Raw genomic sequence first — 108,330 nt, forward strand, 5'->3', positions numbered from 1 at the left:
AGCCCGGCCCCACAGCCCAGCCCCACAGCCCGGCCCCGCCCCACAGCCCGGCCCCGCCCCACATCCCGGCCCCGCCCCACAGCCCGGCCCCGCCCCACAGCCCGGCCCCGCCCCACAGCCCGGCCCCACAGCCCGGCCCCGCCCCACAGCCCAGCCCCACAGCCCGGCCCCGCCCCACAGCCCGGCCCCACAGCCCGACCCCACAGCCCGGCCCCACAGCCCGGCCCCACAGCCCGGCCCCGCCCCACACCCTGACCCCTCCCCACCGACTGGCCCCGCCCCGTAACCTGGCCCCGCCCCAGGCCCCTCCCCGCCGCCCGCCGGCGCCGCGGCCCTGCGCTCGCCCGTGTCCGTGTGCGTGTCCGTGTGCGTGTCCGTGGATGATGCTGGCGGCCCGGGGTGCTCCCGCCCGCCGCGGAGCGCTGCTGGTGCTGCTCGCCGCCCTCGGATCCTTTCGTCTGCGCTTCGCCCGTGCCGGTGAGTACCTCTTCGTTCCCCTCACTCCCGTGTCCGTGTCCTCTCTCCCTTTCCCCGCGGATGCTCGTGTTCCCTCCCACGACGAGCCCTGGTGCGGTTTCCCCCCCTCTCCTCCATTATCCCCATCCCCACGAGGGATCTGCATCCACGGGTATTCGTGGTTTTGGGTGGAGGCAGGGTAGGAGGTGCCCCCGCCACGAAGCCGCGCGGGGGTTTCTCGCACCCCGCAGCGCTCCCTGGGGACGGGCAGCGCCTCGCCGTCGCTCTCTGCCCGCTGCTGCAGGCAGGGGCCTGGCAGCGGGCGGCCGCGCCGCAGGGCTGGTGCCCAGCAGCTGTTTGGGGAGGGCTGGAGGGACCCACAGATGTGGATCCTGGACCGGGGAAGGAGCACATAGTCATGGGAGCGGCCTTCATGAAGCACCTTTATTGGTCGGAAAAGATTAAAACAACGTCAAAAAAACACCAAAACAAGGAAAAACATAAAGGTGCTGCAGTCAGCGAGCCCTCCCGGGGAGCCGCCGGGGGCTGAGCTGGAGGGAGCCCTGTTTGCCCACCTGCCTCATTACCCCGGGAGTGGCCGCAGCATCTCCCCGTTACACCAGTGACGGTGACATTTCTGCTCTCCGCCAGGGCGGAAGGAATGGGTAGCTTTTTGTCTGCTGAAGGGTTGTTTCAGGCGTTCAGGTTTGGTTTGTTTGAGTTTCCGTCTGCGTTAGGGCATTCCGCCTCCTGGGGCGTCAGGCACTGGACATGCTCCATGTCCCCTTGCTCTGTGCCCGCTGCTGGGGTGCGCAGGGCTGTGATGGGCACAGGGAGCGGCCCAAACACCCCAGCCGGCCCCAATCCCGTTGCTGCCCGCGGGGAAGGCTGTGGCTGCCCTCCCCGGGGAGGTGCCGTGTCCCTGCCTAGGTACGGCCTGTCTCGGGCAGGTGCTTTCCGCCTCGCTGGTGTAGGAGCCGGGAAGGGCCTCCTGGCTCCCAGCATTGTTTGCGGATCCGATATTGTTTCCCCGCTCTGGCTCCCGGCAAGGCGGACGCCGGGCAGGCGGGCGCCAGGCAGGCAGCCTGCTGTCAGCCGGAGCCCGGGTGGCCTCGCCATGCTCCCGTGTGCTCTGAGGGGCGGCAGGAAGCTGCAATAGTTTTTAAATCTCCCAGTGGATCAAAAAGTCTGTGTATTTCCATGTCGGAGGTTGGAGGCGGAGGTGGGGATGGTCCTGCGCTCCCCCTCTTCCCATGAGCCAGGGCTGGGGTGGCCCAGCCAGATGTACTGCTGACACAGGCTGAGGTGGGAGCAAGGAGATCTGGTGGCTCGGATGAGCCACCAGTGATCCAGTATAATCTCCACTCCTCCTGAATTTAAGGAGCTGGTGTGGGATCATCTGGCCTGGCAGTGCTGGTTGGGCAGTCCCTTGAGGGGCTGCTGGGGTGGCTGTGCCTGAGTGCTGTCAGTGAGGGCAGTGACAATCTCCCCTTCCCAGCCCTAGCAGGATGCTGGAGGTGAGGTGAGTGTGAGGAGCCTGGCACTGCATCAGCAGCCTGTTCCAGTGTTGGGATATTGCACACTCTTGGCACACGTGGGGTTGGATTTTTAGCTCAAGCTCTTTCCCCTGAGAGAAGCTGGGGACGGTGTTTTTGCGCTGGTTCCAAGAGCAGCGTCCCATTGCCGGGAGTTCGAGGTTGTGTGGCATGTGGCAGTGGGGAGCTCCAGGTAAGTTTCTGCTGAGGATGGCTGAAGAGATATCCCTGGGATGCAGAGTAGGTAAAGGAATCTCTGTCCCAGCCCCACCACCTTCCTCTGAGTGCAGTGGGGCACAGGAAACATTGGCTGCTTCTTTTTACTTATAATTGCCTTTCTTGGGCAGATTGGGGCCAAGCTTGGCTTTCTCTGAGGATGGCTGCGGGATGGAGGTGGCAGGCCTGGGAGCAGCTCCTGCTCTGTGGTATGCTGGTGAAACTGGGTCCTGGCAAGGAGAGAGCCAAGGAGAAGGTCCTGCGCCATCATACCCATATCCTCCTGCCTCTGCAGCTCCATCAAAACTTCTTCAGATGGGGATTGGCATCTCCTTCTCCTTCTCCTCCTCACTTTCCTTGGCTGGCACTTTGACCCAGAGCCCCTGCAGCAGATGCCATCTCCCAGGATGCAGCTGCACGTGGTTCAGTAACATCGTCATCTTGGTGTGAGCCTGATCTGAGCTGGAAGAAGGGCAGCAGTGCTTTGAAGGTGCTGCAGGATGCTTTAGGTTTGCTTGCTGCTCCTCAGCTGGGCTTTTTTCTCCCACATGTGATGTATGCATCACACCAGGCTTTGGGCAGAGGCCCTGCCTTGCTTCATTTTCTGGCTTCATTTCCTGGAACATGAGTGAGAGCCGTATTTCTCCCTGCTTCTTGAGTAACTAGGTTGCCAAATTTTATCTATTATTATTGTTATTATTGTAAACAAACAAACAAAAAATGTTTTCCAAATGGCGTGACAGACTAGAACCCCATTTTTTAATAATCCTGAACCCTGCTTGCCACAGCCATCACTTCACATCCTAGACATCTGGAGAAGATGCTCAGCAAAATCTGAGTTGTTTCCAGGCCAAGTGACCCATTTGGCCATGTCTGACCTGCTGGCTTTGCGCTGTCGCTCCTCCTCCTGCCGCTTCGCAGGGACGTGGGTGGGAGCACAGATGCTGGTGCTGATATTGGCTGCCCCTGCTCTGCAGTGGTACAGGACTGCTCAAATTTCCCAGCTGGGCATGGCTAGGCAGGAGCCATCCCCTGGGAAATTCCCAGGCTCAGCCTGTGATGGGATTGTCTGTCTCTTGGCTTTTCCTCCTTGCCTGCTTGTCCGGGCGCTGCACTGGGGGCAAGGTTGTGACACAGTGGGCACAGTGGCCCCAGGGACCCCTGTGCTGACCTCTGAAGCTGTGGCAGCTCCAAGCCTCTCTTGGGAGCTAGACAGCAGCACTGGTGCTGCACCCGTGGTGCTTGCAGGGGCCTGGCTGCTCTGCCGAGCTCCGTGGGGCTCTGCCCAGTGGGTGAACAGGGAGTGGTGGTCTCTCAGCCCCACAACACTCATGAGTCAGACCGCAGGAAACAGCTCGAGTTCTTTCTTGAGGCACAGGAAAGATTGTCTGGGTCATCCCCCCCCCTGAGAGTGGTGGCAGTGGTGGGCAGTGGTCCTACTCAGCCACCCCATCTCTTCAAGCCTCTCTTGGCTGCATGGTGGGGTGTCCTCTGCCACACTGGTGCAGACAGTGTTTCCCCATGCAGCAGCTGGGGTGCTGCTCCCAAGTTTAATTTTCCATGTGGTTTTATTCTTGGGGATAATGTCCCCACCTTGTTCTCTGTGGTTACATGTACTCAGCTGGCTCCCACTGTGGGAAAGGAATCCTTGTGCCAGTGAGGTGTGGAGGAGCTGGGATGTGGGGCACAGGCATCCCATGGGGCTCCAAGGAGCTAGTACTCATCCTGGGGACATGGGCAGGGTTCCATCTGTAGGCCTGAGGAGAGGGAATGGGTGGAAAGATACCTGATAATTCCAATTGCAGAATCAGCATCAAGGAAGAGTTTATGGAAGAGATGGGGTGAAAGTCCCTCATCCCTTTTGGGGACTCACAAATCCATGTGCACCCCAGCAATACCCTGGAGGTGCCAGCGCGTGGAGAGCAGGAGCTCAGGGCGGGGAGACTGGGATTCCAGAACCACGGGCCTGCTGCTTGCACTTTGTCCGTGATTTCCTGGCAGCTCTGGAGACCAGTCCCCCACTGCAGGTATCCCACATGCAGTCCCCAGGGAGCCTGGGTCTCCTCGCAGCACAGGGAAGGTGCATCAATGTTTGCCTGAAATGTCTCTTCTGGGCCATGGGAGTATTAAGGGAGGTAATCGGCTTAGCCCTGCTGGGTGCTTCTGGGGGGGCACAGCGTCGGGGGGGGGACAGTGTGGTCAGGGCACTGGGGACAGCGAGGTTGGTGGTGGATGCTGGAGTCTAGAGGGATGATGGGAGGTACCAGGGGTGACAGTGTGGCAGAGGGAGCAGAAGGGGTCACGGGATGGACAACGTGCAGGAGACAGGAGAGGCGTGGCAATGCTGGGGACAGGAAGAGTGATAGCACAGCGGGGACTCCGGGAATGAGAAAGTTAATGGGGGCTGCTGTGGATGAGAGCATCGATGCGGTGATGGGCATGTTGTAGACAGGATCGGTGGTTTGGTGCCCAGGGACAACAGGGTTGATGGGATGCTCTCTCCCCATGTGCAAGGTGCTGGGTCCTTGGGCACAGGGTACAGAAGCTGCCATCAGTCCCATCCCTGCATTAAATCCATAAACACAGTGCCCTGGTGCTTGGTCCCCACCAAAAGCTCTGGGTCTAGCCCATGATGGGGGTAGTGGCTCCCCAGGGCCTGGCCCCAACACCACTGCCAGCACGGAGGCATAACCCAGCACTGCTGCTGCTCCAAATGGCAGCTGCAGGCCTGTAATTAGCCACTTTGTGAGCTAATGAGAACTGCAGTGAGAAGAAACTGGCCGTTAAGTGCCTGGAGTGAGCTTTGAATTGGAGGAAGGAAATGCAGCCAGAGCTGGTCCTGGTCCCTGCCTTATCCTGCCCCGGAGCACCGTGGGCTGCAACTGCCCATGTTAACCCATGCACGCCGTGACACATCCTGGGGTACTTCCTGCACAGATAGAGGATGGCAAAGCCTGTGGAGAGGTATTTATTGTTTGAGTGGGAGCCCATTGCACTAGGTAGGTGACATTAGAGGTGCCATGTCAGCTGAGTGCTGGTGGGGACCCTGACTCTTCATGATACAGGGGTTCCCTGGGCTCATGGCCCCTGTTGTGTTCCTGTAGAAAGGAGACTGTGGTGGAGGCAGAAGTGTGGAAGGTACAGGTCTCCAGTGCACCCATAACACCCACAGCTGCTGCAAGGGAGTGCTCCTGGGGAGCCTGCCACTCTCTTGTGGTTGAGGAGCTGCTGTGCCTCGGGGAGTTCGTGATCTCACACCTGTCAGAGAGAGAGAGAGGGCCCTAAATCGGGAGAGAGCATGGCCGATGAGCTGCTGTGACGTGACCCATCCTGCAGCCATCATTCCTGGCTTCCTGGCTATGAAGGAGCTGGGTCTTCCTATGCAGCATGTACCCCAAAATCTCTGGGTCCAGCTCTTTTGGCACCATCTGCAGCCCTTTTTAAAGAGCCCTGGGATGTGGCATGCACCAGCACTCCTAGGATGCAGCTGTGCATCCCATGGACCCCCAATTTCTGTGTTGATGGTCTCTCAGTTTCTGGGCTCTGCCCCCTAGGACATGATGGCCCTGCAGGTCTTTATCACTGGCGGTAGCTGAATCAGCACGGGCGTAGCCATAGGTGCAGCCCCAGCGGGGTGGGTGCTGCAGCCTCTGTGTTTCCACCTGCCCCTGCTCTTGTGTGTCCACCGGCACAGAGGGTGCCCACTCAGAGTCTCCTTGCCAGCCCTTGTTCCAAAGGCTGTTTTTCCAAAGGCTGTTCTTCTAATGGGTGTTCCAACAGCCATAAAGGTTGGCCCCTATTGCTCCAGCACCCGTGGGTGAGGAGCTATGTCCCAAGGCACCTGTTTCAGGGTGATGGGCTGGTGGGAGCACCAGGGCTGGTGCCAGGCAATGACTAGACAAAAGGGAGCTGGACAGACAGACAGAAGCCCCACCTTGAACAATGCCACCTCTGTGCTGCTGGAGTCATCAGCAAAATGATGCTGGTGCCTCTTTCCCAAAGGCTGCAGGATTTCTTTGGTGGTGGTGTAGGATGGCTTTGGCTTTACTAAAGAGCATCTTGGCCCTGGTGGGCGCAGCGGTGCTGCTGCTCCAAATGGGTGTTTCCAGCCCAGTAGTGAGAGTGCATGGGAGCCTGTGGCTGTTTTCAGCTGACCAAGCTGTGGTGACCCCTGGCCTGGCAGCTCCTTGGGTGCTGAGCTGCGGTGTGGGTTGCCTCTCCCCCCTCCCTGCCATCACACAGAGGGAGCTCAGCCAGGGCTGTGGCTGGGCAAGTGTGTACCCATGGGGTGCTCTCCTGCTGATGAGTCAGTGTCCAGGAATGCCAGGAGGAGAGAGCTGGACCCCACCCCTTACCTCCCGACTGCTCAGTGTTTCAGCTGGGTCTGAGGTGCCGGGGCTGCCCGTCCCCTGCGATGCCAGTACAGCAGGGGTTCAGAACAGTGCTGTGCTGCTCACTGGAGCGTTCCAGAACACCTCAGGGCTGCAAGGAGGGGCCCCTTGATGGTGCTTGCTGTGCACTATAGCTCTGGCCACCAGCTGCTTCGCTTGTGACGTGGTGCAAAACCTGCCCAATAAGCAGGGAATTAAAGAACCCAACCCTGGCCCCAGCAGGCTCAGGACATGTGCAAAGATCGTTGGTATTTACTTGAGCAAAACCTGATAAACAAGATTTAAAGTGGGTGGTTCAGGCTGCAAAGAGCAGCCAGATGCATTGGGATGAGGTGGCTTCGGTGACAGCTTGGGGTCCCCAGTGTGGGTGGGTGTGCATACAGCGAAGCCAAGCCAGCGGCTGGTTTGGGCAGGCAGGCCTGAGAAAATGGTGTGAGGCACCTGGTTTGCCTTTTCTTTTTTTTTACTATTTCTTGTCTTCCTGAATATCTGAAGCCAGTTGTGGCTGGAGACCCGCTGCACTGCAGGGGCACGGGGGGATGCAGTGGCGCACATTCTGGATGTAGCAGCCTCTGCAGGGATGGACTTGGGGCTGTCGGCATCCAGGGTTGTTGAGGCTGAGATACCAGGGGGTCTCGCTGGCTTGGTGCTCTCCTCACTGGTCACAGGCAAGGAGAGCCATGTCCTCTTCTACCTCTAGGCTCTGCCCAGTCTCTGCTGGGGTCTGTATCTGTGATTTGGTGGAGCTGTTTCCACCTGTCCTGGTGCTATCTCCTGCTCCTACAGCCCTGTCAGTCCAGCTGTTTCATTTGCACAACAGGCAGGCTGCCAGGGCAAGGAACAGGGATTTTTCTGGCCTAGCTAAGGGCTTTTGAGTAGTGATGACACTAAATTCTACTCCTTCAGCCTCATGGAGATTGCCTGGTTCTGCCCCAGCCTGGAATCACAGGAGCAACTTGGGATTTTGGGGTGCTTGTAGATGGGGTCTCCTCTAGAGCAGGGACAGGCTCTGGGGGAACACTGGTGGTTGGGAGGCAATGTGTTTGGGAATGCTGAGGGCTTGGCATCTCCCCACCTCTGCAGGAACCTGGCTCAGCTCCTCCTGGCCCTCCCTTTCCGCCTTGGCATTGAACATGGAGCAGGACAAGGCTCTGGAAGTGGGTTGTGATGGCCTCAGGGCTGCAGCGTAGGTGTCCACCAGACTGTCTGCACTGCCTGTAGCCCATGGCTCTGGGCTGGTGGGCCCAAAGCAGCAGCAGCAGGATGGGGGTAGGAGGTGAGCGTGCGGGGAGTGCTGATGAGGCCTTTTCCTATCGTTCCTGGGCGGGGGGCTGTGTCTGGTGGGACTGTCCCATCAGTGGGAGCGTCCCCTCGGTGGGAGCAGGATGCAGTGAGGTGTTTGCTGTGCAGGCATGGGGAATGCTCACAGGGGTTCCCTGCAGGTGCTCCCTGTCCCTACCCTGTGGCCCAAGGCTGTTGGTATTGTTTCATGGTTGTGACAGAAACTGTGCTGGAGATCATCTCTGCTGGCTGGGCCAGACCTCAGCACCCACCAACTGAAGCTGGGAGCCAGGACACGAGCCCTGGTGGCCTCGGATGGGAGCTGGTGGCATGTTGCCTCTGCCTGACCAAATCTGCTGAAGCACAAAGCGCTTCCAGCTGCTCTCCCACTGGTGGACTAGCACACGCCAGTGCTGCTGCAGGACATGGGGCCAGACTGGTGGCCATGGCTGCGCCATGTGCTCTCCCCAGCAGTGATGTGATGTGACCAGTGTCCCCCCACTCCTGGTTTGTGGGGTCAGTGCTGCAGAGAGCCCTGCTCTGCTGTCTCTGCGTGAGAGGGGGCTTGACTGCTGTACTTTCAGGGGCAGGAAAATGCACCAGTGATGTGAACAGCTGCTGGCAGTGGCAGGGCATGTACAGGGACTGCCCAAGCAGTGGTGCCAGCTGTGTCCAGGAGTGGGCATTGCTCCAGGGGTTCAGCCTGGTCCCCATCCATCTTCTTCCTAGTGTAAGAGTCAGCAGGGCAGGGAGATGCTGCTAGGTCAGGAAGCCCACCAGGTCGAAGCCACCAGAGGGATATCCATCCTGCAGTCACTCTATGTGTCACCTGTGGCTGGTATGTGTCACCTCTGCTTGGTGTGTGTCACCCATGGCTAGTGTGCACAGCTCCAGCCTGGCATTGTTACTGCAGCTGCTGGCAGTCACTGCCCCTGACTCCCTTCAGGAGCCACATCCCCCAGTACGGGGCAGTGCAGGGGAGGTGCTGGGGTGCCTCAGCAACCCCTGTTCCTGCCTGCTGCTGGACAGCAGCACTGCCCCTGGCCAGGGAGGCTGTGGACAGGGGGTAGTGAGACCTCGGGGGCTGGGATCTGGTGGGGGCACTATGCCAGCCTGCCTGCCTGATGCCTGCCCACCAGCCTGCCCAGGGCCTGCTCCAGAGCGCTCCTTCAGAGCCAGGAGCACTTTGCAGAGCTGGGAGGGAGCCACGGCCAGTGGCAGCTGGCAGTGGAAGTACTGGGAGGGCAGGCGGCAGGCAGGGCCCACAGCAGTTCCCACATTATCTGGGAGGAGGAAGAGGAGAAGGAGTGTCCTTGGAGTGGAGCTGGCAGAGACCACAACACTGCAGGCCCTGTGGGGGCTTCTGCTACTGCTGGGCCTCTGTCATGACCTTGCTGTGGTCTTCCCTCAGCCTTAGCCAGCATGCAGGGGCCCGACAGGGAGACCTGCACCCTGTTCCGCAGACACCCCAATATGCCCCCATGCTCAGTGCCTTTGTCAGACCAGGTCATGCTGCTGGGACATGGTCCCGCTGCCATAGAGGGGCCAGACCTGGTGGTCCTGGGCAGGTTGCTCTGTGCCCACGTGGCTGTACAGCCAGAGCCCAGTGGGCTCTGCCAGCTCACACTGTTGACACTGGGGCTGGTAGCTGAGAGGGAGGCTGGGTGTTGGCATTGCTGGGACCTTAACCATTCCCACCAGTGCTTAGTGCTAATTAATTATCCTCTTACATTCACTTTTATCTCTCTGTCTGCAGCAGTGATGCAGCAGGGGCAGTCCTTGCCTTCCTGGCCACACAGATGTCCTCCTTGTGTTTTTTTTGTTTCTTTTTCACCTGTATGTTTGGGCATGAGTGTGGAAGAGCTGCTCCACCCAGTCTGTGACTGCCAGTGGCTCTATGCCCTGCCTGGGCACCCCTGACACATGGACTCTCCTGAGTACCACCCTGGGTGCCTGGCACAGCTCTCCTCCAGATGAGTCCTTGGGGATGGAGCTTTGTGCTCAGCTTTCTCCCATGGATAACACATCCTGAGGCCTTGCTGCTCGCATGACCATGTTTCCTCCTGGGCACATGTCTGTTTCTGCTTACATGTGTCCCTAGCTCATGCCTACCTTCTGTCTGTGCCAGCTGCTGTGTCCTATGCACCTGCTGGCCTTGGGCTGGGATCCTGCCTACAGGGAGCCACTCAGCTCCTCCAGCACTGGCAGCTTGGCCCAGGCCTGGGCTTGGTTTAAGGGGTTACCCCAGTTGTGCTGTTCTGTGCACAGGACTTGAGCACCATGGCAGGGCAATGACAGCAGCTGAAGCATCCCCCTCCTCTGAACACCCCTGGCACATCTGGACAGTGGCATGCTGGCTGTGCCATGTCTGGTGCTGGCCGCACATTCCATATTTGCTCTCTCCTCTGGTCTGTACTGTCCTGCTGGCAGGGCAGTGCAAGGTTAGGGTCCTCGCAGGACCCCAGCCGGACCCCAGCTTGGGTCCCTCTGCCCATCCACTTGTGGCCAGGCCACATTGGGCTGCACTGGTGCTGAGCAGGGGGCATGATTGCAGTGGTGGGATCCCAAACTCCCCCAGATTCAACGGCAGCCCTGCGGGTACAGAGGCAAGACTGGGAGCTGTAGCAGGTATGCTGGCACTGGTAACAGGTGGGTGGCATGGTGGTGACATGACCACAGCTGGGTGTAATTGGGACACACGTGCTGTGCCAGCCTTAGTACCTCACCTTGGGGTGAGTGTTCGGAGGGGCGACCCATGGCCAGAGTTCTGGGGAACCCACCACCTGCCTGCTCGAGCACTGGGCAGGTGGCACCAGCCCCCAGGAATGTGTAAGTGTGCGAGGGTGGGGTAGTGTAATGGGGCAGCATTGGGGCAGTGTAGTTTGGCAGCCCCACAGGGTGGCAGCGGTCAGGGTTGGAGGCGCCCGTGTGGCGCCTGGGTGCTGGGATACAGAGTGCTGGGCCCGCATCACCTAGCACGGCACCGAGGTGCACACTCCCACCAGCACAGGAATATCACTGCTCCGCTTGAGGTGGGCTCAGAGGGTGGCAAAGCCCCTCAGTCCACAGGGTGCCCACACAGTGCTGCCAGCTCACCAGTCACTGGCTGGTGAAACATGGGGAGCTCTGAATTGCAGCCAGTGACAGCTGGGCAAGCACAGCTTGTTCCTCAAACAGAGATAACAGCCTTCACTGGGATCCAGCCTGGGCTTTATTTACCCAGTTGCTGGACTCTGGCTCAGGGCTCTTCCCCCATCACTCCTCACAAGGTGGCTCTGAGGGTCTTGTCGATGTCCGGTGCTATGGGGTGACTCACACTGGGGTAACTTTCTCCACCAATTATCAGCTTTTAGCAGCACCTCTTTTGGGTGGAAGTGTTTCCATGAGCCTGTGGCACAGAGATGGGCCCCTACAGGTGTGTTCCCCAGTGTCCCACGGGGCTGTGACATGTCCCCAGCCTGAGGCTGCACAGTGCCACAACCCCCCCACACCGATTTTTAAACAAAGCGGCCTTGAGAGTAATCCTGGGGAGGTGAACCCAGGAGCCAAGTCCAATTTCTGTGCTTAGCCATCTGATTATTTGCCCATTAAGCACTAATTGCCCCCCACACCATCTCTGGGGAGCAAATAGTCCAGCAAAAAAAACAGCTCCCATGGGCACAGTGGGCACTTGCCCCCACCCCAAGTGCACCTCCTCCAGGCTGCCGTGCCTGGCGGTCAGCCAGCATTAAAATTGCAGTTGCTGCACCCTTGCCAGTGCCAGCCAAGGTGGGGAAGGTGATGACTTCCTCATGGGGTGCAGTGGGAAGTTGCCTGGGCACAAGCTGGGGGTTCTTAGTAGCAGCTGCACTGTCCAGGGAGCAGTTTGATGGTGAAATATGGCCATGCAAAGGCAGGGGGCTGCATCCTGGTGGTTCCATCCCCTCAGCTGTGGACAGGGTGCTGACCCCTCGCCTCTGGTGTGCTGCAGGCTGGGGATCCTCAGGACAGCCCCACAGTTGTTGTGCCCCTCGCCGTGGAGTGCACCGAGGCTGTCCCCGGTGTTGCCGTGCCCAGGCACAGGTGCAGGGACAGGCAGGTGACTGGTGCATTGCTGGTGTGGGTGTGGGCGGTGAGGGCTGGCAGGGACCGCCTGGGGCACGTGGCCCGGTGCTGGGAGCTGGTTCCTGCTGTGACTCATTGCCAGCCTGGCCCTGCTCCCAGTGCAGCCCCACAGTCCTGCTCTCTGCCCCCTACTGCGGGAATGCCCCTGCACAGCAAAGTGAGGGGCAGTGTAGGGCAGCTGTGTGCCACACCCCCATCCAGCTGTGCAACCCTGTCCCGCTGTGGCCCCATCCAGCTCTTCTTCCCACAAGCTGTGCCCAGCCTGAGTGCTGAGTGCACTGAGGAGCAACTGGTTCTACTGCCACCAGCTTGTGAGGAAAAGACACTTGTGCTGCAGCAGGACCAGCAGTGTCAGCATCAAATCCAGGACCCCAGTGTGTCCCCACCAGCCCCCTGCCGCAGGTAGTACCTGAGTGCTGGCCCCTCGTGTCGCAGTTCCTGTCTCCAGCTCTGCACGTGTTTTGCCACCATCACCTGGCGGAGGACTCAGCTTTGTAGGACCTTGTGTGCCCCAGGGAGGTCCATCTCCTGGGGTGAAGACCCAGCCATGATGGCACTGCCGTGATCCAACGGGTTGGTGAGGCTGGAACCTGGGTGACTCATGCCTGTACCCAGGGAGTGGAGACTCACTGGGACTGGCATGGGCATGAGATGCCCCACGCAACTGCCACCGAGGTTTGCAGTGCCAGGGAGGGCTGGCTCCTGCTGCTTCCTCCAGGGAACACCAAAGAGATGGGAGCCTACGTGTTGGTACCAGCACTGTCACACCCCACTGAGGTTTTGGGGGAGTTGGTTTGGGACTTTTAGTTTGACAGTCACCACACAAGCATTGGTTTTTGCTGGTTGGATTTCGTCTCCCCATGCAGGGCAGGCAGGGGGGCAGCTGATCCTGGTCACTGCCAGCTCTGCAGGGCTCAGAGTGTCCTGCAGCACTCCCACAAAGTGTCCCATGGGATGGTGGCACCCTGGGGCTGGAGAGCCTTGTGGGGTGTGGGCACTGCGTGCTTATTGCTGCACACTGCCTTGTGCAGGTCATGGAGTCACAGACCACCTCAAGCTGGAGGGGGCCCATGAAGATCATTGAGTCCAACTCCTTGGTCATTAAGCTCGTGGTTAATTCCAGCTGGTAATGGCTTTGTGAAAGCAAAGCAGGGCCAAGGGGCAGCTGTGGTGAAGCCCGTTGATAGCTGTGAGCTGCAGCAGGAGCAACCATGGGCAGCGCAGGGCAGCTGTGTCCCACTCTAAGAGACCATGAACAGACCTGGGGGCGTGTTTGACCCCTCTCCTCCTCCTGAGCTGTTTTGTCCTATCCCCACAGCAGCGTCGTGTCCCCGGAGCCTGGACTGTGCCCTGCAGCGCCGAGAGTTCTGCCTGCCAGGGTCGGGTGTCTGCGGGCCCTGCCTGCCCCCCTTCCAGGAGGACGACCGTGGGCGCTGTGTCCAGAAGCAGCTCTCACCCAGTGGTAGGTGCACCCACCCTCCACCCCTCTGTCTGCACACCTACCTACACACCTACCTTGCAGCTCTGGGAGGTTTTATGCCTCAGGGCAGCCCCCCACCCCAGCAGTACCCCATCCTCTTCTTTCTCTCCAAGGCAGCTGTATGTCTGTAGGGGCAGCTGCTCTTCTCCCTCTCACCCCACTTGTCTCAGCTGGGGGGGTAGTAGTTTGGGGCTGGCAACCCCATTCTGCTCTACGTGCATCCTGCTCTATGTTCATCCTCCTCTGGTGACTGCGTATAGCCCTGGCAGCACTGCGGGGAGCCCAGGACCTCCAAGGACAGGAGTAGGACAAGCAGCTTCTGGGGATCTCCAGGGTCTGCCTGGCTGTTCCAGGGTTCAGGCTTGCAGGAGCAGGGGAGCCGTTTTCAGCACACAGAGCAGTGACTTATGCTGGTTCTGTGGCTGACTGAAACAGCTGCCCATGGCCTCACTCACCCCGGGGCCGAGCTGGTGCCAGTGTTTGGGATTTCAGTGCCTGATTCCCTTTGGTTTGAGATATTGGGCTGTGGTTCAGGACTTCTGTTTCCTCCTTGGATGATGCCCAGTATCCATGGTGGGAGGGCTCGAGTCAGCTGTGACAGACAGGACCACTCCCTGGCTGCACACCAGGACACTGAGGGCTGCACTGGCTGTTATTCCTGGCTCTGTCCCTGAGGGATCTGAGGGGCTGTGGCAGCCCGGGAGCAGCAGCCCATGCTCACCCAACCCAGCTTTGGCACCTGTGCCCCTGGTTCAGCTGCAAAGATGGTGCTGGGGGCCAGGCATAGGCATTTTTTAGCGTGACAGTCAACTCTTCATGCAGCTTGGAAAGCTGTGGCAGAGCTGTTTCTGTGCCCCCTTGTCATGGGCTCGTCTCACAGGTGAATTAAGACCATAATTATGGCTCCACACAATTATTTATTGCTATAAAGTGGAGTGACGTCTGTGGCTGGGGAAGAGACCAGGACTGGCCACACCCTCAGGCTGCTCCTGGTGGGTTCTGCTGGAGACCACCTGGAGGTAAGGTATTCTGGAGTGCCTCTGAGTCACCTCCTGGTGCAGAACATATTGGCATCTCCCCCAGCCCACCCTTCTCCACCTGCTCTTCACTCCCACTGCCCCCGAAAGTCTCCTGCTAAGGGGTTCCCAACTCCTGGGGAGCTTCTAAAAACATGCAGGGTGGCTTGTCCTGTGCCAGGCAGGATGGACAAGCACTGGTCATTGAACCAGGGAGGCAGCTCCCCCTGCATCTGAACTCCATGCAAACATGAAGGGGTCCTCTGGGTTTTGGGGATTGCTTTGTGTCGTTGAGCACGTTCAGGATGCTGTTGGAGTGCAGCTGGAGATGTCTCTTGCCCATGGCTCAGCCCAGGTGAGTACATGGAGGATGTCAGAACCCAGCATGCCTTCAATGCCATTCCTCCTAACCAGAGAATGAAATTCTCTGTAAATCAGAGGGGAGGCCCCCAAAGCAAGGCCCTTTGGCTGAAATGAGACAAATGCCTGGGGGGATAAAAGGGGATGCCACAGGGATGGGGGTCTAGACTTGGCATTTGACAGCAGTCAGCACCCCTGCCATGGGCTCTTCATCCACTGACACTGAATGGCTTTAGCAGTTGTTTATAGTTTATTTTTTATGTAAAGTCTTGAGAGCAGATTCCCCTCTCACAAGGGCTGCACATGCGCTGGCATCTCCATAGCAACCCAGCTCCTTTCTGAAGGATGTGGCCACAGTTGCCTCTTCACCCAGAGAGATGCAGGACCACTGTACATCCTCTAAGGACCCACTGTGGGAGGATGGTGACACCAAGGTCTGTCCCGGTCCCATCCTGTTATCCCAAGCAATGCCACTGGCTTGTGGCAGCAAAAGTCTGGGGACTGTGGTAAATAAAAAAGGAGCATCCCCTCCTAAATCCTCTTATTTTAGTATCCTGAGGATGCCCAGCTCCTCTTGGCAGGGATGCACCATTTATTTTTCCATGGGGGCCTTCTCATCCTGCCTGTACCTTCGTCTTGTAGCAGCACTGCAGAAGGATGTGAGGATGAAGAGGGGCTGTGATAGCTGCATTTAGGAGGGGATACAAGGCAACAGGGGGCTGCTGTAGCCCAAGGATGCCTAAACCTTTAAAGGGAATACCCTTGCAGCCCTTTGGCTACGTAGGCAGCCCCTTTAAAAGGTTACACATCCTTGAGCCACTTGGGACTGCTGGTGACTCCATCCTGCCGCTGTGCCATCCCCACAGTTCCTGGCGGGAGCCAGGGATCCTCTTCCAAAAGCAGCGTTTTGGGGTGAAAAGCACCATTTGTGGTCTCAGGAGAGCAATGCTGTGAGTGCTGTGTTCCTGCCATTACGTGTAGGGGTCTCAGTATACCCGGCACAGCATCAGTGCAGAGGTAAGATGGGATACATGGAATCTGGGTACAATGCATCCCACAGCAGGCTGTCTGCACCTGGCTGCTGCTGTCTTGCACAGGGCTCTGAGCCCCTCAAAATCCCATGCACACCATGGTGCTGCATGTGTCTGTGCTGTGATGGGTTTGTGTGATGTACTTTGAGATAGCGGGTCTCATCCCTGCTTCTTCTTGACCAGCTTGGAGCCCCACTGTGCTTCAGGAAGCACTTTGGGAAAAGGGGCCTCAGCTCACAGACATGGGGGTTCCCCCTTCCCTGCTTGCTGTGCAAGGAGAACATCAGCCATCTTGGGGCAGGACTATAGAAATTAGTGGATTTGTAGGATTTTTGTGCCCTCCTGTGGACACTTGATTGACACTGTCAGTCACAGGTTTCCTCAGCCCAGGGAAGAAGCCGTATGTGTCTTTTCCTTGGTCCCTGTTTCCCCAAACTGGCAGGGAAGGTCTGTGTCCCAGGGTTGAGCCCTGAGGAGGTGGAAGCCCTGAGGGGAGGCCAGGGGCAGAGCAGAGGGGCTGGGAGGCTTTGTGTCAGCCTGGCTATGCCATCCTGCTGCAGCAGTGGTGGCAACTACCATGAGGGGGCACCCGCACCCCGCACAAGCCCTGCCTGCACCCCGGAGTGCCCCTGTGCGCGTCCTGTGTGCCCTGTGTGCCCTGTCCCTGCCCTGTCCCTGCCCTGCATGCCCTGCGTGCCCTGCCTGGACACTGTTCCTCCCGAGCACCTCTGCCCCTGGGGCAGGAACTGGGGCTCACCCTGGCCCCCTGTTTCCTGGAGCAGTCCAGGGCCAGCAGCTCACACACTCACAGTGCCTGGCAGGACCCAGCCCTCAGTGCCCTCAAAGGTGTGCATCACTGGGGAAGGTTTCGCTGCCACACAGAATGGGACGTGGGCAGCTTTTAGCCGCTAGAAGAGGATTTGGTGATAAAGATGGTTAGTACAGGTAAGTGGCACAGCCCATGCACTCCAGCAATGCTGGGACCCCAAACGGCTGCCCCAGTTTCCCATGTGCCACTTCACACACTCCCACAGGATGGGAGACTGAGGGACATGGCAGCTGCTCTGGCTGCTTTTTCAACTTTTTGTTTTTTTTCCTTTTTCCAGCTACATCACATCCAACACCAACACAGCCTGATGGTGGCACACATGGGATGAACAGGGTTGTTTGCTATGGAGACAGACCTTACCCAGAGTACAGAGCGGAGCCAGAGCCAGAATGTCCCTGTCCCAGGCACTAGGATGTCTCCTCGCAAAGGGCTATCCTCATCCTCGGTACCAGGATGTCCCCCTCAGGCATAGGGCTGACACGCTCAGTCACATGCCAACTCCCTTGCCTGTTGGGGAACCTTGGCCCTGTGTTGGCACCTTGGCACCATGGCACTCACCTGTTGGGCACAGCACTGGCACAGCCCCAACCTGGCATCACTTGGCCATGATGCTGCTCTGGGATGCAAATAACAGGGTGCAAAGAGCCAGGGAAACCCGGGGCTCCAGCCAAGGGTAGGAGGCTGGGGACAGTTTGGGGGCACAAGGGCATGGAGGATGTGGGGACAGTGACTCTCGGTGCTTTTGTTTAAAGCAAGGATGTCCCCCTTTTAAATTGTTTTGTGGCTCATGTGGCTCTAAGTCATGGGGCAGCAAAGCGGTCTTTGTGCATGGCTCCAGAGGAAATCGGGGTTTATTTCCAAGCACCGGATATGAAGACAGATTCCAGAGGAGATGTAATTGTTATAACCTTGAATCATCTGGGAATCAAGCAGCCAGTACTACCTTGCCTTCCTTTGTCTGGATTTAGCCCCAGGAGACAGTCCCTGAGGGGAGAGTCTGAATATGGGCAAAGGAAGCAGGGATAGGATGGGCATTGAGACAGGGACCGGGATGTCTACTGCCTTTTAAGTTGGGTTTAATCCTGTTAAAAGCAATGGTGAGTGTCAGAGATGGACTCTGCTTGATAAGCCTGAGAAGAGCAACTCCAACTCTTGCTGCAATGCTGTAACCTCGTGGGTGGGCACCCCCGGGCTAGAGTGGGAGTCCTGCCTGTGCCTGATGCTGCAGGAGCCCCGTAAGGGGTAAATGTCCCTGGTGAGCACTGTGCTGGGGCGTGGGCTTGGACAGCCACCTGTGAGATGCTGCTGCTGCCAGCCCCTAGGGATACATCCCTCGCTGCATGGAGCACCCCTGCCTGCTACCCAAAGCAGCTGCATCCCACCAGGCACTAGGCAGGAACCTACCCCTCTACTGGAGCAAGGGTTCCCATGCTCTGCTGAACAGCCAAGCTGAGCCCTGCTCTGGGCCCACCCTGGGCCATAAAGGACAATTTGGGGTGAAAACCAGTGTTTGGGTGTCCCCTGACTGTAGCTCACTCTGCTGAAGCTGTGCCTCACTCCCAAGGCAGCAGGGTAGCTGGGCAGTATCCATCTTGGTCCAGGTCCCATCCCTCCTCGCTCAAGGCTGCTGTGTGACCCCAAGGGCAGGGACACAGGGCAGGTCCTGCACACCAGGTGCTGGCACCCTGCCCTCTCTCACAGAGTCTGCAGGACCTGCTGCCTCTGGCATGAAGGCATATGCTGTTGCTCCTGATCCTCCAGTATTTGTGTGGTGAAAATCCCACCAAAAGCAGCAAGGACACACACAAGTCCCAGGCCCCAACTTTTGGAGAGCTGCATCTGAGTGGCCTCAGACTGAACACCACCTGTGTTTGCTGGAGCTGGGACAGGAGCCCCTTCTTGGGTACTGGTCTGGCCCTGGGCATGGGCACATGGCTGCACCCCATAGCGCCTATCTCATACCTCTTCTCCTGCAGGACGAACCTCCATTCCCAGCTTAGAGGCAGAAATTGATTTTCTCGCGGATGTGCTGGCCAGGCAGGAGGCTCCTCTCCATCACCCGCTACAGGATGGCAGACCCAGGAGTAAGTGTTCACTTGCCGCTCCCAGCAGTGCCAGGGACCTCATGGCAGCCAGACCTTGCACCCCAGGCGGGTTTGCCCTCTGGGGCTGCCCAGGCACCACTCACTGCTCTGTCTTCTCCCACAGCTACCCTGGTGCCTGACGGCGGCAGACAGGGTGTGGCCAGTAGGCTGAGAGAGGGCCGTTTGCAGCAGGGTCCTGCCAGCACCATGGCAGCCACCACCCTCCCCACCACTGCCACGGTCCAGAAGTACCCTGGGGTGGAGGCATCCCCCATCCCTGCAAATGACAACATGGTGCTCGGTGAGACCCTGGGACTCGCAGGACGGGGTTTTACACCCTCACCAGGGAAGCATGGGCTGGTGTTACCGTGCTGCCAGCTCACCTGCTGTCCCTTGCTGTCCTCTCCACCTCTGCAGGGCTGATCGTGGTGTGCACAGTGGCCGGGATCTCAGCGCTGATCGTGGCGGCCATCTGCTGGTGCAGGTGAGCTGGGGCTGCTGACAGTCCCTTGGTGTCTCACTCCCAGGGCAGTGTATTCCCATGCTTCCCAGGCATGAGAGGTTGGAAGAGGCAATAGCTACCCTTGCCAGTGCCCCCAAGGTATGGCATCAGCTGGCTGGGGCAGGAAGACGGTAGTGAGACACCCCTGTCCCAGATGCAGACTCCTGGGAGCAGGTGGCACCTGCTATAGGCATAACTGTGGGGCTGGGTGCTGGCACTGCCAGCATGTTGGTGCCTTGTGCCTGTGGAATGGAGGTGGCTATGCCTGTCCTGATGCCTTCACAGGGAACTGGGCTGACCCTCCAAGGGTCACTGCCTCCTGAACAGAGTTGTCTGCTCCTAAGGTTCCCTACATCCTCTAATGGACTAGAAAAGTTATTGTGCCCCACACTGGGCACTGGTGAAGCACCTGAAATCCTGGGTTCAGTTTTGGGGCCCTCATGGCAGGAAGGACATTGAGGGGCAGGAGCGTGTCCAGAGAAGGAAATGGAGCTAGAGAAGGGTCTGGAGCACAAGTCTTATGAGGAGCAGCTGAGGGAGCTGGGAAGGGGCCTCAGCCTGGAGAAAGGGAGGCTCAGGGGGTATCCTCGTGCTCTCCACAAGTCCCTGACGGGAGGGGGCATCCATAGGAGGGTCAGGCTCTGCTCCCAGGGAACAAGGGACAGGATGAGAGGAAATGGCCTCAAGCTGTCTCAGGGGAGATTTAGGTTGGATATTAGGGAAGATTCGGTAAAGGGTGGTCAGGCATTGGAAAGGGCTGCCATGGGGGCATGGTGGAGTCACCATCCATGAAAGTGTTCAGAAAACATGTGGATGTGACACCTGGGGACATGGTTCAGGTGTGGACTTCGGCTGTGCTGGGTTAATGGTTGGACTTGACCTTAGAAAGCTTTTCCAATCTTAGTGATTCCCTAATTCCAATTCCCCTTGCTGGCAGGCTGCAGAAGGAAGTCAGGCTGGCACAGAAAGCAGACTACTCAGCCCAGCGAGTAACCAGCCCCCTGCCCTATGACAAGATCTCGGTAAGGTGTCCATATTCCTCCCTGTGGGATGTTTGGCACTCGGGCCCCAGTGCTCTGCTGGAGGGATTCTCACATGGTGGAGGCCCCCCGCCAGCCAGGCTGGGACCCTCCAAAGTCCAATCTCCACAGCTGTTCCTGCTCTCTCCGCAGCCTGGCGACAAGACACTGGCTCAGAGTGCCCAAATGTACCACTACCAGCACCAAAAGCAGCAGATGCTGTCCCTGGAGAAGTAAGCCGGGAAGCAGACAGCATGTCCTGCTGTTAACTGGGATGGCCCTAATCATCCCACTGGGCTTCACGTCCTCTCTACATCTTCTTCCCCCAGACATAAAGAGGAGCCCAAGCTGCCAGACTCGGCATCATCTGATGAGGAGAATGAGGATGGAGACTTCACCGTGTATGAGTGCCCTGGCCTGGCTCCGGTATGCAGGTGCAGGAGGGCCAGGGGTCTCTGTGCATGTGGGGGTGTCCAACATGTGCCTGGGATGTGCATTTCTGTGTGAGGAGCCTTTTCCACATGTTCTTCGTCAAACCTTGAGGTGGTCCAACCCCTCTGCTCCCCCCACGTCCCTGACCAGCTCCCATTGAAGCTCTCCAGTGGGCAGGAGTGCATGTCCTGGCACAAGGCTTTTCCCTGGGAGCAGAAAACTAGAGCAGCCCTTGCACACCTGACCCACCATTCCTGTGGTGACAGGGACACGGTCACCGGTTCTGGGCACCGGGGCTGGGGGGCTGGGGGGGAGGGGCCCTCGTCCTTGTCCCATCCAAATGCCTGGAGCGCAGACCTTCGAACCCTGACAATCAGAGAGGATGTTCCTGGCTAGCAGGGGACTTCGGGGAAGGGCAGCTCTTAACAGCCCTGGGTACAAAGATCACAAAGGGACGAAGAGGAGCCTTTTACATGGTAATAGCTGTGGAGCGCAGCCATCAGGGCCCAGATGGAGGGTCATCAGTGGGTCTTTACAAGCCCATTAAAGGACACTTGATGGCAGGCTGGCAGTCTGGGCAGGGCACCCCATTCCTGCCAGCCGTGATGGGGGTCCCATCCTGGGGTCCCCAGTCTGAGCAAGGAACTCTATTCCTGCCAGCCAGGCTGGGACTGCTGTCCTGGGGTCCCCAACACAGCTGTGGGGTCCCATCCCACCAAAGACCTTGGGTTTTACACATCACACCCCCCTTCCCCTCCTGCCAGGGAGGCAGCACCTTTCCGGGGTGATGGGAGTCCTGGGGGTCATCATCCATCACAGCCCACTAGGTCGCTCCCCTCCTCCCTCCTGCCTGTCGGGCTGGGGTTCAGACGCAAACCCCTTGGGATGGGGCAGCTGAATCCCAACTGTTTTCTGACCTCCCTCCTTTTCCTTCCTCCATCGCTCTCCCTCCGCCACGGCAGACCGGGGAAATGGAAGTGAGAAACCCGCTGTTCGACGACTCCTCCTTACACCCCTCCAACCCCAAGTCGCACCAGTAACCGCCCCATCTCCTGCACCCAAGCTTGCTACAGACTTTGCCCGCGGCCATGCCCGGTGGGGTGGCCGTGCCAGAGGGGCACCCACAGCTGGGCCGAGGGAGGCTGGCCCCGCGCTGCCAGACTGTTCGACGCCTGCCCAATAAACAACCACTAACAGCTATGTCGGGGGGTGGGGATCGCCCCTGTTTCCAGCGTCCTTGTTCTCTTTGCTGCTGTGATCGCGTCCCTGCGTTGCCCTTTGCTCACCGCTCTCGCGGTTGCGGGGGGGCGGCTGCTTTGGCACAGAAATTTGGGGGAGGGGGAGGCTGCGGCACTGTCCCTTTGTAGTTGGCTTTGAGGAAGGGGCTGCTGCCCTGGCTGCAGCTAAGCTGATGCGTAGCAGCTGGGGAGGAGCCAGAGAGAGGGTCAGAAAGCAGGAGAGGGCCAGGAGGGCTGGGCACACTCATGCCTGGCATCAGGGCTGCCAGCCTGCTCAGAGACCCTCTGCCAGGGTTGGAGTCTTTCCCTGGAGCAGGTGGCATCACTTAAGGGCTTCAGTGCCCATTCTGCCTCCACACCAGTCTGGGCAGCTCCTGGCAGCAGGGTGCTCCTGCTCCTGGCAGCAGGAAGCCAATGGCAGGAGTGGGACCAGCTCGAGCAGGCACTGGCATCATTCCCCAGGATGCTCCTTCAGATGCTGCCCTGTGTTCTGACCCTTTGAGGCGTGTTGGGCTTCAGGTCCCCTGCAGCATGGACAGTCCCAGTGCCACTGTGACCTGGGAGTCCACATCAGTCTGTGCTGGCAGAGGGTGGACTTTCTCTTACAACAGGCCTCAGTGGGGTAAAAGCTCAGAAAAAGTGTTCAGGTTCTTATTTTTAAGCTTATGTGGCTGTGGGGGAGGAAGGAAGAGGAGTGGAGGGAGCTGCGTTGGCTGAGAGGGGTAGCAAAGGCATGGGGGCTTTGTTGTGCTGCTTCAAACCCCACAGACCCCATGCTCTGGCAGCATCCCTGTGGAGCCCGGCACTGTGTGATCTTTGGGCATCCCTCTGTGGCAGGCGACAGTCTCCACTGCTCCATCCCCGGCACATCCTGGGCCTCAGACACTCCCTGTACCTCTCTGTTGCTCGTGTCCAGCCTCACCAGCCCTCACCAATACATTCTTACTTGGAGCCCAGTGCTGCTCCTCAAACCCTCCCGGGTGCGTAGGCCATGAACCCCTCCAGTGGAAGGCCCAAAACAGGGTTTGGGTTACTTTGCACAGGTGTGGCTTCACGTCCAGCCTCTGCTGTGGACTGTCACGGCCGCCTGGTGTCCTCAGCGGAGCCATTGCACACTCGGGCAGGCGTGGGCACGGCAGCCGTGGCAGGAACGCTGCTGCGTGGTGGCGTGCCATGGTCCCTGGCCCTGGCGGGGTGACTGATGGAGGCACCAATTCTGTTCCCATGTCCTGTGCGCTCCCTCCCCTGGGCTGCTGCCACTCTCCCCACACCTCTCGTCGTCGTTGTATGAATTGTAGTTCTTTTAAAAGGAGATTTTATTAAACGACTCTGTTTGAGACCCATGCGAGTGTGTGGTGTGGGGCCCGCGGCTCGGGGGGCTCCTCTCTACAGCGGAGCGGGACAGGACGGCAAGGAGGGAGGGTGCTGTGGTCCCCAGACCTCCCCTAAGGAACAGTGAGCAGCCATCCTGTTTCTGCAGCTGGAGGAGCATTCAAACCCTTCCGAAGGGTTTTACCAGGGACAGAATTTTCTTGTCTCGGTATTTGCCAGGAGAAGTTTCTGCAGCGAAAGGTGGGGTGGGAGCCCCCGCACCCCGCCCTGCAGCACCCAGCACCCACCCCCCCTTTTGCCCCTCGCCCCCAGGGCGCTTCGCACCTCGGGGATGACAGATAAGGGCTATCGAGTCCCTGCATTGTGTGCAGCCGAGCTCCTTTGATCACGCCAGCCCCCCCATCAGGCTGATACCATCTCTCCTGGTTTCAGACGCCGGGAGGTGGGCGCTGACTCACCGCCAAAGCACCCACCCGGGATGCTTCTCTCCGGGGGTCTCCAGCGGCACCCCTGGGCTATACACACCCCACATAACCCGAGATGCCCCCAGGGCTCAGTCCTGGGGAAACCCAGCCTTGAACCCCATTCCTCTCTGCCGAGGTCCCCAAATTTGTACTTCCTTTGCTCCCACAGCCCAGCAATCTCTCTTGGAGCACATCCAGCTATTCTAGCTTATGGTAAAACTTGACTGTTCTGCGTGGAAAAACCCCCTCACCCCAGGTACGGTGGCTGCAGGAGCCCTATGTCCCCTGGGAATCCCTGTCCCTACCACACATCCAGGCATGGAAGGGTCATTTGTCCAGGGACAGGGCACCTGTGCTGCAGATATCCAAGGGCTTCAGCCCCCACCTCATTTCCCCAGGCTGTAACACAGTACAGTGGCCCACTGGTGTGTTCAGGCACTGTGGTAGTGTGGGTGAGACCCACATTACAGCCCAGGGCCTTTGTAATAAAGGGACAGGACTGGACCAAAAAACCCTCTGATTTTCCCCTGGGTCAGGTTTGGAAGCACTGACTCCATACTGTCCTACAAGGCCAGCTGCAGCCCAGCAAGCTGTGTTGACAGGGAGCAGATCGGTGTTCCTCCAAGCATGGGGTTTCTGGAGATGAACCCCCTGTCCAGCTCCCCTCACCATGGGACCCTGACCCACCATGTGTAGGACTGCAGCCCCCTGTCAGCGGGTAACTCAGGGGTATCCAGCACAGCCTCGGTGACCTGACCGTGAATAAAACATCATCTGTGCTCATCCACTCTCTTAAACTCCCAAGCACCAGTGCCACGCCAGCGCACTCAGCAGAGGGAGGGTGAGCAGATGTACATCTCAGCCCTCTCCAGCCTGCTGTCATCTCAGCGAGCCAGTAAAGCAGAGACATTTATTTCTGCTCCCATTTTCTGAGCAGGATCCCACCGATCCCTGGCTGCCTTAGACAGAGCCTGGCTAAGCCTGTGTGAAAAACAAGATTCACTTTCCTGGTAAGTTTTAAGAAATATGTTTAATAAAATAAGACAATTAGGAGACAGATTAAACAAAATTACGGCCGGCTGGATGAGTTGGCATTCAGCCAAGTCCTCAACCTGCTATTTCAGTGATATTCTTTAAATACCCTTTCTATTGCATCAGTCTGTTGCATATTCATATTTTTCCATAAACTTGTTTCCATAATCCAGGAACTCTTTTGCATGGTCCCTCCTTGGGTCCGCCTTTTTAGAGCATGTGTGTTTCTTGGCTGTGTCTTCACTATCACCTCCAGTGTGGGCCTTGGTCCATACTTTCTTCAGATGGTAGGTGCTGATCGTTGGTATATATCAATAGCAGGATCTTCTTTACCTGTTCACTGGATGGTATCCCGACCAAACAGGCAGTTTAAGCATACTATATCAACTACTACCACTATGCCTATTTTTTTTCTAATAGCAGAAATAAAAACTTATATCCTTACAACAAAGTTATTAATCATATAGCACACATCTTGCGAAAAGCCAACTTAATAATATACACTTATAAGAGCCTGGAACACAGGTTCAAGATATGGGCTGATGAAAGGATGCATGCATCTGGAGCAGGCAGAAGAGACAGAGACGTGGTCACTGGTGCTCAAAGACCCTACACAATTAACCTCACACAGCTCCCACAAAATCATTGAAATGTATGGGGGGGGGCGCACACCGAGAAACCCCACTGACTCCTTCCACATCCCCCAGCTAAAACCATCACCGCCACAATGGGCCCCGCGGCTACAAAGGGGCCGGTTCAAAGTCAACGTCTCCCTTCCCCTCCGTCTGTATGTGAAAGGACCAGGAATGCGTTTGAGGGCCGGGGGGGAAAAGGAGAGGCTGAGGGGGGGAGGGGGGCCTGGAAGGCTTCCCGGGGGGATGGAAAGAAAAAGTAGGTTGGCAGGAGGAGGGGGTCCAGCCCGGGAACAATAAATCAAAGGGAAAGGGAGTTACTGCCCAGCCAAGGAGCTTCTGAAGCCCTGGGCCGCAGCAGGAGCCCGGGAGGAGCAGGGCTGATGGCTGCCATCGGGGTCCCGCAGAGAGATTTCCTCTGCCCGCTGGCAGTGGGGCAGGCAGCAGCACAGCAGGCAGTGGGCAGGTCTGCCTGCACAGCACTGGGTCCAGCATCCCCGGCAGCATGGGCCAGGTCATCCCCTGGCAGATTCAATCCAGCCCCTGCTGGGGAAGGTGCTTCACTACTCTGAGCATGAGACCCCCGAGGACTAGAAGCCACAGGGCTCACTCAGGGCTGTCCATGTCCCCACTTGACAAAGTTTTTGAATCCTTAGTTCATTTCCTTGGGGCTGCCCTCCTTCCTGGTGTAGTCTGGCACAGCCAGAATGGGCAGCCTGGTACATGTCCTGCCAGGCATCAGAAACAGACATTAATCCCAGCTCATCCACCGGGACATTTTTTTCTTTAGAGGAATATCATCAAGAGGCTTAGCTGTTCTACATCCCCTGACATGTAACAGTGCCATGTGCTGGCCTACGGGCTGCTGCTGGCATTTTGGACACCAGTCCCTGTGTGCCAGTCCCTGGATGCCAGCTGTGAGTATGGGTCCCTGTCTGCCAGCCCTTGAGTGCCTGTCCCAGGGCATCCCTCCCTGGGTGCCAGTCCTTGGGTTCCAGCCGTCTCGGGAGCCAAAGCAAGCGCTTCATAAACATCATCAAGCACCTTCCCCGAGTTCCCCCGCCCACAGCCCCATTCCCATCCCGCCGCGGGGGAGGATGCTCCAGCCTATCTCCCCGCTATATCTCCAGTGCGAGACGGCAGCAGCTCCCGGTAATCTGGGTTAATAAACAAGACAGCACTGTCGGCAGCGGGATCACTCCCTGCCTCGCTCCGACTGGGATCACGGACTGCTGGCAGAAGGAGTACCCTTCGCCCTGCCCCAGCTGAGGTCAGGGAGTGCCCACGCTGTTGGTACCTGCCTGTACGCAGGAGCTGGCATCGGGCAGAGCCAAGCAGAGGCTGATGTAATGACAGTGTCGGGAAGGTTCCCGGTCCTGAGCCAAGAGGGAAGTAAAAGGGAAATGACTGGAGCCAGCCCTGGCAATGCCATTGTGAAGGGCAGTGTGAAGAGAAAGTCTTTAAGATAGAGAAAATATGGAGCACGTTTCATTGTGGAGCCCATGGACACAATAGTTGGGGCTGCAGTTCCTTCCCCGACAACATACCCTGAGTTCTGGGGCCAGAGGGACAGACACACTCCTCTGAGCCACATTTCTCTGCAGAGTGAGGAAGAGGAGAGGAATGGTGAGACCGTAAGGGGCACCGGGGGCCTCAGCTCTGTCTATGCTCCCCAAAAAGCTAAGGTTCAGTCAACAAGACCAAGCATCAAAAGGGGCAAGAGGTGATGGTCAAGCCCTGGCTGCTGCTGCACGATGACACCAGCATCGCGCGGCTTGTCCTCTGTACTGGGGACAAGTGGCTGCCGCAGCTGGATAAGCTGCCCTCACACCAGCCCCCGGGCCCGGTTCATGCCGTCAATAACACTCCAAAGCCATCCCGTTTCTTGCCTAGGCTCTGCAGCGCTGGGGTTCCCAGGCGGGAAGACCCCGCGGCTGGCTGTGGCTACCCTGACACTGGCGTGGTGTCCCCCGAACAGCGTGGGGCCGGAGGGGTGAGAGGGACGCGGGTCTCCTCGAGTCCCACGGGACAGGAGGGGTGCCAGGCCCTGAGGCAGGATCGGTGTCCTCCCCCTCCCCGTCCCATCGGGGCCGCCCCATCCACCTCTCCGCCGGCGCTGGGTGCGGACCGGCGCAGCCCCCTCCCATCGCACCTTTCCTCCGTGCCCCCCGCCCCCCTGGGGGATCAAGTTCACGCCCGACCCACCGATGCGGGGCCCAATGGGGCCGGGGCCCATTTCCATCCGGCCCGGCCCGGCCCCGCGGCTCTCAGAGGCCCCGGCAGCGCCGCAGCAGGGAGGCAGCGGCCGGCAGCCCCCGCATGGAGCCCTAGGGCAGCGGGCGGCGGGGAGCATGTTCAGCCCGGACGGGGGGCTGCCGGCCGCCCCCTTCGGCCTCCTGACCGACGCCGGACCTCCCTTCCCTCGCGGCAGCTTCGACGGGGCGCCCGCCCAGCCGCTCTTCTTCCCCTTCGCCGCCAGCGCCGAGCCCGAGCCCGCCCGCGACCCGCCGCCGGTCCGCGCCTGGCTGCCCCCGCCCGCCCCCGCGCCGCCTGCCAAGACGGAGCCGCGCCCGGGCCGGCCCTGCAGCCAGCCCGAGCCCGAGCCCCGCACCGCCGCCTGCTGCGGCCCGGCCTGGCCGCCCCCGCCCTGGGCCGGCCCCGCGCCCTCCGGTCCCGCAGCCCTGCCCGGGCCGTCCTTCCCTGGCCCGGCCGCCCCTGCCTTCCCTGGCCCCCAGCTCTGCCCCGCCGCGCTGCAGCCGGTATCCGGCGGCCCCTCGGGGCTGGGCAGCAGCGGTAGCTCCACCGGCGCCGCCAGCGAGGGCGGACACTCCAGCGACAGCGGTGAGGAGGTGAGACCCGACGGGACTGGGATGGGGCGGGCTGCCCTGCCCCGCTCTCGCCGTCCGCACACGGTGTGCCCCTGGGGCTTTCCTCCCCGTCCGGAGCCCCGTCGGCAGGAGCTGGTTTGCTACTCTCGTGTACTGCCACGATTTCGCCTGTGCCACCTGTCCGGCCCCACCGTCGGGTGCCGCCGGGAGAAGCCCTGACCACGGCGCTGGGGCTCGTCCCACGTGTGTCGGACTCTCGGTAGCGGGAGAGCCTTGGGGAGGCTACTTTGGGGTGAGGTAGGGGGGTTTGGGAACTCGGGAGAGCAGCTTCCCCTACGCGATACCGACGGGGCCGTCCCGGGTAGCGATGCCCAAGGCCGGCTCCGGCGTGACACTGGGGGCAGTGCAGCGCCGTGACTGCGAGCTGAAGCCTGTTGGGGCAGAGGGAGCACGGAGATGAGGGCGGGGGGGTGGGCAGTAGGGCTGGTTCCCGGCACGACTGAATTCGTGGTTTGCGCTGGTTTTTAATATTTCTCAATGTTGACGTATCACGAAGCCGCCCCGGGGACAGCAGCGGCGGCCGGTGCCGAGGCCTGGTCCCTGACGGGGTTGGGAGGATTTGCTCTGCCGCCTGCGGGTCGGAGCTGCGGGAGGTCCCACGCCGCGATCGATGCGTGTGTGTCCTAGGGCCGCAACCCGGCCGCGCTGGGTGGGGAATGGTCATGAATGGCGTTTTCTAGCTACAGGACAGCGATGTGCGACGGCATCCCTCCGTTGTGGGAGGGATGCTCCCGACTTCAGTGATGCCGATTTACGCCAGAAACTAATGGCCGTGGCTCTGACAGGAGAAACTCCTGGAAGACCCGAAACCCCGTTGGAAACGGGGAATTGGGTTAAAGGCTTCAAAATGCCCCCGTAGAGGCTGAAGGCTGCGCGGCAGGAAGGTGGGAAGCGCCTGGGTAGCCGCTTGCCGGAACGGGAAGAGCATGCTCGTGGCAAAGAGGTGCTTAAATCCCAGGCGGCTCACGGGCGCTTTTGTCCCTCTTCACGTGAGTCTATTCCCTGCTCCGGCCCAGGCGGGAGAGCGGCTGGTGAGGGGCTGCCTCAGCCCGAGAGCCATGGGAAAGTGGCCCACGCCGCGGGAGGACGGAACGTCCCCGTGCGCACGTGTCGTGGGATGAGTGAGAATGGGCAAACCTGGGACTCGGCCAGTGTGATCATCGGTGCTGCCTTTGGCCAGGCCGGGAGGGCTCGAGCCAGAGGACAAAGGGAACATTTCCAGGGCGTGTTGAGGCAGAGCCGGAGCTCTTGGTGCCGTTGCGCTGTCCTTGACTGCCGCCGCGCCAGATTGGGTCGAGCTGAGCACTGTGCGTGGCCGGGCTGGGTCCTGTGTGAGCCTGGTCGGTGTCAGTGCTGCCGAGGGCTCAGCCGAGCCAATTTATGCTGCTGTTCTTCGGAGACCCCGAGAGACCCTGAGCGGGAGTTGTCCCTTCTCAGTGTCTTTCTGTCCCTGCCAGGATGCGCCAACCTCAGGAGAGCTGGAGCAGTTCGCCAAGGACCTCAAGCACAAGCGCATCATGCTGGGCTTCACCCAGGCTGACGTGGGGCTGGCGCTGGGCACGCTCTACGGTGAGGGGGAGGGCCCTTGAGTTCCCCCACAGCCGGTGGGAAGGGAGAGGCCCGGGAGGGGTTTGGAATCACCTGGGCTAATAATTTCTGCTCCTTAACGATCCGCAAAGGAGGCATCAAGCACCGGTCCCGGCCGGGGCTCGTGGAAGGGTGTCTCCAGATCTGTGATGAGCTTGAAGGTTCGAGCTCACAGGGAACTGGTTTAAAATGTCTACAGTTGCTTATTGAGATGTGTTACAGGGCTTTAAATCCCTGCCTAAGGAACAGGGATAATGCCTTTCCTGGTCTCCCAGGAACAGGGCAAGCTCGGGGGTGGCAATCCTGGGGAGTTGCTGGTATGGTGTGTAATGCCCTGTCTGCCCTGCCTGCACAGGGAAGATGTTCAGCCAGACGACCATCTGCCGCTTCGAAGCGCTCCAGCTCAGCTTCAAGAACATGTGCAAACTTAAGCCGCTGCTGCAGCGCTGGCTCAACGAGGCGGAGAACACAGACAACATGCAAGAGGTGCAGGGCTGAGGGGACTGGGAGATGGGTACCTGCAAGCCCTGAGGCCACAGATTCTCTTCCCTCTCCCACGTGCTTTCAGGGAGAGAAGAGGGGAACAGAAGGCATCTTGTGCCACAGCACCATCTTTGCTGTATGGTTTGAGTCTGGCTTGAGGGCAAACCACTGGGTATCACCTTCTGCCAGGCTGAGGGAGGAAACCCAAATCCCCCTACAGATACCTTGTGATAGTGGCAGCTCCCATTTTGGAGCAGCCAGGTCCTGCTGGAGTCTCAGATAGACTGAATATGCAGCTTGCCCCATTCCGTGAGGAACCCTGGGAGGAGTGCAGAAAGATGTGTCCGGCCTCACTGCTGGCAGTGCTGGGACACTGGATAAGGCCCCAGTCACAGTGGAATGATGCTCAGTGGAGAGTCACGGACACAGTCTGTGCCCCAAGCTCTGCAGCCAGCTACACATGTGTCCCAAGCCTGGTGGAGCCTCTTCCACCTGGTAACCAAACATATTCCCTCTCTTATTTCCCAGATGTGCAATGCAGAGCAAGTACTGGCCCAAGCCCGGAAGAGAAAACGCAGGACCAGCATCGAGACCAATGTGAAAGGGACACTGGAGAGCTTCTTCCGCAAGTGTGTGAAGCCCAGTCCCCAGGAGATCTCCCAGATCGCTGAGGACCTCAACCTGGATAAAGATGTAGGTTGGGAAGGTGGGGAGGATGGGTGCCCAAATGGTGCCAGCTTCTGAGCTCCTGCCAGTTTGATACTTAAGCCCAGAGGAAAAATGAAATACACATGGAGAGATGTAAATAGCTGCCCTTTAGCTCTGCCAGACGGTTGGGATATATATATGGTTCGTCAATATGAAAAAGAAAAACCCACTTGGTTCCAGAGAAGACTTGTTCACAGATTAAATATTTAAAACTTAAGAGAGACAAAAATAGCTCCCAGACCCAACTACAGGCATCTGTGTTTGTGTATATGTACATAAATATATGAAAGTAATCCTATAAAAGTAGTCCTTTGATACTAATTCATCTCCAAAGAAGCTAATTTTTGATCCCAAGAACCCACATGGAAAGTTACAATGTTTTTCTTCTGAAGTGGAAAAGCACCAGAAGAGGGACAAACAACAACCCACTAACAATACTCAAGTCTGCATATTGGCTTCATCTGGCTATGCCACCAGCCTTTGGCAAGAACTTTTCTTTCAATTTTTAATCTTCTTTCCTATTTAACATTTGCCATTTCTGTCATCTCTCTGGAAGCAGCAGGAATGTGGTCATGGCTGAAGTTCGTTTGAGCTGAGCCTTGCAAGGAGTTGTGACAGGGAGGGGGCTGCACTGGCAGGTTGGGGTGCTGTGGAGATGCCACCGGCAGAAGGGTCTCCTTGTCACCCACCCAGCGTGCCTGGGTCACCCCCTCACCTTTCTCTGTGTCCCCACAGGTGGTCCGGGTCTGGTTCTGCAACCGGCGTCAGAAAGGCAAACGGCTGCTGCTGCCCTACGGCAACGAGGCAGAGGGGATGATGTATGACATGAACCAGCCCCTGGTGCCCTCCACTCTGCCCATCCCAGTGACGTCCCAGGGCTACAGCCTGGCACCCTCCCCTCCTGTTTACATGCCGACCTTCCACAAAGCCGAGATGTTCCCACAAGCGCTGCAGCCTGGGCTCTCCATGAGCAACAGCGGCCACTGAACCAGGGGCTGTGGGCTCACCGCAGGTGGGCGGGTGCTCTGGGGCAGCCCCCCTTGCCCTGGGCTCGCACAGGCACAGCCCTGCTTCTGCTTGCTGGGCTGATGCGTGGGGCTTTTGGGGTGCGAGGGGCTGAGAGCCTGGCCCAGGGATGGTGCCTGCTCTCCGCAGATGCTTCCAGCCCTCGCCTGTTATGTGAGCTTACTGGTCCCAGCAGCATTGGCCCCCCTCTGACCTCTCCTGGGGGCAGCTCCTCCTGTCCCACTGCACCCTCTGAAACCACACGTGCCCAGGGCTCTTGAGCCTGTGCCTGGCCTCAGCCCAGGCGCTCTCCTGTGAGATGCAGAAAAAAGTATTTTTTTAGATTTTGGGAAGGGTAGGGGGAGGGGGTGGTTTTATTTTTTTTTTTTTTAAAGGTTTTTGGTTGTAGTTTTTAAAAAGGAAAAAATTTTGTAGTGATCTAGTTTCCCAGGTGTCTTCTTCTGCCCTGTCATGTAGAACAGGGCTGGGGTGCCATGCCCAGGGCCAATGGGGCTGCCCACCCTCCTGGGTGGCCAGGATGAGCCAAGATCTGGGGCAAGAGGGAGAAGGTGAACCCCCAACACCCCTCATCCTGTGGCACAAGAAAGCTTCACCCCTCTGGGGCAGCTGATAAGGCTTGTTTGGGTTGGGGGGTCTTCCCCAGTGCTTTGTGCCCAGCATCACCCCCAGCCCCCCCCCATTCTTCAGCCTCTGTTCTACCCCCATCCCCCTCCCCACCCCAAGTCCAGCTGCCCGGACACCACCTTTCCCTGGAGGGCCCAGCCCAGGGGGTCTGTTACCTTGTCCATGCTGCTAGCATCCCATACCTTCCAGCCTGCTGTAGTTAATGATGATTTTGAAATTTTTTGTTCTTAATCACATTCCCTTCTGGCAGTGAAATAAATCTCGGAGTTCTTTGAGGCAAGACTGAGTTAACCCTTTCCTTGCCTTCCTTGCATCCCTGCTCCTGCAGCCCAGCTGTTGAGGTTTGCCTGCATGCAGGGGCACAGCAGGGCTGGAGCAAGGCACCCTAAAAAGGTGGACATGTCCCCGTCATGCCAGCAGCACTCAGCTCTTGGCTGTCTGCAGCTTGGTTTCCTTCCATGACTGGTGGAAGCCTTGGCCCTGGAGCGGTACCAGCTTGTCAGGGCTGTTGCCCCCCAAAGCATAGGGATCAAAAGTGGGGGGAGGGGGGCGGGGGGTGTCATCCTCCACCCAGTTTAAGCTGCTGGTTTGCTGTAGCTGCTTCTGGGAAGGTGGGAAGCAGTGTGAGCTTGTTTGTAGGCTGCTCCAGCATCTGCCAGGGACAGAGAAAGGACTAAGGAGGATGTAACAGGGTAGACAGTGAAGAGATCTGGAAAGCTGTGGCTGTCCTCATTATAGTATGGTGCTGACAGGGGAGGAATGAATGTTCCCATAGGTGTCATCCAGCTGATGCAGTCTGGTGGGATGATAACCCAGCCATGCAGGTCCGTTGGGCACTGGGAGCTAAGCTGCTGGGAGCAGAGACATCTGGGGGATGACCCTTTACTTTTTCCCACCACACTATCTCAGTTGGTTTGCCCCCAGTCCATTCTCTCAAGGGTCCTTCCCCTGAGCAGAATGAAATCCCCAACCAAGCCTGTAGGGAGTCTCCTGGAAAGCTGTGTTTTCAGCTTGATGGCTGATTGCTGGGGCTTTGCTCTCTAGGGCTGCCTGGAATAGGGGCACAAAAGGCAGCTGCTTGCTGGGCTGGGCTAGATTCCAGCCCTATGGGATGGGGCCCCTCTGCATCCCTGCTTGCTCCCTGGAGCCTTGTACTTGCCTGCCCACAGGGTAGGGGCACAGCCGTGTGTGGCATCCACCAGAATCTGCCCCTGCTGTTGCTGCTGCCCAGTGCTGCCTGGCAGTTGAGGGGTGCAGGAGGCTGGCATGGTCAGGAGCAGAAATCTGAGACAGATTTCGTCTCCCAAAGGTTTGCTTCTCCACATTTCCACTATCTGGTTTTCTGCATGCAGCCATGCAAGGGCTGCAGCCCACTGTGGGACCCCCACATCCTGCTATACTGGTACCCACTGCCCATGAGTACCCAGCATCTGTGGGCACTCACAGCCCCTCCCGTTCCACTTCTGGTTGACCCAGAAAACAACAAAGCGGAAATCGGAAGCCACAGAAGTCAGAAGAGCACAGTGTGCCCATCCAGCTGCCACCTCACAAGGGCTGTGCCAGGGGAGGGGTGTCCCCTCTGCCAACTCGCAGTCCTGCTGGGCACCCGGCAGTTTGCAGGGTGGCAGAGGTAGGGTTTGGTGACTTCAGGGCCACAGGGAAGAAAACTGGAAAGGAAACTCATGACAAGTAAGAGTTGTTTATATCAAGGGAGTTGATGGTACTGAGTAGAGGGGCAAAGAGCAAGGTGCAGATGGAGCAGTCATGTCTCACCCATGTCCTGTCACTCAACCCCAAAATCACTGATCCCAGATGAGTACTTCCTCATGGGATGCCTGTGGTGCAAGGTGCCCATGGTGCAGGGGTTCCCCAGTGCAGTATGTGCTTGTGAAGTTGCCTACGGGACTGGCTGCTTTGGGGTTGTGCAAACCTCTGCATGCTGTCAGCTCACTGGCTTCCTGTCACAGCAGGGAGGGAGTGACAAACCACAGTGTCCCTCTGCCTGCCTGGCAGCACTGAGATTGCCCAGAGCATCTGTTATCTTGTGGCTCCTCACTGGCACAGTAACACCTGTGGGTCAAGGGTAGGGGACAAGAAATGGGTGCTGCTGGGAAGAGGGGGAGCAGATGCTGTCCTTCCTCCCTGGCCATGGGGTAATGGAGCCCTGAGCCACCCACCACTCCCCTGCCCTGCCCACACCATATGCACAGCCTCAGCAGCACTGTGCCACTTATTTCCATAGCACCCTCTGGTCCTGCCAGCACCCTGGCAAAGTGTTCAATGTTGGGTCGGGGTGATAAGTCCTGTTTCACAAGAATGAAGTCGTGGGGAGTTGCTTGAAGTCACAGTGTGGCAACAGCTTGGCTGGGAGGAGAGTGGGGGCTCCTGTCCTTGCTCCACATCCCGTGTACAGATGGGTGCCGCACACAACTCTTGCCCCTGGCTGCACTCATCCCAAGGGTCTTGGCACACTAGGAGTTGAACCAGCCCTGCAGGTCAGGATATAGGTGGCCATGGGGCAGGCGGGGGTAGGCCGTGCAGATGGCACAGATCCGCTCCCTCCAATCGGTGTAGAGCTTCACACTGAACCTCCTCTGCCAGGCGAAGAACTGCTGGTAGCGGCTGGAGTTCATGGTCTTCAGGAAGGTGGCCAGCTCCTCCAGGGAGCCAAAGTCATTGACATGGATGAAGGAGTCTGCAGGAACAAACTGCTCATAGTTGGCCCTGGGTGGCCCCAGCACCACAGGCACAGTACCAGCCAGCAGTGAGTTCCTCCAGAGTTTCTCTGTGATGTAGTCCCGGTGGATGGAGTTCTCAAAGGCCAGGTAGAACTTGGACTTTGATATTGTTGGCAAGAGGCAGTCCTTGCAGAGGGGCTTGTTGTTTGCTTTCCCATATATATTCACATGGAGGTACTTGGAGAGGTTTTTGTAGACTTCAGCTCTTTTCTGAGTCCTGTGGTAGTTGCTGATAACCCAGGACACCAAGCTGGTCTTTGCAGGGATGTTCACAGTGGCTGACCTGTTGGGCACAAGCTTGCCATAGGGGATGAAGATATCTGAATCCTGTCTGTAGGTCATCACCCAGTTGAAGGTCTGGTTCCATGCTGCTAGAGCTCTAGTGTTGGAGGGGGACTCCAGGGAGACCCACACCCAGTTCTGCCCTGGCCGCCTCTCCTTGGGCAGTTTGTCCCGGCCAGGCTGGAGCCTGGAGTGGGGGAACACCACCACATCAGCCTGGTGCAGGAGATGCCGCTCTGTGGTGAGCTGGCAGCCTGTGATGCCGTACAGCTCATGGCACACGTCTCTGCTGACATTGGGAACCTGCTTTGCAGGCCATTCCCACACCAGGATCACCAGTGGCTCCCTGTGTTTAGAATCTTCGCCAGAGCCTTTGGAGGGGTTGAGGAAGACTCTCAGGTTCCAGAGGATGCTTACAAACACCCCGGCAGTGACCAAGGCCTTCACACCAGGCCGGCTCCATGGTGACCATCGCAGCGGCAATGACCAGGTCATGCTGGTGGGTCGGCTGTCACCTCATCGGGTGACAGAGCTGGCACCTGTGAGAGAGGAGCGGCCACCGAGGGCCATCAGCTCAGCTTGCCTGGAGCAAGGGGTGATAAAGAGGCACTGTGGCCAGAGTGGCCAGAGAAAGGGCTTCTTCATGAAGCCTGGGCCATAGCATCACCCCAGAACCCTCTGCTTCCCTGTGCCACAGAGTTCCCCATGCACACGCCTTTGTTCATGCTCCTGCAGTCTCTGGTGACCTTTGGGGGAGCACAGATGCTTCTGGGCTCAGATGGTACAGCTGATGGAAAGTAGCCACCTGTGCCCCTCTGCCCCACCTAGCTGGCCCCAATACAGGCAGTCCTTGCTTTGCTTCATGCCTCAATTTCCCCACCCAACATCCAGCCAGAGTCTCAGTCCTCACTTCTTGCTTTGCCCAGAATAGGTCAAACATGATATGCAGCCAGCCTTGCCACTGCTGTGCACCAAAGGACAAGAGGAAACATTCCAGTCCCACCTGAATAGCCCCATGGTGTGGCCTTAGCTGCAAAATGACATGACTGACTCTGAAGTCCAGAACTCTGATGAGGGCTGAGTTTGGCAGTGTCCTGCCCAAGAAGTGCCTGCTCACCCCAGCATTCTCCTGTGACAAATGGCAAGGCAATTCCCAGGTTCGAGGTGGCCTCCCCAGGTCAGGGTGCACTCCCCAGTCCCTAAGAGCATCAGGAGCCCCAGAGGCTGGGAGCTCATAGCCTCAGTGCCCCAAACACATTTTTATATTTAGGAGTCACAGATGGCCAGTGCCCCACTGTGTGGGCACAGAGGGGAAGGAGGACAGGGATAACAGGGAGGACAGTGCAGCACTTGCGGCTGCCACTGGTGGGGCTCAGCTTGCAGGCACATGGACCCCCCAGCTGCGGGATGCTCATCCTGCCAGGGTGCCCATCTGCCTGCCTCGGGCTTCTGTGATTTAACCAGCAGCACTGGTGGGAGCAGAGCAGTGGAGCTGGAGAGGGGGATGGTTGGCTGCACTGGGGACCAGCCACCAGCTTAAGTCTCCTCTGGAGAGCTGGTCCCACTGCAGGGCTCAGAGCATTCAGCACCAAAGGTGGTTTCCCCTTTTGTGGAAACCTCTGGAAACATGTGATCTACCTGAACCCTGCTACCAGCTGGGGCTGAGCCAGTCCTCCAGTATTGAAAAGCAGTGCCCTACTTTCCTACCCACCCCAGCATTGCAGCTTGGCTGCAGAAAGTCCCTTCCCCACATTGGCCCACTCCATCTGTACTCCTAAAACACACGAGCTAAGTTTAAGCTCCAGACAAATCTGGCATGGGAAGCAGAAAGGGCTGGGAAAGCTTTGCTGTTTCCCTGCACTGCACATCAGTGCTGCAGGTCTCTGTCCCCAGCAGTGGAATGTTGCTCCTGTTTTGGGGATGTTGCCCCCATTTTGGGGATGCTCTGAAAGGGAACCCCCTGCTCTAGCAGTAGCAGTGGCCACTCCGTTTCTCAGCCCCTCTCCCCTCAGTGGTCATTAATGTTGAACTCAAGACTTACTGTGATGGCGGTGTGCGAGGTGCCAGGTGCGTCTGACTGGGTGCTGCTGTGTTGAGCTGGGGCACTCGAGGGCTTCCTCTTTTTTTTGGTTTTGCCTTGTCCCAGCCCCACAGCAGGTCCTTCCTGCCCCACGTGTCAGCTGGCACACTCCACTCCCACCACTTCCCCTGCACTGTGCTGGGGGGTGGGTACCCTGCAACTGGGTGGGTGCCCCATGGTTGGGTGGGTACCTTCTGGCCAAATGGGCACCCCGTGGTGGGTGCATGGCCCAGAACAAGCTGGGTGCCCTGTGGCAGGATAAGTGCCTTCAGCCTTGACAAGGTGCCACCCATCTGCCACCCACAGCTCGGTTGCAAACAGGATACCAACTGCCACTGACTCATCCTGAAACCATCAACAGCTCCAAAGTGCCACCGAGCCCTGGGCACTGTCCTGTCCAGGATGTTTCCTGCCAAAAGGGGAAGGAGGCACATATGAGTCTCAGCAGTGTGTGCAGAGAACTGCCTCCTCTGCCACTGCCCCAGTTCAGCCCTGCTCCCAGTCTGGCTCAGTTGTGTCCTTTGCTGGCATTGCTGTTCAGGACCCAAGTCTCCATGAAAGCCCTGGCAGGCAAAATGAGATGGGGAAACTGAGGCAGAGGCAAGGAGGAGAGCATCGGGTTGTGCAGCACTGTTCCTGAAGCTGGCAAGGGTATGCCCTATGCCTTGGCACACATAGAGCTCGGAACAGGTCTCCAAATGGCTCCCTGGGGCTCTCAGGCTGCTTCAGTGGCCCTGGGATCTGCACCCTTGTTCCTGCTGGCTGCCAGCCTCTTGGGATCCTTGTTGGGCACAATGCCATGCCATCATGCCATGGTGTAGCAGGGCTCTGGGGTTTCAGTGACACCCCAGGAGCCCTCAAAGACCAACTGCAGCCCTGAGGGAGGGTGTTCTTTCTTCCGCAGCCATGTCCATTTCCTGTCATCTTTTCCCACTCCTTTTCTGCATTTCTTCCCCTGCATGATTGAAAGCCCAGATACCACAGTCCATGGGCACCATTCCCAGCCTTGCCTGCCCTAGCTCTGCTGGCTGTGGGCAGTAGTCCCTGCCTGTCTGGAGCATTCAATCATCCTGTTGCTGTCCCATAGCTTGAGAGGCCAGGGCCACATAGGCTGTGGCCATTCCCCTCCATGGAAGACAGCATTGAGGACAGTATTTCCATATTCAGGATGGCTGGTGGAGCAGCAGGGAGCTTTTCCTTGGCACTTAATAGCTGTCATGTGTGGGTGCTGCCCCAGGACACCCTGCATGCAGGGACAATGCCCTGGGAGGACTTGCAGCCAGTGGATCCAAACACCCTGACTCTGTGGCCCAAGGGACATGGCTCTGAGCCAGGCAGGGAGCCAGGGCAGGGGCTGCCAGGGTAGGTTGGGCAGAGATCAAGGCCCGAGGCCAGGCCACGAGACCATGGAATGCTGGGCAGCACCAGCACAGAGCAGGGAGATGTATGTGTGTGGGTACTGCCATCTGCAGATGACTACACAGTGAGACAGGGGCTTGGCCACCCCGCAAGGAAGTCCCCTGAGAGGTGCTCAGGGTTCCATGTTCCCAAGTCTTCAGGACCCCTGGTCCATGAAGGAGAAGGGCCACAAAGTCTTTAGAGCCCATGGAGAGGCTGGGTGAGTGCGTCCTTGGCCTTCCTTGGTCCTTGAAGGAGATTTGCCACTGTGCCGCCAGGGCTGTGCTGCTCTGTGGCACACTGCTGGGTCTGTCCCTTGCTGCCTTCTTGGGGTTTCCATGGCAATGCCAAACAGAAGAGCAGTGTGAAGCTCCCCAAGACCCACCCAGGGGCAGGAGGAGGGAAGGAGTAGGAGATCCAGGTCAGGATTTTGACCCAGCCATGGGTCTCCCCACTGTGCTCCTCCAAGCTGGAGACCCACTCTGCTGCAAGACAGGGGCTTGGAGGTGCTCCTTTTGTGGGCTGAGGGCAAACCATGCGCAGTACTTTGCAAGGAGCCTAGGGTGACCGTATCCCTCCTTCTCCAGGGACCAAGTAAAAGCCCAGCTCCCCTCAATTCTGGGCAGCTCTGCTGCCCGTAGCCCTGCCCACACACCCAGCAGCCCTCCCAAAGCAGTCAACCTCCCCAGAGCATGGAGCTGGGAACACAGTGCCTCTCCACCACTACATCACCAGGCATCCTTTGTCCTCAGCACAGTGTTTTGCCCAGAAGTTTGGGGAATAATGCTGCTTTGTGTTAGACAAGGGGAGCTTTTGTTAGTGCCAGGCAGCTGCCCCTGAGCACAGGCACCCTTGGCAGCACCGCTAGGACCGGGGCAGCCAGAAAGGGATTCACTGCTCCCAGTTACACTTGGCCCATGAAGTAGCATGGGGAGTGAGATGGTGACAGTGAGCTGGAGGAAAGGAGAGCGAAGGGGGAGAGAAGGCTGAGGGAGAGCGGGAAGAGAGAGGGACAGGTGGGAAATTGAGAAAACCAGAAAGACAGGAAAAGGGAGGGAAAGAAGGATGGGGGAACAAATAGAAGCAAGGACAGATGGAAAGAAGAAAAGATGGCAGGAAGGAAGAAAAGAAGGAAGGAAGGATGGAAAGAAGGATAGATGGATGGATGGAAGGAAATATGGATAGGAGGAAGGATGGATGAATGGCAGGAAAAAAGGATGGATGGATGGAGGGATAGCAGGAAGACTGGATGGGATTGAGGGGGAGAGCTGGCCTGGTTCAGTCCTTACTGCTGGGGGCATCCAGCTCTAGGTTCAGAGCTGACAGGAGATAGATGTGGCAGCAGGTTGGTCCTTCTAAAAACACCCGTGGACGGCCCAGCACATGACCCTGGGAGAGGTCAGGCAGGAGCAGGGTGGGTAGCATCCAAGAGCAGGGACAGACGTGGCTGTAACCCTGTTACACACACGCAGCCATGGGCTCGTCCGTCCTGTCCTGGGTGGGGCACTAGGGGCAGAAGCGCGGAGGTGACCTGCGTATGGCTGAGGGGCGGGAGGGCGGCGGCTCGAGGGGAGCGAGCGTTCCCCGGACCCTGGGGCAGCAGCCCCGCTCTAGACAGCCAGCACCGGGGTCACCGTTGCCGGCATAAGCCGGGCTCGGGCCGCGCTATGCCGGGCCCGCCGTGCGGGCGGAGCGGGCGGCTCCGGCGGTGCCTTTAAGGGGCGGCCGCCGCGGGCCGGGGGTGGTGCTGGTGCTGCGCAGGGTCGGGGCGGGTGCGGTGGAGCCGGGCCCGGGTCGAGGCCGCTTCGCTTTCTCGCAACCCACGGCGAGCAGTAGACGGCGGCTGGGAGGGGATGGCGGTGTTCGGCGGGTGACCGCGGAGCTGAGCGCGGCGCGGCCCTTCAGCGGGGCCGGCCCGACCCGATCATGGGGTTCCTGCATCAGCTCCATCTTCTGCTCTGGAAGAACGTGACACTGAAGCGGCGCAGCCCGGTGAGCGGGGGCGGGGGGACCCTGCAGCCCCGAGGGGCGAGGCCGGGCCGTGCGCGGAAGTGGTGTCGGAGCTCGGCGGTATCCGCCTGCCTTGGGCCGCCCGTGCACGGATCCTCCGGCCCGGCGCGCCCCCGTGCCCGTGTGGCAGCAACAGTTGGGGCTCTCCGTCTTCGCTGTCGTCGTGTCCGTGGGGCCGCCCGGACCCGGGGGCTGCAGGAGGAGGCCGGGATCGGGGCTGGATGTCGCCCCCCCCCGCCCCCCGAGTGGGATCGCTCCCTGAGGCCCGATACCCGCCGGGTATAAATAGATTCTCGGCCCATATGTGGGTCGGAGCCGCCGCTCTTATGTGGGCTGGAGAAAAGGCAACTTCGGGGGTTGGGGGCCGGAGAGCTGGTGCGTGTCCCTCCCGGGCCGGCAGAAGGGGCGAGATGGCATCGTGCTGGGGCCTCGGGGCCGCTGCCACCCTGTCGCAGGCTCCCTGTGTGGGGTCAGCCATCCGCCTCCCGAGGGACCCCCAGCCGTGGGCAGGGATGGGTGCGCGGCCCGAGGGAGCCGGTTATTTTTAGCGGGTGGGGGAGGGGAGCGAGCTGCTGCTCGCAAGCTGGCGTCGCTTTTCTCTTCTCCTCCCAAATATCCCGCAGGCCCGATCCTGCTGTTCCGCAGCCGCCAGCACCAGACCCCGTGTCCCGGTAGCTGGAGCAGCAGAGGCCCCTGTGATAGAAGCAGGGTCGAGCCTGGCGCTGCAGGCAGGTTTCCCTGCACCGACGGCCCCGGTGCCCCCAAAATGGATGAGGAGGATGATGCTCTTTGGCTGAGTCATCTCCCCTCTTTTACCCTGAGCAGAGCTGTGTGGGCACGGCAGGGGCTGCAGCAGACCCTTGCCCGCAAGGATGAGCAGCCTGGCACAGCTGGCCCCTGGCACACACCTGGCTGCCACAGCCTTTGGGTTATAGAGCGGGGGTGCACACAGCTTTTGGGGACCCATTCTCCGTGACCCTCCCTACCAGCCCTGTGGGCAGCATGGGAGTGCAGTGCAGGAAGCTGTGGCCAGAGGAGGAGGTTGGGGAGCCCAGGCCCATCACCTCCGTGTGTATGGACTGTTGCTGGAGTGCCACTGCTTCAGGCAGGGTGGCAGGGTATGGAGCAGCCCCTCCTTGCCCACTCAGCGATGCCGTGAGTGCATGGGGTGCGCAGGGAACCAGCTGTGGACCAGGATGAGAGCTGGTCCCAGTGCCGTGGGTGCTCATGGATGGATTTGAGGCAGTCCCTAGGACAGCTGTGCCCTGAGGATGTGTGTGCCCTGTGTATGTCACCTCCTTCCTTGTGCTACTGCTATGTGTGAATTCCAGAGTCACTTGGTGTCCCTGGTCTGCGCTGGGGCCATCATCCTGCCCTGGGGAGCTCTGCCCTCTCCAGCAGTGCTGGGCTGAGCTGCTGGTGCTGGTTGGCCAGGGCAGAGCCCTGTGCCTGGCATTCAGCAGTGGGTTCACCAGTGCAGGTGTGCCCTGGTAGTGGCCACAGATGGATGTTTCAGTGGGAGAAACCAGCTCCCACTGGGGTGATCTTACTGCAGCAGCCAGAGGCTGAGGGACTGGAGCGGGGAAGGGGGGATACACTACTAGCCCATTCTCCTGCTGGGTCTTCACCCAGGGGCAAGCAGAGCTGGGGGGTTGCTGGGCTTCTCCCAGCCTCAGAGTGGGAGTGTGGGCATCAATAACTACCTTTTGGTACAGCCTGGTGCTGCAGGTGCTCTCCTGGGGTCAGTCCTTGCCACCATGCGCTCCCCTCGAAGCAACAGGTGGAGCAGCAAACCCAGTGCTGCAGGGTGGGGTGGGAAGTAGAGACCCTAGGTTTGACTGAGGGCTCTGTGCTGGGACTTGAGAGCTGGAGCAGTTCTGTGTTCTGCCCATGAATGTTGATGGCCTGGAGTTGTCCCTGTTGTCCCTGGCAGCAGGGGCTGTTCAGGAGCAGGATTAAAGTAGGATCCAGCCTTGGTTTTGGGAGAGACTTTATTCATAGGCACTTTGTGAGAGCTTGGCCACGCCATTTATAGGTGGGTGGTGGGTGTGGGGAGACCTGCAGCGTGGCCAGGTCTTGTAAGGCCTGGCCTTACCTCTTGTAAGGCCTTGTTCCCAGCCTGTGATGGCTTTGGACCTTGACTAATGTGTTTGAGCTGTTCCAGGGGCTGCCCTGGGGTTTGGCCCCGATTTTATTCTTCCCAGAGCAGAAATTCAAGCAGGAATCCTGGGATGATGGAGGTCTGAGCTGAACAGTATCGATGGCTCTTGGTGGAGGGAAGCCCAGGGGATTGCTGGCTGTGCTTTGAGTCTGCTGGGACAGGAATTGTTAAAGCATGGGCTCTCCCATGACTTCGGTATCTGGTTTAAACCTCTGTTGGATGTAAAAATTAGCGGGTGTTCTCTCAAAAGTCACCACAGGCACGGTTCAGGGTGTTCACCTGCCTTCCCTGGGGTGCTTTGTGCCCATTCCTTTGGGTTGGGCAGACAGCCACAGCTGGAGCTCCTCGTGATGGAAGTGTGCTGCCAGTTTGCTTGATCCTGGGGAAGGGTTGGTGGGCAGGTTAAGGCTCTTCTAGGGGACTGGTGAGAGCAGTTCTGTGCTGTTTTGGTTCTGCAGCACATTGGTGGGGCTCCCTATGGCATGGGCCCTGGGGTGAGGGAAGGGATATAGGGAGAGCTGACAGCAGTGTGGCTGGATCTGTGCCTTCTGCACTTTGTCCTGAAGAAGGAAAACGCTCCACAGCAGAGCTGGCAGATCTGTCCTTTCCCCCTGGCTGGTGTCAAAGAGCTGGGGGAAAACTGATGCTACCAGAAAAAGAAAGGCTGAAATTTGGGGTGCTGGGGGACTGTAACAATGCCTCTGCTGGGGTGCGGGGTCCCTAGGACCCTGTGCATGTGGCCCTGCCAGCCTCTGCTGCCAGGACTGGGAGGATGCTGGTACTGGATGCAGCAGGAATCAGTTGGGTACTGCCGTGGCTCTGAGTGCTCTTTGCCCCCTCATTGTTTGCAGCAGGTGTGGGGAGGGGAAGCATGGCTTTGGCAGGGGTGTGCTGGCCCTGCGAGTCCCTGTTGGCAGGGCAGCTGGGAGGCACCTTCGTCCACATTGGCTGCTGGCATGACCCTGTGCTCAGGTCAGGCATCTTGTGCCAGTAGGAGGGTGGCCCTGTCCCAGTGCTGTATGGCCTTTGCTTAGGGCACTGATGATGATGTGCCCTCTTGGCCCAGCACACAGGTGCCTGGCTGGCACTGCAGGAATGGGGGGAACTGTGGTGGGTGTTCAGCTCAGGAGAGTTGTGGACAAACCCCAGCAGGGATTTCTTACTCCTCCAGCCTTCCAAGGCAGGACTCCAGGCTGCTGTGTCAGGGCTGTCAGGGGTGGGGATTGTGCCCATGCTGGAGGCAGGGGATAGTGGGACAGATGGATGTAACTGGTAGTGACCAGAGGCAAAGGTGAGGGTGGCCAGGCCTTGGCAGGGTGGGAGTTGGCAGCCCCCAGACCTGGCCTTTTCTGTCCCCATGGGGCAGGTGACCTCTCAGGCCCACACCTGGATGGTGACCATCAGTGGATGTCATGGTCAGGTCTCCACTGGAGCTGGGCTGTTTAGCCTCAGGCATTTTGGAGCCTAAATTGCCGTTAGAGCTCTCAAGCTCATCTTTCCCAGTGATCATGGCTTTACCTGTCTTTACTTTCTGGCTGCAGGCAAAAGTGGGCATTTAACAGTGATTAAAATTTGGAGCCATGAAAATGTAACGGCATTTCTGCAGCCTTAAAATGCTATTGGAAAAGTTGGATCCTGCAGGAGCTGAGAGCCCCATCCCTCGGGTTCCTGCAGGCTAGCACCTATTGTCAGTTCCTGCTGGCACTGTGGGCCTGATATTTCTGGGTCTAAAGAGATTTTAACCTGCTAGCAGCTGCTAACTTTTCCCAAGGGACAATTTCTCGAGAAAGCTTCTTCAAACAATTTTAGCAAACAACCGTCTTTTTTCAAAACGATCTTTCTCCAAGCAGTGTTTTGCTATTTCTCTAGTTTAACTAATAGGATTAGAGAAGTGGCGTTCCTATTCACTAATCATGTTAAGTCTGTATTAGAACACCTTATAAAAGGTAGTAAGAATTAGATAATAAAGCCTTTCCTATACTCTTTGCCTTCTGAAATATTTAGAGTCTCCCGTCTTTCTCTCGTGTCTTAGAACGACAGTGGGCGGCATTGGGATTGGCAGAGAGGCTGGCATGGAGTACGCAGAAGCTCCTTCTTCCCATGAGGAGCACAGGCAGACTTTGCTCTGTCCTCTGGGGGGTACATGCAGGGATTTTGGATGCTGTGTGTGATGCTGCTTCACTTGTGTTGGAGCCAATAAACCCTCTTGCAGGTGCCAGGCTATGGGAGAGGGGTGTTGACCATGGCAGGTTTGGGGTGCAGGGGTGTCACTGGAGTTGCCAGCTTGAGAGTCTTAGTATCGGGGTGCCCAGCCCCTGACTGCCCCTCTCCTACACCATGCTGGCTGGAGGCTGTGGGTGTCAGGCATTGCTGGGGGCAGGTGGGGGGAACTGAACAAACTTTTGGGTGACAGTGATGAACAGAAGAGCTGCCTCTGCCTGACCTGGCTGTCTCCACGAGGCCTGCCCCCTGGGCTACTGGGACATGAATGCTGCCACGTCCTGGGGACACCAGTGGAGTTGCGCAGTTGTCCATGAGCTGAAACCCATGTCTATGCTGACCCTGGCTCCAGCACATCTCCCAGCTGTCCTGGTGCTGGCTGGAGGGTGGGCATGGTGGCACCATTGTGCTGGACTGGGCTGTTTGCACCGCTGTCCTGTGATGCTTATCTGGCCTTTTGACCTGGCTCTGTGGGAGCTGTGTGTTGCGGCAGGCGCTGCTGCCTCCTGCTCGGCCTCCTCACAGCCTCTCGCTCCCATCTGACAATGTGGCAGAAGATGGGCAGAGGCATTGAATCACTGTCCCAATACTTCAGGAAAGACATATCCCCCTGCCAGGGGCCAGCACCCTGCTATGACACCCACCCAGCTCTGCCTCCCTGCTGGGGGGGAATTGGGCAGGACCCCACCACCCCTGCCTCCATCCAAGGGCAGGGCTGAATATGGAACAAGTTAACCCACTGTCTGTAGGGTGACAGATGGACACCCAGTGCCTGTGCAAACCTGGACAGTACTTATGACCTCATCCTGCTCACATCCAGCCAGGCTGAAATGAACACGTGGCAGGGGATGTGGAAGGAGTGAATGCCACCATCCAGGAGCTGTCCCTGGCCCCCACAGCCATTGTCACCTGGTACAAGGACTCCTGGGACTAGTGTCCCAGCCTCGGTCCTGCACTTGTGCCCTCGTCAAGAGCGAAGGGAGGCAGGGGATGGCTGACAGGGTATGGCAGGCCAGCTGGTGCAGTTATAGCCAGCTGCTGGCAGGGACTGGTCCTTCTCTTCTTGGCCTTCTCCTGCCTACTGGGGAGCATTTTCTTCTCAGCTGCTTGCATCCTGGCCTTTCATCCTTGCTTTCTCATACAATCCCAAAATGCCCCCCAGTGGGCAGGGACCCCACCATCCCCAGGCTGTGCTAGTGACCCCGCCGGGTGCCTCTCTAGAAGTATGAGGCTCTGTTGGGCCCCACTGCATGCCAGTGCCCCACTGGGGGTGTGCTGTGGCCCTGGCCTCCCCACCTCTGGGAAGTTCCCATGGGGACAGCCCTGGGGACTGGGGGGCAGGGTCAGTCCTAGAGGCGCAGCCTGGAAAGTAGCCATATGCTACCGTGTCTGCCCATCACCATGTCACTCTGGATGCCAAAGGTGTGGGACGGTCTGCTGTGCCACTGGGGTACGTGGCAGTGCAGAAGGAGCTGGGGACCAGGGACATCTCTGGGGATGGAGATGAGCAAAAGTCAATGACCCCTGTCAAAAAAATACATAACAACAAGCAGGTTCCAACAAGCTGTTGCCACCAAGAACACTCTCCACACGAGCCTGGTACAGGCCAGCGTGGGTGTGTGGGGATGGTCCCCCCAGTGCCTGGGCACAGAGGCCCTGTTGTGTGCCTGGTAAACAGGCAGGGGGTGGGGCAGGGGCCACGGGACAGCAGTGTGTGTCAGGGTGCCCCTGCTGTCCTGCCTTGTGCTGGAACAGTAACACTAGGGACTGTCCCTGGGACTAGTGTTATCAGAAAGATGAGGATTCTCAGGCATTGCTCCTGGGGGCATTTTCCATCTCCTCCAGTCCTTCTTCCTCTCCAAACCCAGGAACTCTGGCATAGCGAGTGCAGCATGGGCAGCACCCAAGGGTGCAGTTGTGCTCATCCCACAGAAGTAGCACTGTAGCGATTTGCTGGCAGGGACCTGGGTGCGGGCCTCCTTCTGCTTACTGCCAGTTGGGGCTGCTCTGACTTTCTTCACAGAGAGTTGGCAGCCTCTGAGTGGGTCAGCATGGAGGTGATGTTGGAGACAGGAGGGCTCCTGTCACCTGTTGGCAGCTGCATCTTTCATGTTAAAGTCCATTCTTGTCACCCTTTAGGCTTGCCCATTGGCACTGGTGCAAGGCTGATGTGGGTGGTGTAGCAAGCTCCTTCCCAGTAGTGGAGCTGGACCCTGCCCTGCCCACGGGTGGCAGCAGGTTTCGGGGTCTCGGCAGCTGCCTTGGGTCTGATCTGGCCGTGGAGTGAGCTGAAGTTGGCTCACCTCACCCTGTGCCTCAGTTTCTGGACCTGCAGTGGTTCTCTGCCTCTGGGCAGTGGGGCTGTGACGTGTCTGGGCACTCCGGTGCAAAGTGGCAACAGCTGCGCTGGCAGTGTGCCGGGTGCTTGCTCCTGCTGGTGGCTGGAGATGTTGATGCCTGTCCCTAGGGCCTCTGGGCACAGAGCCTACCCTGGACTTCTGAGCTGCTGTGGCCAGGAATTCCTGGGAATTTGCTGTTATTTACCATAAGCTGCCAGTGGAAATTCCTTGCAGCCAGAGCCTTTTGGGAGGGCACAGAAGGGTACCAGGATGACCCAGCTGCACCTGAAGCTGGTGCCAAGGCCTGGCTGAACTGAAGGTCTACCCTCTGCTATTAGACTCAGCTACTGAGCCTTGTTAGATCCAACAGAGGCAGAGGTGACAAGGGGGCAGACATCATGCTGCTCCAGGCTGTGAGGGCACTAGCCTTTAGGACTTGCGGTCTTCTCCCTGAGCAACTCCAGTTATGGTTGACCATCAAGGCTAAGCTGAAGCCCCAGCCCCCTGTTTGCACTGCTGGAGGAGGCATCCATCCTCTCTGTGTATCCTGCCCTGTCCTGCAGTGGTCTGGACAGGGTGGTGCAGGCAGGAGGTTGTGGGATGCCCAGGAACCTTTTTGGCGCTTACTGAGCTGTGACAGAGCCACCAGCCATTTGCAATATGTGGACACGGTGCTGCACTGCACCAATGCCTGCCCATGCTTCTCCCTGGTGGCTGGGTTCTGTCCCTAAGCATCCGTTTTCTCTGCTCTATGTTGTCCCCAGTGGGTGCTGACCTTCGAGATCTTCATCCCCCTCGTGCTCTTCTTCATCCTCCTGGGGCTGCGGCAGAAGAAGCCAACCATCCCTGTGAAGGAAGGTGAGTCCCAGCCAGGCGGTGCTGGGGGCACTGCCACACTTGGGGACATCCTCAGGCTCTGGGGTGGTGCTCCAGCCTGGGGGCAGGGGGTACCTAGAGAAGCCTTTTGGGGGACATTGGTTTGGGAAGGGGCTACAGCCAAGGACTGGTGGGGCAGACCTGGTGGGTGGAAGTAGCAGTCTATCCCAGCCTGGGGAGGCTCCCCTGGGGGTGGCAGTACCAACCAGCCTGTGTCTGTCATTGGCACGGACATTTTGTGTGGGGAGAGAGGAGCTGGATGGTGCTGGAACAGCCACAGTTCCCCCAAGTAGTCTAGGGTCAGCTGGAATGCCACTGGGAGGTGCTCCCCAGTCGGGGGGAAGTGACCTAAAGGAAGCCTTGGGGTGCTCAGAGGCCTGACAGGATGGTAAATTGATGGGAATGGAGCTAAGGGCTCTGGGAGAATTCCAGCTGGAGCGTTGACCTGGGCTCTGGTCCTGCGGGCTGCGCTGCTGGGAGGAGGCAGTGGAGTGAAGCTGCCAGCTCGCAAGGGCCTGTGGATTCCCGCCTTGATGGGTGCCCTGGCACAGGTGGCAGAGCAGGGCCAGGGGAGATGCTGGGCATTTGTGGTGACCCCAAGTAACGATGGTTTGAGCCTGTGTTTCAGTGTGTGTGCCGGCGAGGGAGAGCCCAGCTGCTGGTGGGGTCCGGCTGCAGCAGGCACTACCCGCGTTCCTGCCTTGGCACTGACATGCACTCTGTGTTGTGTAGTTTTTGGTTTGGTTTTTCGTTCTTTTTTGCTCATGTTTTCTTTTTCTTTCCCACCATCTCCCCTGCCTGCCTGCCCTTCATGCCTCAACTGCATGCACCAGTCTGTAAGTTGGTGGGACGTGTGGGTGCCTCCCCCCATTCCCTTGCCAGTGCTGGCCTCGTAGTGTGGGGAGGAAGAGCCTGGTTTAGATCAACTCACTCTGGCCTAATCCATGCCTCTGCAAACCCCTTGCCTTCCGCCACAACTGGTGAAGATGAGCTTGCGCAGCCCAGTATGACGCCTGCCTGCTCCTCCCTGGGGCTGACCAGCCGTGGTGGTGTGCCCCCTTGGTTGTTGGTGCTGCGTTCCCCAGGTGCCGGGGCCACTGGTGGCCATGTCCCCAGCCTCCTGGGCTGCATAGGTCTCTCAAGGCCAGCAAGATCCTATGCACTGACTTTGTCACCAAACCGTGGCATGGCCACCAATGTGGGTTCCACCACCCCAGTAGGCTACTGGCCTATCCCATGCTCCACCTGTCCCTTGTTCCTGCCAGAAGCCCATATTCACCAGTTTCTGCTGACAGTGGCCTTCCTAACAGCACTGACCTATCTCTAACCACAGGGTCATCAGCAGGGTGGCGAGAGCAGGGTCCCTGCCTGGCACTGCCTGGTGACAACCTGTGGATAACCCCATCAGGCAGGAGCCTTCTGGGCCTGCCCTGCCCTAGGAAAGGACACAGGAGGGTCCCAGCAGGGATGGTGGCTCAGTGTCAGTGGAAGGGGGAAGGTTTGCCAGCCCTTTGCAACTTGTTTCTTCCATCTCCCTGCTCTGTGTCTCCATTTCCACCCACCTCTAGCCACCGGACTTTGAGGCAGCTGGGTTGGGGGGGAGGCTGGAGGCTCTGGGAACTGCAGGTGACAACTCTATTTTCCCTGTTATATTTTTCCTCCTTTTTCTCTGAGATCCACCACTGCCTCTGAGGCTACTAACAGGAGGGGCTGGGAGCCTGAAGGAGGTTGGTGGCCATCTTGGGGGCAAGTGGCAGAAATTGGCATCGGCGTGGGGCTCAAGGAAGCCATCACCCAGGGAGGAGTGGGTGGGGGCCAGAGGGGTGGAGCCAGGGGTGCTGGAGCTGCCTGCAGCTCCACAGAGTCACCAGCCAGGACAGCCCTGGTGGGAAAGCTACTGATTTCTGATCGTGGCCACCAGCCTCCCATGGGTTCGCAGACCCCAGCGTGTGCTTTTCTGAAATGAGTGTCTGTTTCTCTGGTGGCCCCTTCCCTGCCTCTTTGCCTCTTCTCCCTGCTGCCTGCACTTTCCTTGGCCTCTTCTGCACTCTTACTGGCTCCAGCTTTCTACACGGCGGCCCCGCTCACATCAGCTGGGATTCTGCCGGTCATGCAGTCCCTGTGCCCCGACGGCCAGCGTGATGAGTTTGGCTTCCTGCAGTACTCCAACTCCACGTGAGTCCTGTCCTCACCATGCACTTCCTCTCCCAGCCCTCATGCTCCTGCACATAGCCTGCCCCTTTCCACGCTGGCGCTGCCACCCTAGGGCTGAGGGAGAAGTTGGTACCCTCCAAAGTGCTTGGGTGCAGACCACCATGTTCTTGGTGCAGGGGACACCTCAGTCTGTTTTGCTGTGGGCTCCCAGGTGTTCAGTGCTGGGAGGAGGATGGAGAAGGCCCTTGGAGACACCTTGAGGTGCCGGGGCTCTCCTCTGAGCCTCGGCACACTGGATTTCAGTGCTCAGGCAAGGGCAGCGGTGCCCTGTTTCAGACAGGACTGCTGTCCCCTGCACCTGAGGGGCTCTTTTCCCCCAGAGCTCTGGGGAAGGTGTCCCCATCCCTCAGTTCCTGAAGCCAGGGTGGTGCTGGGCTCTCGCAGGGTGACACAGATTCTGGAACACCTCAGCGAAACAGTAGAGCAAAGCAGCCTCTTCGACCCGCAGCACCCAGGACTGGAGGAGGAGCTGGAGTCGCTGCGCCGGCACCTGGAGGCCCTCAGCAGCCCTGAGCCCAGCTCCATGGAGACCCACTTCGGCAGCCAAGCAGGTGGGTTGTGCTCTGCCTGCCCTGCTGCCTGTGTGGGCAGAGACGGCACAAGCTTGCGTGGCACCCAGCAAAGTGATGATGTGTGGCAGTGCCCTGCCGCTGTCTGCATCGCTGCATTGGGCAGGGCCAGCTCTGGAGCCGTGCTGTCACCCTGATGCTGGTGGCTGCTCTGACCTCCCGTGTTGTTCCTTTGCAGCATCCAGCTTCACGCTGGCATGGGCGGCCAAAGACCAGGGCGAGCTGCGGCGCTTCCTGATGCAGAACCTGTCCCTCCCCAACAGCACAGCTGAGCTGCTCCTAGGCTCCAGCATTGACTTGCGGGAGGTGGGTGACCTCTGGTCTTTGCAGGAGTCTGTGCTGCCCTGTGAATGCCACCCAGCTGGGATTTGTTCTTCCTTGCCATCCTACGCCAGGGCCTTACTGGGCAAGCAGGTGCAGCACTGGTGCTCCACTCTTGGCACACCAGGCAGTCCTCCTTTCATCTTGGTGCAGGTGTACCGGCAGTTTTTCGATGCCTTTCCTTTGGTACCTGATGAGACCCATGAGCGAGACCTGTGGGATGGGTTTGGCCCCAGCAAGAAGATGACACAGCTGGAGGTGAGGACCAGTGTGGCATGCAGGGGACATGGTAGGGTACAGCCCATCCCCTTGTCTCCTCCATATCCCACTCCAGGTGATATGGGGGTGTCTGTCCCAGTTGAGGGGCCATGACAGAACATTATCAGGGGGCAGAACAGCAGCAGGGATGGCTGTGGTCCACCCTGGTGCTGCCACCAGTTCCCCCAGAGTTATGAGACACACCAGTGCCTATTCCGGGGTTTACCATTGCAGTGGGGGCTGGCGCTGCCTGGGTGCTGGCTGTGGAGGGAGCAGGGGAGATTGTTACCCCCTTGTGTCTGGCATGTGGGGGATCCCTGCTCCCTGCATCTGCACAGCCCTTTTCTGCCCCTCCCTGTGGAGACTGTGGATGCTGTGGGGCTGTTGGTGTATGCCTTGGGACACCTGAGGAGGTGGACCTGGGGGAAACCCACATTCCACCAGCCATCCCCATTCATCTTGCAGAAGAGCCTCCCCAGTGGCTGGAGGAGCCTGCAGAAAGGGCTGGTTCACAGGGTGCTGTGGGACTCAGTAGCAGCACCACACCAGCCAGCACTGCTCCACATGCTCTCCCAGGCTCTGGGCCTCACCAGCACTGCTGTGGCACCTGCCATCTCTGATAGCCCCCAGGGTTTCGTCACTGAGATGGAGGTGAGCACCTCACAGGGCAACCTGGGCTGCTCTGCTAGAGCAGGCACTGCAGTGCTGTCTCTACAACTTCATGCCCTGTAGAATGTCCTCTTCACCGGGCCGGTGCTGGAGCAGCTGACATGTGAGCAGAATCCAGGGGGGCTGCACCGCCTCCTGCGTGTGTCCCCCAGGCAGCAGCCGCTGCTGGCAGCATACCGGGCACTGGCCTGCAACGGCAGCCGAGCCACCCGCCAGGAGCGCTTTGCCCAGCTGGCCTCCAAGCTCCAGGAGCAACTGGACACCCCCAAGATTGTCAGCAGGGTGAGAGCTGGACAGGTGGGACAGGCTGGTGGCAGGGATGAGACTTGGGCAGGGTTTTCTACTCAGCTGGCACTGTGTTGGGATGGGGAACAGTTACATGGTCTGGTTTCTCCTGGTCACCCTCTTCTCTGGCATGAGCACTGCCCCACCCAGCTCCATGGTAAGGTCCCAGGTGGTTTTCCATCTAGCACTTGCTTGAACACTGCCTATTGGATAGGTCTGGGTGTCCCCAACATCTTCCTAGGTGTCCCTGCCAGCTTCTCTCCCCAAGACTGGCAAAGCCCTTGGTGGCACAGCTCAAGCCTGACTCTGAGGTCTCACTCCTTGTCCCACCCAAGCTTGATGTGTCCTTTGTAGGAACAGAGGACCACCTTTCTTGTCTTGAGTGCTATCTTGTGTCCTCACACAAGTCCCTGCCAGCATTTGCCCCCATTCTCTCTGCCTCATAGCCACCATGCACAGCAATGAGTCCAGGGCCTTACCTCAGCCCAAGCTCCAACTGAGAAAGTAGAGTTGCTGTTGCTTGGGGTCATTGTTGGTGCCTTCCTAATGGCAAGTAGGACCCTGTTGTCCCAGCAATAAGTAACTCCTTGTCCACTCATACTCACAGCTGAAGCTGGAGGAGGTGAACAGCACAGCCACCCAGCACCGCCTCCGTGCCCTCCTTGAGGACCTGCTGGAGATGGAGAAGGTTCTCCGGGACGTGGACATCCTCTCAGCAGTGGCTAAGCTACTCCCCAGGGGATCCTGTGCCAGCAAGGCCCCACCACCCATGGCCAACAGCACCAGCTGGGCCAGCGCCAATGCCACAGCTGGCAATGCCACGGCAGAGGAGGAGGAGGGCACCGGGGAGGGCCCATCTGGCATCGACGACCCCCAGGGGCAGTTCTCAGCATTTGTGCAGCTCTGGGCAGGGCTGCAGCCCATCCTGTGTGGCAACAACCGGTAGGAGTGCTGGGGAATGGTTCTTCCTGTGCAGGCCAGGGGTGTCACCCCTTGCTGAGCAGGCAGGATGGGTGCTGGGATGCGCTTGGCTGTGCTGCCAAGGATGTCCCCTGTGCTGGGCAGCACCATGCAGGCAGTGGAGTCAGTGTGAAGACCTGTCATGGGCAGGGATGAGGGCTGCCTGCAGGAAGGGGTGCTGAGCCTGAAACAGAGTGGAAAGCCTGAGCTCCCTTTGCAGGACCATTGAGCCTGAGGCACTGAAGCAGGGCAACATGAGCTCGCTGGGCTTCACCAGCAAGGAGCAGCGGAACTTGGGCCTCCTTGTGCATCTGATGACCAGCAACCCCAAAATCCTGTATGCACCTGTGGGCACTGAAGTTGACAAGGTCATCCTGAAGGTAAGGATGCATAGGCTGGAATTCTCCCTATCCTTCTCCTACCAGTCTTGCTCTGCAGATGGGCTGTGTGGCAGGGAAGAGGTTGACTCACAGCCACAGGCAGTGGGAGCTGGACAGGTATCTCCATGGCTGCTAGCCGTCCCAGAGAGCAGGAAACCCCTGCCTCTGCCCACTGTCTGACTTTCTGCCTGGCCCCCAGGCCAATGAGACCTTCGCCTTTGTGGGCAACGTCACCCACTACGCCAAGGCATGGCTGAACATCTCCCCTGAGATCCGAGCCTACCTGGAGGAGGGCAGGCTGCAGAGGCGCATCCGCTGGCTCCAGCAGGTAGGACAGGGATTTACTGCCTTGGCAGTGAAGGGGTCGTCCTCCCTCCAGATACCCTGGGGTCCTTCATGTGCTACTCCCTGGTATCCACCTTGCTCTTGTGGAGACTAGTTTGGATCCCTGCACAGTGTGCACCCTGTCCCCCATCCCCAGGAGGAGCTTTGGGTCCTAACTGTGTTCATGGAGGGGGCACAGTGACCTGAGAGGCAGGGCATACTCCAACTTCTCCCTCCCGTGTCTTTGTCTCAGTTGACCGCTGACCTCCATAAGCACCCAGAGATCCTGAATGTCTCCGACAGTGATGTTCTCCACAACTTTCTCAATGGCAACTTCTCCCTGCCCAATGCCAGCATCCTGCTCCAGCAGCTGGATACGATTGACAATGCTGCCTGCAGCTGGGTCCGCTTCATGGCCAAGGTGAGGTGGAGCCCATCTGTGGGAAAGTTGAACCATTGATGGCCAGGCTCTGTTGGGCTGAAGAGGGTCAGATCCACTGAGACCTTTTTAAGAGCATGGAACAGGCGACCTAGGGGAGGTGGTGGCTCCTGCAGTGTCCAGAGTTTTGGGGTATATGTCTAGGGTGGAGGTACTCACATACTGTTGACTTCTTGGGCTGGGGTTGGCTTTGGGTGGCACATGCTGTACTGTGTGCACACGCTGTGTGCTAGACCCATCCTGGGCCTTGGGATCCCACTAGCCTGCTGAAGCATGTCCAGAGAAAGGCAGTGGAGCCAGGGAAGGTTCTGGAGCACAGGTCTGACTCACGAGGAGGGACTGAGAGCTGGGGGATCTCAGCCTGGAGAAAAGGAGGCTTAGGAGGGGCCTTCTAAGTGTCTACAATTACCTAGAAGGATGTTGCAGCCAGGTGGGGGTCAGTCTTTTCTCCCAAGTGACAAGACAACAGGAAGCAGCCTAAAGTTGTAGCAGGGGAAGTTTAGATTGGATTTTAGGGAAAATTTCTTCACTGAAAGGGTGATCAGCACTGGAACAGGCTGCTCAGGGCAGTAGTGCTACCCCTGTGTTCAAAAAATGTGTGAATTTGACACCTGGGGGTATGATTTAGTGCTGGGCTTCATAGTGTTTAGGTTAATGGACTCAATGATCATAGAGGGCTTTTCCAATCTTAGTGATTCTATGATTCTCTTTCCACTAGGTCAGCGTGGACATCTTCAAAGGCTTCCCGGATGAGGAGAGTATTGTCAACTACACGCTGAACCAGGCCTATCAGGACAACGTCACAGTTTTTGCCAGTATGTCCCTGGGAACCAGCTCTTCTCAGGGGTCCCTGAAACTTTGCCCTTCCCCAGCTGTGCCCTGGAGCCACTGGCAGGGTGTGGGTCCCTAGGTGCACGTGCTGGGTTGGATGAGGGGGCTGAGTATCTCATGGTGCCCATCCTCTGCCCCATGCTGCTGTTCTGGCTCTCCCACTGACATGGCCTGCTGTCTGTGTGCCCTCGCACTCCATGGGGGTCTCACATCCCCAGCCATGCCACTCATCTCATCCATGGCAGCCCCTCATGGTGCCCTCCCCATCCCTGCCTGTTGCTGTGGGCCAGCTGATGTGGCTGGCCCCTGTGGACTCCCTGCCTCTTCTGCTGCCCACAGGTGTCATCTTCCAGACCAACAGGGATGGCTCATTGCCCCCCCACGTCATGTACAAGATTCGGCAGAATTCCAGCTTCACAGAGAAGACCAACGAGATCCGGCGGGCGTACTGGCGGCCTGGTCCCAACACCGGTGGCCGCTTCTACTTCCTCTATGGCTTCGTCTGGATCCAGGGTAAATTGCAGCACCCTGCCACAGCTGCCCACGGCCCTGGCCCCTGTGCACTCAGCCTGGCCTCTCTTTCTCTTCCACAGACATGATGGAGCGTGCCCTCATCAACACATTTGTTGGCCACGATGTGGTGGAGCCTGGAAACTATGTACAGATGTTCCCATACCCGTGTTATACCCGGGATGAGTGAGTAACACTCACCTGCAGGACCTTCCTTCTTCCACTTTGTGGGCCAGGATACTTTAGCTGGGAAAAGGGAACAAGTTTGGGGGCCTGAAAGAGATTGGTGACACTGGGAGTGATGAGCAACCAGTTAAGTCCATTCCTTGGACTACCAGACTCAGGAGGCAGGGGAAAGTAAAAGGAATGGCACACAGATCTGTTGGTGATTATGGATTACAGTAGTCTCGAGGCAGCACCTGTAGAAGTCTCAGAGCCACCAACATTCCTGGGCAGGAGGCTGGAGAGGGCCCCATCCACACCAGGGAGAGGCAGGGCCCTGGGCTGAGCCTGTGGCTACTACCTGCCTGCAAAGGCCTGCCAGCCATGACACTGGATTATCCTGTGGGCTCACTGGAGAAGTTCTTTTAGGGCACTAAGGAGGTGCTAGGTTAGAGACTGGCTGTTCCTGAGCCGTGGGAGAGCCATTCCAAGGCCCCATGCCCCAGGGTCTCCACAGATCTCTGTGGCAGTGCCATCATCCCAGTTCTCCCCTCTCTTCCTCTACCTTACCAGCTTTCTCTTTGTCATCGAGCACATGATGCCCCTCTGCATGGTGATCTCCTGGGTCTACTCAGTGGCCATGATGATCCAGCACATCGTGACAGAGAAGGAGCATCGCCTGAAGGAGGTAGGGGTGGTGGAAGAGATTCTTGGGGAGGAGTGGGCATATCTGAGCCCTACATTCTGTGCTGTGTCCCTGGTCACCTTCCTCCTATTTCTGGCTTACGTGAACTAGGGCAGATGGAGATTCCAAAACCCTGTGCTGAGCTGGTCCTTCTGAGTGTCCCCAGCATGAGGAAGAGTCCTGCCCAGCACTGGAGCGAGCTGAGCTCCTTGGCACCCCAATACAGGGTGTCCTGCCCACTCCCAGCAGCTCCCTTGGTGCTACCCCCCTTGTCCTCTCAGCCCAGTGAGCAGGGGTGCACAGGGTTGGGGACAGCTCTGCTGAGTAGTTTTGGCCTCGCAGGTGATGAAGATGATGGGCCTGAACAATGCGGTGCACTGGGTGGCTTGGTTCATCACTGGCTTTGTCCAGCTCTCCATCTCGGTCACAGCACTCACTGCCATTCTCAAGTACGGCAAGGTCCTCATGCACAGCGACGTCCTCATCATATGGCTCTTCCTCGCCATCTATGCTGTGGCCACCATCATGTTCTGGTGAGTTGCCTGGTCCATGCTGGGCAGTAAAGGGACATGGGCAATGCCAGGTTCTTGTGCCATGAAGTGAGGGTGTTGGGAGCTATGTGGGCAAGGGCCAGTGGACGGGCACAAGTCGCTCCAAGCAGCTGATTTGGGGAGCCAGTTTATTGCCTCAACACCACCAAAACCAGATGGTGTGGGGAAAGTCCTGGTGGGGTGGGATACAAGGAGATGCTGTTCTCCCTGCAGCTTTCTGGTGTCGGTGCTCTACTCCAAGGCCAAGCTGGCCTCTGCCTGTGGTGGCATCATCTACTTCCTCAGCTACGTGCCCTACATGTACGTGGCCATCCGGGAGGAGGTGGCACATGACAAGATCACAGCCTTTGAGAAGTGCATTGCGGTGAGTTGGCTGCAGCAGCTGGGGACATGCTTAGTCCTAGGTTTGCCTCAGGCACCTCATGTCCAGTACAAAGCCACCAAGCTGGCACCAACCCCTGGGCAAGCCATTGCCTGTATAAACCCAACTCTCTCTGAGGCTTTGGAGGTATCTCCAGAAGGTTTGGTGCCTCTCAGGGCCAGGAGCATTTCCATGGGGCTGGGAGGGGCAGCACTGGGTAGGAATTTACCTCAACCAGTTCTTCTGGAACTGGCCTGTGGTTCCTGCTGACCTCCCATTTCCTTCCCTCCACCTCTTCACAGTCCTTCATGTCCACCACGGCCTTTGGGTTGGGATCCAAGTACTTTGCGCTGTATGAGGTAGCCGGTGTGGGTATCCAGTGGCACACCTTCAGCCAGTCACCCGTGGAAGGAGATGACTTCAACCTCCTGCTGTCCATGATGATGCTGGTCGTGGATGCCATAGTGTACGGCGTGCTTACGTGGTACATCGAGGCTGTGCACCCGGGTACGTGTGGGCAGGGGGGCACGAGGGCACCCCAGACCTTACAGGAGCCTCTTTGCTGGGGGACACCTGCCCATGTGTCCTCATCTGCTGGTGTCAGCCAGGTGTCTCAGTTCAGGGGCTGGCTGTAGCAAAGCCACATGTCCACAGCTGAGATACCAATCCCCCTTTATCCCCCTTTTGAAAGCATATCAGTTGCTCCCTGTTTTTTTCATTGTAAAGCTAAAGCATGAGCCAAACCAACCCAAATCCTAAAGGACTTTGTTTCTGGGCGCAGCCCACAGAGCTGCCCTGAGCCCAGCTGGCTGGAGTGTTCACAGCCCCCACCCTGCAATGGTGATGTGACCTGGGGAAACCCCCAAGCCCATGCCCATGCCAAGCTCTGACCCAATCCTCAGCAGTTTCTGCATGGCCCTGACTCCCTGGGGCTGTGGTTGCAGGCATGTTCGGCCTGCCACGGCCCTGGTACTTCCCTTTCCAGAAGTCTTACTGGCTGGGCAATGGGCGCGTGGAGACCTGGGAGTGGACCTGGCCATGGTCACGCACCACCCGCCTCAGCATCATGGAGGAGGATCAGGCCTGTGCCATGGAGAGCCGGAGGCTGGGTGAGGGCAGCTGGGAGCAGCAGTGGGTGGCACAAGGGTGGCCCTGGCTCTGCCACAGGGTCTTGCCTTGGCCATGGACCCCTGTGCTCTTTTCAGGGCGGGATACTGGGCCAAGCACTGTGGCCTCTCTGGGAGCTGCCATTGTGGCGTGGGAGGGGGAAAATTGGTGAGAAGCAGAAGGGAAGGGACCACAAGCCAGCATAGCCACCATGGGATGGAGGCGGGTTGATTGATTCCCAGGGAGCCCCACGCAAAGCCTGGCTTCCCTGGCTCCTCACCATCCTACTGTCACAGCAGAGGAGACAAGGGGCATCGAGGAGGAGCCAACCCACCTTCCCTTGGTCGTCTGCATTGACAAGCTCACCAAAGTTTACAAGACAGACAAGAAGCTGGCGCTGAACAAGCTGAGCCTCAACCTCTATGAGAACCAGGTTGTGTCCTTCCTGGGGCACAATGGTGCAGGCAAGACCACCACCATGTGAGTGCCTGTCCAGGCAGAGAGAGACCATGTTCCTCTGGCCAGCTGCAGGGTGTGAGGCAGGGGCTTCATGATGTCTCTGCAGGGCCTTGTGGCAGCTGGTGCCATGGCCAGAGGGCAGCAGTGTTGGGTGTGGGGCTGGCACAAACATGGGACGGGCAGTAGGCTCACAGTCCTGTGCCAATACTGCTCTGCCTGGGGCCCAGCAGATGCTCCCAGAGGTGGTGGTTGGGATTGGGGTCAGACTGAGGAATATGAGCTCCCTCACACCATTGCCTTTCTCCATCCATTCAGGTCCATCCTCACTGGCTTGTTCCCCCCAACATCGGGCTCTGCTACTATCTATGGCCACGACATCCGTACGGAGATGGACAAGATCCGGAAGAACCTGGGCATGTGTCCCCAGCACAACGTGCTCTTTGACAGGCTGACTGTGGAGGAGCATCTCTGGTTCTACTCGCAGCTCAAGAGCATGGCAGAGGAGGAGATCCGCAAGGAGATGGACAAGTAGGCACCCTCCAGCTCCTTTGTATTCATCTGTGATCGGGATACGCAGAGCAATCGCACGGAGACGAGAGATTTTGCAAGGCAGAGAGTTCCTCTGAGAGAGCCCAAGGCTGAGCCAAGTCCAAGAGCTCCTCTGCCTGTTTATTTCTTACTTTTTATACATTTGTGGGTCTGGCTGTGGATTGGCTTCTGGAGTTTTCACCTCCCAGCCAAATGGCCAGACCAACTGTCAGTTACAATTGTTTTTAGGTTAGAAATATACAAACAAAGGACAGAGAATGAAAAACAAAGGATTTGTTTATGTTACATGTGTGAGAAAGGCAGAAACTGCTCCTAATATTGTACAGTAGCTAAAAAGTCTGACTCCATTTTATGAATGATCAAAAGGCTTTAAAAAACTCAGAAAAACCAGGGTGACATTCATCCATGCCTTTGGCATGAGTGAGTCTCCTTCCTGCTGGCTTTGCCGTGGAGGGATGATCCCATGGAGCTGCTCCACCATATGTTTTCCCACCATTGGGGTGTCAGGCCGTGGAAGCGAGCAGAAGATGCTCATAGCATGACTGCAGCTGGGCAGTCCCAGCAGCCGAAGGCTGCAGATACCGTATGGGGAGGAGGCATTGCATACGGGCACTGGGCACCAGTACAGCCCCCCCAGCATTCCTGGTGCTTCTGCCCTGTCCCCAGGATGATTGAGGATCTGGAACTCTCCAACAAACGGCACTGCCAGGTGCAGACTCTCTCAGGCGGCATGAAGAGGAAGCTGTCGGTGGCCATTGCCTTCGTGGGTGGGTCGCGGGCTGTTATCTTGGATGAGCCCACAGCTGGTGTGGACCCATATGCCCGAAGGGCCATCTGGGACCTCATCCTCAAGTACAAGCCAGGTGAGCAGAGCTGGGCAGAGCTTACCATGCTCCTCTGTGGCAGCCGTGGCCCCTCTGCTGAGGCTTTTCGCTGCCATCAGGGAGGACCATCTTGCTCTCCACACACCACATGGATGAAGCTGACCTGCTGGGGGACCGCATCGCCATCATCTCCCATGGGAAGCTCAAGTGCTGTGGTTCCCCATTGTTCCTCAAGAGCACCTATGGTGATGGTTACAAGCTGACAGTGGTGAAGAAGCAGTCGGACATCAGGAATGGCACAGGTCTGGGGAGCAGTGGGACCCTTTGTTAAAGGGGTAGATGGCACCAGTCCTTCTTCAGCCCAGGAAAGGAGACATCAACAGCCAAGTACTCCCATCCTGAATCTCCTTAGGCCACATGGACAGCAGAGAGGATGGGGCAGGGGTGTAGGAGGTCTCATTGCTCAGCCTTAATTTTTCTCTTCTGGGTCCTTGGAGAGACCTTACACAGTGGCGTTTGTCTCCAGGTGCTGGTTCTGTAGAGCCTGTGGGTTGCCCACTGAGATGTCCAGTGTGGGCCACATTGCAGACCACCATCCCCAGGCCAGTCAGGGTGACGGGGAAGCCCCTATGGCTGTGGGGAGTAGGGGAAATGTGGTGGGTCTTGGTGGGAGGTCAGGCGTGATCTGACCGATGGGTACTGTCCCTCTGCCCCAGAGCCAGGCCAGCCACATAGCCCCCCAGGCCACTCCTCTGTCAGCCCCTGCTCTGAGCCTCGTGTCTCCCAGTTCATCAAGAAGTACGTGGCCTCCTGCCTCCTCATCTCAGACACCAACACAGAGCTCTCCTACATCCTGCCCAGTGAGGCTGTCAAGAAGGGCTGCTTTGAGAGGCTCTTCCAGGTACTGCAGGGGCTGGCAGAGTGGGCAGGCAAGGTGCTGTGGCACTGTGAGCATCTGCCCTCCTCACACAGCACTTTGTTTCCACAGCACTTGGAGCAAAGCCTGGAAGAGCTGGACCTCACCAGTTTTGGGCTGATGGACACCACGCTGGAGGAGGTCTTCCTGAAGGTGTCGGAGGAGGACCAGTCTCTGGAAAACAGTGACGTGGGTACGGGCACTGGGGGCGGGGCACAAGGTGCTGCTGAGGCTGGTGAGGGGCTGTGTGATCTTGCTGGGCTTGGTGGCTGTAGGAGTCCCCTGTCCCAGGTGGAGGAGAGATTTCCAGGAGAGCTCATCCTGGCCAAGTGCAGCTAGCCTCTGCTCCACTCTGGGTTTACTCCCACCTGGAATAGTGTCTAGCTCTTGTGTCCTCAGCACAGGTCTCCAGAGGACACCACAGCGATACTGCAAGGGCTGGAGCACCTCTGCCATGGAGCCAGGCTGGGAGAGCTGAGGGTGTTGACCTGGAGAAGAGAAGGCTCCAGGGAGACCTTATGGCACCTTCTAGTGCCTAAAGGGGGCTGGAAAAACTGAGAAGGGGACTTTACATGGGCAGGTGGTGTTAGAACAAGGCAGGAGTGGTTTTAAACTAAAAGAGGAAAAGTTTAGATTAGATGTTAGAAGGAAATTCTCCCCTGTGAGGGTGCTGTGGCCCTGGCACAGGTTGTGCAGAGGAGCTGTGGGTTCACCATCCCTAGAAGTGTCCAAGGCCAGGTTGGATGGGGCTTGGAGCAACCTGGTCTAGCGAAAGGCGTCCCTGCACATGGCAGGGGGGTGGAGTGAGATGAGATTCCTTCCAACCCCAACCAGTCTGTGATTCTGTGATACGGTCCATCCCCAGTTGGTGTCATGCTGCAATGAAGGGTAGCACAGCTGGTGGCAACCTACATTTTTTTTATTCAGACATGAAGGAGTCCAAGGATGCCCTGCAGCCACCTGCCTCTGAGCTGGGCCCAAAGTCTGAAGCCAACAGGGAGCCCCTGGCTGAAGCGGCCATGCCAGAGAAGCCTGAGGTGGAGCTCAGCAACCTGGTGACCTGCTCTGAGCTGGCGCAGTCGCAGGCATCCCTGCGCTCAGTGTCCTCTGTGGGCTCCGTGCGCGGCGATGAAGGTGGGGCTTATTCCGAATTCTTTGGAGATTATGCGCCCCTGTTCGATAACCGGCAGGACCCCGATAACGTCAGTCTGCAAGGTTGGTGCCGCTGGTGCCCGGCCAGCGGCAGGGGCCGGGGGAGGCACTTAGCTGGGACGTGGAGGGTTTGCCCAGGGTGGGAAGAGCTGGCCTGGTCCCTCGGGGTATATGGTTGTGTCTGAGATGGGTGGCTGTGACTGCTGGGACAAGAGCCCATGAGGATGGGGCTGATGGGGCATCCAGCAACACAGCACCCAGAGAGACACAGCCTGGGTGGAGGGGCTGGGAACAGGCTCTTGCCACAAGTTTGCACCCCATACTGGTAGGGTGTGCGTGAGGGTCTCGTGCCAAGGCATTGAGCCATTGAGATCAGCCAGTGTTGGCTCTGCCTCTTGTGGGTCTCCAGTGGCACCTTGCAGACTTTCCCTACTAACATGCCCTCTTCCCACGCTGGCACCAGTTGGGTTTCTCCTCTTGGTCCTTGGGCACAGAGTCACCATCCAGATGATGGCTTTACTTGTCATACCTTGCCATGGGTGTAATGCTCTCCCTCCCTGGATGCTGGGACTGCTGGATAGAGGGGTTGCAGGCAGGTGGCTCAAGGTTATTGCTGTAGTCAGAGATCCTGTTCTGGGTTATCTCACAATTCTTGTGACTAATTTAGGGATGTGCCACCTCTTCCCCCCACCAGGGCTGTGGGAGGCAGAGCTGGGGCAGTGCTGTGGCAGAGCTCCCACTGTCTCACTGGGACTGCCACCTGTGTCTTGTCCCCTATTCCTGACTGTGCTGACCCCCCAGCAGCTGGCAGAGCTGATGGGAAAATGGAGGGGTCCTAGAAAAAAGCACCATATCAGGTTGGTTTGTTTGTTTGTTTTTTAACTATAGTCTAAATTTTCCTTTTGGGGCCAAGAGGAACCTGCCAGCCAGATACCTTGCTTCCCACCGTGCTGCTGCTGTGACTCTGTGGCAGACTTGGGGTTGGGTGCTGCCCTTACTCTTGGGGTGGCTGAGTTGGGCTGGGCATCTGGCTCAGCTTCCTGGGTGCCCAGGCCGCTGTGAGAGCAACTGTGCCAGAGGGCTGATGTTCCTCTCCTTCCCAGAGCAAGAAGCAGAGGCGGAAGCAGAGGATCGCGACATGGCAGGTCAGGGGAGCTTCAAGCTGGAAGGCTCGTGGCTGAAGCTGCGCCAGTTCCATGGGCTGATTGTCAAACGCTTCCACTGCGCCAAGCGCAACACCAAGGCCCTCTTCTCGCAGATCCTCCTGCCCGCCTTTTTCGTTTGTGTGGCCATGACTGTGGCGCTCTCTGTGCCTGAAATAGGTGCATGCAACCTATGTACCTACCTGCATGCTGGGTGACCTGTTCTGCCTGCCCCAGTGTGGCCACTGGCTGCAGGAGGACAAGGCCAGGGCAGTCTCCCTGTGTGCAGTGGTGCTGTGGGTACAAGCAGGTTCCTGTCCTTGTCACTACAGGTGACCTGCCACCCCTCATCCTCTCGCCATCCCAGTACCACAACTACACTCAGCCCAAGGGCAACTTCATTCCTTATGCCAACGAGGAGCGGCGTGAGTACCGGTGAGAGCTGCCACTGCTGATGACCAGCACCCCATGCCCAAGGCCCATCCGTGTCTCCATCTGTGGGACTGCAAGGGGGGCAGGTGGGGAGGGCAGCCCACAGCAGGCCTAGTGCCAGGGCTGGCTCAGGCTTGGAGCAGAGCCTGGCTGGTGCCAGGCTGTCCCCTGACAGAAAGCAACCTCTGTCCTGGCCGGGGTGTCTCTGGGAGATGTGCCAGCTCTGACACTGTGACTAACAGCTCAGTCATGCCAGGCACAGGCTGTGTGTGCCCATGATAAGTGCCAGGGCCTCAGGGAGGTTCCAGAAGAAGATGGCCACGATGCTGAGATCTGTCTCCTGCTCCTTGCTCCTGCAGCATTAGGCTGTCTCCCGATGCCAGCCCTCAGCAGCTGGTGAACACTTTCCATCTGCCTTCTGGTGTGGGGGCCACCTGCGTGCTCAAGACACCCTTCAACAACACGCTAGACCAGCCCATGCAGACCCTCAACCTCAACAGTAATGAGTCCAAAATGCTGGCAGCCAAGTACTTTGGTGCCATGTGCATCGACTCCTTCACCCAGGGCCTTCCGCTTTCCAACTTTGTGCCGCCACCTCCGTCCCCGGCTCCCTCTGACTACCCCATGTCAGTGGATGAGGACCTGCTCCATGCCTGGAACTCCACAACCTTCTCGACTGTTAAAGGTATCACCTAAGCTGGGTGCTCTTGTGTCTGGGATTTGTCTCCAGCAGGGAGATGATCCTCCCCTCACAGAAGTGGCTCCAGGGACCCGTGGGAGTACCTGTTAGTCTGGCCTGGCTACACAGCAGAGCTTTATTGGGCTGAACTTGTGGCTTTGGCCCTGGAACACTGTCCCTATTCAGCCCCAGCCATGCCAGTAGAGCCCCTTGGATGGTGTCACTGTCACAAAGCTCTGTTGCCAGCCTTGCATCACCTTTGCTGGATGTGGTCCCCAGCTCTTTCTTTCTCCAGCCACACCTCATGGCTCATCTCTGAATCTCTGTCCCCCCAAAGCTTTTTGCACATCCATCTCTTGGTCACCAGGACCCTGCCTGGCCAGCCACCTCATGCTGTCCCTAGCAGGTGAGGCAGCCAGGAACCTGGCTGTGAGCCACCCCTTCTGCTCTTCAGGGACCGTGACCTCAGCCCCGACCCTGCCCCGCATCATCCACGAGCCCATCAAGTGCACTTGCTCCATGCAAGGGACCGGCTTTTCCTGCCCTAGTGGTGTGGGGGGCCATCCCCCACAGATGAAGGTGGTGACAGGGGACATCCTGACAGACATCACGGGGCGCAATGTCTCTGAGTATCTGCTCTACACCTCGGACCGCTTCCGGCTACACAGGCAAGAGGGGAGGCTGGGAGGGTCTGCTCTGCACCGTAGAGCTGGAGTGGGAACCAGGGGCCTGGGGACACCTGGGGCCCCAGGGTGCTGGCTGGAGTCAGCAACGTGCTCAAGCATGATTCCTTCCAAGGAAGTGGGGGACGGCAGTTGCAGCTTCCTCAGCAGTACCTTGTCCCACAGGTATGGGGCACTCACGTTTGGAAACATCCAGAAGTCCATCCCGGCCTCCTTCGGCGCCAGGGCTCCGGCCACAGTGCGCAAGATTGCTGTGCGGAGAACGGCCCAGGTGGGACAGCAGTGCACCTCGGCACGGGGAGACAGGTGGGGAGGAAAGGGGGCAAGCAGGGACCCCTGGGACTGCTCTGCTACATTGCTCTCCAGGTGCTTTGGGAGGCTCCAGCCATGGGGGAGTGGTCAGCAGGTCTGGCCCAGCGCAGTCAGCAATGACCTGTTCTCCCCACAGCCTTGACCACAGAACACCTGCCCTGTGGCTGGCTATCCATCCCATGCTATCCCTCCCTCCCAGTACATCTCTGGGCCCAGCTCTCTTGCCATCTCCTACTGTTCCTCTCTCCCCCTCCAGGTCTTCTACAACAACAAGGGCTACCACAGCATGCCCACTTACCTCAACGCCCTCAACAATGCCATCCTGAGAGCCAACCTGCCCAAGAGCAAGGGCAACCCTGCTGCCTATGGTGAGGATCTGGAGGTGTTTGAGGGCAGGGGTGTGTCAGGAACAGCATTAGGGCGTGGTCCAACCAGGCTTCAAAGTGCAGTGTGCACCTTGGGCTGAGCAAGCTAGTGTCCAGCTGGAACAGGGGTTCACTCACCTCAGCTCTGAGATATGAGAGCTGGGATGAGCTCTTTGTTAGGCCTGGGATGTCCCAAAGTACTGCCTGAAAGTGCCTGGACTTGTGACATGCCCAAGATTGCTCTCCAGTGAGGGAGGGCTTGGCCTTGAGGTGCTGAGTTGCTTCAGAGAGCCCAGCTCCTGCTGAGCTTCAGGCTGGAAATCCTGCTCAGAGCCAGGACCAGGCAGACTGGGGACAGGGGTCTGTGTCCCAAGCCAGTTTTCATGCTTCCATGTTTCTTCTTGGTCGTCGTTGCAGGCATCACAGTCACCAATCACCCCATGAACAAAACGAGTGCCAGCCTGTCCCTGGATTACCTGTAGGTCCAAGGGGAGGGTCTGAGGGAGGGTGGCTGTCCCATGGGAGGTAGGGGGCTTTTTACTGGTGATTGCAGGTGAAGGCCGAAGCTTCTGCTCCACAGGCTGCATGATGGGGAGGAGCAGGGTGGCTGTGATGTGGGGGTCCCTGTGCCATGCCCTGCTTTGTGCACAGTGACTGTCCCACACCAGGGTGGGTGGCCTTTCCCCAGGAAACGGAGGGCGATGGAGTCCTTGCTCTCCTTACTTCCCATCCAGCCTGCAAGGCACAGATGTGGTGATTGCCATCTTCATCATTGTGGCCATGTCCTTCGTCCCAGCCAGCTTTGTGGTATTCCTGGTGGCCGAAAAGGCCACCAAAGCCAAACACCTGCAGTTTGTGAGCGGCTGTGACCCCATCATCTACTGGCTGGCCAACTACATGTGGGACATGGTAAGCAGGACATGTGGCCCCACCAGCCAAGTCTCTGGGGCTGTGCCAAGGAGTGGGCAGTCACAGAAGTTTCTGTCTTTTCCAGCTAAACTATCTGGTGCCAGCCACGTGCTGCATCATCATCCTGTTCGTGTTTGACCTCCCAGCATATACCTCTCCCACCAACTTCCCTGCTGTCCTCTCCCTCTTCCTTCTCTATGGGTACGTTACTCAGAAGGGGTGGTCAGAAGGCACTGGGGATGCTTCCAGAGTCTTATGGTGGTTTTAAACCAAAAGGTAGACATTTAGACCAGATACTAAGAAGAAATTTTTCATAGTGGGGGTGGTGAGGTCCTGGCACAGATTGCCCAGAGAAGCTGTGGCTGCCCCATTCTTGGAAATGTTCATAGCCTCGTTAAGACAGCTTGGAGCGCTAATGGAAGGTGTACCTGCCTATGGCTGGGAACTGGATTCAATGACCTTGGAAGGTCCTTTCCAATCCAAATGGTTCTGTGATGTTCTGCAGCCCCCATAGCTGGTTGGGGTGTGGTGGCTGTGAGGGCTGGGGTGGGAGAGCCTGGGGACAGCAGGATGGAAATGGGCAGTTCCAAGGCTGGGGGCCCCTCTGCTGCCATGCTGATGTGTGCTTTTTTTTCTCACCTCCCCAGCTGGTCCATCACTCCTATCATGTACCCAGCCTCCTTCTGGTTTGAGGTGCCCAGCTCTGCTTACGTCTTCCTCATCGTCATCAACCTCTTCATTGGCATCACAGCCACTGTCGCCACGTTCCTGCTGCAGCTCTTTGAGCACGACAAGGTAGAGCATTCATAGCTCTGCTGAGGGCCACCAGGAAGGGAGATGCTGACATATGTTTGTGGGGCAGCTCAGGCTGGGAGGGGCCTCAGGATGTCTGTTTCCAGCAGGATCAGCCATGAGACCTGACTGGGCTGGATCCTGAGCCTACCACTCACTCAGGATCACTTGATGCTTCTGTCCTCTCTGCTGTCCCCATAGGACCTGAAGATGGTGAACAGCTACCTGAAGAGCTGCTTCCTCGTGTTCCCTAACTACAACCTGGGCCATGGCCTGATGGAGATGGCCTACAATGAATACATCAATGAATACTATGCCAAGATTGGTAGGGTGTCTTGTTCTCTCCCTTCATCGTTCCGGGGCATGTGGGGCTGGAGGGGACCATGATGCTGGCACATCCTCTCTGCCTGCCCCAAGGTGATGTCCTGAGGCCTAGAAGCAACCTGGAGCAAAAAGCCAAGAGGGTGGACTAGAGAGGGCACAGAAAAAAGACACGGCTGAGGATCGGCTGTGGCAGGGTGCCAGTGTTGCTGAAAGTGGTTCCTTGGGCCATCCCAAATAGCAGCCCCATGGGGAGAAGAGGGTTTGAGCTCTGACAGGGCACCTGATAGAGGTGTGTGGTTCTGCTGCTGCTGCACACTGCCTTTGTTGGGCCATGGTGAGGCTGTGGTAGGTCTTAGTGGGGACATAGTGTAGCTGTGGTGGGCCATGGTGGGTCTGTGCTGTAACAGGAGGAATGGGGGCTGCAGGGGCTCTCCTTCCAGATGGTTTCTTGGGGGCTGCACCACCCAACCAACACAAGCCTTTTGCCACTTACAGTGTCATCCTGACCTCAGAAGCTCCCCTGCTCTCTGCTTTCTGAGCAGCTTCTGTACATAAGCCAGGTGCTGCTGGCATCATGAGGGACAGTTTTGGGTCAGGATTTGACAAGTCCCTCTGGTTCCACTCAGCTGGGTTGAGTCATCCTACTGAGGTTGAAAACTTGCTGGATGATTTCCACATCACCCATGCTCTGTGAGGGAATTTTGTTGTGACCAGCCCAGGCAGCTGTGGTGGGTGAGCATGGGAGCAGTGTCATAGTCATGGGTCAACTCAGGAGGTACAACCAAGCTGTCCCCATAGGAAGGTGTCCCCAGCTGCTCTCTCTTCTTCCTCCTATTTAGGGCAGTTTGATAAAATGAAATCACCTTTCGAATGGGACATCGTGACACGGGGGCTTGTTGCCATGACAATTGAAGGCTTTGTTGGCTTCTTCATCACCATTATGTGCCAGTACAACTTCTTCCGAAAGCCCCAGTGAGTGTGGCCCAGGGCGGGGATGTTGGGGTTGGCCATGGAGTAAAGATTTGCCATTGGGACACTTGAGCTTCAGGCTGCCCTTCTGGCAGTGTTGAGTGGGAACTGCCCGGGCCTGTCAGGGATGCAGCTCCTGGTCCCACATTCCCCCCTCCCTCTGCCCCCTCCCACAGGCGTCTGCCCGTCTCCACCAAACCCATTGAGGATGACATTGATGTGGCCAATGAGAGGCACCGGGTCCTGCGTGGTGATGCCGACAATGACATGCTAAAGATCGAGAACCTCACAAAGGTGGGGGCTGCATCAGGCTGCAAGGAGACTCCTGGGACCACCCCAGCTCGGGGGTGTGGGTGGGGCAGCAGGTCCAGGTGGCTCCTGGTGGGCTGAGACTATCTTCCCCACCAGGTGTACAAGTCCCGCAAGATTGGGCGCATCTTGGCTGTGGACCGGCTGTGTGTGGGCGTGCGCCCCGGGGAATGCTTTGGGCTGCTGGGTGTCAACGGTGCGGGCAAGACCACAACATTCAAGATGCTGACAGGGGATGAGAGCACCACGGGTGGAGAGGCCTTCATTAACGGACACAGGTAAGGGGGGCCTGTGGGCTGCCTACTTTCCTCGGGATGGGGTGGGGTCTGCTTGGTAGGCTCCCAGGATAAAGTAGTGTGAGTGAGCCTGTGTGTCCCACTGGGACTCTGCAGCCTTGTGTCCTCCTGGGTGACCATCAACCTGGGATGCGGGGAAAGAGACAGAGCTGAGGCTGCCCCGTGGGGTTTTACTTGGGGGAACATGCTCCGGTGTAAAGGTGTGTGAAAGGGCGCTCAGCAGCAGTCCTTACAAAAAGAATTCCTTCTTCCCACAAATCCTCAATCCTGTCCCACAGCATCCTGAAGGAGCTCCTGCAGGTCCAGCAGAGCTTGGGCTACTGCCCCCAGTTTGACGCCCTCTTTGATGAGCTGACAGCCCAGGAGCACCTGGAACTCTACACTCGCCTGCGTGGCATCCCCTGGAAGGATGAGGAGCGGGTAGGGCTCTGGGCAAACAGTTGGCAGCATGCAGGGGCTGGTCCTGTGCCACACGGGGATGGCATCTCACTGGGCAGCAGTGGCAGCCTGAGCCAGTGCTGCTGCTCTTGTGGCAGTGCCACCCTGGCAGTGTGCCCACACAGGCTGCCAGGGCCAGGCACATGCACTCACAGGTCCCCACCAGTGCTCATGGCTGCGCCAGGAGCTGCCATGGGGCTCCCCTGATCGGCACATGGCTTGTAGTCCCCTTGGCAGCTGGCATCCCCGGGAGCCCAACCCCTGCCTGTTCTGCCAGCCCCGTGGCCTTGGCAGGATTACAGCAGTCCCCCATGCCCTGCAGGTGGTCAAATGGGCACTGAAGAAGCTGGAGTTGACCAAGTATGCAGACAAGCCTGCCAGCACCTACAGTGGGGGCAACAAGAGGAAGCTATCCACAGCCATTGCACTCATCGGATACCCAGCCTTCATCTTCCTGGTGCGCCCTGAGGGTAGAAAAAGGACCCCGGGTGGGAGGTGCTCACCCCTGCTTCACCACACACCCATGTGTCTCCTGGAGTGTGGGATGGTGGTCTGAGCTGGACTCAGGACAGGAAGGGAGCGGCAGGCTCCCTCCCAGGGCTGGCATTTGTGAGGGTGCTGTCTATCCCCCAGGATGAGCCAACCACAGGGATGGACCCCAAGGCACGGCGCTTCCTCTGGAACCTCATCCTGGATGTCATCAAAACGGGTCGCTCCGTGGTGCTCACGTCTCACAGGTCCAGTTGGGTTCTGTGCCCATGATGCCTCTGAGCACCTGAGGTGCTGTGTGGGAGGGAGAGGGCTCCTCAGTCCCCAGGGAATGGCATTTGGTAGGGGCATGAGTAGCAGGGGGAGCCTGGGACACCCTCTGTGGCCTTCTCTCATCCGTGGTAGTGGGGCCACAGCGCTTGGGTGATGCCCTGGGAGGCTCAGCTCTCCACCAACCCCCACCTTATCCCTGGCATTGTCCTCCCATGCCCCCCGCTGAACCCTCCCTTGTCATCCCAGTATGGAGGAGTGTGAGGCCCTCTGCACCCGCCTGGCCATCATGGTGAACGGGCGCCTCAAGTGTCTTGGCAGCATTCAGCACCTGAAGAACAGGTAAGGGCCTGGCAGGAGCTCAAAATGCCTGCATGAGCCCCAGCAGCCTGTGTGTGCTGCTGGGCAGGAGGGGGCTGGATTCCCGTAGCTGGGTGGCAGTGTGGCATCCGTGACAAGATACCAGCCCTCTGTGTGGATGCTGCTTTAGAGGTGGGCAGGGAACAGGGTTACTGAAGTGACCTGCCACTGGCCTAGTGTCCAGTAGTGGCTGCCTGAGAGCATTGTCCCCTTCCATAGGGTCATGGGAGTGCAGATGAGCGGACAGGTCCTCATAGGGTGCTTTGTTCCGGTGCAGGTTCGGTGATGGCTACATGATCACAGTGCGCACCAAGTCCAGCCTCAATGTCAAGGAGGTGGTGAGGTTCTTCAATCGTAACTTCCCTGAGGCTGTCCTCAAGGTGAGCTGCCCTTGGTGGCCATGCTGTCTCCTGTCGGCCCCCACTTCAGGGCACAAGCAGCCTTCGTCCTCCATGAGGTGAAGGGAGGGAGCCCAGGAGTGAGGGCTCTGCCCTCACCAGCCCTGTGTGACCACCCTCCAGGAGCGTCATCACACCAAGGCCCAGTACCAGCTGAAGTCGGACCAGATCTCACTGGCACAGATCTTCAGCAAGATGGAGCAGGTGGTGGATGTGCTGGGCATTGAAGACTACTCTGTCAGCCAAACCACACTGGACAATGTAAGACTGGGGACAGCATGGGCAGCTGGATACTTGTCCCCAAGGAGTGACAAAGTGGCAGCAGGATCTGCGTTTGTGGCGGGGGTTGGAGCTAGGAGGGGAACATGGTGGCAGCCACTGCGCAGCAGAATGCACTGGGTCCTGGCCTGGCAAGCATGGGGTGGAGGTGCCTGCAAATACCTGAGTCTCCTGCCTATTCTTCCTCAGGTATTTGTGAATTTTGCCAAGAAGCAAAGTGACAACCTGGAGCAGCAGGAGACCAGCCCCAGCTGTGTCCTGCAGTCACCCCTGGAGCGCGTGCTAAGCCTGCTGCGCCCCCGCACCGCCCCCACTGAGCTGCGTGCCCTTGTGGTGGAGGAGCAGGAGGACCTGGAGACTGATGATGAAGGCCTCATCAGCTTTGAGGAGGAGAGGGTGAGAGGTTGTCTCTAGATCTGTGTGTTCCTGGTCCCACCCGTGTCCGTACCACGGGCCCTGGGACTGGGTACTGTGACACCACGGTGACACAATGAAGCCAGAGCTGTGCCCAGGATGGGTGGGGTCTCTCTTTGAGAGGTGTCTGCTCTATCACCTGTGCCAGACTCTGGCCCCAGACACCTTGGGTGTGCTGGCTAAGTGGGCAGCCCCTGAGCTATGCCTGTCTCCCTGCTCAGGCTCAGCTCTCCTTCAACACGGACACGCTGTGCTGAGACTCCGGGGACAACCGTGTTGTCAAGCCACCAAACCCTTTTGGCCTTTCCCCTCCCTTTGTCCTGTGGAGCGGAGTTGCCACAGCCAGAGCCACATGCCAGGGAGGACGCAGTGGGTACAGCAATGCCTGGATGGACCTCGCAAGCCACCACTGGGGTAGCTTTTTCCCCCTTCACCTCCAGAGAATCATCACTGCGTGGCGCTGGGGACATGGTCCTCAACATGCTGTGGATGGAGACTGCGAAGGAAAGGACATGCCTTGGTGCCAGCACTGCCAGCCCCACTCACTTTGGGGCAGAGACACATGCCTGTGAGCAGTGCCTTTGGACACCCATGTTGCACTCACTCTGGGGACCCTTGGCTGTGCATACCCTGCCAGGCCTAGCCCCGTGGAGCTAGAGGGATGGCTGCTTCCCCATCACCCCGGGCTGATGCTGCCCTGGGCACCACTGGGACAGGTGCTCTGGTGCTTCACCCATGACCGATTTCTGTCACCATTGAGATGTCACTGGGGCTCTCAGCCCCACTGGTATATCCTGCCCACCCTGACATCCATTCGCCCCAGCCCTGCTTGGCCTTGGGCGCTGGCTTCATCCCCAGGCACGATGCAGAGTGCTGTTGCAGAGGCACGTGGTGGGGGCAGAGGGGTATTTCACAGGGTATTTCACATGCTGGCACCAGCTGTTTCTCCCCTCTGTCCCTAACCATGTCCCTCACCCTCAGGTGCACTGCCTCCTGCCTGCCCTCAGCACTTGCTTCCCCTATCACAGGGCATTGCTGCAGCTATGCCACCTTTCTGCTGTGTCCCCTTCCACATCACTCTCGTCCTGACACTTGTTCCTCAGTGTCCAGCCCTGTGCAGGAACCACCTGCACTAGGTTCTTATTGTTGGGTCACTGGTGATACTGGGAGAGGGGTTGCAGCACTCCAGGATGGCTTTGGAAGCTGGTAGTGCGGTGGCCTTGAGGTATGAGGTCAGGACAGTCCGGGTGGGTGCCGGTGCAGCCTGGCAATGGTGCCTGGGGTGGTGGGGAGGGAAGGATGGACTGCAGTAGTGTGACTGGCAGAGTCACTGGCCAGCAGCGGGCACCCCCTCAGCCAGCAGTGCCCCTCCTTTTTGCAGAGGGTCTTGCTGTCTTGTCACCCACAGGGACCATGGCTGGTGCCTGCAGCTCTCAACGAGCTGCCAGCTGTGCCTAGGGATGGGCTGGCAGCAGGGTCTGTTATGCTGACCCCGGCCCCCCACTGCTGGGTGCCACAGTCTTTGGCAACACCCCAGGGTGGCCATGCACCCTCTGTCTGCCCTGTGTGCTCTGATGCCCTCTCTGCCTCCCTGGCACAGGCTGGGCTGTGGAGGCCCTGAACAGCACCAGGCACCTCAGCTGGCTGCCATGGGAAGAGGCTCGCTCTGGCCCCACTTGGGCACAGGAGCAGGGCCTGACCTCAACTGTCCCTATGCCCTTGGGCCCCGTCAGCCCCATATACCATCTGACAGAGATTGTGATATAATATACAGTATTTTCAATAGGAGGAAAACGGGGGGAAGAAGCTCTATTTTCATATTTTTCAGACCATATTTTTTTTTAATGGCATATGGGAAGCTGGGTGGATCTGGGATGGGGTGGAGAGCACAGGGGGGCAGCTCCTACTAGCATGCCCCTGCTCCTATGCTGGCCACACTCTGCCTTCCCCAGGGAATGCTGGGGGACAAGCCAGCTCAAAGATTGCCCTTCTCCATCAGGGAGAGGGGACAATGTAATCTTTGAGTCTCCAGCTGTCACCACAGTGGCACCCTGGAGCACCTCAGGGTGGATGGTGTTGCTGTGCTCTGGGCTTTATCCTTGCCCCATCTACTACACTCTTGCTCCAGGCGGGCACTGGCACTCCAGTCACAGAGTGTCCTCCCTGTCCACTCAGTCTTCCCCCTGCCACCATGCCATCATCCCCATGGCTTCTGAGGGTTGGTGGAGGCGCCCATACAGACTCTGTGGCCATCGTGGTCTCCCTGCCCTGGGCTTAGGGGTGCCCAGGCACAGTTGTTGCTAGGGTCACGCCAAGGGGGGGAGTGAGAAGGTAGCACCCCATGGCATTGTCCTGGGACAATGCTGATGATTTAACACTGTTCACGTCGTTGAGTTTGGCCCCGCTTCTGGCCTTGCCTCCCCCTGCACGTCCTTAGCCACCATCTGCGGGCGTAGAGCCAGTGCCATGCTCAGCCCCAGGCATGGGGCCTCTGGGGGTGGGGATGTCTTGGAGCTGCCTGTATATTGCTACCAAACAAAAAGAAGATTAAATGATCGTTTTAAATAAAAAATAATTACTGGATCCATTGAGGCTGTGTAGCTGGGCATGGAGGGAATGGCAGGGCTGGGTGCCTGGGAGGGCCTGGGCTGAGGAGGAGAGTGGCAGTACCCAGGGTGGGGGTGCAGGATCCTGCTAGGGGATCCCTGCTAGAGGAAGGGAGTGCTTGGCACAACACAGGTCTGTGGCCTGTGTTTGTCATTGCTGCAGCAATGCCACCGGCTGCCCTTACTGGCCTGCAGTTGGTATCAGCCACGGTGGCGGGGCCCCATTGGCAGGACATCCTGCCTGTGCCATGGGGCCAGGCGTGGGTGGGAACGGGTGCACCCCGAGGAGGAATGTGGGCTGGGAGGGGCTGTGGTTTCAGCTGGGGCACTCAGGGTGTAGCCAGCAGTGCACCAGCAGCCACCACGCAGCATGGCCGAGAAACCCCAAATCCAGCTCTTCATCAAGGTGAGGGGGGTGTTGAGGTCAGTGCCCCAGGCCAGTGGGTAGCCCTGGCAGTCAACCCTGGCAGTGCTGTGGTGGCTGGGCTGCCCCCACCCACTGCAGTGCCCAGATGTGGGGCACTGGGCAGGCAGGGTGGGGCAGACAGTGAGCAGGGGGTCAGGCACCCAGGTAGGCCAATGGGGCTGACAACAGGCAGTGGGCAGCGGGCAGGTGAGGGGACAGGCAGCGGGCAGCTCGGGCTCTTCTCCAGGGCACACTGCTTTCTGCTCCCTGCCCTGCAGGCACACATGCTGTGGCGGCTAAACCTGGGGAGGCTGGAGCAGGTTCCCCCCTGAAAGCAGGTCCCAGCAGCCCAGCACCTGCCTGCACCTGCCAGGCCAGGGCAGTCTGCCTGTGCAGGGCAGGACAGAGCTAACCTGGGATTGTGGCCGGGGTTGACGGGATGGCTGCTACCTTCCTCTGGCACATCACTGCTGCTGGACTGCCCCTGCCACAGCCACCCCTGCTGCCACTACTGCTCTCAAGCCCTTGTGCCCCTGGCACTGTGAGAGTGGAGCAGCCTGGAGATCCTTGTCCCCAGAGGGTGCCAAGGCCAGCACTTGCTGTGCCAGGTGGCTGCTGAGGCTCTCAGAGCAGGCAGGAGCCAAGAGCTGGCACCCTGCCTGGCATAGCAGGTGCTATGGACTTCAGCACAGCTTCCCAGGCTGGGCTGGGGCATGTGCTCTATCATCTTCACCCTGTACCCTCTGGGGCTGCCCCCACTGGGGCCTTGCCAGGGTGAAAAGGCAGCTGAGGTCTCCTTCTGTGCCCACAGGCAAGCGAGGATGGGGAAAGTGTGGGGCACTGCCCCTTCTGCCAGCGGCTCTTCATGGTGCTGCTGCTCAAAGGGGTGCCCTTCACCCTCACCACTGTGGATGTGAAGAGGTGAGCCCTGGGGCCAGGATTATGTGCAGGGTGGGGGGTTGGTAGGTCCCCAACACTTCGGGAAGGGATGTGAAGGGTGGGCACTACGGGATGCATGGAGCTTTTTGTACCACCCCAGGTGATCATTGGTGCTTGGTGGAGGTTGGCAGGTATTTCCTTGGGCACACATTGAGGCAGGAGGGGCCTGAGGGTACCACCTTGTGCACCAGCTCCCCAGAACTCCCTTTGCTTGGGACACGTGCACAACATGAGCACACACACACACGGTGCCCTGGACATGCCAGGCATCAGCAGTGCACCCATCTCCCACAGGGCACTGGACGTGCTGAAGGACTTCGCACCAGGTGCCCAGCTGCCCGTCCTCCTCTATAACGGCGAGCCCAAGACCGACACCATCACCATTGAGGAGTTCCTGGAGGACCAGCTGGGTCCCCCCATGTCAGTGGCTGGTGCTGCCTTGAGAGGAGGAAGGGACCCTCCAAAGGGCAGGACAAGCTGAGGGATGAGGGGGCTGACAGCCTCTGCCACCTGCCTCAGCTGTGCCCATGTCCCTGCAGGTGCCCCAGTCTGGTTCCACAGTACCCAGAGTCAAGCCTGGCTGGGAATGACATTTTCCACAAGTTCTCTGCCTTCATCAAGAACCCGGTACCTGCCCAGGATGAGGGTGAGGAGCTGGTTGGGGAGCACCCCATGCAACTCCTCGGGTGCCACACCCCAGAGCCTAGCCTGGTCACACTGAGCTTTCCCAGTCCCTCCACTCAGTCCAGCTGTGTCTGTCCAGGCCCTCCCTATGTGGGCCAGTGTGGCTGTGCCAGGTCTCTGTGGGAGGGCAGAGGCAGGTGCCAGCCTGAGCCAGGTGGGAAGAGGCTCACAGGTGCTACTTGCACACAGTGCTGGGCTGATGGGATGTCATGGCCAAGCAGGGGCCCCATGCCCGCAGCAGGCTGTACCATGACCTGGCCACCCTCCCTGCAGCGCTGCAGCGGAGCCTGCTGCGGGCCTTGCTGAAGCTGGATGAGTACCTGAGTGCTCCTCTGGAGCACGAGCTGCTCCAGGACCCCCGCCTCCAGGCCTCCCAGCGCCGTTTCCTTGATGGAGATCACCTCACACTCGCTGACTGCAACCTGCTGCCCAAGCTCAACATCGTTCAGGTGAGCCACAGGCATCCCAGTACCATGCCCTTCTCCTTTCCCTGCCATCCCCACACCCTCACTTTCCTCTTGGTGTTTACAGCAAGCACCTGCTCCTTTCCCAGTTGTTGTCTCAGTTCTGTGCCTCCCAGCATCCCTCTCCCCAGGAGCCCCGCCCAGGACAGTGCCACCCCAGATCTCACTCCTCTCTGCATCCCCTGCCGAGTGCTGGCTCTCGACTGTGCGGTGCCAGGGATGTCCCTGGCTCCCTGCCACCCTTCCCAACTGGTGCCTGCCCTGGTGGTAAAGCCCCCCTTGGCACAGTGTCAGGCAAGTCTCCCTCATTTGTGCCTGCAGGTCGTGTGCCAGCACTACCGCCACTTTGGGATCCCCAAGGACCTGCAGGGTGTGTGGCGGTACCTCAACAGTGCCCATGAAACCAAGGAGTTCAAATACACCTGTCCCAATAGCCAGGAGATTATACAAGCCTATCGTTCTGTGGCCCGGGCACCGCAGTGAGCCGGGCACGTGCCCTGGTGGGTGGAGGACCAAGGCTGGGGTCAGGCAGGAGGTCAGCCCACCCTGCCCCTGCCTGTAAGGGCTAAGGAGAGCTGTGCCCCACGTATCCAAATTCCCTTCAATGGCACCCAGGTGCTGGCAGCAATCCGCAGTGCACTGAGCCCCTCCTGTGCCACCCACCCTTCCTCACAACCAGGACAAGTGTTGCCATATTATGTGAGCTTTTGTGAGATGTTTATAGCTCTGTAACTAAATTTCCCAGAGCATGTACTGTAAACATCTTGTTTTCCCCATTCCTTTCTGATTATAGTCAACTGATGGACTTTTAGCCTGGCCAGTGGGATGGAGAGGTGGTAACCTTGTGTTCCAATCCCTGGTCATTCTTCAAAACCTATAAAAGTGAGGACTTTGTAAATAATAAAAGTTCTTTCTTCTTCAGCCTTCATCCTGTGGAGTCAGATCTGTGAGTACTTATTCGTGTCCTCTAGCGACAGACAAGCTCTGTGGCCCCTTGAGCATCAGGATGAGGACAAGGGGGCACAGCCATGGGCACTGCTGGGGCCAAAGCTGTGCCCAGCTAAGGGCAGGGGCAGACCTGGGGACAAGCTGCCCTGCAGCCACTTGTGCAGGCACATTGCACCACCCACCTGGGCAGCAGGCACCACAGGGTGCCCTCACACCTGCACCAGGTGAGGGGATCTGGTATAGCCATAGAGACCTAGGAAAGGAGCTGGAAGGAAATGATGCAGGAAACAGGCAGAGGTCAGTTCCCCATAGACCTATTAGGAAGCTCTCAATAGACTTGGGGTTTGTGAGGCAGGGAAATCCCAAGCTAAGCTCCAGAATTCCTGAAAATAAATAAAAGTTTTGCAAGCCAAGACCAGTGTGAGTCTGGAGTGACCACCCCAGCAGCTCCTCCCTCACAAGGCTTTCTTTGTACTGACCTCCTCAACCTCTCCCAGTACCCAGCAAGGCAGAGCCCATCCTTTCAGCTCTCCAGAAGGGTTGGCCAGGCCCTAACCACACACCTATCACCCATCTGCAAAAAGCTAATAGGGAACTTCTCTGAGGCCCAGACCTTCAGGTTTGGCTGAAATAGGCCCAAGGCTTCCTGAGAAAGGGAGAGGCAGAATGGACAGACACACCCAAGAGAGACCAGTTGGCTAAAAACACCTTTACTGGCAAGAAGCAAAGCACAAGTGATCTTTCCATTCCATGGTATCAAAGCCTCTATCCAAATTCTACCAGTTCATGGTAAGTGAGGTCAGGAGCTGGTCCCTGCAAGCGATGAAGAGCTGCAGAGGAAAAACCCACCATGCTGGTGTCCCCTCTGCTCCATCTATTACTCCCAAAGGCCCTGCCACCACCCCAGCTGAGGGCTGGCTGCCAGGTACTGCTGGGCTCTGTTGTCTCCCTGGTCGAGGAGCTCAGCAGGTCCGGAACAACAGGGACAGCTCCTCATTCTGACATAGAGGTCCATAGGGCTGTCATCAGGGCACAGGACAGCACCCATCAGGAGTCCTCAAAATTCACTCCAGATGACACCTTCTTGCTTGAAGGAGATGGAAGGAACATCAGAGCCCTGAGCCCTGCTGCTTCAAAGCAGAACCCATAGGGTGCCCAGTGAGCAGCACCCAACCCCAGCACTGACCTTTTGAAACCAGGATTAATGAGAGATTCCCCAGGGACTTTCCTTTTGGCTGTCAAAGCTGAGCCAGAAGCCCTGCTCCTCCTGGGGTTGGGGTCTGCCTCAGTCAGAAACAGGCAGGACACAGATTACAGTTTACCCAGGAGCTCTGGCAGCCCTGCCAGTCCCTCCAGGGCCAGGGGGAGCCTCCGAGAGGCCAGCCTGGCAGAACCAGCAGTCACCAGAGTGCAAGAAAGGGCCAAACTTGGCCTCCTCTTCCAAAAGGAGCCATGGATCCACCACAGGCTCCAGTCTGAAAGCACAGCAAAGCTTGCCCTCCTTCTGAAGCTGGCAATGCCCAGTCTTTGACCTGAGCATCCCAGACACCCTGAGAGCCACCACACTAAGCCCTGGCCCGTGGCAGCCAGCAGCCACAGCAGAGGGCACTCAGAGTGTCCTGGGGACACATGGATACAGGAACAGCAGCCTCCAGGGAGGAGAAGACAAAAGACTGCGGGACCAGGGCAGGTGCCCCTGGCAGTGCCTACCTGGCAAGAAGAGCTGCTGGCTCTGGGCAGCATTCTTCCCAGGGCTGCAGGAAGATGTCGATAATGTCCCCACTGCTACTGAAACAAGAGCCAGGGCCCAAGCTTGTGACAACATCTCCCAATTCTGCATGCAGCACTTCAAGCCTCCCCAGTGAGCTCCCTCCACGGCCAAACTGAGCCCCATTCTCCTCTCAGTACTTCCATCCAAACTGCTGCTGCTCCAAAATCTTCCCAGACCCCTCAAAGATGTCTGCATCCATTCAAGATGCCGGTGTGTTACTGGCCATGAGAACAGGGCTGTGTTTCCACACAGAGACAAACCACTGTGTCCTCTGGGCCCAGAGAGGGTCTCTTCTGCCTGCGGGGGTCTGGTGCAGACCTTGGCCGGCTTTGAGAACGGGCCAGCCTGGCTAAAGAAGTGCTAGGGAGCGGCGAGAACAAACCACCTGGGATGAAACCCTCTCCTGCTGCGGCCGAACCGGGACACCTAGGGCACTTTAAGTGGGGGTGACGATCCCATAAAGGTGGCAGGAGCTGCTAGCCCTCCCCCTCTTTTAAACCCACCACGGACCTTCCAGGCGCCTCTCCAGGCTCTCGATGCAGCCGGCCATGCCGAAGACCAGCGCCTGCAGCTGGCTACGCGCCTCGGCGGCGGGCAGCTGGGCGAGGGCCAGGGCTGGGCACCGCGGCTCCTCCGGCAGCCGCAGCGTGGCCGAGCCCGGGCCCAGGCTCAGCGTGGCGGCCCCGTGACCCAGGGCGGCCCTGCGGGGAGCGGGGGTGAGGGGAGCGGGAGAGAGGGGGAGCCCCGGGCGGGGTAGGGCCTAGGGTAGGGGGAGCCCGAGGAGAGAGGGTGCCCGTAGCGAGGGAGGTCCCAGGGCGGCGGAACCCACCTGAGCATCGCGCCGTGCTCCTCCGGCGGGCACCGCTGCAGAGGGAGAGGAAGAGGAGGAGAGCGCGTCCAACACGGCTTAGTGTGGCTCCAGATCCCTCCCTGTCCCGCTGGCACTCCGGGTCTCAGGCCCGGGCTCGCCCGCCGCCCCCTGCCCCCCCGGTACGTACACAGCCGAGCGCCGGGCAGCCGCCGAGCTCCCCGGTCCAGACCTCCATCGCGTCGGTCACACTGTGGGAGGAAGCAGCTCAGGCCAGGGCTGCTCGACCCCCGCGCCCATCCCCCACCTGCTCCTTCTCCCTCCCCAATCTCACTAGACGGAGCCGTCGGGTCCGCAGTAGCAGAGGAATCGGCCCGTCCCGGTTCGGAGCAGATAAAAGGGCCCTGCCGGTTCCGCCATGGCCGCGGCGGAAAGGGCGGGCGGATGGAGGGGGCGGGAGCGTCGTGTCCTGCCCAGGGCTGGGCCCGGCGGCTCCGCCATGGTGAACCTGGGCTTGCGGCGCGTGGAGGATGATGTGGCCGCCAAGCACCCGGTGCGTCCCGCGGGGGACGGGCTGGGGGGCCTGGGGACGTGGGGGGGCCGGGGCTCAGGGGGCCGGGGCTCAGGGGGCCGGGTGTGCCTCCGGCCCCCGCGCTAACGCGTCCCCGCAGGCGCTGCAGCAGTACGCGGCCTGCCAGTCTCACGCCTTCATGAAGGGCATCGGCAGCTTCCTGGCAGGTACGGGCCGATCCAGCCGCCCCGGCGTCCCCCGGGCTGCCCTTGGCCGCTCCCCAAGGGCAGCGGGGACGTGCCGGCCGTGTCCGGTAACCCCGGCCCCTTTCTCGGCAGGCAGCGGGGCCGCCTTCGCAGCGCAGAAGCTGGTGCGGCAGACGCTGCCGTACAGTCTGCAGTGGAGCCTGCTGCTGGCTGTTGGTAAGTGCCCAACCCGAGCGGTACAGAAGGGTATTTACCGTTGTTATGGGGGCTCCTCTCTGGCTCCAGCCACCTCCCTGTGCCCCGGCCCCCAGGACTCAGGAGGGTTTGCGGCAGCAGGTGCTGTCCCCACCAAGGTGCTGCTGGCACTTCCCAGAAGCACCTCGGCCGCCCCAGCTGCAGGTTCCCTCGGAAGCTACGTGGTAACCAGAGCTGAGACGCAGAAATGTTCCAACTTCTGGATTTACCTGGAGACAGGCAAGTCCCCACAGGAGCTCGCCGTGACTGGTGGGATGTCTCAGCCCACAGGTACAGTCATACTTCCTACTGCTTTCCCTGAGCTTGTCTTGGTGCCTGGTTCTTTCCTGCTGCAATAATTACTTTGCTGTTTCTGTCTTGTAATTAAGCTGGTGACTGTGTCACTGCCCAAAATCTCATTATATAAGTCCTACACAGCACCCTGCAGCCAAGGGGTGGGAGCAGGAGCACCCGTGGTGGGTGGAGCACCTTACCCTGTCTCTCTGTGCACCCAGTGGATTCCTGAGCAGGGCTGGTGATGTGGGCTGAGTGTACTTGCTGCAGCCTCCTGCCATATCTGCTTTGGATATTCATGAGAGCCAGCACAAAAGGCTCATTTGCTGGAAGAGGAAGGAGAAGGTAAGGGATGGAGGGAGTAACTGAGATGTGGAGGGATTTGCTACTCAGTAGGGTGGGCAGAACTGGAAGGGCATCAAGACAAGTGCTGCTGGACAATTTTCGCTGCTCTCTCCCACACATACCTTGAGCTCCCAAAGCTAGGCCAACTTGAAGAGGCTTTACATGTTTCACCAAGGCTCTGTGGTTCTTTGCCCACCCTTGGCAAGTTCACCAGGGTGGATTTCACCAGGGTAGTTGGAGGTCCAGGAAACTTGTACTCTCTTGTTGCAGAAGTCCTCCCCAGTGCAGAGGGTAGGGATGGCGCCGCAACACTGGTGAGGAGGAACAGGTACAGTGACGTGGTGGAGTAGCCAGCAGAGAATAGCATGCCGTGCCCATGTCCTGCTTCATCCCCTCCTGCCTGCCCAACCTGACACTGCCCATACTGCCTGTAAGGATGGTGGGCTTGGTGACACTGCTGGAAAGCTCAGAGGACTTAATCCTGCAGTGAGAGCGGAATGGAGGCACCTCACGGATTGCTGTTGTCTGCCCCATGACCTCTGCACATTGCGCTGGGGGTACAATAAAAGTTGAGAGCTGAAGGCACTTGTTGTGGATGAGGTGAAGGGCAGAACAGGTGGCGAATGTCAACTGAGGCAACCTCTGCAGTGAATGCTGGAGCAGAGAGCTCTGGTCCTTCCATGGTAATGCAGTCACAGTCAGCCCCTGCATTGCTCTGAGATGGCTACAGGCACAGACGGGTCTGGGTTAAACTGTGAGGGCAGAGGTGTTGCTCTGTCCCCTATGTTTCCTGAGCCCATACAGTTCCCATGTCCCTTCCACTACAGCAGCAAGGCTTTTCATACCAACCTGAACAGGCCTGAGCTGAACCCCACAGCTGGGTGGCCTCTGGGCTGTCCTCTTCCCCTGTAACAGGGGTGACCACGTGCCCAGGGCCCCTCTCTGCAGTGCTCACCTGTCACTGGCTAGTCCCAGATTGCCTGTCCAGATCCATAACTCCTTTGCAAGGTAATGGTACTGTCTCAAATCCCATGCACACAGTGGGGCATGTGGGGTTTTTCCATGTCAGACTCCAAGTCTTCACTAGGTAAATTGTCTGCTCTTGGTGGATGTCCAGCTCTGATTCAGCTGCAGCTGAATTTCTTAGAAGAGGAAACCCAGACTGACTTCTGGGAGCTGCCTGGGTTCTTAGAGCAGCGTTTCTGCTTCAGGAACCAGAAATGGGTTCTCTGTGTGAGATACGTAGACAGGCCCTGAACCTCACCACAGGAGGGAGTCCCTGTGCTGAGGAGATGAGGAGCTTGGGGACGAAACTGGGCCAGGGTTCACAGCGTCACAGCGTCATCTGAACTGGAATCAGGTTTGCCCTGTGCAGAGAGATTGGGAGCAGCCAGTGGAAGAGCTGAAAGCAAAGTGCTGCAGAGAACAGGTGTGTTAACTAAAGCACGGCATTCCAGGAGTTCAGCTGGAGCAGGGAAGGGTGTAGGGAAGTGGGCAAACCCATGGAGCAGAGTTGGTGTTGCCAGCAGGATCAAAGAGGGCAGTGAGAAACTCCAGCTCCCTACAGCCACTCCTCTCCAGCGTTTGTGGAATTTGCAGGGCAGGGGAAATCTTCCCGAAGGATTGGAGTGCTGGGACCAGTCCCATGCAGCTGCTGAGCACTGTGATGTGTGTCCTGGTGTCTCTGAGCTGCCAGTGACTGCAGCAGCAAACAGCTGGAGCTTCCTGCTCCCACCTTTGGAGTTACTGCACTCCAGCCCTGGGGAAATGAGCTTGGTGACTGTGGCTGGCTGGAGCTCCTCCACCTCCTGATGGGCCTGGGTCTGGAGTTTCCATCCCACCTTGGTCTATTTGAGGTTGTCTCCGGACTGGTAGAGTGCACAGAGGCGTGATGGTGTCTCAGCATTGGCCAGCCTGACCTGTGGATGTGGCTGTGGGGCTCTGCCTCCATGGGACAGCCAGGCTGAACTGCCTGTTGCTAATCACAAGCCACTGAGCCATAGCAGTGGTTACAAAGGTTTATTTCAGATTATTAAAAAAAACCCTGAAACAAATAAAACCAAACCTTCTTCATGTTTGTACGTCCCTGTTCTTACTCAACTGGAAATGGAGTGCGTCCTCCCAGCTGCCTGGTGGTGATGCCTGGCTCAAACCCTAGTGCAGAGCGAAGTCCCACAGTGCGGGAGCCCATGGAGCTGCAGGAACCAGTGTGTGCAGGAACCTCTGGCTGTGGCAAAGGTAAGTCTGGCATAGGAACCACAGGGATAGCGAAGGCACCATGTCTGGGTTGTTGAAGTAGGACCTGGAAGTTGCCAGCTTCCCACATCTGGTTGTTGCTAAGTTCTTACCCAAAGCCTTGGCCTGTGGCCAAGACCTTGCCTTCAGGAAGGTCAGTGGGATTTGTGCATCAGCCAGAAAGACAGCGTGGGCTTTGGGTGGTGCCCAGAGCTCCCCAGGAGGCAGGGTTGATGCTCCAGGGACAGGCTAGCGATGTCAGCGATAAGGACTAGTGTAAGTAATATTCCCCATTTATATACATACACATACACATGAAAATTAATCTTCTTGTTGCTTGGGCTCATTGGCCCAGTTCAGCTCAGCTCTGGTGGCAAAAAGATGTTCTAGCTCTGAATGCCCCATTCCCAAGCCTGCTCCAGGGTCCATCCCCAAGCAGTGCTGGGAAACATTTAAGCCCTTCTACCAGGGCCAGTGATCTGTCCTTTTCCTGCAGCTTGAGGGCAGGGGAAGGGCAAAAGGGGACAGCTTTCCTTCTGGGACGGTGTCAGGCCTCAGAGGAGGACAGTGAGCACTTGCCACAAAACAAGGATTCTGACCGTGGAGCCTCCAGCAGGTAGGATGGTGCTGGTCCTGCAGATACGGCCCACGCTGTCCTTGCCATCAGATTATGCTGGACTTGCTGTGCCGGAGCAGGCACATGGCAGTCACCAGCGATGTCAGGGTGGTGACCACAAAGAGCAGGATGAGGATGACCCAGTAGTTGTACAAAATGCTTTTGTGGGAGGAGGGCTTCTCTGCTGGGATCATGTTGGTGAGGTTCAGCATGTAGCCCAGGGCCCAGCCAATGGAAGTTTCTCCTGCCTGTGGATACAGCATGGCACGATCACCACCCAGCCAGCCCAGCTGCATGGGCCTCAGGACACCTTAGAATCATAGAATCATGGAATCATTGAAGTTGGAAAAGTCATTTAAGATCATGGAGTCCAACCACTAACACCAGCACTGCCAAGGCCACCACTCGGTCATGTCCCCAAGTGCCACATCCACACGTTTTAAATCCTTCCAGGGATGGTAACTACCACATCCATGGGCAGCCTGTTCCAATGCCTGACCATACTTTCCATGAAGGAATTTCTCCTAAAATCTAACTTAAACTTCCCCTGGCACAACTTGAGGCCATTTCCTCATCCTGTCACGTGAAAAGACCAACCGCCACCTGGCTACAACTTCTGTCAGTGTTGTAGAGAGTGAGAAGGTCCCCCTTGAGCTTCCTTTTCTCCCGGCTGTGCCCCACCCCCAGCTCCTTCAGCTGCTCCTCATACAGCTTGTGCTCCAGACCCTTCAGGGACTGCCTCAGTGTCAGCCCAAGAAGGAATAGCGTGGGGGAGCCCAGAGCCTCCTGAGCCTCTGCTTGCCCACAGGCCCAGCCAGCGCAGGGACAGAGCAGTGACCATCCTGTGCTGAGCTGGGCTCATCCCCTGGGAGTAAAACCTTGTGCACTCAGGCCAGTCCTGATCTCCTTGCACATCCCATGGCGTGTGCAGACAAAAGTGAGATCCCGCCCTGAGGTAACTTCCCAAAAAGCCTCAGCAAAGCATTGTTTGGGATGGCTGGTGTCTTGAGGGCCAAGGAAGGGCTGAAGGACCTGACCCTGTGAGCACCCCACAGCTCATTTGTTTCCATCCCCTAGTAGATTCCTCCAAAAACTGAGAGTTCCATCCTGTCCCTGTTCACTGAGATCTTCCTTGATTCTGTTTGGCTCTTTTTCCTGTGTGGGATCATCTCTCCTACAGGGTTCTTTGTCCTAACTCCAAAGAGATCCCATGGGATGGGGATGTATTTCGGTGCTACCTACCTTCTTCTGGAAGGCAATGTTGGAGAAGGAATGGTTGTTGAATCTGTAGCCTTTGGTGGTGAGCAAATACACAAATGTGCTGACAGCACAGTAATCTGGCAGCCTCTTCTCCAACTTGGGGGCTTTCTGGAGCAGCTGGATGGGATGCACAGAGGGGAGGAGAAGAGGGGTCAAGCCAGCAATGGCTAGGGTTGTGTCTGTGGCCTGAAGCTCAGGGTGGTTACATCTGTGAGGCCAAGGTTGCCCATACCCACCTGAGCCCCCTCCCAGTCCCATGTAGGAGCCATCAATTGCCTTCCCCCTACTCCATTTGTGTCAAGAAACCCAGTGACCTCCAAGGGCTTCTCTCCAATTCTGGGTGATACCCCACGTGAAGCAGCCCCTCCTTCCCACAATGCCCAGAGAGCCCACCTCACTCCAGCTGGTGGCACAGATAGTGTCTGCAGCATCCTTCAGGTCACTGGGCAGGTGCACAGGTCTTCCCATCACAGTCTGGATGAAGTCCACCGTGTAGAAGAAGGCAGAGAAGGCCTGAGGGAGGGAAAGGAGCAGCTGTGGGTCAGGCTGGGAGCAAACTCTCACCATGAGCAGAGCTCTGCCCAGTGTGGTGGGCACCAACAACCACTGTTGCAGAGCTGGGGGTCTGGCTTTGCTGCCATGATGCTGGGGAGCTGGGGAGCTGCCCAGCCAGCAGCTGTGTCACCACCCTCCTCCATGCCAGGACTTACAATAAAGTTTCCTGAAACCTCTGGCTGGAAAACACCATCAAAGGAGCAGCGGGAGAAGGAGCAGTTGGTGAAGTCAAAGAGCTTGCTGACATGCAGAGCACAGATGTTCCCATTCCCGGTGCCAACCAAGGTAACAGTGGTGTTGAGGGCAAGGCTTGGCCTCTCCTTCTCCGTGCAGGGGCTGTCATAGGTGCTGCTCAGCGACAGGCTCTTGTTGTAGCCCACAGGCCAGCAGGGTTGGGAGACAGTTTCTTGGTAGTTCTGGGCCTGCCAGAGGAGGGAGACATGGGGTGCATGAGCTGTGCCATAGCCACAGCTCCGCTGGAGCTTGAGCAGGGAGACACAGAGCAGTTGCCAAAAGTGTCTCAAAATGGCTTGGGGTGTCTTGCCTCTAGCCAAGGGCTGCATCATCTAATGAATCTAATGAAGATGGTGGGAGAAAGCCCTGGGAACACAAGAGAGGGTTGGAGGCAAAACCCAAGATGGCTGGTAAAGGTGTGCAGCTGGTCCAGGGCTGAAGGACAGCGTAAACACCGGGTGAAGGGGTAACTGTGGGGTTGTGACAGCCAGCATCCACATCAAGCACACATTATACCTGGAGGAGCTTGGAGAGCAGCCTCTTGAGGACCTGGTCCCTCCCATAGCAGAGGAAACTGTGCGTGTACACTTTGTATGCCTGGCCATACAGCTTCAGCATCACCTCGTTTCTGGGGTTTTCAATCGTGTCCCTGGTTTCAAAGGTGATCTGTGTGGAAGCACCCCCAAAGTCCATGGCCCCCAGGGTCTTCTTCTGAGGCTGGATCCATTCTCCAAGCCATCCACGCTGAGCCAAGGAGGACAAGAGCAGGCATAAGCGTATGATGAGCTGCCCAGCCACCGCATCCCACTGGATGTCACTATCCCCTGCCTACCTTGATGAAGTTCTCCAGGAGATAGTTTGCAGTGACCCAGCCAAAGACCCCTTCCTCTTCCCCTGACAGGATCTTTGCTCCCCGGAAATCGAAGGGGTATGTCTTCAGAGTGGCTGCTACAGCTCTGAGGACAGCATCCGACACCTGGGGGTCTGCAATGCTGTGGGCCAAGTGAGAGGGCAGAGTGACAGGCCTGTGCCACAGTGCTGCAGAGGCCTCCCTGTCCCAAAAGCCCTTGGTGGCCAGCACTGCCATAGCAGGGCCCAGGAGGGAGGTGAGCTCTTGCCTGGGCTCCCATAGATATGTCCCAGAAAACCACCAGCTAATTCCCTTTGTCTCTGCTGGAGGAGGCAGGTAGCAGGAATGAAGTGTACTCCCTCCTGCTGGGACAATGGGATCCATCCTGCCTGGGCTGAGTAAGGGGAGAACTACTCCTCCTCTGTGTGCTTTTTGAGGGGTGATTATTCTCACTGTGTCCCATCAGGCTGGCAGTGGGTGCAAGGGATTTTCCTCCTGGCATCCAAAAAGTCTGGGTGGGTTATCTTGGCGCTGGCACCCCACCAGCCCCTTTCCACTAGTGCTGTGCTGGCTGTGCCCTGCAGAGCATATCCTGCTTGAAAGGCAGGACCCCTTCTGCAGGGGACTCTTCTTCAGCACTGACCAGCTGGGTGCTGAAGAAATTTGCCCAGCAGAGGGGCAACACTTCAACCATCCTTCACCAACTCTGCCCCTGCTGTGTGTGGCAAGCTGGCATGTCACACTGGCATGACAGGGCCCCCCTGAGCACTCACTTAAGCAGGCGCATGCCAGCTGTGGCACCCAGGTATAGCGGGGTGCCCGCATGCTTCTCCTTGGGCACATCTCTCAGGGCCTGGTTCAGGCAGTGCTCCAGGCTTGTCCCGGCTGCCGGAGGGTTCGAGCTGTAGCTGGAGATGCCAGGACCTGTGAAAAGGAAACAGCATTTCTCCCTGCTGGCAAAGGGATGATGCTCAGTGGGAAGATGCCTGGTGAGCAGCTTTGCCCCTTCCAGGCTGTCCAGAAGGCAGTTTTCTGTGGGCATGGAGCCATCCAGGGTCCAGCCACATCTCCCTGCCCACAGCGCATCCCGTGCTGGCTAACAGTCTGGGAAAGGTTGATAAATAGAGTGAAAACCCGACCCTAGCTCCTCACTGGGCTAGGCAGGGAGCTGGATTGTTCCCTGGTGGTTCACTACCTGCCAGGAAAAGATGAACCACGAGTATGCATGGCTGCAAGCCTTGGGGGGAGTTGGGAGACATTTTAGGAATAGAGCTGAACCCTTTAAAACACGTCACTGCACCAGTGAATACAGAGGGAGGTAGCTGGGCTTGGAAGGGGCACTCACACCATGCTGCCCTGCCACAGACATGCAACAGATGCTGCCACCAGCCCTGGGCCAGGGCCAGACCTTACCCTCCACATCACACATGCTGTGCTCGCTGACCACCCCGGTGTCATTCTCCTTGTCTGCAGGCCACTTGTAGATGAACATGGCAGTGTGGGAGGACCCAGCGTCCATCACGATGCCGTACTGCAGGGGGAAGGCAGTGGGTCAGGCCTGGAGGCTGAAGGTCCCCTGGCTGCTCCAGCCCTTACCAAGGGAAGGCACTGGGGCTCAGTGCACAACCACTCCTACCCTGTCAGTACCCAGCAGCTCCAGAGCATCGTGTGGCAAAGGCAGGCTTTGCTAAGCCCAGCCTGGCACTCCCAGGCCCACATCTGCACAAACAGGGCACTGCCTGGGATGCAACTGGGAGTGGGATACTGGCCATTCTGGGATGCTGTTTGGAACAGCACAGGGACTCTGACTTTTTGGGTAAGGGCCCCCCCTTGAGTGCAGCCCAGGGGTCTCTTCCCCCCCTGCAGGTTACCATCACTCCTGGCTGCCTGCTGAGCCATGCTGGGACTGGTGGTGGGGAGGGACACCTGAAATGGCTCCTCGGGATGCTCTTGGCCAAAGAAGGGCAGCCAGGCCCCTCATCCCTCCTGCCCTTGTATGGCTCGGCCATTCTCTGGCTATAAATAACCCTGCTCCTCCTGCCAAACAAGGTTACCCAGCTCCCAGGGAGGGGACACCATACATGCTGCCTGCAGCACCCCTGGGCAGACCCCTCTGTCTGACCCCTGCTGCCCATGGTCTCAGGGCTGCCCATGCTGGCCCCCACTGTGCCCCCTCAGGGCTGTGAGTATGGGGGGAAAGCAAGGCAGGACCCAGCACCACCCCAGCTGAGCATCCCTAGGGTGAAGCCTTCTAAGGCTTAAACTTCCTATGAGTCTCTGTCTGCTCCTGCCCTGCCCAGACTCGATAGAGCCAGGGGCTGGAGCAGGCAGCTCCTCTACCTGCCTGGCTCTGGAAGCCACACCAGCCCTGCCTGCCATGGGTGCCCTATGGCACCCCTGTCCCTATCGCCTGGTTTTCACCAGTTCAGGCAACAGAAGTGTCAGGGCAGAGGCAGGGACCCCTGGGGTCCCCACTTACAGGTAGCCCCAATTACACCATGAACCCATGGCCCTGAACCAGTAGTACCTCTTGCTCCTTCAGGGGATCATCTCACATGGGTGACCCTCCCAGACTTGCCCAGTGATTTGCTCATGCCTTGGGCCAAAAGCTACAAGCCAGCCGAGAATTTCCCTCTGTGGCCAGGCTGGAGCAGTGGAGCAGCTTCAGCTCCTGACAAACACTGCAGACCTCCTTTCAGGAGGCTGACAACTTCCCCTAACACCCTTCCCCAGCCTCCTGGGCTGGGTGCTGGGGTGAGTGCTCTGGGCAGGTTTAGAGGGCTCTCAGTGCCCTCTCTGCCCAGCACGTGGCACCCCAGTCCCTTCTCACCAGGGCAACCTCTGCCTTGCCTGCCCACCCCAGAGTCCCTTGGTCACCCTGCGTCCCCAGATGAGCAGTCACTGATCAGACACAGGGGACTCTGAGGAGGGTCCAGCCCCAGGGGACCCTCTCTGTCCACCTCAGTGGCACGTGTGCCCACGCTCCCTGTTAGCCACCATGCAGATATCTCGGGTTTGCTCACAAGGCACCACATTACCCCAAGTATCACCTGGAGTGACACTAGTAGGAGCAGGGTGACTGTCCCCAAAGGGAAAGCACTGATAGGTCATCCCCAAACCCAGGGCTGAGCACAGCAAAGACCCTGGGAGTAGTCTCCAGCCTGGAGATGCTATGGAAGGGCTGAAGTCCACAGAGAGGGACAAGGTTGGAGACAGGGGTATCTACATTGTGGCAAGGGTTGAGAGACGCTGGAGTGTGAGACAACGAAGATGACCTGCAGTGCCAGGGATACCTGGTGCCACCCACCAGGAATGGGGTCAGCCAGGGAGGGGGATGCTGGGGATGCTAGACTCACCCCATGGCAGGAAGGGACATGGCCACAGGGCTGGCTCCAGGGTGAGCAGGAGGAGACCCACCACCCATGACAGGGCGAAGGCTGGTTCCCAGAGTTTGTTCCTGCCTTCAGCAGGGCTGGCTCAGCTGTGCCCCACATCTCACCCCATGGAGAGCTGTACCAGGGTGCATTCATGGAGATACATACCTGGGGTGGAGTTGCACATGTAGAGAGGTGCATACATGTATGTGCACGTGTGCATAGATGCGCATGCATGTATGTGTGCATGTGGTGTACATGCTGGAGTGTGCATGTTTGTGTGTGTGTGCAAATTTAGGTGTGGAGGTAGCAATGTGGGGGTGCTTGCCCGTGGGTGTGCTCACATAGGTGTGCCAATGTTGTGTGCACCTGGGTGCACGTCTGTACATACATGCATTTGAGAGGGCCGTGTATCTGGGTGCGCATGGGCACACGTGCGTACCAAGGGAAGCGCAGGCAGTGAGAGGCGGCGTGGAGCCTGCACCCAGGGCAAGCGCCGTGCAGAGGTGGCATGTTGGGGTTACAGTGGCACTGCTGGGGCAGGATGCAGAACTGGCTGCCCCATGTAGCCACATCCTAGTGCCCTTTGCTGCCAATACCTGTGGGCCAGCCTGGGGATCTCTTCTCTTGGAACCCCAGCCCACTGACCATTGGTGTGGAGCGGTGGGTGAGGGGCATCCCAGGGGTCCCCTGGCCTTGGTGGTGGCGGCAGCAGCACTTGGCCTGGCTGAGGTAAGGTGCTGCAACACAATGGCACTACCACTGCAGAGAGAGCCTGGCCATCTCACCCATAGCCACCTCGGCATGCAAGGAACTGCCACAGCTTCATGCCAGCCCTTCTGGGGGCACAGGGTTTGGCACCCCAGCCTGTCCCTGTGGAGAAGCTGTCCTCGCCTGGCAGTGATAAACAGGGGTGGGAATCATGTGTGCACAAGATGTGGGTAGCCTAGTAGGTTCCCAGTGATGAAGGAATGTCATCTCCTCCAGTACCCCATGGCTCCAGCATTCACACAGAAATCATGAATGGGGTCACCTACAGTGGTATGCAATGGTGCCAGCCCCTGGCTCCAGATTCTGTCCCTGTCTTGCTTTCTGTCTCCTGGGCTTGGGCATTGGATCCACTGCATTCCCCAGTGCAGAGTGCACTGCCGTGTGGCTCTGAGTCACGGCTGAGCCATGGGTATGGGCAGGTGGGCTTCAGGGGCCCTATAGGTGGGAAGCCCCAGGAGGGAGGATAAATGCCTCAGCATGTTTGCTTGCTGGTGCCCAGGGCTTTGGCAGGGCCTCATGCATGTGGGACAGTCTCCAGCAGCAGCATCTCTTGGTGGCACGTGGGTTTTTCTAACAGAACCACCTGACCAGACCCTGGTGATGCTGCAGGCGGGGGGGACACAGAGCCCCATTGTGGCCCCACACTGGGACAGTTTTCGAATGCTAGCCCTATCTCTGCTGCCTCCTGGGTCACCCGTGATCCCAAGGACTCTGCCTCAGTGCAACATCACTCAGCCCAGCCCCAGTCAGGGCTGCTCAATCCTAAAGCCCCTGCAGAGGGGCACAGGGGACAGTGATGTTCCCAAAGGCCATGGGTAGAGCTTGGGGCTCCTGATCTGTGTATGGCTCTGCCCAAGGGAAGAGGCAGATGGGGACTTTGAGAATGCCCCATGTACTGCTGTCTGGCACTGTGCCCCATGACCATGCCCAGGACTCCAGCCCCCATCCCACAGACTCTCCAGGCTGCCCCATGACACGTGAGTGACATCTGGCCCTCTACCATCTCTGGGCCCCCACCATTCTGCCTCTCTCAAGGGTGGTGAGGTCATGCAGCGCCCAGGTTTGCAGTGAGTTGTGACAGGTTTCCTTCCTGCTGCAGTTGCCATAGCAGTCACAGGACATAGAAATTGCCAGAGATACATTTGCCAAAAGAAGGAAGAAAAAGTCTGTCAGCAGGAGGCAGCAGCTCAGGGCAGTCAGGCCATGAGCTCCACTGTGCACCCATGAGGGAAGGATCAGCCCTCAGCAGCAAGAGAACTAATCCAGGGTGGTTTTAGGGCTATATTCCAAGCAAAGGAGCTCCAAGATGTGGAGTTGTAGCTCAGCAGTGAACAGCACTATCCAGCAGCTAATGAGGACTGAGTCAGCAAGGACCACATCTTGTCCAGGATGTCAGAAGACATACCCAGGGTCTCCCATAGCAGGACCAACCTCTAAACCATGTGGGCATCTTTTGGGCTGAGTTAAAACAACAGAAAGTTCTGCATTCTCAACGCAGCCCTGAGCTTTGTGCAAAAGCAACTCCTCAGCACCTTCCTGGTGCCAGCCCAATGGGAACAGGCACTGCTGGACACCAGTGCATACACCATCCTGGACTTCACAGCACTTGGCATGTCCTGGGGCCCGGAGTCCCTGGGCCAGGCCTTGTGCAGAGCAGGGTCAGGCCCCAGGTGGGTGTTCAGGGATGCTTGGCCCCGAACCGCAGCACTGCCTGCAGTCTTGAAGGTGCTGCCACTCAGAGAGAGAAAAGGCACCAAAAAAAGCACAAGATTTTTTTTTTTCTGGGAATTCATTTGGTTTAAAACCAAAGGTATATCTTGGAACCAGAAAGAAGAAAGGCTTTCCAGCCTGATCAAAGTGCTACATATGGGGTCTTGGTACCAATCTAATTCCTCCATGTTCTAAGAGAAAAAAATCCACTTTGAAACCAGCTTGGCACTGCCCGAGATGCCCCAGCATGTGGTGATGGCTGGCAAAGAAAGGCATCACAGAGGAGTTAATAATGGGTAGTTATACTAAGAGCAAAAAGGGTCATCTTGGCTAAGCCAGCTTGTCTTCTCATTCTAGCCTTCATTACAACTGACAAACGCAGAGAGAAGGCAGAGGCACATCTGGCATGCAGGCTGGCTCAGAAAGTTTCCAAGTAAATTGCTTGGGATGAGAAAAAGGGGGTTTTAGATGAACTGTTTTTCAGGACAAGAGCCTGGGACTATTTTAAAACAAAAGATTTCGCCTACAAAAGGAGTACTTGGCCAACAATAAATTGTTCGGGAACTTCTTTCATAATCTGAATTTACAAAGAAAAAGGGGAGGAAAAAAAAAAACAAAACACACACACAAAAAAAGGTGCCGTTCGTACAAAGGAAAGTTCATTTGTCACCCAGCAGCACTGGCTCAGGAGATGCAGTGGAGCCCGAGGAGATGCTGGGGTGTGCAGGGGAGCCCTGGTCCAGGCAGAGCCGCCGCAGCAGATGCTGACTCGGCTGTTCTGGCCTGGGGGGCCGTTATCTTTCGGTGTGTCCGACAGATTCCCTTCCCAAAATGCACGTCCTGAGGCACAAGGGATGTGCGGCCGAGGGTCCTGCAGCGAAGGTGCCACACCACGGGTCTGGCTACTAGGGCAGCCTCGTCCCTGCGCTCCCGGCGGGGGCTGCTCCCTGCGACCCTCCCCGCAGATGAGGGACCCCTCAGCTCCGGCGTCTCCCGTGACGCCGGGGATCCTCTGATGCCGGCAATCCCGCACACCGGCAATCCCGCACACCGGCAATCCCGCACACCGGCAATCCCGCACAGCGACAATCCCGCACACCGACAATCCCGCACACCGGCAATCCCGCACACCGGCAATCCCGCACACCGACAATCCCGCACACCGACAATCCCGCACAGCGACAATCCCGCACACCGACAATCCCGCACACGGGCAATCCCGCACACCGACAATCCCGCACAGCGGCAATCCCGCACACCGACAATCCCGCACAGCGACAATCCCGCACACCGACGTGCCCCCTGGGCTCCCGCAGCCCCCGGCAGCCCAGGAGACCTCCCGTGCCCCCGCGCCGCCCTCCTCACCTTGAAGCTCGGCGGGCCCCGTGTGTCCCCAGAGCCCAGGAGGAGGAGGAGGATGCCCAGCAGGCAGCCGAGGGCCAGGAGCAGGAGCAGGGCGGCCAGGCGGCGGGCCATGGCGGAGCCGGGCAGGTGAGCGGCTCGGCGGCGGCGGCTCCTGCCGCTCCTCCCCCGCCTCCTCCCCGGCCGCCTCTCCCGGCTGAGTCACCGCCGCCCCGGCCCACCCGGGCGGGACACCGGGCTCCGCGGCACTGCGAGTCCTGCGGCTGCCCCGGACCCGGACTTAGATCTCCCTGCCCCCTCCGCCCCGGGACCAGACCGATCTACCTCCCCCAGGCGCGGGCCTTTTGCCCGGGATCAGCCCCAGCCCGGCCCCTCAGGCACCGCTCCGGCTCCGGAATCAGCTTCGTCCCTGGAGCATCACCGTTACCGGGAGGGCTCAGCCCAGTCCTGTCCCTCCTCCCCGGACGCAGCCTATGTGCTTGGTATCGGCGCCATCTACCCCTCCGGGCATGGTCCTTGACCGCAGGATCAACCCCATCCCGCCCCCACCCTGGGGCTTAGCCCTCAGACGGGTTCAGTGGGACGAGGGAACATCTTGAAATACAGAAAAGCCCCAAGAACCTCTCATCTACGATGATTAACAACTGTGGCTGTGTTCCTGCTTTTAATCATCACAAGAACTTTGTGACAGCTCTGAGGAGCACAGATGTATATTGAGGCTGTTTTCAATATGGTCACAAGTGAATAATGTGATGCATTTGCGTAGGGAGCAGCGAGCCAAAGGAGGTTGGGCTCCTTCCTCTGAGAAGGACATTTGCAGCTTGCTTACACAGTGGGATACAACAGTGAACAAAATAATAAACAAGGAGAGAGGGCTGGGTGATAGGGCTCCTAGAGCAGCTGGTTGTAGGCTGAAGGTCGCACCCTCGTGAGGATGTGAGCTGAGGCTCCTCACGCCTGCCTCACTTCTCAATATTTTTTGCAGCAGGCGATTTCCTGCCGCTCACAGTAATGCTTGTGGACCCACGCACCACATACATTGCACCAGCACTGGAGCTTCTGCAGAGCTTCCTGCCCATCACTGGTATTGAGGTGCAGAGATGCTCATAGGGCTAAGCCTTTGCCCAGGGCTTGTGGTGCAGGAACCCCCAGCCCTGATGCGCCCCTCCATTGCACAGGTTCTGCTGCTGGAGGTCCCACAGGGGACAGGCTCCAGTGCTGTCCCCACAGCAGTGACTGGCAGTAGAGTCTGCGGAAGAAAACAGCTGAATAGGGGCATAGAGGGTCACCCTCAACCTGGCAGTACCCATCACTGTGGAGCAGGGCCTCTCTGCAGGACTGCTGTGTTCAAATCTGTGAGTCTGTTTGCAGGGGTTTACCTTCTCACTTCAATTCATTAAGCACTTAACCCTGGAAAATCCGTGTCAATCTATTTCAAGACATTAATATATTAATTTCTGTGAAAAAATTATTCCCCTTTCCTGCTGATTATGCCACAGGAAAACACAGTCCTTTCCCTGAGGCTTAGCACAGCATCATTTCCTCTGCCCTTCTGCCTTCCCAGGCTGACTCTTCTCAAGTTTCTATGGGAAAAATACTTGTGTATTCTTGACTCTTCATGCTGCTCACCTCACCTTCTGAGGCACTCATCTGCCATCCTCTACGGTGCAACTGCACCAGGGATTACCACAGGGAGATCTTTTCTGGATTGCATTTAATCCCTTTCTCAAACCTCCTGCTACACCTTTAGGTGGACAAGCAATGAGGTCTTCGAAGACTGAAAAGGAAGAAAAAAAATCTCTTTGCCGGATGGTAGGGAGCAGAAATAGGGCTGGGGAGCCCTGAGGGAGTAGGGATGGTCTCCTTGCTCCTCATCCTTCTCTTGGTTTTGGGGACTTTGGAGGAAGTTCCTATCTGGCACTGCCCAGGCTCCCCAGGGAATGGGCACGGCCCCGAGGCTGCCAGAGCTCCAGGAGCCTTTGGACAGCGCTGCCAGGGATGCCCAGGGTGGGATTGTGGGGGTCTCTGTGCAGGGACAGGATTTGGACTCCATGACCTTAGAGGTATTTTCCAACCTTAATGATCCTGTGATTCTGTAATCCTTGTGGGTCCCTCCCACTGAAGACATTCTGTGGTTCTGTCATTCTTTGCAGCATGGAACAGGAGCCCAGAGGAAGAGATGGATGTCCCAGGCAAAGGGAAACCAGCTCAGGAGCCTCAACTCCCTACTGTGTTGGTGTCTTTGGCTCATCCCATACCTGGGTAAACACAGAGAGCTTAATCCCAGGAAAAACTGGATGAGTACAAAGAGGAGAAGGTGGGGAGTGCATTAGTTACCCAGCAGTGCAGGGGACTACCATTTCCCCAGACAAAAAAGAGAGGTTTTCTAATCTGCCTCTTCCAACAAAAGCCTCTGAGGTGGGGCCACCTGAGTGAGGGTTGCAGGGTTGAGTGAGGGATCAAAGGAGACACTGGAGCAGGAGAAGGAACTTGCTGGTGGCTCTGAGAGGCAGGGTTTGCTGGCTGTGGGACTCGTGGCTGCTCAGTGGCTTTGTAAAACATGGATGAGCACATCTGGGAGCACTGGTGGGCGGCCCTGGAGCTCCCATATGTGGCTGGGTGATAGCAGGAAGAACACAATGAGCCTGTAGACACTGCAGCAGGCTGGGGTCCAAAGGGAGGGGTTAGGGACAGGATTCTCTGCTCCCATCTGTGAGCTCCTCAGCCAACACCAAGTGCAGGGGACCATTCAATCCAGATGCATACAACAGCTTTGGGATTGGCCCAGTGCGAGCCAGTGCTGAGAAATGCACAAACAATCCCACAACACACTCCCGAGCTGCTCTAGCACAACATTGATCTCAGCCCTGGCAGAAGTCCCAGAGGTTCTGACCTGCTCCTGAGGGAGCACTGGAAGCCGGTGGGGTTCCTTTGCAGAGGCACCCAGACCAAGAACCAGCAAGGACAGAGAGGGGGTGGCTGGAGACCAGCCTATTCCCTGTAGCACTTAGAAGGACATTTGGGGGAGCATGAGATTGCAAAGGTGTTCCCAGAAGGAGCACAGCCACCATCTGCCTCTACAACATAGACTAAGGAATATGGGCAGGGAGTTGTTCCTTTAGTCTCAGGTTGGGCTGAGGCTGCTCACCTGTCCACAAGCTGTGGTCCATGGGAGAAATCCCCCAGACCCATTCTCAATCCAAATCCCAATCCCATTCCCATTCTCAATCCCAATCCCATTCCCAGTCTCAGCTCTGCCTGGGAGCTGCACTGGAGGCACAAACAGATGGAGGAGTGGGAACCTGCTCCCAGTCCCCAAGGCTCTGTGACTCCAGTCAGGACCTGAGCTGACGTACCCTGGGACTCAGCTGAGACATCAGGTGCTGGCTAGTGCGGGCCAATGCAGGCCACTGTGCAAGCCCAGAGGTGCTTCTTCCTCAGGGACCTCCAGGTAGGGTGAGTCCTCCGCCTTAGATGTCTAGGCTTCCCTAACTGCTGGGGCTGACTCTCTCTCCATTATCTCGTCACCTTGCATGGAGGAGTCACAATATTCTGTCTGGGGTATCACAAAACCTCCCAGCTGCCTGTCTTGCTGTTGGGTGTATCCCACAGTCTAGCAGAGATATGTGAACCTGGAGCCAGAAAGATGCTTTTGCTCAGGTGCACTTACCCACATCTCCACCTGTACGAAGTTGGAGTCAGACAGGACTGGAGCGGAAGCAAGGACCAGGAATTTCGGGGGATTCCCACACCAGACCCAGCACTGAGTAAGGCCATGTAACACACACATGTGAGGCATTTTGGGATGCTTTTGAGTGTGACCAGCAAAGCTGCAAATCCAACCAGTGTTTACACTGGTAGAGTAAAAACATAAGGGAATGCAACAACCTCTCTCAGTCAGAAGTGAGCTGCTGACCGAGTACAGCTCCTGCTGGGCCTCTGCATCCTGTGAGTGGGAGCCCACTGATGTATTCCAGCCTCGGCTTCAAGCCCAGATCTTGTCCTCTTAGAGGCATTGAAGGTCTGGAAGGATCTCAGTGTATCCAAGGCTATAATCCCCCTGCTGGCAAGGATCCTTGCCTGGAAGGAAAATCAAACCCAAGTACAAATCCCTATTCTTACCTCACTTTCTAAACCTTTTTTTGTCTCCTGTTTCCCAGGACAGTGTCTGGGTGATGCAAGCCCTGAGGGGGTCCATGGGCAGGGATCCCTGTTGTTCTGGCATTGAATCAGCCAGGAAGTAGGAAGGTTTTCCAGAAAAGCCCCACTGGTTTCTCCTGGTTGTCTTGCCAGGAGCTCTCTCCTGCCAGGACAGAGGGCTGGGAAGTATCGAGGCACTGGGCAGCCCCTCAGACTGACAGCCCTGTTCCCACAGCCTTGGCACAATGCCTGATGAACCCTCTCCCCAAGCTGTGCCTGTGGATGCTGGCACAGGACATCATACCTGCCAGCAGAACATCTGACCCCTATGCTGTGGCCCCAGGACAGAGGTGGCTGTGGCACAAGGAGGCCCAGGGTTGTGGTCACATCCTCTTGGCTCCATGCAGCCACTGCAGGCTCACCTGAGCCTGTGGGACACGTTGGGTGAACACAAACAAAGCACATGACAAGAAAGAAGGGATCACCACATGGGGATCCTCCTGGGCACCTTGTGGCAAGGAGCTGGTCCTCATCCTCAGTGTGAGGGAGGGGATGGAGTTGGGGTGGGGGCAGAGCTGAGAGGATGGAGGGGAAAATTATCTTCTGCTTGGAATAAAGCAGGGAACTGTTTGTCACTTTTCTTAAACTGGCCAACACTACTCACAAGCTCCAATTCCAAGTGAGAGACCACATTTTGAACAATCTCATCTCATCCCCACAAGCACCAGACCATGACCACAGTAAGCAGCTGTGCCATGGAGAGGTTGAGTCCTTGCCTGGCTCTCAGGGCAGCAAGCTCACTGAAGCAGCCCATCGCCATCACCACAACTCCGTGGAGACCCACAGCAAGAATGGACTCCCTGGGGGAGGCTGAGACACCCAGGCTGTCCCTGCTGAGCCCCACTAAAGCATCAGAAGGCTCTGACCAAGCAGGGCACAGTTGGAGGAAGCTGAGGAGCCCTTCTGCCAGCCCTTCTACTCATCACCCAGAGGCCTGAAGTGAAGAGAGCCTTGGGATGCTGCAAAGGTCCCTGTGAGTGGCAGGAGGACAGGCAGTAGGGCATGGGGAAGTAGGGCATGGGGAAGTAGGGCACGGGGGGTGTCTTCCTTCAGTGGGTACAAACACTACTGTCCACTGTCCCCCAAAAACCACATCCTCTCTGACGTGAAGTGGTCTCTTATTCCCCAGTTATTTACATCTAACCTGGCTATATGAGGGATTTGTGTCCCTGGAAGCTCCAAACAGAACCTGTTACTCCGTGCTCAGCTATTGTACTGATCTGCAAGGAGAATTCAAGTAACCTGAAAGATTGTGGTTTGTATCGGCTTCTCTCCATCAGCTCTTCTGTGCAGTGAATTTGCTCCTTTCCCATTGCTGATCCACAGAAAAATTCTCTGCCTAGAGATTCCCTCAAATCCCTAGAGTTGTTAGGGAAAAGCAAACTTTTTAGGAGGGCTCTGAGCATTCCCCACCCTTGCAATGTGCCATTACAGCCAGTTCAGGAGGCAGAAGCATCTCTTTTAGGGCATAAGCCACCTTCCCATTGCCACTGCAGCTCTCCAGCAGCAAATCCCAAGCCAGTGAGCTGACGCTGCTCCAGCACCCCATTCCTGAGTTCTAGGAAAGGATATAGGAAGGTGTCCCATTTTGCACTGAGCAAATTCATCTTCCCTCTAATGCTGACAGTCAGTTTGAGGACCAGCATCCCATGGAGGGTTTCACTTGCCAGTGGTAATGTTCTGTCTCTCCATGCTGCTGCACAGCACTGCAGCTGGAGGAGTTGTCCTGTCCTGTCCTAGGGCTCCTGCAAATCTTTGGCAGGAAACTGTATTTGTTTGATCCAAGACCTCATACTGGAAACTCAGCCTGTTGGAATGGAGGGATCTCTCCTCTTCTTTGGCAGGACTTCAATAAAACCAGGCTCCCAGCATGTATGGAGCTTCCTGGTGTCGTCCCCCCGCCCCAGGCCCCCCGTGAGGTGGGGAACACCAAGAAGAGCTGTCCTGCAGCATTCCCTCTTCTCCCCACCCTAACAGTCCTTCTGGGGGAAACTCTGCATCACCAAAACATCTCATCTGCACTCCTTGGTTTTGTCAGTCTCTTCCCACTGTTTTCCATCAGGAGCCATGAGAGCAGCCCTAGCACACTGGCTCAGATCTCCCCCCCAGCCTGGAGCAGTCCTTTGTCAATCCAGTGGCTGTCTTAACAATCCTAAAGTTAATTTTGTCGCCCCAGTAATGGATTTTTCTTGTGACAGATGGTCACTGCCTCCATGCAAAGGTACACAGCCCTAAGGATACCCCTCCAGCCAGCAGGCACATTTCCAGTCTTTCACACATCCCAAAATGTAGCAAGAAATCTCAGGAGAGCCATTTCCTCTGCTACAGTCCAGGGCTTGCTCCAGCCCTAGCTGACATGATGTGCATTCTCTTCCCAGCCTTAGTCCAAATGGCATTTTCCCACCCTCTTCCCACTAGCTGGGCAGCCACATCCTTCCCTGCCTGTTGGGATTCCAGGGTACAGCCTCAGCCAGCTGTCTGCTGGAGGTCAGATGACTCAAAGCCACCCATGCTGGACCCAGACTGGAAGAGCATCCTTTGTTCCTGGCTGCTGAGGACTTCCCGGTGCCATCCTGCTGACAGAGCCAGAAACCAAATGCACCGCCCGGGGGCCCCAGGACTCAGCTGCCAGTGCCCTCGGGAAGTCAGTGCTCACATTGCTCCCAGGCCTCCCAGTCGTCTGTGGGGGCACAGGAGTACAGAAGCCCTTCTGAAGGGGGCACTGGGGATGTCACAGGCCATTGTTATTCCTGCCTCCAGCTGTCGCTGCTCCTGGTAGTGGAACAAACCCCTCGTGTCCAGCACAGCAATGCCAGCATGATGCATAGGTGATGGTGCACTCAAATGAACGATGGTGCAGGCAGTCAGTGGCACGGGCAGACATACACACAGCACAGATTCATCTCTCACCACTGTGGCAGGGAGGGGAGTGTGGGGTGCCTGAAGCAGCCTGGAATGCTCCTGACTGGCTGCTGGAGTCCTGTTTCGGGGCTGGCAGCAATGGACCCAGTGCAATACAAGGGCAGGAGAGTTGCTGCCTTTCCATGGCTCAGCCGAGGGATCTCTCCCTCTCCCATATTACCTCTCAGCACTGGGTGCCTCCTGGCAGCACCCCTCCCTGTTCCTGCTGCCCAGACCCTGCAGGATCCCCACCCAAACCCACTGACATCTGGGCAAAGGATAGAAGATCTTTCCTGATAGCTTCCACCTTGGACAAACACCACTGGGAGCTTGCTTTCCCAAGACAACCCCTTCAGCATCCACCTCCTGGCAACCCCTCCAGCAGTCAGACTTGTCTCCTTCCAGCAAAACTGAGGTTCCACAGGGCTGCCCAGGAACAGGGATGAGCTTTGTAGAGCTATAGTGAAATCACCTGTTACTGTTGAGCTAAATCATACCCTGGCCAGGAAATCATTCAGCTTTAATCAAATTATTAAACCCATTTCCCCCCAGATTTAACCCTCCTACTTCACCACCATTGTCCATCCTGAAGCCTTTTGTACGAACTCGCCTCCTGAATTCCTGGTGCACCCCAGGGCCCCCCAGCAATATTAAGAGCTTTTTCTCAAATAACTCAGAACTCAAAGATGGGAGCCAGATAACCCAAAATCCTGACACTGAAAAACCTCTAACATTTATGACCGGCAAAGATTTTCATGGTTATACTTTTCATGTTTTGGACATATCTGCAGAACTGGACTTTTGTCTTTCAGGAGAATCTTGAACTTTTGAGCTAATTGTGGCATGCCACCAGCTTGAATGTGAGAAAATCATGTGTTGTGAAGATCTCAAAAAGCCATGGGAAGCCTCATTCATTTCCTACTCCTCCACATGCTACAAACCAATGTGACTGAAGTGTAGCTGGATGCTTCCAAGGATGCTTAGAGATCTCTGCAGCTGCAGAGGGACATCCTCAGACATACCCCAGGGCTGCAGGTACCTGTTCCTGTCCCAAAACAGACACATGTCTCTTAAGGCCACTTCAGGCAGGTCGGCTGGCTTTGTGCAAACCTCTGAAACACGAAGAATGTTTCAGCATGAAGCAAATGTGGGACATCTCCACAGCCCCCATGGCACACATCACACTCAGTGCTGGGCAGAGTCACAGTCCTGTCTGGAGTCCAGCTCCCTCCTTCACTAACACTGGTCCAGAGGAGGCCACGGACCTGCTCCAGGGCTGGAGCCCCTCTGCTCTGGAGCCAGGCTGGGAGAGCTGGGGGTGCTCACCTGGAGAAGAAAAGGCTCCAGAGAGATCTCAGAGCACCTTCCAGGGCCTAAAGGGGCTCCAGGAGAGCTGGAGAGGGACGGGGGACAAGGGTCTAGAAGTGACAAGGGGGAATGGGCTCACTGGTTAAATGGGATACTGGGAAGAAATCCCTTCCTGTGAGGGTGGCGATGCCCTGGCACAGGGTGCCCAGAGAAGCTGTGGCTACCCCATCCTGGAAGTGTCCAAGGACAGGTTGGAGAGGTCTTGGAATTACCTGGGCTAGTGAAGGTGTCCCTGCCCATGGTAGGGGGTAGAAGGAGATGGCCTTTAAGGTCTTCTGCAACTCAAACCATTCTATGTTCTGATCTACAAAATATTTTGAAGAAAAGGTCCCATGACAAATGTTCTCTGCTTCAGGCCAAGAGAGCAGTCAGGACCCTCACCTGGGATGGCACCAGTTAAATGCGTCCCTGAGGCTGAAATAGAGATGATTGAGTCACCGTGAGGGGAAAGGAGATAGAGAATAGCTGTGTTCAGGGATGATCTCAGGCCTTCAGGGCTGCTAATGGTTCACTCAAGGCCATGGCCCTGCCCTTTTAGGATACATTTGTGCTTTGTTCCTAGGACAAAAGGAAAAGAAAAACCTATTCGGGTTTATTCAAGGAAACTGGCAGCGACCTCCAGGTGCTCCTCTGTGTCTGCAGGGATAGGGCCCTGCCCAAGGGGAGCGTGGGAAGGATGCTTGTCCCCCCTCCTGCTCTCAGGTTTCAGCAGGTGACTTGGATGAAGCTACTGAGTGCAAATTTTCCAGTTTCAGGTGAATTTCAGTTTTTGTGAGATGGAAGAATAATCATGCTTTCATGGGCTACTGACAGGTGCTGCAGGGAGACATCACCCTGTTGTGGGGAAAAGGTTTCTTTACTGGGGCAATTTCTTTCTGCTCAAAGTCCTTGGGAAGGGCTGAAGTTAAACCCTCAGCAGAGAAACAGTACACGAGTGTAAAAGCCGGCACCTGGGGGTGCAGGCAGCTTGCCAGAGGCACTCAGCAGCCGCTCATCTCATTTCTGAGGAGCAGACAGTGAGGTCCAGATCTCAAACTCCCTTGCACCAGGTGCTGGAGTAGCCGCCCAAGTTGGCGAGTCCTCAGGAGAGCTGACATCAACCCAGGTGTGCGAAGCTTCTGTCGGGACAGACATGGTCCTGCCTGGTGTGTATCAACCAGACAGGAGCTGGGCAGAGGCTGCTATGGATGAGCATCCACAACCCCCTCCCAGTGCATCCCCCTCGTGCTCTAGTCCGCTCCCCATCCTGCCAGGGGGACATGGTGTCCTTGGGACTGCAGTGGCCAGGTGTGGGCAGTGAGGGTCTGTAGAGTGCCTTAGTGAGAAAGCAGCAGAAGCTGTCCCTGTGTTGGACTCACCATCACCACCCAAAGCTGAGTGAATGAAGGGTCCTCTGGGACAATGTATTTAAGAAAGGTTAAAAATGACTGCACAGCCCTGCAGATCCCATTTCAGTGGAGAGGGAGGGAGGATGTGCTCCAGGTGCCAGAACAGAGATTACCTGCAGCCTGTGGGGATAACCATGAAGAGGCAGCTGTGCTCCTGAAACCTCTGGAGGTCTATGGTGGAGCAGATACCCACCTGCAGCCTGTGGAATATCCCACACCTCTGCCTTCCCATGGCAGGAGCCTGCTCAGCCTCTGAGGGCTGGTTTGAGCCCCAGACTGGTGCTGGAAGCCTGCCTGGCTGCCACTGTCTCCTACCCTCACCTCATCATGTAGGAAGGCTTTAGGTGCCTTGCTAAAGGATCCAGCTTCCCTTTCCAACACTCTGCACATCTCTCTTTGGGAGCGAGCCCCGAGATTGGCAATGTCACTTCTTCTGTGGTTAGGGGGCGTGCCTGACCACAGCAGGACTTTCCCAAAGCAGGGTCAAGGAGAGCTGCCAGGCAGCTGCCACATCCCAGCCACTTCCATCCAGGGGCATGGAGAACCTGAGCCCTGTGCCAGGCTGCTCAGGCTCCTCTCAATAATCTGCCAGGACCATCACTCCTGAGAGGCAGGGAGAGGATGGATGCCAGGTTCTGTGGCTCAGCAGTGGGCTGCTGCATGAGGAGAGATGTTTCCAGTGTTTAGAATAGCTGGCGTCTCCTGGGAGTCACTGGACAGTTCACCAGGGCACCAGGCATTTTCTTAGGCTCATAGCAGTAGGTTTAAGCTTTCAGCTGAGATCTTTACAGGTGCAAGTTCCACTTGTTTAAAAAGTAAGGTCAGAATCCACATTCCTTGCTGCCACGTATAGCTTTCAGCAAATAAACCTGGGAGCAGCCGGCAGTATCACAGCTGTGATGTTACCACTGTGCCCTCCTGCCACCCAGTGGTGTCCATGAAGGAGGAAGGTGACAGCAAACATATGGGAGTTTCCTTGAGCCCTCTCCCTGTCTCCAGCCACCTTCAGCTGGAGGGTGTCCTGAGCCAGCCATGATTTTCTGATTTTCACCCTTCAGTAGATCCCTCCTCTCTGTACTTGTCAAAATCTCTCAACTGCAGTGCAAGCAAACCTCCAGAAGCACCATCCCTTATCAGGCAGCTGCTGCACCCCAGCACTGGGAGCTGCCTGCTTTAGGACGGGTTAGATCTGGCTTCTACCGTCACCTCATACACTGGAGGAGCTGGTGGCTCCATCCCTCTCCAATCTCTCCAGGACTGTCCCGAGTTTGCAGACCCCAGCTGTACCTTCTCTGTCTGGAGGTACCAGTACTGATCAGACATGAAGGGTTCTTCCCACCAGAGTTTCCCAGGGACTCTATGGCCATGTGATGCTTCCTGGCAGGGCTCAGCTGTTCCTGCTGCCCCATGTGCCACTGCACCACCCTGGTGCATCCCAGGGGGCAGGATCAGCCCCCTCATGGTCTTTGCTGCCATGCTGATTGCTCCTACAGCCAGCTCCCACATCACATCCCTCCTGGGATGAGCAGGATATCCACCACAGAGCAGAGGCATACTGCTATCCCATAGGCTGGCCCAGACCTCCGAGGTTTTCCCACCGGTGTTGTACTTTCCACTGCTTTTAAAAATAAAATCCCAGTAATAAAAAGTCCAGCTAATTTTATCCCCAGCCTGTTTTTCCCAGGCTGCTGCAGGATGAAGTTCACTGTGCAGCACCAAGAGTGCTCATGCATCCAGGGTGTCTGGGGGCATTGGAGGGGAGGATATCAAGCCCCAGCGGCTGGTTGGTTGCCCATGGAAGGCCTCTTTCCTCTTTGCCTTGCTGGAGAGCCAGGAATGAGAGGGGAACTTTGGTGTGGTGAGAGCAGGGCCACAGTGCAAACAAAGCCATGGTGTGACAGGACCACAGTGTGAGCAAGGATACACGTGACCATGGGCAGTGTGACTCAGGAGCATGATGTGAACACAGATACAGGATGAGCATGTACATGGCACGACCACAGTCACAGTGTCTGCACAGATACCATGTGTACGTCCACGAGACAGCCTG

At 57.8% G+C, this 108,330-nt stretch overlaps 8 protein-coding genes across 16 annotated transcripts; 5 read left to right on the forward strand and 3 right to left on the reverse strand.

Moving 5' to 3' along the window:
• The first annotated feature begins 332 nt into the window (after positions 1-332).
• Positions 333-21,938, forward strand: NPDC1 (neural proliferation, differentiation and control 1). 4 transcript variants are annotated; one of them, XM_040083620.1, is made up of 9 exons: positions 333-477; positions 13,302-13,445; positions 18,676-18,783; positions 18,908-19,084; positions 19,201-19,267; positions 20,223-20,307; positions 20,458-20,537; positions 20,634-20,738; positions 21,699-21,938. In XM_040083620.1, the coding sequence occupies exons 1-9, from the start codon at positions 381-383 to the stop codon at positions 21,715-21,717; spliced, it is 882 nt and encodes a 293-aa protein (XP_039939554.1). In that variant the 5' UTR covers positions 333-380; the 3' UTR covers positions 21,718-21,938. The 4 variants fall into 4 exon arrangements, with proteins under 4 accessions (XP_039939554.1, XP_039939553.1, XP_039939551.1 ...); XM_040083619.2 differs by having other exon boundaries at positions 20,634-20,730; XM_040083617.1 differs by having other exon boundaries at positions 20,223-20,537; positions 20,634-20,730.
• Positions 21,939-27,785: 5,847 nt separating this feature from the next.
• On the forward strand, positions 27,786-32,949 carry LOC120761731 (POU domain, class 5, transcription factor 3-like). The gene is made up of 5 exons (XM_040083341.2): positions 27,786-28,283; positions 29,780-29,891; positions 30,265-30,395; positions 30,921-31,085; positions 31,836-32,949. Exons 1-5 carry the CDS (start codon positions 27,786-27,788, stop codon positions 32,085-32,087), a joined length of 1,158 nt encoding a protein of 385 aa, XP_039939275.1. The 3' UTR covers positions 32,088-32,949.
• Positions 32,950-35,211: 2,262 nt separating this feature from the next.
• On the reverse strand, positions 35,212-36,280 carry FUT7 (fucosyltransferase 7). The gene has a single exon (XM_040083461.1). The coding sequence runs from the start codon at positions 36,263-36,265 to the stop codon at positions 35,222-35,224; it is 1,044 nt and encodes a 347-aa protein (XP_039939395.1). The 5' UTR covers positions 36,266-36,280; the 3' UTR covers positions 35,212-35,221.
• A 4,751-nt stretch (positions 36,281-41,031) lies between these two features.
• On the forward strand, positions 41,032-75,823 carry ABCA2 (ATP binding cassette subfamily A member 2). Of its 4 annotated transcripts, none has more exons than XM_040083579.2 (49): positions 41,032-41,240; positions 48,743-48,836; positions 50,918-51,029; positions 51,453-51,619; positions 51,816-51,943; positions 52,112-52,216; positions 52,682-52,867; positions 52,949-53,167; positions 53,778-54,112; positions 54,351-54,510; positions 54,710-54,838; positions 55,088-55,255; positions 55,992-56,088; positions 56,444-56,617; positions 56,698-56,800; positions 57,350-57,464; positions 57,804-57,994; positions 58,226-58,376; positions 58,676-58,880; positions 59,318-59,482; positions 59,777-59,960; positions 60,255-60,467; positions 61,155-61,351; positions 61,432-61,614; positions 62,029-62,213; positions 62,301-62,421; positions 63,156-63,443; positions 64,484-64,702; positions 64,855-64,957; positions 65,314-65,639; positions 66,088-66,301; positions 66,482-66,587; positions 66,885-66,996; positions 67,411-67,471; positions 67,728-67,902; positions 67,988-68,103; positions 68,550-68,697; positions 68,896-69,019; positions 69,858-69,990; positions 70,164-70,281; positions 70,396-70,574; positions 70,871-71,012; positions 71,353-71,487; positions 71,664-71,767; positions 72,039-72,131; positions 72,427-72,529; positions 72,671-72,808; positions 73,016-73,222; positions 73,462-75,823. In XM_040083579.2, exons 1-49 carry the CDS (start codon positions 41,175-41,177, stop codon positions 73,495-73,497), a joined length of 7,533 nt encoding a protein of 2,510 aa, XP_039939513.1. In that variant the 5' UTR covers positions 41,032-41,174; the 3' UTR covers positions 73,498-75,823. The 4 variants fall into 4 exon arrangements, with proteins under 4 accessions (XP_039939513.1, XP_058279145.1, XP_058279144.1 ...); XM_058423162.1 differs by having other exon boundaries at positions 63,156-63,362; XM_058423161.1 differs by having other exon boundaries at positions 59,780-59,960.
• Positions 75,824-76,207: 384 nt separating this feature from the next.
• Positions 76,208-79,164, forward strand: CLIC3 (chloride intracellular channel 3). Its single transcript, XM_040083583.2, has 6 exons — positions 76,208-76,252; positions 77,064-77,173; positions 77,486-77,611; positions 77,731-77,837; positions 78,149-78,324; positions 78,661-79,164. Exons 1-6 carry the CDS (start codon positions 76,217-76,219, stop codon positions 78,820-78,822), a joined length of 717 nt encoding a protein of 238 aa, XP_039939517.1. The 5' UTR covers positions 76,208-76,216; the 3' UTR covers positions 78,823-79,164.
• An 817-nt stretch (positions 79,165-79,981) lies between these two features.
• On the reverse strand, positions 79,982-82,104 carry PAXX (PAXX non-homologous end joining factor). The gene is made up of 6 exons (XM_040083479.2): positions 82,057-82,104; positions 81,888-81,922; positions 81,569-81,759; positions 80,998-81,072; positions 80,474-80,567; positions 79,982-80,374 (listed from the first exon to the last, which is right to left on the reverse strand). The coding sequence occupies exons 1-6, from the start codon at positions 82,102-82,104 to the stop codon at positions 80,335-80,337; spliced, it is 483 nt and encodes a 160-aa protein (XP_039939413.2). The 3' UTR covers positions 79,982-80,334.
• Positions 82,105-82,209: 105 nt separating this feature from the next.
• On the forward strand, positions 82,210-85,534 carry TMEM141 (transmembrane protein 141). Of its 3 annotated transcripts, none has more exons than XM_058423135.1 (5): positions 82,210-82,419; positions 82,538-82,604; positions 82,716-82,799; positions 82,977-83,108; positions 85,056-85,534. In XM_058423135.1, the coding sequence occupies exons 1-5, from the start codon at positions 82,285-82,287 to the stop codon at positions 85,112-85,114; spliced, it is 477 nt and encodes a 158-aa protein (XP_058279118.1). In that variant the 5' UTR covers positions 82,210-82,284; the 3' UTR covers positions 85,115-85,534. The 3 variants fall into 3 exon arrangements, with proteins under 3 accessions (XP_058279118.1, XP_058279117.1, XP_039939416.1); XM_058423134.1 differs by lacking the exon at positions 85,056-85,534 and adding an exon at positions 84,726-85,044; XM_040083482.2 differs by lacking the exon at positions 85,056-85,534 and adding an exon at positions 83,727-84,037 and having other exon boundaries at positions 82,290-82,419.
• Positions 85,535-85,584: 50 nt separating this feature from the next.
• On the reverse strand, positions 85,585-96,565 carry ENTPD2 (ectonucleoside triphosphate diphosphohydrolase 2). The gene is made up of 9 exons (XM_040083477.2): positions 96,427-96,565; positions 90,620-90,737; positions 89,980-90,130; positions 89,189-89,348; positions 88,873-89,100; positions 88,278-88,544; positions 87,961-88,080; positions 87,550-87,684; positions 85,585-86,555 (listed from the first exon to the last, which is right to left on the reverse strand). Exons 1-9 carry the CDS (start codon positions 96,535-96,537, stop codon positions 86,355-86,357), a joined length of 1,491 nt encoding a protein of 496 aa, XP_039939411.1. The 5' UTR covers positions 96,538-96,565; the 3' UTR covers positions 85,585-86,354.
• Positions 96,566-108,330: the final 11,765 nt, after the last annotated feature.

This window comes from Hirundo rustica, chromosome 20 (genome assembly GCF_015227805.2).
Source record: "Hirundo rustica isolate bHirRus1 chromosome 20, bHirRus1.pri.v3, whole genome shotgun sequence".
NCBI classification, from domain to species: Eukaryota; Metazoa; Chordata; class Aves; order Passeriformes; family Hirundinidae; genus Hirundo; species Hirundo rustica.

What these genes read in the sequence shown, in the direction of transcription:
- NPDC1 (XM_040083617.1), top strand. Translation starts at nt 381, where the DNA reads ATGATGCTGGCGGCCCGGGGTGCTCCCGCCCGCCGCGGAGCGCTGCTG. An exon ending in ACAGGATGGCAGACCCAGGA is followed by an intron (nt 18,784 to 18,907) that starts GTAAGTGTTCAC and finishes CTTCTCCCACAG; the next exon opens with CTACCCTGGTGCCTGACGGC. An exon ending in AAATGACAACATGGTGCTCG is followed by an intron (nt 19,085 to 19,200) that starts GTGAGACCCTGG and finishes CCACCTCTGCAG; the next exon opens with GGCTGATCGTGGTGTGCACA.
- LOC120761731 (XM_040083341.2), top strand. Translation starts at nt 27,786, where the DNA reads ATGTTCAGCCCGGACGGGGGGCTGCCGGCCGCCCCCTTCGGCCTCCTG. An exon ending in CCAGCGACAGCGGTGAGGAG is followed by an intron (nt 28,284 to 29,779) that starts GTGAGACCCGAC and finishes TGTCCCTGCCAG; the next exon opens with GATGCGCCAACCTCAGGAGA. An exon ending in ACACAGACAACATGCAAGAG is followed by an intron (nt 30,396 to 30,920) that starts GTGCAGGGCTGA and finishes CTTATTTCCCAG; the next exon opens with ATGTGCAATGCAGAGCAAGT.
- FUT7 (XM_040083461.1), bottom strand. Translation starts at nt 36,265, where the DNA reads ATGACCTGGTCATTGCCGCTGCGATGGTCACCATGGAGCCGGCCTGGT.
- ABCA2 (XM_040083579.2), top strand. Translation starts at nt 41,175, where the DNA reads ATGGGGTTCCTGCATCAGCTCCATCTTCTGCTCTGGAAGAACGTGACA. An exon ending in AGAAGATGACACAGCTGGAG is followed by an intron (nt 52,217 to 52,681) that starts GTGAGGACCAGT and finishes TTCATCTTGCAG; the next exon opens with AAGAGCCTCCCCAGTGGCTG. An exon ending in GCCTTCATTAACGGACACAG is followed by an intron (nt 70,575 to 70,870) that starts GTAAGGGGGGCC and finishes CCTGTCCCACAG; the next exon opens with CATCCTGAAGGAGCTCCTGC.
- CLIC3 (XM_040083583.2), top strand. Translation starts at nt 76,217, where the DNA reads ATGGCCGAGAAACCCCAAATCCAGCTCTTCATCAAG. An exon ending in GACCAGCTGGGTCCCCCCAT is followed by an intron (nt 77,612 to 77,730) that starts GTCAGTGGCTGG and finishes ATGTCCCTGCAG; the next exon opens with GTGCCCCAGTCTGGTTCCAC. An exon ending in GGTACCTGCCCAGGATGAGG is followed by an intron (nt 77,838 to 78,148) that starts GTGAGGAGCTGG and finishes CCCTCCCTGCAG; the next exon opens with CGCTGCAGCGGAGCCTGCTG.
- PAXX (XM_040083479.2), bottom strand. Translation starts at nt 82,104, where the DNA reads ATGGAGGTCTGGACCGGGGAGCTCGGCGGCTGCCCGGCGCTCGGCTGT. An exon ending in GCTGCCCGGCGCTCGGCTGT is followed by an intron (nt 81,923 to 82,056) that starts GTACGTACCGGG and finishes CTCCCTCTGCAG; the next exon opens with CGGTGCCCGCCGGAGGAGCA. An exon ending in GAGCACGGCGCGATGCTCAG is followed by an intron (nt 81,760 to 81,887) that starts GTGGGTTCCGCC and finishes CGCTCCCCGCAG; the next exon opens with GGCCGCCCTGGGTCACGGGG.
- TMEM141 (XM_058423134.1), top strand. Translation starts at nt 82,285, where the DNA reads ATGGCCGCGGCGGAAAGGGCGGGCGGATGGAGGGGGCGGGAGCGTCGT. An exon ending in CATCGGCAGCTTCCTGGCAG is followed by an intron (nt 82,605 to 82,715) that starts GTACGGGCCGAT and finishes CTTTCTCGGCAG; the next exon opens with GCAGCGGGGCCGCCTTCGCA. An exon ending in TGGGATGTCTCAGCCCACAG is followed by an intron (nt 83,109 to 84,725) that starts GTACAGTCATAC and finishes ACCTCACCACAG; the next exon opens with GAGGGAGTCCCTGTGCTGAG.
- ENTPD2 (XM_040083477.2), bottom strand. Translation starts at nt 96,537, where the DNA reads ATGGCCCGCCGCCTGGCCGCCCTGCTCCTGCTCCTGGCCCTCGGCTGC. An exon ending in GGGGCCCGCCGAGCTTCAAG is followed by an intron (nt 90,738 to 96,426) that starts GTGAGGAGGGCG and finishes TTCCCCCTGCAG; the next exon opens with TACGGCATCGTGATGGACGC. An exon ending in TGCTCTCCAAGCTCCTCCAG is followed by an intron (nt 88,545 to 88,872) that starts GTATAATGTGTG and finishes CTCCTCTGGCAG; the next exon opens with GCCCAGAACTACCAAGAAAC.